Source organism: Musa acuminata, chromosome BXJ2-10 (assembly GCF_036884655.1).
Source record: "Musa acuminata AAA Group cultivar baxijiao chromosome BXJ2-10, Cavendish_Baxijiao_AAA, whole genome shotgun sequence".
Lineage (NCBI taxonomy): Eukaryota > Viridiplantae > Streptophyta > Magnoliopsida > Zingiberales > Musaceae > Musa > Musa acuminata.
Window position 1 is genome coordinate 33161750 of NC_088347.1, and position 135751 is coordinate 33297500.

At 39.5% G+C, this 135751-nt stretch overlaps 15 protein-coding genes and 1 long non-coding RNA gene across 26 annotated transcripts in view; 9 read left to right on the forward strand and 7 right to left on the reverse strand.

The window, feature by feature from the left end:
• The first annotated feature begins 1850 nt into the window (after window positions 1-1850).
• LOC135625613 (CBL-interacting serine/threonine-protein kinase 5-like) lies at window positions 1851-4312 on the forward strand. The gene has a single exon (XM_065130645.1). The coding sequence runs from the start codon at window positions 2748-2750 to the stop codon at window positions 4107-4109; it is 1362 nt and encodes a 453-aa protein (XP_064986717.1). The 5' UTR covers window positions 1851-2747; the 3' UTR covers window positions 4110-4312.
• A 4322-nt stretch (window positions 4313-8634) lies between these two features.
• On the forward strand, window positions 8635-9933 carry LOC103969092 (WRKY transcription factor WRKY76). Its single transcript, XM_009382517.3, has 4 exons — window positions 8635-8926; window positions 9023-9310; window positions 9378-9494; window positions 9563-9933. Exons 1-4 carry the CDS (start codon window positions 8846-8848, stop codon window positions 9860-9862), a joined length of 786 nt encoding a protein of 261 aa, XP_009380792.2. The 5' UTR covers window positions 8635-8845; the 3' UTR covers window positions 9863-9933.
• A 285-nt stretch (window positions 9934-10218) lies between these two features.
• LOC135625278 (bHLH transcription factor RHL1-like) lies at window positions 10219-13149 on the reverse strand. Its single transcript, XM_065129842.1, has 6 exons — window positions 12619-13149; window positions 12414-12503; window positions 12143-12298; window positions 11889-11954; window positions 10940-11412; window positions 10219-10851 (listed from the first exon to the last, which is right to left on the reverse strand). The coding sequence occupies exons 1-5, from the start codon at window positions 13099-13101 to the stop codon at window positions 11251-11253; spliced, it is 957 nt and encodes a 318-aa protein (XP_064985914.1). The 5' UTR covers window positions 13102-13149; the 3' UTR covers window positions 10219-10851; window positions 10940-11250.
• Window positions 13150-16043: 2894 nt separating this feature from the next.
• Window positions 16044-27257, reverse strand: LOC135585179 (sister chromatid cohesion protein PDS5 homolog C-like). 3 transcript variants are annotated; one of them, XM_065129837.1, is made up of 15 exons: window positions 27059-27257; window positions 26753-26914; window positions 25090-25143; window positions 24804-25007; window positions 24515-24696; window positions 23043-23169; window positions 22766-22963; window positions 21772-21979; window positions 21176-21651; window positions 19299-19384; window positions 18275-18326; window positions 18115-18198; window positions 18000-18043; window positions 17083-17157; window positions 16044-16985 (listed from the first exon to the last, which is right to left on the reverse strand). In XM_065129837.1, exons 2-15 carry the CDS (start codon window positions 26852-26854, stop codon window positions 16445-16447), a joined length of 2433 nt encoding a protein of 810 aa, XP_064985909.1. In that variant the 5' UTR covers window positions 26855-26914; window positions 27059-27257; the 3' UTR covers window positions 16044-16444. The 3 variants fall into 3 exon arrangements, with proteins under 3 accessions (XP_064985909.1, XP_064985907.1, XP_064985910.1); XM_065129835.1 differs by having other exon boundaries at window positions 16044-16988; XM_065129838.1 differs by lacking the exon at window positions 25090-25143 and having other exon boundaries at window positions 16044-16988; window positions 27059-27256.
• A 657-nt stretch (window positions 27258-27914) lies between these two features.
• On the forward strand, window positions 27915-31880 carry LOC135625277 (uncharacterized). 5 transcript variants are annotated; one of them, XR_010491961.1, is made up of 3 exons: window positions 27915-29038; window positions 31503-31540; window positions 31600-31880. XR_010491961.1 is itself a non-coding variant. In XM_065129840.1 (2 exons), the coding sequence occupies exon 1, from the start codon at window positions 27974-27976 to the stop codon at window positions 29018-29020; it is 1047 nt and encodes a 348-aa protein (XP_064985912.1). In that variant the 5' UTR covers window positions 27915-27973; the 3' UTR covers window positions 29021-29038; window positions 31503-31880. The 5 variants fall into 5 exon arrangements, 3 of the variants coding, with proteins under 3 accessions (XP_064985912.1, XP_064985911.1, XP_064985913.1); XR_010491960.1 differs by having other exon boundaries at window positions 27916-29055; XM_065129840.1 differs by having other exon boundaries at window positions 31503-31880.
• Window positions 31881-33027: 1147 nt separating this feature from the next.
• On the reverse strand, window positions 33028-38506 carry LOC103969096 (uncharacterized). The gene is made up of 9 exons (XM_009382525.3): window positions 38243-38506; window positions 37801-37851; window positions 36327-36348; window positions 36102-36216; window positions 35956-35988; window positions 34692-34817; window positions 33912-34018; window positions 33756-33827; window positions 33028-33574 (listed from the first exon to the last, which is right to left on the reverse strand). Exons 1-9 carry the CDS (start codon window positions 38420-38422, stop codon window positions 33204-33206), a joined length of 1077 nt encoding a protein of 358 aa, XP_009380800.2. The 5' UTR covers window positions 38423-38506; the 3' UTR covers window positions 33028-33203.
• Window positions 38507-40658: 2152 nt separating this feature from the next.
• Window positions 40659-55698, forward strand: LOC135626055 (callose synthase 5-like). The gene is made up of 42 exons (XM_065131244.1): window positions 40659-40922; window positions 41083-41183; window positions 41606-41727; window positions 41820-41916; window positions 42027-42137; window positions 42317-42445; window positions 42541-42633; window positions 43968-44059; window positions 44148-44280; window positions 44384-44521; window positions 44688-44764; window positions 44856-44943; window positions 45026-45154; window positions 45224-45338; window positions 46287-46618; window positions 47385-47437; window positions 47537-47597; window positions 47691-47772; window positions 47855-47904; window positions 47970-48056; window positions 48841-48963; window positions 49036-49142; window positions 49229-49313; window positions 49401-49561; window positions 50283-50406; window positions 50514-50608; window positions 50708-50831; window positions 50913-51064; window positions 51635-51744; window positions 51857-51982; window positions 52056-52124; window positions 52234-52423; window positions 52736-52847; window positions 52936-53055; window positions 53135-53250; window positions 53346-53429; window positions 53604-53716; window positions 53798-54027; window positions 54179-54976; window positions 55058-55108; window positions 55176-55361; window positions 55466-55698. The coding sequence occupies exons 1-42, from the start codon at window positions 40697-40699 to the stop codon at window positions 55694-55696; spliced, it is 5823 nt and encodes a 1940-aa protein (XP_064987316.1). The 5' UTR covers window positions 40659-40696; the 3' UTR covers window positions 55697-55698.
• Window positions 55699-57011: 1313 nt separating this feature from the next.
• On the forward strand, window positions 57012-60967 carry LOC135585193 (Golgi SNAP receptor complex member 1-1-like). Of its 2 annotated transcripts, XM_065131054.1 has the most exons (6): window positions 57012-57196; window positions 58745-58870; window positions 59432-59659; window positions 59812-59976; window positions 60516-60629; window positions 60726-60967. In XM_065131054.1, exons 2-6 carry the CDS (start codon window positions 58817-58819, stop codon window positions 60837-60839), a joined length of 675 nt encoding a protein of 224 aa, XP_064987126.1. In that variant the 5' UTR covers window positions 57012-57196; window positions 58745-58816; the 3' UTR covers window positions 60840-60967. The 2 variants fall into 2 exon arrangements, with proteins under 2 accessions (XP_064987126.1, XP_064987125.1); XM_065131053.1 differs by lacking the exon at window positions 58745-58870 and having other exon boundaries at window positions 57018-57196.
• Window positions 60968-68838: 7871 nt separating this feature from the next.
• On the reverse strand, window positions 68839-74235 carry LOC135625279 (uncharacterized). Its single transcript, XM_065129844.1, has 10 exons — window positions 74022-74235; window positions 72298-72382; window positions 71124-71198; window positions 70970-71006; window positions 70789-70872; window positions 69985-70045; window positions 69779-69885; window positions 69574-69639; window positions 69280-69415; window positions 68839-69176 (listed from the first exon to the last, which is right to left on the reverse strand). Exons 1-9 carry the CDS (start codon window positions 74101-74103, stop codon window positions 69320-69322), a joined length of 693 nt encoding a protein of 230 aa, XP_064985916.1. The 5' UTR covers window positions 74104-74235; the 3' UTR covers window positions 68839-69176; window positions 69280-69319.
• Window positions 74236-75193: 958 nt separating this feature from the next.
• LOC135625790 (ethylene-responsive transcription factor ERF003-like) lies at window positions 75194-76664 on the reverse strand. Its single transcript, XM_065130877.1, has 2 exons — window positions 76597-76664; window positions 75194-75641 (listed from the first exon to the last, which is right to left on the reverse strand). Exons 1-2 carry the CDS (start codon window positions 76662-76664, stop codon window positions 75194-75196), a joined length of 516 nt encoding a protein of 171 aa, XP_064986949.1.
• Window positions 76665-97931: 21267 nt separating this feature from the next.
• LOC135625133 (uncharacterized) lies at window positions 97932-102201 on the forward strand. The gene is made up of 4 exons (XR_010491911.1): window positions 97932-98255; window positions 101176-101271; window positions 101397-101515; window positions 101621-102201. It is a non-coding gene; the product is annotated as an uncharacterized LOC135625133 (long non-coding RNA).
• A 757-nt stretch (window positions 102202-102958) lies between these two features.
• LOC135626001 (probable E3 ubiquitin-protein ligase RHY1A) lies at window positions 102959-104134 on the reverse strand. Its single transcript, XM_065131192.1, has 3 exons — window positions 103744-104134; window positions 103550-103647; window positions 102959-103465 (listed from the first exon to the last, which is right to left on the reverse strand). The coding sequence occupies exons 1-3, from the start codon at window positions 103888-103890 to the stop codon at window positions 103150-103152; spliced, it is 561 nt and encodes a 186-aa protein (XP_064987264.1). The 5' UTR covers window positions 103891-104134; the 3' UTR covers window positions 102959-103149.
• A 1755-nt stretch (window positions 104135-105889) lies between these two features.
• Window positions 105890-110503, reverse strand: LOC103969116 (1-(5-phosphoribosyl)-5-[(5-phosphoribosylamino)methylideneamino] imidazole-4-carboxamide isomerase, chloroplastic). The gene is made up of 7 exons (XM_009382562.3): window positions 110210-110503; window positions 109923-110133; window positions 109498-109583; window positions 108732-108833; window positions 107628-107761; window positions 106707-106755; window positions 105890-106244 (listed from the first exon to the last, which is right to left on the reverse strand). Exons 1-7 carry the CDS (start codon window positions 110387-110389, stop codon window positions 106059-106061), a joined length of 948 nt encoding a protein of 315 aa, XP_009380837.2. The 5' UTR covers window positions 110390-110503; the 3' UTR covers window positions 105890-106058.
• A 983-nt stretch (window positions 110504-111486) lies between these two features.
• Window positions 111487-114022, forward strand: LOC135625280 (uncharacterized). 2 transcript variants are annotated; one of them, XM_065129845.1, is made up of 2 exons: window positions 111487-112784; window positions 113397-114022. In XM_065129845.1, the coding sequence occupies exon 1, from the start codon at window positions 111550-111552 to the stop codon at window positions 112774-112776; it is 1227 nt and encodes a 408-aa protein (XP_064985917.1). In that variant the 5' UTR covers window positions 111487-111549; the 3' UTR covers window positions 112777-112784; window positions 113397-114022. The 2 variants fall into 2 exon arrangements, with proteins under 2 accessions (XP_064985917.1, XP_064985918.1); XM_065129846.1 differs by having other exon boundaries at window positions 113404-114022.
• Window positions 114023-127891: 13869 nt separating this feature from the next.
• On the forward strand, window positions 127892-130209 carry LOC135625284 (uncharacterized). Of its 3 annotated transcripts, none has more exons than XM_065129854.1 (2): window positions 127892-129173; window positions 129782-130209. In XM_065129854.1, the coding sequence occupies exon 1, from the start codon at window positions 127934-127936 to the stop codon at window positions 129104-129106; it is 1173 nt and encodes a 390-aa protein (XP_064985926.1). In that variant the 5' UTR covers window positions 127892-127933; the 3' UTR covers window positions 129107-129173; window positions 129782-130209. The 3 variants fall into 3 exon arrangements, with proteins under 3 accessions (XP_064985926.1, XP_064985928.1, XP_064985925.1); XM_065129856.1 differs by having other exon boundaries at window positions 129789-130209; XM_065129853.1 differs by having other exon boundaries at window positions 129912-130209.
• A 3961-nt stretch (window positions 130210-134170) lies between these two features.
• The window catches only part of LOC135586355 (transcription termination factor MTERF6, chloroplastic/mitochondrial-like), a 1825-nt gene continuing 244 nt past the window's right edge, over window positions 134171-135751 (forward strand). The window contains exons 1-2 of the mRNA XM_065129860.1: window positions 134171-135346; window positions 135443-135751. The exon at window positions 135443-135751 is cut by the window's right edge and continues 244 nt beyond it. Of these exons, the coding sequence (XP_064985932.1) occupies window positions 134200-135346; window positions 135443-135456 (1161 nt within the window). The 5' untranslated portion in view covers window positions 134171-134199 and the 3' untranslated portion in view covers window positions 135457-135751. The remainder of the gene's footprint in view (window positions 135347-135442) is intronic.

A 135751-nucleotide genomic window follows, 5' to 3' on the forward strand; every position in this document is an offset into this window, starting at 1 on the left:
CTAGGTTCATAATAAATATCATTACTGAAGCTTCAACCTTTTGGAGCTAATGATATGACCTCTCTCTTTTTCTGCAAAGAAGGACATGATTGTCGTTGTTGGATCATTTGGCTGGAAAGAGCTGTTGCTGCCGAAGAAAATTGAGTGCAGAAGCAACCAAAGCTGAAGGAAACAATACCTAAACTCAAAGCCATTAATGATATCGCTCAGGCAAACCTTTAACGATCAAATATTAGTTAGGATTTGTATCCTACGTTTCACGCGACAATGACAATCAGCACTTCACCTTTTTGTTTGAAATGATTGCTGTAATGTCGTATTATTATCAGAGAGAGAGAGAGAGAGAGAGAGAGAGAGAGAGAGTATAGTCTTAAATTTCATGGAATAATTACTACACGCAACAAAGCCTTTGCTTTCGATGAGAAGGACGTGCCATAGAGGTAGCTTCTTCTCGGATGAGAAGCCACAACCAAAAGAGGTACTGTTATTGAATCAAAGAACTAAAACTCTCTAATCGCAGAACTTAATGGCTGCCAAATCTGAGACTGGCAACATCTTCTGTGTCTCTGAGGTTGATCTAAGCACCATCATCATCTTTAAGGTCTAGAGATGATCCATTTACACAATCTAACTCCAATACTGCTCATTTTACTGAAAGATTATACACTAATCAAATAGCCAATAACTGAAGCAACCAAGGAACAACTACATCACTTCTTCTGTTGGTGATTGCTTTAGATCTTCTTTTAGGGACTCATTTCAGCTGCAACATGTAGTTCTGTCAAGTCATCTGAGTACACTGTACAGACAAAGTGTACTCCTGAGAGAAAAAGAAACATCTGTTTGCTAAAGCTTCTGTCTTCCTCGATGAGTGTCAAAACATCTGTCAGTTCTGTAATGATACTTAATCAAATGACAATGAGAAACAGAAACAGAAGCAACATAGTCCTCAAGGACAATTATTCATCATATTCTGTGACACCAACCCCAATCAGGCATCAACATGAACAGATCTGTGGCCATCACCCTATGAATGACTTGAGGTTTACAGAGATCCTATTTATGAGCTGTTAAATTTTTTTGAAAAAGTATATTTTGTAAGGGAAAAGTGATTCCTAAAAAGAGATTTGTTTTATATGCAATCTTTCTTTTTATTTGGCCAAATACCCTTTTAATTACAAGTAATTCTTTTATTTTGCCTTCCTCTCTGTTCCTTTTCTTCAAACTCTTCATTACATGCTCCAAAAATTGAGGTAAATATGCTAAAGTTTGCGGTCAATCCGATGCACATATGATTGAATAGAGAATGAAAAGTAATTACACTGTAAAATCAGTAGATGTTTATTTCCAACATAATTAAACAGCAACAAGAAAATTAAGAGATAAGTTGTCATCTTGCATATAGTTTAAGGATTATTTGTAAGGAAATGTTTAAAGAAGAAAATAAAATAAAATTTATTCTCTTGTGTAGACAAAATAATCCTAATATTTCATAATTCTAATCTGATTTCCTTTTCAATCTTAATGATACAAAAATAGGCTCATCCCTTATTGTCGGAACTCACAAGCGACTGCCAGCCCTTCCAAGATGACAAATCTCTCTCTCTCTCGCTCTCCCTCTAGTTGCGTTTAAGGACTGCTTTCTCTAGTTGTTCCTGAATTATTGTGGCTCACATGGTCAACCAGATGGAGATCGGACGACATGAATTCTGTCCAATAATTCTGGAGAAAAGAGGACACTGCACGCAATGCCATTTGTTGTGCCGGCAATGATGAAGGCCTTCGGACATAAGAAACGTTGGAGGAGTCCATCACAGGGTCACCATAATAATGGAGAACACTGAGGAATATGCCTAAGTTGAAGATGCTCAGAGAAGATGTGTTCTTGGCGACATGGAGCATATAATGGATACATCTCTTTACGAAGAAGACGAGGAGTTTAGTCGCAGTTCAGTGATCGATATCTCATTCATGAGAGGGGCGTCAATGGAAGCCTCCTAACAGCATAGGTTCCTGCACGGCACACTGCATTTGCCTTCCCTAATGCCTACATAGGCTTCGATCATCGTGATCATTAGCACTGTGGTAATGATACATAAACGACGACGCACTCCTCTAATCATGCTGAGGGAACCGGCCCCACCCGGCGCCCCACCTTTGTCGACGCGTGGCGGCCTCGCGTTGGCTGCCCGACTGCGCCCCCTCCAATAGATAGGGCATATCATCTTGTCTCTCTCTAATATGTTATGTTTCCCGCACACGCTCTCCTTCTTCCCCGAAACTCTCCGCCCAAAACCGGAGGCCTTCGATTCGATTCATCTCCCGATTCCGCTCTTTGATCGCTGTCTCCCGCCCACCGTTCGCCGCCCCAGTCATTCAAAGCCTTCCCACGACTTCATTCTCCGCCATACTCCCTTAAAAAGTCCCACCTTTCTCCCAACTGAGAAAGCAGAGCAGTCGACGGCCGTGAATTCGTACCACTCATAAAAAAAGCAGGGTGAAGAAAGTGCCAAAATATCTCCTTTTTCCAAGACGCGGATGCCAGGTTCATTCCTCTGGAATGTCGACAGAGGAGAGAGCAGTGGCTGGGTAACGTTCCCTCCTTTGCGACAGATACTTGTAGTACAAAACTTGGAAAACAGAGGAGGAGAACAGGGGAGGTGTAGCGAAGTCTCTGTTTTTGTTCCATGGTGATGCAAAGTTCGTGTCTTTAGTCGAGAACAGAAAAAGGAGTGGGAGGGGAGGAGATGAGAAGTGGAATGGGGAAGAAGGCGGAGGATGCGTGCAGAGAGGCGCGGAGCCTGGTGCTGGGCAAGTACGAGATGGGGCGGGTCCTGGGGAAGGGCACTTTCGCCAAGGTGTACCACGGCCGCGACTTCCGTACCGGCGAGAGCGTCGCCATTAAGGTCATAAACAAGGACCAGATCCGAGTGGAGGCCGGGATGATGGAGCAGATCAAGCGGGAGATTTCGGTGCTGCGCGTCGTCCGCCACCCTAACGTGGTGGAGCTCCGGGAGGTGATGGCCACCAAGACCCGCATCTTCGTCGTCATGGAGTACGTCCGCGGCGGCGAGCTGTTTGCGCGCGTCGTTCGGGGGCCACTCCCCGATGACCAGGCCCGCCGCTACTTCCGCCAGCTCATCTCCGCCGTCGGCTTCTGCCACAGCCGAGGCGTCTCCCATCGCGACCTCAAGCCCGAGAATGTCCTCCTCGACCACAATGGTGACCTCAAGGTCTCCGACTTCGGCTTCTCTGCGCTCCCGGAGCAGCTCCGCCACGACGGGCTTCTCCACACCCAGTGCGGTACTCCCGCCTACGTGGCGCCAGAGGTCCTCCGTCGCCAGGGATATGACGGCGCCAAGGCCGACATCTGGTCATGCGGGGTCATCCTTTACGTCCTCCTCGCCGGCTTCCTGCCCTTCCGAGACGGCAACTTGATGCGGATGTACCGCAGAGTGCTCAAGGCCGAGTACCAGATCCCGCCCTGGTTCTCTGGTGACGCTCGCCGCCTCGTGTCCCGCCTCCTCGTCGCCGACCCGGAGAAGCGCATCTCCATCGATGCCATCATGCATCACCCATGGTTCAACAAGGGCACGTACCGCAAGGATCCCAACCCCGTCCCTCCGCCGCAAGCGGAGGCGGCACCGGCGGAAGTTGAGGAGCAGAAACCGGGGACGCCTAGGTTCTACAACGCGTTCGAGCTCATCTCCTCCTTGTCATCCGGGTTCGACCTGTCGAGCTTGTTCGAGAACCGGCGGCCGGCGGGGACGGTGTTCACGTCGCGGTTGCCCGCAGCGACCATTCTGGAGCGACTGGAGAGGGTGGGACGGGGGTTGGGGTTCGCTGTAGAGAGGACGAAGCCGTTCAAGGTGAAGATGGAGAGGAAGAACGACGGGTGGAAGGGGCGGCTGGGGGTGACGGCAGAGGTGTTTGAGGTGGCGGCCGAGGTGGCAGTGGTGGAGTTCTCCAAGCTTTCAGGCGAAACCTCGGACTACAACAAGTTCTGCGAAGAGGACGTCCGCCCAGGGTTGAAGGACATCGTTTGGGCATGGCAGGGAGACCATGCCGGCGGCGCCACCAACGAAGATGGTGGTGAAGAGAAGCAATGATGCTTGAGGAGTCGCTGCGCCCTGCGCTCCGCCATCCATAATGGTCTAATCGCTACATGCTGTTGTAATTAACTAAAATAGTATGGTAATATTTGAGGTGGACGAGATATAATTTGTAGATTGTTTGTGTTTAGTGATGGAGAAATCGACATAGTTGTAAGATCACAACACGCCCAAGTTTTGGATTGTTCATAATATTTCAATCTTGTTTTCCTAAAAAGTGCTTTTTAATTCCTTCGATTGACTACCAAACTCGCTTTGCATTCAGCACACGACTCCAATCATACCATCTTCCGATACATCACAATTTCTAGTTTTTCTAATTAAGTATTAAAAAAATAAAAAATTAGAGTTGTATTAAATCAAATATAAAATATACGTCCGGTTATTTTTGGCTTCGAAGAAAATAATATTCTTGATAAAAAATATTATTATTTTATGATGATATTATGATAATTTTTTTATTTTTGTAGATATATGAAAAATACTCGAAACTAATCAAAATACTCAAAGATAAAAGTTCTTATCCAATTAAAATCATTATGTGCCTCGGAGTCCATTAGTGATCACGATATCGTATTGGGAAAAACTATTATAGCATAATAATTTTTTTTATCTTTACGTATCAAAATAAGTTTATTATCAAAATATTAACTTATTATTAAAAGTAAATATTAACTAGAGTAGCATAAACAGTATAATAATAAATCAGTTACAAAGTGATACAATAAAATTTTTATGTGAAAAACTTAATACGAAAAAAATCACGGAACTGTAGTCTACTTCAAACTTCCACTATCACTAATGATAATATGTCTATAGTAAGTATTCTATAGAATAATCAGATGATCACAATAACATGACATAGATTTTAGCTCAACATTAATATATCATCGTAATGAATTTCATGATCTTAACTAACAAGATGAATTTTATGAAAAAAAAATTTTAGATCTCAAATTTAGAAAGTAGGTATAGCATGTAAGTACTTTAGAAAGGATAAACCTTATATTACCGTTAAAATTGTAGAGCTTATTGGACGGATTCTTTACATAAATTTAAGTCAAAATCAATAAAATTTAGCAAAAGCATCAAAAGCTAACATTTTCAATCCTTTTTTCTCTACGTTGCTATTCTTAGCACCGATTGTTCGTTGCACTCATGCCTTCGGTATGGTATCCTCACTGTGCATGTCTCTATCAATTTTTTTTAATAAATCAGATTTGGACTGAATGGTCGGATCATCTCGTCGAAGCCCATATATGGGCTGGACCAACACATCCTTATCCCACACAGAGCTTTCGATGTATGATACGAGATGGACCAACCTCCTCGAATTCACGATTTGTAATCGTCGCACTAGAGCAAAACATAGTTTACGCTGCCATGTTAATTCCTTATACATTGGCCTACGGTAACCATAGGGAAAGATAACTGGGAACATCTAATATTATTTACCCTAACCTGTTCTTTCATCTTCTTTTCCATTCTCTTCTCCGAAACCTGTCCTCCGCACCTCGATGAACGCCGCTGCCACCACATTCGTATTTTGCCGACGAAGTCGCTTCGCCAAGTAAATCCTTTCTTCAGTCTCTCTCAAAACTTTGCATTGCTCGCGACACAATCTTATAAGAGTCTTCGTACGTGAATTCGACATTCTTATTTTTCGTCTGCCTATGATAGAACGAATCGATTAGGACCGAATCATCTTCTTCCTCCATGTTTGATAACCAAAATATGAGATAACAACACCCACCCCCTTTTTTTATTCTTTGCTTTATTTATTGATGTCTTCATGATATAAAAATCAATTTCTAAAATATTCCTGCTTCGTTGGTATCTTCACCCTCTTAATATTGTCGCCCATATGATTAAATATTGACCTTCTGTATATATTATAGATTACAAAATTATAACTACAGAAGACCAAATGAGATGCTTCAAATGTTTGCAGGTTGACAGCGATCCATATGCATGCCATGCAATACGAAAGACCTCGAGTCCTTCTTTATTTGCTTTCACTAATGGGCAAGAATCCACGTGTCTTTAGATGTTCGTCTTTCATGCATCCATTTAAGGAAACCACACGGTCAAAGAAAGCGTGGGTCCCATCTGCTGAGTGGACTTGCTATTAGTGGGTTGGCGGAAACCACAGCGAAGTTGACGAAGAGATGACTCGACAACCACCCACCACGCCACGCGGTGAGCGTCGTCATAAAGAAGATAAAACAGCAATGGTCGGGAGCTGCCAAAACATGCCTGCCTGCGGTGCGACCCTTTCTGGTTGTAAGCGTCGTTTTGGTCTCATGGAAGAAACTTCATCTGTTCTTTTTCTCTTTCCCTTTATTCTGTCCTGCCGACGGTAGGAAAAGACCGACTCGGTTGCTGAAAAGACAACCATTTCGTAGTAAAGAAGAAGATAGCAGCCAAAATCCAATCTGAATGGATTGCTTAGAAGCAATGCTCTCGGCCAAAAGCCAAAATCCTTTTGTAAACAAAGCTATTGTGAAACCTGCAACGAAAACGAAGAAAACGTAGGAGATGGTAACACTTAGCATGTTTACTTCACGTTCTCATGATTGTATCATGCGGAATTATGACAGCATGCATGCAGGAAGGCGAGGCAAGATAACATTATATATAATGACTCGAAACGACTGTCGCCAGTAAAGAATCTTTAGCTTCGTCACGACAGTCTGCAATCTTGTCTCGAGCGTGAAATAGTTGCAGGTTTCTAGAAGCATGGCAGCATCGAAGAAGGAAGCTAAAAGAAGACCGAGGAGAAGTGCATGCAAATTACACGCGGTCTTGTGGGTGGGTCGTGGTGACCGTGGTGAGTGGTAAGTGGTGGTGACGCAGGCTCGCTAGCGTCACCACACATGTAGGACTCACGTACGCCCAATCGGATCTGACGATGCGGTGAGTGGATTAAGCGCGACAGCATCGGATGTCCATTTAGGATTTGAAAGGATCCTACCTTGACTTGACTTAACCTCAAGACCTAAAACTAGACCTACATGCACTCGTTTCTGTCCTTAGAACCCGATGTGCCTTCTTCTTCTCGTTAAGTTTCTTGGCATCACCACTCAGAACCTTTGCTCAACGGTTAGCGTCGAAATCAATCGTCGATTCATGCCGTTGGTTCGAATTGACTTGATCTAATTCTCCAAGGTTGTCAGAATTGAATCTTTAGTCTCACTCGACGAATTCCTCGGCCTACAAAATTAGCATTGAGAAAATAGGTGATTACTCTAATGTTGAAATTAAAGTATGAGTTAAATTTTTTAAAAAGAGAAAATTTCCTATACTTATAGAGTGAAAAAAATTTAGATTAAAAAATATTTTAAATAATATAATAATCATAGGGTAAATATATTCGAGGTATATGAGTTTGAAAAATCTAATCCGCATAAGAAAAAAATTATCACTATGGGAGGTATAAAGGAAAATATACTCAAGACACGTGAGTCGAAAACCTGACCATGGTAAAACACTATAATTCATCCTCTCCTATAGATGTATAAGAATTCAGGGATATACAATCTCCCTAAGTAAAACACTATATCATATGTGAATTTAAGTTCGGTGGGTTTTTACACATCAATCTTCGTATGATGATGAAATTTTTTTATGAAAACCTAGGGTTTTTATTTTCTATTTGCTCGTATGAATTAGGGGCTAAGGCAGACGGTTATAGGCTATCCCCCTCTTGTCACTCGCATGGATAAAATGTTAAGCTGAGGTTGTTAAAAGTTATTTCCTTCTAGGATATTTCATAAAATATTTTATCCTTTTATAATCAGATATAAAAGCTCATTTTTAACACAATAAAAGGAGATTATTTTTTTGATCACTCACATCTATACTCACCTACTTGAGAATTATCTTTCTATAACAATATCAATCGCATCGAATCTTATGTCTTGATCTTTCACTATTATGTGAACCTAAACTACAAACGATGCAAGAGATGAGAATTCCAAATAAAGTGTGTAAAGTAGGTACGATTTCCTATTAGGGATGAAAATAATTCGTGTGTGCAATAATACTTTAAGATTATTATTATATATATTTGTTAAAAGAAATCGTATCATAATAATTAAATAACTATGATTACAATAAGATTACGGCCCTCCCAATATCCCATGGGTCATTCTATAACCATTTCCAATCCACTTTTCTACCACCCCACATGTTCGCAACGCCACCAATCAGCTAACAAAGCAACAGAGAGTTTATATAATTTTTTTGTTGTTGACTTCAATATCATTTATTATTTAATAAAAAAATATTTATTTCAATCATAACTCGACATATAATTCTCTCCGTTATTAAACATAGGATGAATGACATACGATTGAGCATTCGATACCCTCTCGATCTTGATCTGAAGATTTGTTACCACTAAAATCGAATCACATCACATAAGTCAAGCTTTTCTTCACATCAGCAGCACTAACACGTGAAATCACAGCTTCTATTTGTATCGACCAACGTGGTTTGAATTCCTTTGTTCCAACGAAGAAGCCCGGTAACATGATCGATGACATCTAGAGATGACGTACATCGTCCTTCTTCCTCGCTTGCTTCGCCTGAAGTTCCTGTGCCGGTCGCTGATACCAAACCAAAGTCTTCTTCCTTGGTTTCCTCGTAGGAATGCCATCATCTTCTTTATAAGAAGAAGACTCCACATCCGATCTCCCAACTTCATTCGGTTTGGCTCCCCATAAGTCCAAATGGGTTCGGACTGGATTCATCAGTCCTCTCCTGGCCTCGACCTCCGCGTCGGCCCTCGTCGGTCTCCCGACCAAGCTCCGGTGAGTTTAAGCTCCGGTAATTTGTTCTTTGTGATTACTGCTTTTGTGTACTCTCCTCAAACACAACCGTGGATGTGATGATGCCTTGGAGCACAGGCTGGAGTTCTAGAAGCCATGCTGAATCAGATAAGCGAAGAGAACAGGAGGCTTACCGAGATGGTCAGCGACATGTACACGAACCATAGCGCTCTCCGCCGACGGTTGTCTTATCTCGCAAGCGTATCTCCATGTGAGAAGGGATCAGCCTCGTCGAAGAGGAAGAGGGTCGACTGCCAGAAGCACGCTGCATCCGATGACGAACATGGGTGCAAAAGATCGAGAGAAGATGCCATGACCAAGACGTCGAAGGTTTATGTGCGAACCGACCCGTCCGATCCGAGCTTGGTGAGTTCGATCGATCTGTGAGCAAAGGACAGCACGGAATTGGTTTCACGAGTGATTAGTGCTACAGGTGGTGATGGACGGGTACCAGTGGAGGAAGTACGGGCAGAAGGTGACCAGGGGCAACCCCTCCCCCAGAGCTTACTTCAGATGCTCCTTTGCTCCTTCATGCCCTGCGAAGAAGAAGGTGTGGAAAGATCACTGTGTTGAGGAAGCATCCACTGCAATCTGATGCACTAATCCCTGATTCTTCAGGTTCAAAGAAGCGCGGAAGACAAATCGCTGCTGGTGGCCACATACGAAGGTGTACACAACCACAAACACCCATCGCTGGATGAAGTCTATACGGTCAAGTGTCCATCGCACATCAACTCTTCTGCCCCGTCGATCGATCCGGTCGTCACGCGACAACCTGACGTCGATAGGGGTCTCGGAGAGATCGAATCGCCCAAGTTTGACAGAGCGCTGGTGGCGACGTTGACCAAAGACCCAAACTTCACTGCTGCTGTCGCCGCAGCAATATCCGAGAGAATCCTTCGAGACCCACCAGCTTAACACTGGGCATCGAGTGCGTAACGAAGGATGTTTATATATTTAAATTACTGATAACTTAATCCAAAAACTCTATCATTGTATCGAAGGATGTTTATATATTAAAATTTTATGGCTGCTCTTTTTTATAGTTCTTGCGCTAATCCCAATCATTTTGATTAGCGATGTCATGATCTAATCCAATCATGAGACGCATGCTTTTCTCCTAGTTAGTTTATCACCTGTGCTATTGTTCCTTGTCTCCGACCACACTCGCCTCCAACCCCACCACCACCCACGCTTGGAAGTTTGATTCCTGCAGTCACCCATCGACGTACAAAACGACAAGCTTCAAGTGAAATCAAAGAGCAATGCGGGCAGGCTGTAAAACAATGGCAGGAAGGAAAGAAAGCAAACATAATGCTGATACAGATCCAGGAAAGTAAAGGGTAAAAAAAGCTGATGGAAAGGAAAAGAAGCAGAAAAAGACGGAACTTTGAAGTGGACAGGTCGATGCATTCCCATTCCAGGCATATACGGGCGAGCAACTCCAAAAAGCATCCTTATTCTCTTGTGCTTTTTGCTTGACGTCGTCTTGAAGCATCGTCATTTTGGGTCTCTCTTCCTTCTCGTATTCATCTGTCTCGAGGGACGGAGGCTCAGTCCTTGCAGCGGGAGGGCCGTGAGACATCGGCGTCGCCGCCGCCGTTGGTGGACTGCACTGTCAGCGCGGACATGCTGGGCGATGAGGGTGCATCGCCAGCTGCATGCGGGGACGGGGCTGTGCGGCGGTTGAGATGGCTGAGACCGCCAGGAATGGGAGGCCGGGGATGGCAGGTGGCGGACGAGATCGCCGAGGCGAGGGAGATAGGCATGAGGCAAAGGCCCTTCCCTTGGAGGTACTGCATCGCCGACCCCATGTCCTTCTCCAACAGCTTCGCCACCTGGTTCTCCGCCGCCGTCAGGCCGTCGTCGGCCGCTGCTCCGTCAGCTCCTCCTCGTCCCGCCCCGGCCTGCCACCACGTACAGTCCTCAGGTCTATCTCATCATGACAATGATCGACTGCAACAATGGCTTTTTGCACGGATACAAGTCGAATACCTCCGATGACATATCAGCCACGAGCGGCGCAACCGCCGCTGCTCCGCCCAACCTGCTCATGCTCAGCACCTGCGTCTTACGGATGCATGCGGAGAATTAATATCAGCGGGAACGGAGTTCTACGTGCCATCACATTAACATACGCTGCCAAGTAATCAACGTAGCATATACTACTAGTATGACAAAGAGACCATGCATGCAGCAGTGGTCCCATGAATCACACGTCGGACCATGTGAAGTCATTAATGAAGCATCAGCCAATGGGAGTTCTTCGAGACCCACGTGTCGACCAGTCGGCCTCCTGATGCTTCTCACCATGTATTAAACGCAGGACTCGACTGTATCGAATCGTAGCAGGAGAAAGAGAGAGAGAGAGAGAGAGAGAGAGAGAGAGAGAGAGGCAATGCCTTCACTTGGAGCTGCAGGAACTTGACGTAGTCGATGATCTCGTCCAGCATCGACGCCTTGTCCGTCTGCAGTTGCAGTCAACACAGTGTTCAATACACAGCAAGCGAAGAAGTCAGTTTGCGACACATTTATTGTCCACTACCACTTCACAACACCAAAAACAATGCAAATGCTGTACTATAAAGTTCCACTGGGTAGAAAAGGCTATAAAACACTGCAAAAACATGGATATTCCATAGATATTCCTCCGATTCTATTACTTATCATGGCGATCCAACCTGAAGGGGTTATAAAGCAGGTCCTGATGTCTGTATAATCTTCATGATGTGTGTATATATATACAAGCTGTATCTTCTAATCTTCCGACGTTTCACGTTCAAAGCACATGAAGTGCTTTGGCAGATCGTAGTTGACATTGTTAGTTCGTTAAATCACTCTTATCATGTTTCATTTATGTGGTCAAAGTTAGGTAAGTGAACGAATTGATTCTAGTAAAGAAGGGAAGGAGAATAATGAAGGGGAAGGTGAGGAAGGAGAGGACCTTATTGGCGTTGGGCACCAACTCCTGCAGCGCTTTCATCCTCTCCGCGATCCTCTCCCTCCGAAGCTGTGTACGGATACGAACAAGAAAACAAACAGAGCATTAAAGATCAAAGTTTAGAACAGATAATCGAAGACGACTCCAAAGTTTGGAACGGAGTATTAAAGACGATTCCATTAGGGAACAGAAGAAAGAAAATTCGATGAAAGGTTCGATCTTTTTTCTACTTATTTGCAAGTAAATGAATGCCTCACTCTTTCGGCAATGCTATGTGGATCCGTCGCCTGCCCTCGCCTCGCCCTCACCCTGGGCCTGGGAGGTACCGCGCCCCCGCCGGTGGATGGTGAACCCGACGCTGCCGCAGGGACTTGGCCTCTACCGGCCGCTGCCGGCGGAGCTCCTCGGTGGTTCTGACACGTTTAGAGACTCGGTTAGTGCCGAAACGTTTGTACGAAAAAGAAAAAGGTATCCGTTTTTGTCCCCTCTGTTTAGGTTTACAGGAGATGGAAATGAGGGTTTTGGAACCTGGGGATGAGGGAAATGCTGGTGGTGGTTCGGCGCCTGAGCCGCTCGCTGCAGCGATTCCCCCAATCCGTTGTAGAGCGCCTCCGCTTCCTTCGATGAATAAAAAGGCGAATTTTTAGCAGAAAAGGAGGGTTTTTTCTCTCTCTTGATCGTAATTAATCGGAATAATAGACAAGAATCAGAACGAATGAACCGGAAAGCGTACCGTGGAATCAGAGGATTTGAAGGGCGCATCGACTTCCTCTCGAGATCTGTCGAAGAGAAGGCCGGAATCCCGCGACCCGCCGCTCCCGAGGGAGAGCGGCAACGGAAGGAACCCCCCCGAGTCACCGCCGCCTCCCGCCGGCGGCAGCCCCATCGACTGAAGGAGCAATTGCTGCTGGGGAGACGCGTGATGAGCGTAATGGTGGTGGTTGAGCTGGAGCAGCATCGACTTCCCCGTCGGCGGCGGGCTCCCTCCACCGGCGGCCTGGTGCTGCCGGAGCCTCGACGTGAGAAGCGACGCATCATCGTACCCTCCGAGCCCCATCTGCCAGGCGGGGGCGAGACCGGACATCATCTGATCGAGGAAGTCGTCGTGGTCGGCGCCTCCGCCGTTGTGAAGCTCCTGAAGCGCAATGTGAGCAGCGACGGCGGAAGCGGGGAGTCCGCCCACCGTCGCTTGCATCTCCTTGCTGCTCGGCTGCATCGCCTGCGTCGCCAACCCCAGGCGTGCGCTTAGGGTTTCCTCCCCTCACCTCACCTCCCCTCCCCTCCCCTCTGTGGTATCGTCTCTTTGCGTGAAGCAGCGGAAGGCGGCCACTTCGTCGTGCGTCGCACTTATAAACTCGCGGTCGAGTTAAACCCCAACTAAAACAACACTTAGAAGCCCCATAATAAACAGTTGGGATTAGGTGTTCTTAAACGCGATCGCAGCGATTAGCTCTCATTTTGGTCTCTTAATCTGTTGCCGCATCCATCGCAGGGAACGATACTAATCGAACACCAACATCCAACTGTACGATCTCACTACGATCCAACTGGTCTGCAGGATCCAACACAGCAGGATGTTGGATGTGTAATCGATAGGATCACAAGCAAGGATTGTACCGGCTGTAGAGTTGGTGTCTACAGATGTAGAGCCTCATCTTGTTGGTTTATTTCCACCTAGTATTTTTGATCTTTTAAAAGATCAAATTATCTTTTAACTTTTTCTTATTTAATATCACGTTCATCATCATCATCATCATCATCGTCTTTGTTATTTGTAGCCTCGTCTTTGCTTCCTTCTTGATATAACGATCAGGCCCTCACCTCCCCTCTCTCATTTATCCGTAACTATCAATTCGATGATGCCAAAATCCGATGATGGGAAGAATTCACGAAGTTGAGGGCTGTGAGACAAAGGTGACAGTCGATGAGGCAAAGTGAAAATATTATTTTAGAAATAAACCAAAAAGAGGATGCTATGTGAAAAAAAAAATAAAAAATTAGGTTTTTTTTATAGAAAATTTGCTCAAATGCACATCAAAATATATTTTGTTTATGATATGATACTACGATTTTTTTATTGTCTTTAAGCTAATGTGATGGACTGTTAAACAAATGCAGCCATATTGTAAGCTGTCACAGAAATGGGCAATCTAATAAGCTAATACAACTTGCTCTTGAAACCCACTGACAAAGTATAGTGGAAGGTAGAGGTGGTTTGAATTCCACAAAGGAGGAGGGGAATTATGTTATTGCAAGAACATCACAGTGTGCAACTTGGGCAGATGGTGGTGTTCTCCACCAACAAAGTGGAGTGTTCTCCAAGAATTAATTACTTGAGCTCCGTAACATTTTTATCAGATGAAGAGAAGAGAAAATTATTGTGAGCTGAAGTCGAAAAAGAGATGTAATCAAATACCATGGTGGGGATGTATAAAATTGCTAGTCAAAAGGAAGAGGGATCAAAGATATGGTGGCCACACAAAAGTCAAAATGCATAAAGAATCGAAAAGGACGACATGCTACAAAAGTGGTGTTTGATCTCATTGTGTATTGTTGCATCGAAGTGATTCCATGATTAATTTGTGCCGCTTCATGCGATGTCGTGTTCTCTGATTAATTTGTGGAGCTTATTCGCCATGCTCGCAAGCTTGGATAGGTTTTGTAGTGCTTCGCCAGAAGACAAAGCTCATGGCTTGGAAAAAGTTCAAAAGAGGCATAAGGGTGTATGTATAATAATACATTGGACGATCAACTAACTCGATGCTGCAACGAGATTTAGTGAGACAAACAAGGCTTAGAATGCAAAGAAGGCCAAGATTTCTTAGATCAAAAGTATTCTAAAGAGAAGCTTTCGGAAGGATGTCCAGCCATTCTTGTCTTTTATCGATCATGTATCTATCACCTTCCTTCTTTCTTTTATTTCGCTGCCTGACAACCATGTCTTTACAACACACCCACTCAATCCTATCAAGAAAAAGAAAAAGATGATCTTTTTTAGGCAATCTACGAGCATCGAATTCAATCGATTGCACCCAAAAGCCTGGGGTTGTAGGGCACTCACTCTCTCTCTCTCTCTCTCTCCCTCCCCGGAAAAGAAACCAGATCCCCACAGGTTCCATAGGATAAATCGATCTTATTAGGAACTTTTGTCAAGTGGGAGAAAAGTAAGGTGTGATGAGAGAGACAAATAGATCATGTGATCGAGGGCCATATTGATGCAGTGAGATGAGAAGTAGTAGAAAACATACATGAATGCATGTGTGTTCAAGTACTAACAAAGTTGTGCCCTACACAGCATTAGCAGACTAAAATAAGCACCATCATATTCCAACAAGACAGCAAGCTCGTCATCAACATTTAACCATCCCCCATCCTCCCATCCCTCAGGTTGCATAGCCAAAGGAATCTTATCATTAAAGACGGCGAGAGCTTTATACCAAATAGTGAAAGGTTGAGAATGATAATTGCGTAAAAAAAAACACTCGGAATGATGCTACCAAAACATCTACAGAGAATTAGCAACACAACATCTGAGGAAAAAAAACACCAACTTTATCCAGACTTCTTCATTTCTTAATACAAGCCCCATAACCAATCACAAAATAGAAGAAAAAATCACCTTAAAAACATTCTGGAGTAAAGACAAATCAATTGTGAAAGAAAACATGCTGAGTCAAAAGAAAAATAATAATAAAGAGTACATTTTATGAACGAGTTTTTTTCACTAACACATACTCACTTGATTATCGTATGTGGCCTTACAAAAGCCATATCCGTTCCTCACTTGGTAGAAGACTTGCACAAAATTAACGAGACCAACATTGTAAACACTGAGAGAGAGGTTTAACATCAATCCTATTAAGCAAGCGCACCTGCTTCACTGCAAGAAATAAGGGAATCAGTCGGTCAGCAAACTGTGCAGCTTTAATTCCCAGCATAGATTGCCACCATGGCATCTCATGAACAAGGATGCAGCTTTAATCCTTTATCACCATGATCACAAAAGACGATCTTATAATGCACATGCTGTCAATTTGTTGGCACAAGTAATCCACAAGATTACGAGAAGCTGAAACAAAATTCAGGTTAAAATTAAAAACATCTACTCGGTTAAATCTCTCATCCCATCTAATATGGAACAGCAACATACACAAGCACTAGAGAGACCACAAAATAACTGCCACTAGCAACTAATGATGCTGTCTACAGTATTACAGTGGCCTTGTCAAAACTTTCAAGAGTTAATTGCATGTGGACTATACAAAAATAGCAACGGTGCTATCTACCTTACAATCTGCAAAGTAAAGCTACATAAGGGCTTGCGTTTACCCCTCTTTTATCATGGGAATCAAAGTACGGCCAAACATATTATAAGCCTTACATGAGTTCCTACACCCAGCTCATGACTTCATCACCAGTCTCGTGGCTTCTTGATAGGCAAATGATACAATACAATCATCTCGGGACTGATCCACCAATGCGACAGTAGTGCGAAAATGGAAGTGGATTTGAATTTACCCGAGGAACAAGTGAACATCAACTATTAATCATATAGAAACTCAAGTTTGGCCCTTTCTCTTGCGCTTCTTCCCAGCCAAAGCCTCACTCTCTTGTACCTTTGGTGTTGTATCTGAGCGCACCTTAACCAATGTCTCGGATTCTCGAACTTTAGCTTTCCCCTTCTCGGAACCAACATTGGACTTCGATTCACTACCAGTTTTCGGAGTGGTAATGCCTCTTGATTTAAGGCCTGTCTTTGTGCTGTCTGCACTTGATTTACCTTTTGGTGCATCCTTTTTTACCTTGCTGCTAGCACTGAGACCACTATCAGTTGACCTGCCTGTGTACTTGGGAGTGCCATCCATGGATTTTCTGATTGACTTGTGGGCATTATCCTTGGACCCACCTCTGGTTTTAGAGGTAGCTTTATCCTTGAAAATACCATCCTTGCTCTTCTTATCATCGTCCTTGATCTTAGCGCCAGATCTAAAACTACCATCTTTGGGTTTGCTTGTTGCCTTCTCTTTTAATTTACTTGAAGTGCTGGGGTTATCGTCAAGGTTTGAAACAGCAGCTTTAGGTGGCCTACCTCTACGGTGACTGCTGGATGGTGAGCCATTGACAGCCAATCAAAATCATTAAGATCGTGTATTAAAAATCATATAAGAATTAGATAAGCCCAATTACTATCATTAACCTTTTTGCAGGTGTCTCGATAATTCTTTCCTTTTGGATGGAACTTGAACTTGTCTTTGTTCTCTTGCTTCTCGGCCTGGTTCACATGGCAATACTGAACATCAAACACCAAAAAATAGGCATAGATATAACAATATTTGGTCAGTATTCACAGAATCATGTTACCATTCAACGTTTCAAATTCTTTTACAGTTCTCTAAAAATAATGCCCAATTTCTGAAAAGCTTATGCTATTAGCAAGCAATACAAATCAAACTAGGAGATGATCAAATTTCATGAAACTTCTGGAATAGCCGATTAGCTAAAATGTTGCACAAATAGATTGAGAAAATTCCGAGTAAAGGTGCTATTAAAGATAAAGAAAGACTACAAAAGACCAGTAGAAAAACTGAAGAAGGAATATAATCACCCTCGGTTCATCATAGTATAGTCTATGATAGAGACAAATGGTGTAAAGGATACATGAAATCAGCCTCAGAAAGTCAGGAAAAATGCTTATTACTTTTGAACCCCAAATGCTGAGATAATGACAGAAATAAGAGTACCCTCTTCATCGCTACTGTTAGTACTAAACCTTCGGGACTGACCAATGTGTTGTTTGAGTATGCTCAATAGGTTTCTGAACACAATTATTCAGAATGCATAAAAAAATATGATTACTAAAAACAAGCATCCAGTGAGGGAACGCATGTAGAGGAACTGATAACAGAGTAATAAGAGACTAGACCTAGCATATTTCCCTGAGAGAAATCATGACTACAAATGAACATGAATAATAAACAATTTCAGCTTGATTAATGTGGTGGAATTAAGTTTCATAACAAAAAAATCAAAAAAGATGAAAATGAAAGATCCATACTTGCAGAAATGTGGAGAAGTATTAGTTACACAAAAGCTTCCACTAAAAGTAATACTTACTCTTCTGAAGAAGCATCAGGATCAATCGAGACTTGTGCTTGTTCCTGCAGATCAAATCGGCAAAGTTAGCATGAAAACGCAACATACAAAGAGAGATTTGGAAATTCTGACCAACCGCGTGTATCTTGTTGTTTTTAACAATTTCCCAACGTTCTTTCTTCAACAATAATATCTCTACATCACCATCATTATAGATGACCTGGATAGCATAAAATATCATACAGTAAAAGGACTACAGGACCAACAGAAACTAGCATCCTTTAACAACAATTTACCTTATGCTTTTTTGAAGTATGATCATAAGAATCAACAACACCATCATAAAACCTGCAGAAAAGAAAATATCTAAGAAATGGGAAAGCAACACATTTTTCAAATGACAAAAGTCTAAGAAGCAATACAACTTTTTAAAGTACAGCTAATTCCTAATTTCACTGTACTTGCCAAAACCATTTAAAAAGTACAAGCTAACTCAGAAAAAAGTCTATAATTTCACATTAGCCAAATCTCCGATTCTATTACGTGTCCTAGACATCCTTAGATATAGTATAGCATAAGGCCAACAACTGCATAATTGAGAGGGGTTAAATATATAACCATGTTATGTCCTATGCTGTTGCTAATATTGCAGATGAGGAAACCACATTGAAAATCAATCTGCAGCACGAACCACAATGGACCGCAACAAGTTAACACTGTTTTGGAGGGGGAGATAACACAGCAGCAGATATTTTTATCTTAGAAGCACAGATTATTTAATTCATTGATATAGCAAATTTGTGTCAACTTCCTTTTGTCATGTTATGGTTTGATTATTAGAATATGATGAAATTATAACTGAGGTCACAGATCAAATGATCTATGATATGTGAAAATCAAATGAATCAGCTAGTGATGTATGGATTACTTAATAAATCTAATCAGGAAAATATCACATTCATAATCATGAAAAGTAATACATCCAACTACCACCATAATGTAGCCAATGATAGAAAGGAAACCATTACAGAAATACACACCACCTAGAAAGAACACAATTATCATTGTTGATGCAAAAATGTCATCAACCACAAAGAAAACATCCATAAGATTGTGTTTCCAAAAGAAAACTGTCAGTAGGAAATCATCTCTCAATTAATTATAACCAGCATAACATTTTTCAAAATTTATAACAAACAAGCACTTTGCTTCAAAACAAATCTTGTCCAACAGTTTCACCACATCAGCTAACAGCAAATGTGACAATAAAATCTCACTCAAAAACAAAGAGTATTAGTTTAAAAATTATGATATGCTTACTTCTTATCCATGGGCCACCATACTCTGATTGTGGAACCAACAAGGCTTTCATCCATTTCTTTATTGAGGGTTGGTGTTTCAGAAATCTACCATGAAAGAAGACAAAAAAATTAAGATCTTATGGGCTTTCAAGAGTAAAATGATGTATGATGACAGGAACATTAGAAAATTATAAAAACCAAAATCACAGAGATGCAAAGTCTAATATTAAATGCTGAGCAATGTCAAAGAAACAGTCTGACCAAACATACAAGAAGCAAGAAAAAATAGCTATTCATCACAGCAACCACAAACTAGTTCCATGATGAGGAAAAATATTATGTAGCAAATAAAACTGCTGCTACACAAAACAAAAACTCCAAATACCAAGGGACCTATATTATTTACATGTACTAGAGACAATGATCACAGGAACAATTGCCTTAAAATGGTTCCAAACTAAATAGGTCCCAAGTTCACTATCTGCCCAAATTGGGACTTCTTACCAAAGAAAGAAAACAGACTGGATCAAAGCCTTATATGAGTGGAAACTCCAGCTGCCCATCCCCCTCCTCTCTCATACTCAGACAACAGTGAAACATCTGCAGTTCAACTGCTCAATAAAATCAGCTACATTCATAGTTCTTTATTAGGCTTCACATGTAACCTACAAATCCTACTACTCCAATAAGATGTGAAGTGTTATTCAATTGTGTATCATATTAACCTCCAACAACAATAAAGCAGTAGGTCCCAACTATTTGAATATCATGTTAACCACCAGGAACAATAAAACCCTAATACCTGCAACTTTCCTAGAGGAACCACAACCCAAATGACTGTCCAATGGAAGGGCCCGAATGGTCATACATCAAGCATGCTCTATGAGGTTCCATTCTTCATAGCTAATCCCCAAGATTGAGCAGTTACTCGTAAATCATAACAATCACTCATGAAAGTAAAACAATTTTCCAGAAGATGATAAGCTTAATCACTAATACAATACCTTCATTGATCACTTTTGCTAGTTACTCCAACAAATGACTTGAAAATTATATTTAAAAGAAAAGTTCAATCAGCAACCATCATAAGTACTTCCATAAGCTGCCATGAATACAACAATAAATTGCATTTTCGTACCCATGAGTTTGCCGACATTGCACAAAAAAGTGACACTAGATATGCCCATTGAAGCTTATGCTCGAGAACTTCCAAGTCTCATAAGCATGACAACCAAACCAAGCTATAAAAGACATGTGCCCACATAATTCCCTAGAGATTTATACACTCTCATTTATACATAAACAGATCACAAAATATGACCAGTGCAATGTTGTCATAGATGTAATATTGGCGGCCTATGTAACTGCCGCTGAATGCACATGCTGCTATTTAAAATATTCTCCTATATGTAATGAACATCTTCGCACAATGGTCATCCTTCCTCCACACCTTAGTTATAGTGTTCTCCTAAAATTGCCTTGATCTCAACCTAGTTATAGCATCCTCCTAAAATTGCCTTAGTCTTTAGGTGATTTTGTTGCAGACTTTAGGAGATCATTTCATGAATGAGATGCCAAAGGCATACTAGTCTGTTGAATATCCAACTTACGAAAATAAAAAAAATGTTATACAGCACATTTATGATAACAAAGCACCAAAGATTAAAGAGCATACAGATTGTGATGACAATATCTACCAAGAAGACAGCAAATAGGATAATGAAAAAACACACATGTGAAAGAAACTCAAAGTTTCTTTCAGAAAATGATGCAAGATCATTATTCAAAGATGCATAAGGCTAAAGCAACGATTGTGCTAAAACATGTTTCTTGTTAACATTGCTAAAGTGAGAAATCCATAAAAATAATAGAGAGTCTGGCCTATGACAAGATAACCTTTAAAACTGGTTCTCCAGCTGTATCCTTTTTGGCCTTGAGACTGTCTTGTTGTTTAATTTTGGATGTTCGGAGTCTTTGTGATGAATCTCCATGATCAGACTTACCGATTGAACCCTTTCTACTAGTTTGCCTTTGGGATTTTCCTTCAGAGTCTATTGTCACAATTGCAGGCTTCTCAATGTTATCAGAATCACCAATACCATCCGATTCCTTCAAGTCAGAATCTTTTGTCAATGAAGTTTTGTTCCCATTATCAGACCCCTTCTGTTGCAAAGGGGGAACACATCGCTCAGCTGCTCCACTGCCTCCAGGCTTTGTTGCAGCCAGCTTTGATCTAGGTCGACCTCGTTTTCGTCGAGTTGCATCAGGAATCTCTGATTTGGACTGCGATGAATCTTTAACAGCTCCACTGTCTGCTCCAGGAGGTGACAGGTCATGTTTACTGGATGGTTCCTTGTTCTCAAGCGAGCCATCTATCAAGAATGATTAGAAATATTTTCAGATTGACCAAAAAATTTGTTTTCTTGCACCCAGTTTGCATGGATTCAAGATCCAAAAACAGCTTCTGGTTTTGAAACAGAGAACCTAGTTACCTGAAACAACCCTGTTTGGTGCAGTGCCCCTTTCAGATTGATCACCGTGATAAGAAGGTTCAGGCTTCTGTTCTGGAGAAGATGGTTCCACTGTTGATTCACCATTACCGATCTGAACAATACCATTGCTCGTCACAGACTTTGACGATTTCTCTGTAATAGTAATTTCTTCAGGACAGCCTGTTGCTTGTTCCATCTTTGCAGATCCCTGAATTAAAGAAGATTTGGGTAGATAAATTACAAAGTTCTTCATACAACAGCAAGATGCAGGCTTCCAAAACACATATTTAAGGCATCTACCTCAGCACAAAAGAGCGATGAAATCTCAAGAAATAAAGTCATGTTTTATTAGTATAGCCAATATTTGAAAAAAGTTTCTCATAAAGCAAACGGATTAAAATTAGAGCACTGACTGTGCACTATTAAAGTTAACTGCTACTAATTGGCTATGAGCACAAACACTACAAAAGCTATTTATGTATGCTGTTATCACATAGAAGCTTATGTAATCACAGAAAGGAAATATAGTGCTTGCGAGAGAGATATTAAATATCATATAACTTGGCCAATCTAGTGGGCAATGACATAAGATACTCAAAAAACAAAAACTTATATCAATCTTAAGGTGCCATGAAGTACAAAAATAAATAAAACAAAAAGGCTTCACAAATCACTATTAGTTTTAACTGCAATACTGTAATTTTCAACAACTTACATTTGAAAAAGAGATAACCTCACAACATAATCAGTTTTGAATTTTGTTCTTAATTTTAAAACCATAAATTTCCTCCAGATCTACAAAATATGGATAACAAGAACAGAAACTCCTAAAATCAGCAGCAATGTCAATATCTTGAACTTCTAGTTAGTAAGCTAATTTTAGAATACTCAGAAAGCTCTCATGGTTCTATCATGCATGCCCAAATTTTTGTGTTGAAAATTGCCAAAAGTAAAATAAAATTCCGACTTATGAAGTATAAAAAAGTTGACGCACCACAATTTCACCGGAAACATTTGCATCATTTTGCTCCACACCATCAGAATTTTCTTGGCATATGGAGGCTACAACTTTCCCATACTTATTTAAGGGACTGCCAATGGATTGGGTTAATTCCACAATATAAGGTTTTAGTTTCCCAGCACAATTACTGATCACTTTCTCACTCAGCCTGTGTACAACAGGCAAGATATCCTGACGACAAACATAAGCCAGATCAGAGAAAGAGTTGAAAATCACTGAAACCAGTGAATGATAGGAGAGAGGAATTTACTTTATTATCAGTTTTTACACTATCCAGAAGGCACAAGATTAGATCTGAGGATATATCTTCACTCTCTTCTAAAACAAGTGTCATAATCATCTCCATTGAAGAAAATATCTTCTCAGAATGATTTGGCCTGCAATAAAATACAAATCAGCCTCTAACTGTTATCTTGGAATAATAATGGTAAAATCCACCAAAATTAGAAATACAACATCAATCACTTATAAGGATCCAGGCAAGGTATTAACAGAAATATACATAAAAGAAGGTTCTTTATATGTAATAGAAAATTATGGTCAATTATCTAACTGCAAATGCACAATTAAAAGCTACAATTAGATAAGCAAAGTGTCCATAAAGAACATCTACATTAAGCAGAAGTCGCCAAATCAGAAACCTCGACAGCAAAGTTTCATGAAAATAGCAAGTTCAATAAAAAAATAAATGACTGTCAGATATCTACAAAAATGAAACTATTCTAAAATAATTTTAGAACACCTCAATTGATGTTAGGGTCATCCAGACCTAAGATTTTAAAATCAACAAGATTCATGATAAGGCACATTACTATGTTAGCTCAGTAACTTTGCCCATCTTATCTAAAACACAATCTTGCACCAAATAATAGAGGTTGGCACCAAGCACAGTTCAGAGTAAAAGGATACCTTGGAAAACTCATTTAAACATCACTTAACATTAAAAGCACAATCTCCATGATATTGCTGACGATTACTGAACCTACCAATCATCAATAGTTTATTCACAAATTTTGTACAAAATAAAACATAATAAATGACCCATAAAATTGGAGACCACTAATAAAGGAATTCAAGGCTTCTTGAATACCTTCTGTAAAATTATGTTTCATATATGTATGTGGTTCAAACATAACATCTGGTCTTAGTAAAAAGAACACCATGGTTATTAACCATCCAATGCAATCCCTAGCAGTGATGCCTAGTCTAGGCCAGAAAGAGGCAAAACTTACATAAATTTATTGAGAACATAATATGATACAATTTGAAGGTATATGGAAGCATAAAACATGTATCTTGATTGTTAAATTTATATGAAAATGGCATCGAGTTACAATCAATGACAGGGTTAGTTGCATCTACAAAAAAATTGAATAAGACCACACAATTGTGCTATGAATGCTTCTAAATGCCCTCTATATATCAACAATTACAAACACATTGAAGTTCTTTTAATGAAACTAGAAACTAAAGCTTCCCTTATCTCATGATCCTTTTATAAGGTGGAATAGCAACAAGAAGCCATGTAAGATAACTGGCTTTTGGCACATAAACAAAAGCCTAGATTCCCCTCAAAAGCACCATGCACCTACCGAGCGGTGTGCCCATGGCAACATTGTTAAGGGACCAAACGCATATGATAGGAACAGTAGATTACTAATTGCAAGTTGCTGCAGTGATCAGGAAATAATAGCAAAAAAAAAATGAAAGTAACTTCATCACCTTATCGTATTTAGGAAATATCGGAACATTTCCAGAATCAATGAGTCGCACTCAAGATCCAACATTACAACACACGATCGAACTTTAGCAACAGTTTCAAGAATGGAAACTCTTTTGGGAAATGAATGACTTGACATATCGTCCAAATTTTCAAAGGCTTCAACAATCCTCTGAAATATCTCCTGAACATTTTCAAGACGAGTTGAAAATGTTACCAACACAAAATTAAAATATGTAAACCTACAATCAACTAAAGGGTAAAGTGGCACACAAATACAGAAACACTAACCTTCATTAGATCATCATCATACGGAGCCTCAGGGGCAGTTATTCTTGTTATTTCACTAATGCATGATGCAACAGCCACTTTCACATCTATATCTGAATGCCCGAGCAACTCCTTAGCCACCAATGCTTTCATTGATGGCCTGAGTGCATTTGACATTGACTGGGTTGGTGATTGTTCCACTCTTGATAACAAACTCTCAGTTTGCTGCAAAATGAGAGATCAGGGTGATGTAAAGCAACATGGCATATAAAAGAAAATATATAGACTGAACAAAAAAAGCACATACAAGTTCCATGATCAAATTTGATGATTCCTTGAAGGTGAAAAACATTGATCCACTCTGTAATTTTAGATTGATTTCAAATATGTGGACCAAAATAAAGGCTGCATATAAATATCTATCAGGTTACAAAAAAAATCTTCATATTCAGAGGTGGCAACCAAGTCTATAATTTTAGAATGAATTCATATACACAAATCAAGGAATGTAAACAGATACATATCAGGATACAGAAAAGTAATCCTCATATTCAGTGATAGCAGTCAAGAAAGCAAATTCTACAGTTTCTATACAGCAAGCAATGCACCATCAATATGAACAGTAATAAAGCTTTAAAAAATTACTGCTACTTTGGCAACCTGCAAGGACGAGGGTCAACTTTTGCTTTATTTATGATATCTGTTGCAAAATCATTCAAGCAGGAAAATACATAGCCATGACGAGTGCTGCTTATCATTTCATTCACAAAATTCCACTGGGTCTACCTGTTTAACAATTTGTTAATTGCTATTTTTTCTTTCTTTCCTAGCTATTGTCAGTTTCAGACACTTAAATATCTGTCCTTATCACAGATGAACCTCCCTCACCACACACACTACATAGCTAATTACAATATGATGATAGTTTCCCACAAGCATGTTGTTATATCAGACAAGCAGTAATAATTTTCAAGACGATTAGATTCTCTCTGAGGTAGTTACGTTGCACAACAAAGAACAAAACACAAAATGAATCAACATTAGTTTGACCTGTACTTCTTCATAGAAAGAAAGTAATTTGCTAAGTCTAGGCCAATAATAGAAAGATAGTAATCTAAGAGCCAACATCATCATAAAGGACCAAAATATCACCATTATTTTCACCTGTACTTCTTCATAAGTAACATATTTTAAAGGTATTTCATACTTTCCTAGAGTTCATCACAAGTCAAATTTGAATGATGTCTTTATCGTGATGAAACATGTTTGAAGGGAAATAGACTGATATCAATTCTCAAATCCTCCACTTAGATAGTAATAGAATGATAACAGTCAGAAAACATATCATATTAAAACCACCCATCAGCAGGCAACCATTAACCATCTGGTAATGGACGAAGAAACAGAGATGGACAATGTGTCCCGTGTACATACAGTATTTGATGAGAAACCAAGTTAGCTTTTAACACCCTCATGACTGTCCAAAAACAACATTTTTCTACTTCCACAAACACCCATCAGTAGGCAACCATTACTGAAGAACCCTGGAGCACAACAGGTTGCATACAGCGTACAAGAAATAGTTTAAACTGTACATCATGGTAAATGACGAATGTTTGAGTAACAATGCCATGAACAAACAACCAAAATTTTGTAGACGGCAAACGATTAAATAAGCAAGCACCGCCTGCATCTGTAAACCCATAAATGAGGATACTATTACTGGGCACATGCATGAAACAAAAGCTATGCTTAAACTGTGCTTACAGTCAGCATGTTATCAAACCTCAGCAACAGAATCCATCAGATGGCAAATGCAACAACAAACCCTACCTTTGGATTGACAGAATATGGGAACAAATAAAATAAAATTTTGGCAGAACAATTGGAGAGAAGGCTCATCATCAAATGTTATTTTTCGGGATGAAATCTGGAGAAACCAATAAACAATAAAGAGGCCTAGAGCTTACATCGAGTAGCGGAAGGAGCTCGTCGACAGCAGAGGGAGGAGAAACAAGCCTGCTCCCGACCTCCCGGAGCCGATCCTCCAGCTCCTTCTCCTTGCTGACCATCGATCCAAGCTTCAGATCCAGAACTCCTCGATTTTCCCAAGGCCTTATGCCATCAAAATCCTAAAAGACAAAAAAGCCCGGGAACCCAAATCGATTATACATGGAACTAAGTTTTCCGTAACCCGAGAAACGATTTATAGTTCAAATCTAGGGTTTCGCTGGCTCGGACGGCCAAATGATTAAGGGTAGGGTTTTGATTCTTACCTCTGCTCACCTACTCGAGGGTGCTCTATTTCGCATCGATTCGATCGACCGTCCGCGAGTGATGACTGAGGCGGAGCGGACCGCGAGGAAGAAAGGGAGGTCTGCTTAATGAGGTGGGAGAGGAGAGAGAAAGAGAGAGGGGATGGACCGAGAGAGAGAAAGAGAAAGAGGGTGGTGGGTGGTTCGTTTGAAGCGAAAGCGGACTCGTCGGTGACCGAAGGGAGTTTATGCAATCGGATTTACCGTGGGTTCACGTCCGCCACGAGCTCACTATAGTCCCATGTCCCATGCCCTTGAAGCGGTTGGGTGGACCGTTTTGTGGGTTCGATGTGGCCTCCGTAACTAGAATCATTAGTTTCTTGCGTGCTAATGATTTACATATAATTAAATAATTGATAGATCTAAATTTAAATCCATATATAAACATCTTGTACACGGTTTAACATGTCTAGAAATAAGAATTTAGTCTCCAAAATGTGTATTTCTTCTTAAGAGAAAATATGATAAATTATTTGTTACAACAGGCCTCTCTCTAGTAAAGAAACGTGTATTTCACACACCCGATTTGTTCTTACCCGAATTTCGTACCTGCTTACTGATTAGGCACTTTTGTTGTGCTCCACAGGTGGAATGATGGCGGCTTCCCGACCACAACGCAGTAAAGCTGACAAGCGGTAGCTTCAACGGGTAGTCAAAAATAACAAAAGACAATAAACCACGATGGTGGCCGGGTGAAAACGTTTTCTTGTTTTGTTTTCCGATTGAACCGGCTTCGACCGGCTCTAATAGGCCGACTCACTGTTGAAGGTGCTACATCCGTCACAGGCTAGATCTATATATATAACGAGAAAAATGTGGAGGCGTTCTTTGAGATAGCTTCTTTGATCAGGGAAGGTTGAGCACGAAACCTTATCGATGGAGCCACAACGGAAGAAGCTCGAAATCTTCGTTCGAGCTCCCGATCTCGGCCTCCCCTCCCGGTTCCTAACCCTCACGCCCGATCTCACCCTCCGTCGCCTCAAGCTCGCCTTCCTCCCCCGATCCTTCCCGCAAACCCTCGCTCTCGAATCCCTCTTCTTCGACCTCGGCGGCAGGCCGCTGCCTGATTCCTCAACCCTCGATGCTGCGGGTGTCTTTTCCAGCTCGTCCACCGTCCTCGATCTCCGTCTCCGTCTTCGAGGCGGCGGCGGTGATGGCGGAGCCACCGGCGCCGAGTCCCGCGATTGCTACCTCAACATGTACGCCATCAAGAAGCCCGACAAGGTGGATCCGAACGAGACCCGGCTATCTAAGTGGACGACCTGCGCGCTTTCCGCCGAGCCTCTTGCCCCGCCCGTCGTTGTCGACCGGCTTGGCAACCTCTTCAACAAGGAAGCCCTAGTTGAAGCCCTCATCCACAAAAAGATCCCCAAGGAGTTTAGCTATATTAGGGGTTTGAAGGATATGATCCCGGTCCATCTTACTCCGAATCCGAGCGCCGTTGCCTCCGAGACGAAGTTTGAGTGCCCGATTACTGGCCTCGAGTTCAATGGGAAATACGGGTTCTTGGTGCTTCGTGGGTGCGGGCATGTTTTGAGTGCGAAGGCTCTCAAAGAAGTCAAATCTTCTGCTTGTTTGGTTTGCCATAAGGAGTTCTCGGAGTCAGATAAGCTTGTCATCAATGGAAGCGCTGATGAGGTTGCAGTGCTGAGGGAGAGGATACAGGAGGAGAGGGGCAAATTGAAGGAGAGGAAGGAGAAGAAGGCCAATGCATCCCTAAGTGGCAAGAAGCATGCTGGCGATGAGAATGGCGGGATCTTGGAGAACGGAAGGAAGGAAGGAGGTGCAAAAAGGTTCAAGGCGGTGGATATGGTTCCAGCCAACGCAACAAAGGAAGTTTATGCATCGATTTTTACATCTTCGAAGAAATCAAACTATAAGGAGACTTTCAGTTGCAGATCGCTTCCACTGGGCAGGAACTGATTCTAGATGGGCCACATGGTATCTTTGCTTGAAAGGTTATTCCTTTTATCATACTGTTATTCTTCTGTAATTTTCCAGACGCCGCATCATCGAATAAGGTTCTGCTGTCTTCTCATATGCCCTAGTGTTTATGAATGATGTTTACATGGCACTTTGTCTTTCGGTGCTAAATATTGATATGCGACATTGATGTTTGTGTCTCTTGAATGAAAATTTACTAGCATGTTTGGGCATTTACTTTTTGGAATTGAATGGAATGTATGGTCATGATGATTTGTTTTTTTTCCACAAACATGGGTTTTTAACATTTTTTGCTAGAAGCATATATTGACAGTTATATTTAATCTGTGAGGCACTGTAAAATACCAAAGTTTCAAAAGTTAGTAGTAAGTTCAGTGGTTGAAGGTAATTAAAATTTTACCTTAAGATTATTTTATAATTAGAACTTAGAATTCCAGTTGAATTACACAAACCAATGACAAACCAATTGGCTGATTGGAAACCCGGGAGTGCTAGGTTTTTAGAGGTTAAGGTCATGTTTATGCAAATTGACCTTTTTATCTTGTATTAGGATGCTTTCCAATTTGTACAGATCTGATTATTTCTCGGATTCTCATACCTCCCCATCCTAATCTTATGCATATGTGTGAAGGAGGTTGCAATGACAAAAAGTAAGGTTTTATAAATATTTAATAAATGAAAGAAAACAAGCCCACAGTTTTGCTTCAGACCAATGAATCAAGTGCTCTAGTATACACTGCCTTTGTACATATAGCTTTCTTGTTTGTGAGCCAGACATGAGAAGAGTTTTGAAGTCAAGATCTTCTTCAATTCTTATGGACCCAATTTCTCCTCTCATTCTGACCTGTCCTATTTGTACTTTTCAATGAAGTCCAAAGTGCATATCTGCAAAGACCCATGCAGAGTGTTCTGCTTGAGGTGATATACATTTTATTTTCCTTTCAATAAAGAGGCTTTTTGCAAATATTCATTTATATGTATATGTATATTAGTTTTTGGAAAAAACAACTGCCATGAACTCCTCTGTTAAGTTTCTTCCTAGCAGAGGTAGGGCAGCTCGGGGTGTTTGCTACTTCATAGGTGAAGTTAAGAGACAGTGGGGATAAAAAGGAAGGTTGCCGTGTATATTAGGTTGAAGGAAGCCTGACCTTCCTTTTGGTTCAACTGTTTAAATTATCCTATTCAGCATATGTTATTGATAGCTTTGAGTTGGTTTATTAGTTTTTTATTGGTAATATATTCATCTCATGAAACATTAATATAGGATTCTCATTAATTTCCATTGATGTTCAGGCATTACAATCATGTGTATCTATTTCAGATAGATAAGTTACAAAATTTAGTACTCATCTAATATCCTGATGCTGATTAAAGGTAGATGCGGATATGTTTTTTATCAATCTGCTCTGTTTCTCTATTACTAGTGGGGAAATAGAATTTAGCGACACAGACTGTTAGTTCTCATTTCTGCCAAGATGCATGTGGCTTTCTTTTCCTCCATTCTCTGAACCTCCTTGGAGTACATGCAAGTTGAAGAAGCTGTGATGATAAAAAATTTCACATTCCATGTTAATGGGATAGGATATTCTAATTTAATATGGCAGTGAGGATCAGGTTTGGAAGATACAGCTGCTTTCGATAAATTTGTTTTTCATGATGACATGGCGGTTTGGATGATATACTATTTCACAAGCAATTGCAGCAGCCGTTTGTTAAGAGAGAAATAGAAGAGGCAAAACAAGGTCGGTCTAATCATCTCTAATGGTCTGAGACATGTCTGAGCCACCTTTTGGTCTCATTATATTTCTGAGATATCTTTTATCAGTAGCATTGCTTATAGTTGGTCTCCGAGGGCATCACAATTGCCAATTTCTTTCTGTTATATCATGAGAATGGTAGGTTTCTCATTCATGATTGTGGTTAATATCCTGTTATATCATGAGAATGGTAGGTTTCTTATTCATGATTGTGGTTGTCTACCACTCTAATTGGTAATCCTAGAATGGTATACCGAAAGCATTCTAGATTTGGGGGGCTATGCATTTTTGTGATGCCATCATGCCAATTCTACATTTAATAGAATTCTAGATTTGTGATGCCATCATGCCAATTCTACATTTATCCATTCATCTTAGATACCTTTAATAGAGAATTATATTTTTATGATTGTAGTAAGAGGATTTTGACACATACTCCTTGACATCTCTGGCGAACTAAAAGAGGAGGGGAGATGGCCATGATGCTTTTAGGGTGTCTCGAGGGAGGAAATCTTGAGCTTTCTGATTTCATGTCAGAAGTAGTAAAGAACATTCAAAATTGTTAACTAATATGATACGCTTGCATACTTAATCGAGTGTCTTTTTATCTTTCTTCTTATCTTGTTGTTGAACTACAGGTGTATTGTTTTACTCTTTTGCAAGGCTTTCCATCTCTTGATATTGATATATTTATTCTTTTCCAGGTCTGTCGAACCTCTCTGGATGTAGAGCTTCTATGGATGTAAGCTTTATTATTGTACTTTGAGAAGTTTAAGTACGTTGCTGAAATTTTCAATATAGATGTGAGGAGACGAGAGAGCGAGCCGAGAAGACAACAGCAGTATGGGAGCGACGAGGCCGTCACCTGCCCCATCCTAACATCTTCTTATTCGATTCTGCACGCTTCCACTCGTAAAGAATCGTATGTATGTCGTAGACGACTTCCAATTTAATATGTTTATGAGCTAATCGGAGGATGTTTGTTGTATTACTTACTGGCTTACTGCTTCAGCCGTTAGGATTAATATTGTATCCGACATTGCATAAAAATTTCTGTTGAAATCAAATATGTTTGACGTGCATACGTTCGGAAGGATGCTTAAAATTTCCATAAATATAATTTATTACATATTAATGGAATATTGCTAATAATCTTTTTCGAGCACACGTGTAAATCCGAACGCCGCACAACTGTTCACCCAACAAGCTAACTCACGTGAGTGGTAACTACGAAACCTCAAATAATGTTACTTTACATAGATAATATATATAACCATCTGAATCCTCTGTTATCTGCTTTCTCAACATAGAACTTAAAGAATTGGGGGTTTGTTGGAACCCCTATCGAATCCTATCAATTTTTCAATACCAAATTTACGACTATTCCGACCAAAACTAATATTAGCTTTGTGACCCAATACCTCATGCAACCAGAATATATAAACTAATGAAATTTTCCACTGTTATGCATTGTTGAACATTATGTTATTGGATTATCGTTTCAGCTACCGGACCTGTTTTGATGATATGACCGAATCAGTATATATCAGTGCATATCGATGTTTCATGGGGGAAAAAAAAAAGAAAAAGGAAAAGGTCCACAGAGGAAGAGTCATTCCCGAGAAGCAATTAGAGCAAAGATTGTTTATGGCAATGGTGTGTAGAGGTCATGACAAGTGGAGTTTGTCGTGTGTGTCATGAGATATCGTGACAAACGAAATTGAGATATCAATTATAGTGAGAATTCACAATGAAAAATGAAGCTCACGACTATATGAATTCACGATGAAAAACGAAGCTCACGACTATACGAGAAACAAAGGTAGGCGAAAGTGATTAAGGTTAGAGGTTTTCTTTTTATACGACAAACAAGACCAAGTATGCATGTACGTGCCATCCGTTTTGCATCGGTTCAACGAAATGTTATTCCTTGCAACAATGGTCCAAAATTATTGATTAATTTTATTTTTTTCATCGAAATCTTAATAACATGATTCCAAATCATGACTTCTTAATTGTGCACGCTGCTCGTCAACCAGGAGACCAGAATATGTCAAATTCATTATCTCAATTTTTGAGATAGAATAAACAAAACATGTGTCACCAACTACATTCAACCATATCTGAACCTCCAAAACATCAGCACAGACAATCTGAAAACTCCCAGCTCGATGCATTCTGATTTCATATTGGTAGGAATCGGTCAAGCACACCAAACCCATAAAAAAAAAAGGCCAAACAAGAATAGATGATATTATATAAACTGGCATGAAGCATGTTCATATAACTGAACATGTTCCTCGTTTATACCTATTGTCCACATACAACAAGCCATTAGAAACACTTGGGGTTTCGCTTCAACGCAGAAGAACCAATGTGCTGGTTTCCATTGCCAAGGAATTTGCTTACTGTTTCTGAAACAGAACATTCTCACGATCAAGTTCAATCTTTTCGCCAGCCACTAAAACCCAGGTCTCCATGATTTTTTCCACCTGGCCATCCAGAAACTCAACAATGGTGAATGCACGAACGGTCCCGTTTTCGGAAGTTTGGAACTGATTTTGTTCTTCCATCGAGCTTCCTGAGCCATTTACCAGTATATGTTTCACCCTTGGCACGATAGCAGCATTCAGATAAATGGTGTTGTCGGCACCGACTGCAATCATCTTCCGAAGTCCGTTTCCATAGGCTAGTGCCTTATGCATGTGGCCAAATATGACCAAAGGGATCGGAATCTGTGTGTCTCTCTGCAAGTCAGATATTGCTTGGGCAAGATCTGCACGGAAAAGCTTATAAACTTTCATGGGAAAGACATAACTGCTTATTAAGGTCCTAATATCCAAGCTGTGTGGACACTTATAGTAGCTTGACAGCCAGCAGTATGAAGAAAGACCAGAACAAAAAGGAGACACATGGACAATATAGTAATTTCAAAATAACCAATATAAAGCATCTACCTGGGTCGCCATGGTCACCACCACCAAAAATCCAATCTCTTCCGCATATATCACTTACTTTTGATCCTAATCCTGCAATAGAAGTCCAAATTTTGGATTAGGAAGATCTAGTCATAAAGAACTCTTGGATGCTTGAGATTTGATAGCTCGATGAACCTGTAGGACCATTATGTGCAAGAACTATAACACTATGTCCTTCGGGTGTCCCAAGAGCAGCTTCATAGATTTTCTTTGCACTTTGTTCCATATCATTGACCCCATACCTGAACAGGAGGGTATGTCTGTCAGATACTCATTTATGATCAAGAAGAATGAACCATTGCATATTAGCAAATCCATCGTACATGAAACTTGTGTAGGAAGCTCTATATGTACATCTGGCATCTAGATCTTTGGTATGGTAAATTACTTGACTTATTTTTGTAGTATATAGACTGATTTCATAATTACTGATAAGCTGTGGGTTTATATCGCCCTACATAGTGCCAGCTACGCCACTCTCTACTATCTACCATTGACACTATCCTGCTAGGTGCCCCTCGCACGTTCTTGTGGCATTCATTGGTTTCAATTGAAATCAGTTGACCCATCCCAACACCATATCGTACAATGTCACTAACATGGATGACCATTCGAGTAGAGCACTCATCCTCAAGGATCCCTCGTTCTTTTGTCGCTAGTCTACAGATTTCTGTCTCTCACATTGCACACCCTTTTCTCCCCATTCCACAGTGCTATCTTTGGTCCAATATCTCTGTCTCCTAAATATCCCGTCTCAACCTCAGTTCTGACAAATTCATTGGCAACAAAATCCACTATGTGGAATTGCAAATGGATAAGAAAAACAACAACAAAACACAATAGTGGCTACAGGTAAATTGAAGCAAGACCAAACTGGAAAACATAAATTTCTGGATGGGTTCATGTTTCACTAACCTAGAAGAAAGAAGCTTCGGTCGAAATAATCTGTCACCACCACAAGAAAACGGACGTCCCCCAAGAACACAGAGCTTTAACATTGGAAAGTCCAAATGACAGTAGCCAACATGCTCATCTCCAAAACTGGGAATAGAAAATGCATTTGAACATTCAAAATATGAAGAAGAGAATTAGTTAAAACACTTGCACGATGAGAAAAGTAAAGGGTATAGTTAAAGCTTACATATGCAACTTAAATGTATAAGAAGCCTTTTACATTAACTTACAACCAATTAGAGCATCAGCAACTTGCTCAAGAGAGATCAGTGACACTAAATGTCCATGTTATGAACACAAATAATTGGGAACAATGGCTTTTTGTTTTTCTTCTTCTTCTATGAAATGTCTGCAGCCCTGTTCGCATCAGTATAGGCGGTTTTTAAACCATGCTTGAATCACTTGCACGATGCAAAGCTAATTCTTTGGAGCATATTGATGCAGAACCTTTAGTTTCTTTCTCTTTAGCTTGACAACTTTGATTTTTGATACTTTAGAATATGTTCATTTGCAAGACATAATTTAATATTCTTAAAATTGTTGTTCAAATCCACTTGCAATATGCATTTACCTAACTATATCACACTGAAATATGCATGTCTATTAAATACCCATACTCTCAGTGTCTTTTTAAAGTTTCTTTCTCTCTTGTCTCCATATCATGCTCCTTTTGATTATACTCAAAGGAATAACAAGCAGCAAGCTTAGAATGAGTTAGAATTAATGCAGCATAAATTTAAGTGTTATTTCTCAACTTAGCATCTGACATTACACTAAGAAAACAGAAGAGCCTTTAGACAAAACTGTTTCCTCAAAAAAGATAAAAAACAGTTCTTTACCAGACCATAGCAATGCACTAGCTGAAATATATGAATGGATTAAACTGTTGGCAAGTAATAAGATGTCTTGGTACAGTATTGCCTCCCAGAAACTATCAGAGTCGGTTCTATAAGCCCTTATATCATCTTTTACCTTTAAAGCTTTCAATCAGAATCTATATAAGGTTGTGACTTGAAGCTATAGAAGCATGAATTTCCAACAAAGTATTTTCTTTACAGTCAGTTTGAACATGACAAAGACATTAAAGCAATGACAGCAAATAAACATCTTAGCTTCTTATCGGCACATCAACTACAAGTGTAATGTACAAGGAAAAAAAAAAAAAAGAAGAAAAGAAAACAGGTTGGAATAAGAATGGCTGAGATGCCACAGACAGAAGAATTACCACTCTAGCTGAAGATGGACTCGGTCAGTCTTCCTGAAGGCCAAAACAAGAGTGTGAATAACACAAAATTCCTTCAATAAGTTGATAGAGATCTATTGTAGCTAGGACATAACTGCACTATCCATGATAAAACCACAAAAGCTTACTTCTCTGAAAACTTTTGAGTAGTCCAGCAATCATGGTTCCCCAAAATTGCTGCTTTTGGAAACTTAAGACTTGAAATGCTTCTAACAAGTTCAACATTCTCATTTCCAAAATCACCTGAAGAAAGAGAATTTACAGTTTCTTGAGAATCTTATCTTACAGAGCAGATCAACAGAAGCATAAAATTACATCATTTTCAAGTAAGTCATATAAAGAAATAGACATGCCTGTGAAGAGTACCAAATCTGCCTGCATATCATATATAAAAGCGTGTTAGTTCAATCATGTATCTATGGCTTGATAAGAGTACAACATGATGCAGTTTCCATCTAGGTTTCTCATTCATTGATCAGAAACAAGATATGAACTTTAAATTCTGAAACCTGTTTACAGCGGACATGTAAGAGGACTGCACAGAGAGACCAAGAACTTAGGAGACAGTAATCTGACAGAAAGGACTAAATATTTATTTCAATGTGAGAATTCACAGGAGCACTTTTATACAGTTCTGTTGCAGATAAGTTGGGAATATATTTTCATATTGGTTATTTATATTTTATAAAATAATTTAAATTCCATTTCTAGCTACCATATATTATTTTGACCAAGTATACTTTTTAATCAACTCAACACATGTTTCACACTTCCACCAATGTGCAAACTCAGATCAAGAAGCCCCAGTAAGTTGAAGAGGAGTTGATTTCATGCCAATTATTCTTTTTGGCAATCAAAGGAAAACCCAAATTTCCCTAGACGTCAAGACAATCAACATGTTTAGAAAGCAACCTAAAGTCTAATCAGTAACAGCATAGTGAAGACTGAATAGCTTTAGTCTCAAACAACAAACTTATCCTGACTAGGTAGGAGCATGATAGAATTAAAAGAATTGGTGCATCATGCTATGACAAAAAATATAACCACATGCTCACGTATCACACCAGCACAGTAGAGTCAGTATATACTATGTACCACAGTACATAATGAGGCCGAAGCACTAAATTCCACTTCTTGCACACCAAAGTTTGAGTGTGTATTAATTTCCAAAATGGTACCAGATTCTAGGCAAGCAAACTCTCAGCCCAGAGGCCAACTAGCCAGTGTCACATGGACATAAATGCATGTACTGATACAAATTGTCTGACTCAGAAAGCCAACAAATAGGACATTGTTTATGTACATATTCATATGTAAAACAAACAATACATCAAGACAAAGAAATATAAAAATAAAGAGAACATACAACTGACAATGAAAAAAACAGTTTATAAACATATTTAATAAATAAGATGTTTCAAAGAATTAATTCTAAAAAGCAAATAAAAAAAGGCTTGTATAGTCTTAATAGTGTAGTGATACAGACTGCAGAGCAGCAGCAGCAGCAGATTAATCCCTTGCTTCCTAAATCAGAACAAGCAAGGCCTTGTCTGTTCAACTCAAGTAGGTTAGACACATCTGATTATGACCAGACACCGGTACATAATTATTGTTTGTGAAAGTTATTATGAGAGCAGAGTCACTCTCTACAAACCAAAGAGTTTGACTGGTCTTGGTAAGTAACCTCAGTAGAGCAACAAAACAGATCAACAAATCGAAGAACTACTGGTACAACAGAAAGCTATTACTAAAGTTCTCGGTAACACAATATGATGGCATTATGAAAAGGGAGTATCACAAACTAGAAAACGGGAACCGGAAAAGTACCTGTAGAAAATGAAGAGCTTTTGAGTCTTCTTCCAATTCCCAGTAATCGTGCTACAGTAGCAATTGTCAAAGAAATGTTACCAAAGGAAAAACATAAGCTGCATCTCTTTCAAATGTTCAGGTTAACATTGTACTTTCAAAGGTCAAAGAAAAAGGATTCTTTTCATCAAACAATACGTGCAGTGACCACAATCAAGTCAACGTGAACCCTTAACGACCAAAATTCCCCACAGAAACCTGACCTACGATCATTTATGGCTGAAGAACGAGGCCATAAACAGTAACCTCTGGTTGGAGAGAACAGATCCCAAATGGAAGGGCCAAAACACACCGATGCCTTGACGCCAGAAAAATAACTAAAATCAAGCACCAACGGCAGTGAAAATCCAAAATTATCGGAAGAATCGTAGGCCGGCATGGAAATCCCGACAAGAGAGCTCACCACGTCTCCGACGACCGCGATCCTGAGGGGACGCGACATGGCGAAGCGATTAGGGGCTGTGGAAGCGACGGAAGACGCGGTGGCGGAGGCAGTGGTGGAGAAAGGGGAGGCGAAGAAGAGGAGGAGAGGGGAAGCCGCCGAGTAGTTCCTGGATGGTCCGACCGCCGACGCGCGTAGCATCGGTTACCACCCCAACCTTCTCCGGGATAGGAAGAGGTGGCATCAGCGGTCATCTTAAAGCAAATAGAGAGGAACACAACAAAGGACATCCAGATGATCCAAACCATCAATTCTCATGCCAATCGCACAAGACGAGCCGCATGACGTAAAGGAGATTACGAATCCCTTCTAAATATTGTATCTTCTCGAAGATAATTCCATTTTCAGATTAGTAGTAAACTCTAGCTATCAGGATCTCAGATCAATCATAAATTCAAAAGGAAAAACTTGCCGCTCATATCGTCTGAGGTTGCATCCACTATCAACCCATCTCTGACGGCCTTAATCGATTGCCATGCCCATCTCCTTCGTAATATCTGATGGAACAAATATATCATTATCTATAAACCATCGCCAATTATGTTGAGGAGAAAAGGAACAATATAACAAGAGAAGGGAAAAGAACGGAATGAAGAAAAATGAAAGTAAAGAGAGAAGAAGAAAATAGGAATGAATTAGTCTTTCTTTAGGGGTGAACGGAGGATTAGATTGGGTGACCTAATATCTCTTCTCTTTTTTTTCTTTTTGATTGTTCACATTTTTCACCTTTAAAGCTAATTTTAATCCTTATATGTATCTAAATAATATCTTTCTTTTTTTTTTACTTTAAGGCTAATAAGAGATCATGTAATACTATTCGAAATATCTTTCATCATTCTTACTAACCAAATGATTAATTTATCCAAATCAAATATTTCCTTCATTTGTAATGTTTTTAGGTTTAAAAAGAGGTATTTTTCTTTTAAGTACGTGGAGACTATTATTGCTTCTAGAAAAATTACTAAGTCTCACCTCTTAGGTTTGGTGTAAACTTTTATTAATAGGATTGGGAGTTAGGTAGATCGTGTCATTCTAATTAATTCTATGTTGAACTCTATTCTTCTTCGTCTATTGAGTATAATTTGAATGTCAAATATTATCCTCGATAAGGTTACGAGATCCGTTAGAAAATTTATTCTCGAACGTGTCAAATATTATCTTTTGAATCGGAAGATGCCAAAGCAAATCATATGCAAGGCTCTTGGGTGATAAGAAAATTTGATTATAAATATTTTACATTTTTTTTTTTTGAAGAGAAGAGTGGTCATCTCAGTTGGTCAATTTTTTAATGCTCTGATCGATGGAGCTCATTTTGTAATTTTATAGTTAGCTAATATAATTTTGTTTCTTAGAAAAAAAATTTGTGTTTCTTTTGAAAAAATAAAGAAAAGATGGGAAAAAATAGAAAATAGGAAGAAAAAAAAAAAGGGAAAACGGAAGAGGATACAAAATATCAAGAAAAAAAAACATATGAAAAAACCATCCATATCATTTTTATTTTTAATTTTTTATGACTATTAGTACCACTGTAGGGCCACACCCAACGGGGGCTGAACGGACCCAGCGCCTACTATGAGGGCTCCCCTCTCAACCCAACGTTACCCGTACGCGGATCTGAACCCAGTTTCACCTTGGTCTAATCATGACCGTCCATTGCTTTTAATTGTCTCAAATTCAACGGGGAAAGAAATAAAGCTGGGGACCCCACTGTGCTCTAGAGAGCCGCACTCGACCCGGGACGTCTGCGGTGGGGTTGTCGTGGGACCCATAAAGAAGTTTCCGAAAACACGAAACAGATCCCCCGCGTCGAATGATCCGTTGGCGACCCTCCTACGTCGGGTGCATCAACACGGGCCCACCGCAACAACGACCCCAACGGCCAAGCGGACCCGCTCCCGCGCCACCTGCTGCGACTAGTCCGCGGACCCCGCGGTATCACGCAGTGGGATCGGCCCACGTGTCCCGACGGGGCGCAATAAGACCCCTCCTCACCGCTAGTCGAGACAAAAAGAAGGGAACAAACTCGGACCAATGACCCCTCTCGATGCCTTTCCCGCTGTTATTTCTCTCCCCCCGTACTTTCTTTCTGCGTCTTGTCATCTCCCTCTCGCTCGTTAGTCGCCCTTCCGCCTCTCGTTCTTCCGCAACGAAAGGTGAACCCTCCTCTCCTCCTCCTCCTCAAATCTACATTGATACGCGTGTAGAAGCCGATCTCTTTTCTTGTTATCCTCTCGTTTCAAATCTTGAATGGGTTTTTGCAGGCGATCGGGCGGTGGAAATCCCAAGAACGGCCGGCAGCCGTCATTACCTTGAAAACCTAGTAATTTTATCTTTGTTTCAACCGCTACTTCTCTGATCTATCTATGTCTGAGCTACTGCTGATACGTGCATATTGAGAGGAGAAACAAGTGCAAAATGACGGAAGGGTCATCGGCGTCTTCGTCGGGAACGGCAGCAGCGGTGCCGATGACGGGACCGCAAGTGCTGTCGCGGCGGCTGTCGACAAGGGGCTCTGCAATGGCGACCTTCTCCATGGAGGTCTTCGACAACGAGGTGGTCCCGTCGTCGCTCGGCAGCATCGCCCCCATCCTCCGTGTTGCGTCCGAGGTCGAGTCCGAGCGTCCTCGCGTCGCTTACCTCTGTACGTCCTCTCTCTCTCTCTCCCTCTCTCATACACAAGCGGTCGACCAGGAGTCGAACCGGAAACCCTAAACAAAGATTGACAACTGGTGGTTCCTTTTCAACTTTCTTGGAAGAAATCTGATATTCTTACGCCGGTTTTTGTTTGCGGTGGAACGCAGGCCGGTTCTATGCGTTCGAAAAGGCGCACAGACTCGATCCCAGCTCCAGCGGACGCGGAGTTCGCCAATTCAAGACTTCCCTCCTCCAGCGCCTCGAGCGGGTAAGATTCTCGCTCCATCCCTCGTCCTTGGTTGCGAATGCCTCGGTTCTTGATGATTCGTTTCAATCGTTATGCGGAGATCAACCATCATATTATTAGAACTTGAAATGGTTCGATTCTGAATTGTTCGCTAATATTAAAGCAGCAACACCCTTGTCTCCATTTGTGCCTGGATTTCTTAGGTAGTTTATGCTGACTACTACTCTACCCCTCGTATGATTCTATTTTTTCGATTAAAATTGTGTGTCGATCATGGCTCTATGTTAAAGGCAATAGAACTAACGATTTTCGATGAACTAACTCGTTTTGTAGGGATTTAATTTCTTGTTTTTTTCCCAATATAAAAGGCTGATAGTCACTGTCAAGTTGATTGAATCTGAATTTCCTGTGACAATCGTTATAATTTGGCTCCAACATTCCAGGACAATACACCGAGTCTTTCTAAAAGGGTGAAGAAGAGTGATGCAAGAGAAATCGAGAGCTTCTATCAGCAATACTACGAGAACTACGTCCGTGCTCTGGACCAGGGCGAGCAAGCAGATAGGTAGTTGGCTTTGACTTCGTTTCTGTTTGTTCATGATTCTACTGGAATTCTTGGGTTTTTAGTCAATCGTTGTTTGTTCCTCTCACTGGCAGAGCTCAACTTGGGAAAGCTTATCAAGCTGCCGGTGTACTATTTGAAGTCCTCTGTGCTGTTAACAAAACTGAAAAAGTCGAAGAAGTTGCTCCAGAGGTTCGTCTCTGTGACTATGTATTGAGGAGCCTATTTACCGTCTTTTCTCACACCGCTTCTGCAATAGCCGCACGACAACCGTTTTGATCTTGATCTTGATCTTTGAACAGATTATTGCTGCTGCCAAAGATGTCCAAGAAAAGACGGAAATTTATGTCCCATACAACATCCTTCCCCTGGACGCTGCTGGTGCTTCACAATGTATAATGCAACTTGAGGAGGTATGGTATTACAGGCATCTTGCCTCTTTCAAGTATCCATGTCAGGGGTAATCTACTCAGGTGACATGCATTTCTTACTTGGAAATATGCTCCCGGAGCTAAATCAGCTGGAAAAGGATGCTTTGTTGTGGTAGATTTAAAGAAACTATTATCTCTAATGTACCTTCAACTTTTGACAGATTAAAGCTGCTGTAACTGCCCTGAAGAATACACGAGGCTTGAGTTGGCCTCCCTCTTTTGATCAGCAGAGACAGAAAACCGGAGACTTGGATCTACTTGATTGGTTAAGGGTCATGTTTGGGTTTCAGGTAAAACATTCAAAAAGAAGAGCAGCTATTCATTGTCTTTTTCTTTTACGAGGAACTTTGTATTATTTACCGTTGCTAATGCTTTTTTGTTCCAGAGGGACAGTGTGAGGAATCAAAGAGAACACTTGATTTTGCTCCTCGCCAATGTTCACGTTAGGCTGTCACCCAAGCCCGAACCACTTCACAAGGCATGTACATGCTTCATTATAACTGTTCTTAACAATAATAGGGTAGTTGGAGAAAATAGATGTCTGGAATTTTCTTTTTGAATGAGAATCTAAATAAGATGGCAATATTTTGATATAATTTCATTCTATACTGAAATGATGGCATGATATAGGCTAGTTTTATCTGCCTCTCTACATAGCGTTTGACATCATAAATGGGCCATGAAATCTTATTGGACGCACAACAGTCTCTTTTGGTTCTATATCGTGGTTTTTCATTACTGCCTTCCAAATTTTAATTCTAATATTTACCATATTTTATTACTCTAGATACTAGGACATCTCTTTCTAAGATCAATGTCTTATGTTTTTTCTGTCATGCAAAACTCATTCTATGATGTGCTTTGAAACAGGTCATCTTCACTAAGTTTATTGAAATTTTTAATAACTACTTGCAGCCTAATTATAAAAAATGGATGAATTCAATATACCTAGCAGGTTCAACAATTTTGTTAAAACTTATTAGAGGAGATAGACATCAGAAGAGCTTACATTTAGTAAGATCATTGACAATGATTTATTTGGTCTAGTTTGTTGGTGATGTCCTAAATCTGCTTTGCTGATTCTACAAAGTTATTTAGACTTAGCAACATATTATAAAGTGTCCACTAAGATAGCTAAAGTCTTCCTCAAGTCAAAGTCGTGAGAATATCAACGTAAAAATGATTACATCATCCATAAAGATAGCCAATGCATGGTTTATTCCATGGATTGATGTGCCGTGTCCTGTGCCCTATCATCGGACCATTGTCTGTTCTGTATGGGAAATTCTTAGCATTGCCATCTATTTGCGTGTGGAAGAAGTCAATCCTATTTAATGGTACCAGATGCAGCAAACAGTCATTACGCTGGTTCTATGACAGTATGCTGATTTTTCATGTACCATTCTGTAGCCAGCACCTCAATCCTTGTTTACTTTATAATTTACCGAAGTTGTCTACATAATTAATGATTTACATGTCACCAAATGGAATGCGCTATATTTTCTTAGTTATTAATCACTTGCATGTCTATCGGTCTTTCATTCGATTTTGTTTAAATTGTAATTCTTAAATGATCTAGGCTTCTCATGGTGGAATTCTAGACCACTAATTCTCCATAAATTGTCACCCTCTGGCCTTTACTATTAGCCATTTGCACAGTTTGTTTGTTCATCCATCCTTGAGTTTTACAAGTTATCAAAGCAATCTCTTGTTTACAAGATAGAAGACTTATCTATCTTCTCTCGCTACATTTTGTAATTATTTTTTATCATATAAAGTCTTGGCTTTAGCTAAATCAGTTCCCTGGCACAGCTGGACGATCGAGCTGTCGATGCAGTTATGAATAAGATATTCAAGAACTACAAAACATGGTGTAAATTCTTGGGACGCAAACATAGCTTACGGTACTATTATGTAAACCATTTTGATTCCATTTGTTCAGCGGTTGCTTTTAATTGCTTACGCAATCTTATTAAACATTTTAAATTTTAGGCTTCCACAAAATGCACAACCACAAGAGATTCAGCAAAGGAAGATCCTCTATATGGGCCTATTCCTTCTTATCTGGGGTGAAGCGGCTAACATTCGTTTTATGCCGGAATGCTTGTCATATGTATTCCATAACGTGAGACCTTTGTTTTGAAGATGCTTGCGTTTTGACTTCAATTGACATAATTATGTTATTTCTTAAATTATTTCTCTTTTAAATGAATCTTGATGAATGTTAGATGGCATATGAGCTACATGGCTTATTGGCGGGAAATGTTAGTGTTGTGACGGGGGAGAACATTAGACCTTCATATGGGGGAGATGATGAAGCCTTCTTGAAGAAAGTAATTAGTCCAATTTATCATGTGATTGAAAAGGTATGCTTCTTTATTAATTGAGATAAAAAAATAGATTGTACATAGTTAATAACCATGCAAATTTCAATTATGAAAACGATTTCATAATTAATCCACATTACAACATATTGTTATTGTGGTCTCATCGTCAATGGTTAAATAACTAAATGGTTATATTATTTTTCAGGAATCTAAGAAAAGTAATAATGGAAAAGCCCCACATTCAGCTTGGTGCAATTATGATGATCTAAATGAATACTTCTGGTTTGTGAATCTTATTTATATAAATACGTAATAGTAATATATTCTTTGATATTTTTATTTGTCTTTCTGTGATTAATCACGTAACTGTCAGGTCTATTGATTGCTTTTCGTTGGGGTGGCCTATGAGGGATGATGGAGATTTTTTTAAATCTATATGTGAATCAAGGCCTATGGTTGAGGTATAATGTGAATCTTCTCATGTTAAAATAATTGAATTAATTTATACAAATAGATTGGCATCTCACAAAGATTTAATTACAGGGCAAAAGTTCATCTAAAATTGTTTCTAATAGAAGGACGGGTAAATCTAATTTTGTCGAGACCAGAACATTTTGGCATATTTTTCGAAGTTTTGATCGTATGTGGACCTTTTATATGTTGGCACTACAGGTATTATGATAGTTATATATTATTATTTATATTTATATATAATATAATTGAATATTAAAACTTATTCAGGCAATGATGATTATCGCCTGGAGTGGATATCCCCTAAGAGAGATATTTCAAAAAGATATATTATATAAAGTTTCTAGCATTTTCATCACAGCAGCACTTCTACGCTTTCTCCAAAGTATGAATTCTTCTGAACCTTTATCAAGTCATCAATCTCAATTTTTTTTTTTTACTTTCAATATTGTTATGTGATTAATCTAATGGGCATGTTAACAGTACTTTTAGATCCCCAAATATAATATTGTTAGGAGATACCGGTTAGCAAAAATAGCTTAACTTGCACCATGTGAAAATCACTAACAGGATTATCACCACTGTTTCTGAGATTTGAAATATGATTTGTTTCTTCCAAGTTTCAAAAAATTCTTTAGAGGATATTAATAAGAAAGATAGCAACTAAGGATTCAGCTTGATATATAAATAGTCTGCTATCCTGGGGACTAGGGAGCCTTCTGTTGCTTGTATATATATTTTCCTGATTAATATAAGTGCTCTTCATCATGGATGTATTCCCTAAAATTGGTTTGGCAGCAAGTCCATGCATGTTGTAGATTGAGCAAATTCAGTTGTCTAACTAGGTGATTTTTGCAACCTCCTATGACATTCACTAGGCTTGCAACGGAACCTTAGCACACTGTTCGGAACAGTTTTTTTTTCCATTCCATTCCAAAAACTGGAGGTGATGCAAGATTTTCGACACAAATACAATGAAACTAATTTGAACGGCATAAGAAATAATAAAAAAAATCAGTGCAACTTTTAAGATCCATATTGGTTATTGGGCGGTTCGGTACAGATTCAATATGTATAAAATGATTATGAATTATATGATTTTAAGCAAGGTTTCAGGTTTTGAACTTTGATTTGTACCATTCCTCGACCAAATCCAAAGGGGTCGACATAGGTCCAATATGTACTGGCTGGTGTAGTATCGGTATGCCGACACACTAATCCACACATCCTTGGTTTTAAGTTTTCACTGCTATTATTTTATTATTCATCTGCAATCATGATACTCCCATTTTCAATTATTCAGATCATATCACTGTTCCCATTGTCGTTACAGGTGTTCTGGATCTTGTTCTAAATTTCCCTGGCTATCACAGATGGAAATTTACTGATGTCTCGAGAAATTTACTCAAAATATTAGTTAGTCTTGCATGGGCCATAATTCTTCCTTTTTTCTATATTGACTCATCAACGATAAATTTTCCTTTGAACAATTTGGCAAACTGGCTTCATCGAGTAAGAGGGGTGCCACCTTTATATATTATGGCTGTGGTTTTGTACCTCCTCCCCAACTTACTAGCAGTGGCCCTATTCGTATTTCCTATGCTCCGAAGATGGATAGAGAATTCCGATTGGCATATTATCCGGTTTCTGTTATGGTGGTCCCAGGTACAACACCACCTCTCTTTCATTTCTAGTTTAATTTTAGTTTTATGTCTTCCCTCTGTTTAAGCTACAAAAAAGTAGCTTGATTTACATAAAAGTTGTGCTATCAGCTTTCTGTCTATTTATTGCTTGAGTTGCATAAGAGCTTTACTCAAAAAAGCAAGAACATGTGTTTAATAGTTGCTGCAAATTGTTTGGAGATCTCACTAAAATATTCCGAAGATCTGCTGCAAATAGCAAGAATATAAATATTCCGAAGATCTGGTGCATTTCATTCTATTTTCAATTTACAAAAGCTTTTACTCTAAAATACATTAAAACTATGTTTAGATACATTAAAACTATGATAGGTCTCAGGTTGAATCTGTGTAAATGTTATATTTAATATAACAAAAAATTTAATTAAAAAATATCATATTTAAACAATGTGATGAAAACTCCTATCTAAGGTTATGTATGCAATTGGCACAACTCCATTAGTGATGAAATGTGTTAGGACTTATTGATTGACATGGTATCCCGTTTAAATATCCTCCGGTCATAAGATGTGCTGTATGGTAGATGCTATACTGATATAGCATTTTCAATTAAATCATTCTATACATGATCACAATGAAAGCTTTATGTCATGCCAACTCTCTTTGTCATATATTTTCGTAACGACAGTTGATGTGAATTTTGGAGTACTGTATGTAAAGTTACGTATAAGGACTATGCTATTATTTTATGTTGTGCTTATTTATCAACTAAGCCCGTAATTTTTTTTCAGCCAAGAATTTATGTTGGACGTGGTATGCATGAAAGTCAATTTGCACTTTTCAAGTAAGTTTGTCCGGAAAAATTATAGCCTTTTGAATTTTGAAATACTGGCACTTTTTGCTTGTGTGAAACTGCTACCTGGATCTGTTTGTTTACTTTAAGGTATACATTGTTCTGGGTGTTGCTGTTTTCTTCCAAGTTTGCCTTCAGTTATTACATGCAGGTAGTGTATCCCTTTGTGTATACTGATTATAGTATAAAAAAAGATCTGATTTTAGGCATTCATTGTCACCTGACATGTTTTATTGTCTGGCAGATACAACCTCTTGTGAAACCCACAAAGGATATAATGAATGTTCACCACATTCAGTATGCCTGGCATGAATTTTTCCCTAATGGTAATAATGCTTATCGTTTTCCAGTTTCTGTAGAGTCGTTGAGTTGAAATTGTTCAAGCTGTTGAGCTTCTGTTTCATGCAGCTTCTGAAAATCTTGGTGCTGTTGTCTCGCTGTGGGCTCCTGTGATTTTGGTATGCCTAAGCTTGTCATTTTTTTACTTTAAGATATGCGTACGACATCTTTAAATCTTTTTCAGGTTTACTTTATGGACACTCAAATATGGTATGCAATTTTCTCCACCTTATATGGAGGTGTTTCTGGAGCATTCGGTCGACTCGGAGAGGTATTAATCTTGATATACAGACATTCTTATAGCTTACACTGTTAATTTTGTTCGATATCTACAAGACATTACATCTATGAGAAATTTTACTTGGATGGTAGCCATTACTGGAACCGTCAGACGTCATTTCCTGTTGGTTTGTTTCCCACTATAACTATGTGGAATCTCTTGCTTACCACAATTTAGTATTTCACTATCCATAGTGTTTATATATCCACAAGATCAGGAAGTCTTCATAAGGACACAAGTATTCAGTTTAAGTTACTGCACATGCTTACAACCTACATTTGAGGGATTGGAATTTCCTAATAAGAACAGTCATATCACATGCTTACAAACCAAATCTACAAGTCAACTCCATCTGAAAAGAAAATATAAAATACAAATTGCACTAATCAGTTAGCGGACCCATTATTATAATACCAAAATAATTCAAAAATTATAGAGAATTTTGTTATAGTCCAAGCTAACATTACTTAAGAATGCAAAATGTATTACTGCCTTAAATACGCTCCGTTCTGCATAAAATTAATATATAACCGTAAAATAACTAGCTAATTCAAGTATGACTTATTGTCCGAATGCCTAAATATTACAACAAATATCAAGAAAAATAAACTAATAATTTAATAAATCGGTCACTTAATCATATACCACAACTTATATATCGAATTCCCTACACCTAGGTAATCAATATATGGTCGATATTGTAGTGATTAACCCATTTTTAATCTGAAATCAACTCTTTCCTGATATTTGAACTCCTGCATCTATCTCCTTACAGATACGGACACTGGGCATGCTAAGATCGCGGTTCTACTCTTTGCCTGGAGCTTTCAACACTTATCTTGTACCATCTGAGAAAGCTCGTAACAAGGGATTCTCTTTCTCAAAGCGCTTTGCTGAGGTTCTCCTGCAACTGTTTAGTACATCAACATAAGATTTTAATCTTGCGCATCTAACACCTTGCAAAATTTAGGTCTCTCCAAACAAGAGAACTGAAGCAGCAAAATTTGCTCAGCTATGGAATGAAGTAATATGTAGCTTCCGAGAAGAAGATCTAATAAGTGACAGGAAAGGCCATAAGCTGACTTATATTATTCTTTGTTTTTCATTCAATATGTGTTGATTAATTTCCTGGAAGACTCAGACTGCTGCTCTTTTTATTTCAGGGAGGTGGATCTGTTGTTAGTTCCTTACTCATCAGATACCAGCCTGAACATAATTCAATGGCCACCATTCCTTCTTGCTAGCAAGGTCTTTATCAACACTCATTTGATGCTTCTTCAGTTCTTGCTACTGTCGATGTTTCATATTTTATTAATTCATCAACATATGAGACAGATACCAATAGCACTGGATATGGCTGCTCAATTTCAATCAAAGGACTCTGATCTTTGGAAACGTATCTGTGCGGATGAGTATATGAAATGTGCTGTTATCGAATGCTATGAATCCTTTAAATTGATTCTTAACCTTCTGGTAATTGGAGAAAATGAGAAAAGGTATGGTACAAATTTGTTGTTCCTCCAACTAGATTTTCCTTTTGAAATTTAATTATGCATCCATGTTATGGTCCATATTCAATCACTACATATTAAAGTCTTTAGCTGTTGGTGATTATTTTATTAATATTTCAGAAAAAGGGATTTTTTTTCCAAATTTAGGTATTATGAAATATAACAGAGCAAAGATTATTTAAATTTTATTGGACATTCTACAACTCAAGAAGTCAGATATCTTTTATCGTCATTGTTCGTTAACATATAGCTCCTATATGCCCCTGAGCGGATCAGTCTACAACAAGAAGAAAGCTTCTTGTAGGCGAATTCACATAACCTTTATAGCCATGAACCTAGCTCATCGAGTGCAATGACTGCAGGATCAGGGGCACTCTTCCAAGATTGTCATGGCATTTAGGAGAGTTTAGGAGATGGTAATGTTGCATACTTGTAGAAATCCAAAAATACATGAAAGCTTATGGCTGGTCCAATTGTATGTCATAGATTATTTTCTGAGGCAGCAATTCATCTTATAATTGATAAATTTTGTATGCTTAAACTTATCTACCTTGACATCAATCTTTATTCCAAGGTTGCCTCACTAAATCTCTCTTGTTTAAAGAAAGGTGTCTTGGGTCAATGCTATTAATGAATACCTTCTTCCAAACTTGATCTATATCTGGTGCATGATCGTATTAACGTTACATTGCACATTCTGTAACAGGATCATAGGCATCATTATTAAAGAAATTGAAGCTAGCATTGCAAAGAATGCATTTCTCAGCAACTTCAGAGTGAATGCTCTACAAACACTTTGTAAGAAGTTTGTGGAGCTTCTAGGTATCTTGGTAAGTTACACTGCCAGCTAAAATATGCAAATAGATATCTCTGCGTGCTTCCAAGTTGTTGTTACTCTGTAAGGAGGATGACAAATACTTTGCAATCCTTATTGTAGAAAGAGGGTAATGCGTCTAAGCGCGATACAGTTGTGCTATTGCTGCAAGACATGCTAGAAGTTGTCACCCGTGACATGATGGTTCATGAGAATCGGTCGGTGACATATGACACCTTGTTCCTGAATGGCTTGATTAGTGAACGTTTTATGGAGATAGAATTCCTCTAACTTTTGTCATTAAATATTGCTCTCAGTGAGTTGGTCGATCTTGGCCACGGTAATAAAGATTCGGTACCCCGAAGACAACTTTTCGCTGGTACAGGTTCAAAACCTGCAATAGTATTTCCTCCCGTAATTACGGCTCATTGGGAAGAACAGGTGGGTATTAATGTTCTCTATTTTTTCAGTTGAAACAACTTAAGTTGAAGAAAAGCTACTCATTATCTACCATATTTTCAGATTAAGCGGTTGTACATCCTATTGACAGTAAAAGAATCTGCAGTAGATGTGCCTACAAACCTTGAAGCTCGTAGGAGGATAGCATTTTTTACAAATTCCTTATTTATGGAAATGCCACGTGCACCTAAAGTCCACAAAATGTTATCATTCAGGTTCGATTCTCAATTCTTAGAAACAGCAACCAGACTTTTCATGTCTTCATTTTATAGTATATACCAGTGTCTTATTTGATATCCTGGATGTAATATCATGAATGCTGCTGTCTTTTCAGGGGAATGAGAAAAAAATAAATAACTCAAATTACTAAATCTTGGAATATTATAAGAAAACAAATGGCATTAAAAAATTAAGACTTTTTCTAATTGTAGATGGAAAGCTTTTTCTGTTTTAGTTTGCTTTTGTTGGCAGCTATTTGGGAATGCACATCATTGATTTTCATCAGATAGGATTCATTGAATAACCTAATGCATGGAACTTAAAAGATATGAAACAGTGACCAATATAGTTTGAAATAATTGAGAGATCATGCAAAATATAAATGGTTGGTGGAAACCGCATGATGAAATCAACCACTTGTTTCAGTTTTTAGGGCAAGTGGCAAATGACTCATGGTAATTTTGTACTTAAGGTAATTTTCCTATGATGAATCATCACGCACGTGTATAAATTTGTGAATTCTCATACATATTCCATTATACTCATGTAATTTGTATTGCTGGCAGTGTAATGACCCCTTACTACAGTGAGGAGACTGTATTTTCCAAAAATGATCTTGATTTGGAAAATGAAGATGGTGTCTCTATTTTATTTTACCTGCAAAAGATCTATCCAGGTTGTATTCTTTGCTTCTTTTTTTGATATAATGCATTGTAACTAGCTTACTTCATAGCTAATGAATTGATTCCTCGTTATTTTTAATTGGATATAATGCAATTTCTGTTTAGACGAATGGAATAACTTCATGGAGAGAATCAATTGCAAACGAGAAAGTGAGGTTTGGTCGAATGAGGAGAATGTTCTACAACTCCGCCATTGGGCCTCTCTTAGGGGACAGACACTTTGTAGAACTGGTAAAATGTTTCTTGCAAGTTGTCATTATTAAATAGCGTTTTCTACAGCTGTTGATATTGACCTGTCGTGCAGTTAGGGGTATGATGTACTATCGGAGAGCTTTGAAGCTTCAAGCTTTTCTTGACATGGCTGAGGAAAGCGGTGAGTAGTTCTTTTCTTTAATTTTGCTCTTATCTGATGCAGGTCTTTAATGTAATATTTCTTTTGGTAAGATTTCCTCTTAAATTTTCGTCATCTTTTGAACATGCAGAGATATTAAAAGGATATAAAGTAGTTACCGATCCAGCAGAGGAAGAAAAGAGGAGCCAAAGATCATTATCTGCGCAGCTTGAGGCCATGGCGGACATGAAATTCACATATGTCGCCACTTGCCAAATCTACGGACACCAGAAACAGTCAGGAGATCGACGTGCGACAGACATTTTGAACTTGATGGTTAAGTAAGTCAGTTTTAATCAAAGCTAATATAGTCTTTGGAATTTCTTTCTCATGCATAATATCTATAATTTTTTTCCATCAATATCAACATTTTATATTGACAAAGCTCCACTAATTTCAAGCATGCAATAATTATGTTACTGTCGGATCCAGTTTGAATCGCATTTTCATCAATCTAGAAGTAGAAAACTTGTGTGTTACGAGGACATTGCAACTTATTCTGTCCATGCCTCACATAGACTCCTCAAGAAGTATTAAACTTCATGCAGTTCAAACAAGACCTAAAAATAAAATATATATATATACAAATGCAGCTATCCTTCTCTTCGTGTTGCATACATTGATGAAGTTGAGGAGACAGATGGCGAAAAGGTTCACAAGGTCTACTACTCTGTGCTAGTTAAAGCTGTTGACAACCGTGACCAGGTAAAAAAAAAAGATTTCGTGTTGAATTCATATTCTTTAGGAACAACATTCTGAAATACTAACATGTCGTGTAATTTTCTTCTTTAAGGAAATATACCGTATAAAATTACCAGGATCAGCAAAGATAGGTGAAGGAAAACCAGAAAATCAAAACCATGCAATCATCTTTACTCGTGGCGAAGCTCTTCAGACTATTGATATGAATCAAGTAATGAAGAAATTCTGGAATAAATGCTGATTCATCTGGCTTTAGCTTATCATTATTTCACAACTTATGATTTTTTTAGGATAACTATTTGGAAGAGGCACTTAAAATGCGCAACCTTCTGGAAGAATTCAATGAAGACCATGGACTTCGTCAACCTACCATTCTCGGTGTACGTGAGCATATTTTCACAGGAAGGTAAAATTGCTTGATTAGTGGTGAAGGAAGATAACATTTATTCGTTCCATAACATGGATATATTGGTTCATGAATTAACAAAATTTCCATTGTAGTGTATCCTCTTTGGCGTGGTTTATGTCAAACCAAGAAACCAGTTTTGTAACAATAGGACAAAGAGTCCTTGCGAGTCCACTGAAGTGAGTAATTTTTTCAAGTTATTTATTTTCATGCGACCTGGTTATTCTTAAAAGATTTTCTTTCTCGGTATAGATAGACACTGTTTGATGGTTGGACCAATTTTCCTCGGATTGGTAATGGCGTGCTAATATTTGATCTGCTTCCTGACTTGGCTTTTCTGACTATTTGGACAGAGTCCGGTTTCACTACGGTCACCCGGATGTGTTTGATAGAATTTTTCACATCACTAGAGGCGGCATCAGCAAGGCATCTCGCGGGATCAATTTAAGCGAGGATATATTTGCTGGTGACTTTTCTCTCAAATTGTTTCTCTTGCTTCCAATAAATTTATCTGTTCATCCTACCTCTCACCGCTCCTCGCCCTCAGGCTTCAACTCCACTCTCAGACGTGGAAATATCACACATCACGAGTACATCCAGGTCGGAAAAGGTCGTGATGTTGGACTCAACCAAATCTCACTCTTTGAAACAAAAGTGGCTTGTGGCAACGGAGAGCAAATACTTAGCCGAGACATTTATCGTTTGGGCCATCGCTTTGACTTCTTCCGTATGCTATCCTGTTACTTTACGACTGTTGGCTTTTACGTCAGCTCAATGGTAACCTCTCTTTCTGCCCTCATATCTACTAGCGTATAAACAACCCAATATATCCTTGGATATGGTAGAAGCAGTTCATTTCTTTAACAGCAACGTAATTATTAATTTGAATAAAGCTCATACTTCTCGTCATCCTTTGGCCAATATGCAGGTGGTTGTAATCATAGTCTATGTCTACTTATATGGAAGACTCTACTTGTCACTAAGTGGGCTGGAGAGTGCAATTATGAAGCAGGCAAGGATGAGAGGGAACAACGCGCTAGAGTCAGCAATGGCATCACAGTCCATGGTTCAGTTAGGTTTACTGATGGCCTTGCCAATGGTCATGGAGATCGGACTCGAAAGAGGATTCCGAACTGCCCTCGGTGACTTCATCATAATGCAGCTTCAACTCTGCGCCGTTTTCTTCACCTTCTCCCTCGGGACGAAGTCGCACTACTTCGGACGCACAGTCTTGCATGGCGGCGCAAAATACCGAGCCACCGGTAGAGGCTTCGTCGTGCGGCACGTAAAGTTCGCTGAGAACTACAGGATGTACTCCAGAAGCCATTTCGTGAAAGGGGTGGAGCTGATGGTGCTGCTGATAGCGTATCAGATTTATGGAGTTGCGGCAACTGATACCACCGCTTACCTCCTCCTGACTTCGTCCATGTGGTTCCTAGTGGGGACGTGGTTGTTCGCGCCGTTCCTGTTCAATCCCTCTGGCTTCGAGTGGCAGAAGATAGTGGACGACTGGGACGATTGGTCCAAATGGATCAACAGCCGGGGAGGCATCGGTGTGCCGGCGAACAAAAGCTGGGAATCCTGGTGGGATGAAGAACAAGAACACCTGCAGTCCACGGGGTTCCTGGGGCGTTTCTGGGAGATCGTCCTCTCCCTGCGCTTCTTCCTTTTTCAGTACGGCATCGTGTATCACCTGAACGTCGCCAACGGCAACAACAGCATCATCGTAAGCATTTCAAGCTCACTCTGGTCCATCGTCTTTTCTCTTTCACTAGACTCTTTAAACATACCTTCTTCCATGGATCAGGTGTATGGACTCTCCTGGCTGGTGATCGTCGCAGTGATGTTGATTCTCAAGGTCAGTTCTGCTGTTGGATTATCTTTTTCGGTGACTAGTTTCGCTGAACCGGAACTCCTGCGTGCAGGTGGTATCGATGGGCAGGAAGAAGTTTAGCGCAGATTTCCAGCTCATGTTCCGGCTTCTCAAGCTGTTCCTCTTCATCGGCTTCATCGGAACCCTGGGCATCCTCTTCACCCTGCTCCATCTAACCGTGGGCGACATATTCGCCAGCCTCCTGGCCTTCATGCCTACCGGATGGGCGCTGCTGCAGGTAAAGCTAGCACTCATTTGTAGGACCTTTTGCTGCTACCTCGCCATTCGCGCAAGGACACTAATAGCCGAAACCCCCGGCATGGGATGGTGTCACTGGAGCAGATATCGCAGGCGCTGAGGCCGCTGGTGAAGGGAGTGGGCTTGTGGGGCTCGGTCAAGGCCTTGGGTCGGGGCTACGAGTACGTGATGGGATTGGTGATCTTCACCCCGGTCGCGGTCCTCGCCTGGTTCCCCTTCGTCTCCGACTTCCAGACCAGGCTGCTCTTCAACCAGGCCTTCAGCCGAGGGCTGCAGATCTCGCGCATCCTGGCCGGTGGCAAAAAACACGACTGAGCTTAGGATACGCCCACCCCTTCCTAGTTGCAATTTTGATCCATCTCCATAGCCATAGTCACATTCCAATGTGTACCAGAATGAATCATCAAATCGGAAACACTAGTCTCCAAGAAGTTGTGTTTCTCCATAGCCAGAGATCCATCTCCATTTTTTTCTTCTTCTTTTTACTCTGGCTTTTCCTTCCTCCTGTTGCGACCTCTTGAACCATGTCGTTCAAGATGAGTGAGTAGAAGTTGACCTCATACTAGATGGGGGCCTTCACCCTTAATCCAATTTTTCTTTCAAATGAAATGGATATTTATCCCAATTTTGCATATGGATCTCAATAGGTTCGATCAATAAAACTTATTCATTCTTAGTCAGTACTAGCTCTGGATAATCTACAGAAGAAAGCCGGTGCTTAGAAGGCCTCAGAGATACTCTTTTGCATGTTGAATATATTATCACTAGCAAGGTCTGTCATACCGTATTATATCGATATTTCGATCCAGACTCAGTATCGGTATGGTACGATATACTACTCGATACACCCAAGTGTACCGAGCACTATAGCAGTGCTATAGTGCACTGCTATAGTGCTCTGTGCAGATCGGTACAGGACGATCCGCGTATCGTTGACCTGTCGAACCAGTACGTACCGCTCATATCGGACGGTACGGTCCGATACGATAAACCTTGGTCATTGGTATGTTTTCACTTATACAATATCAACAGTACTCTTTTGTATACTTTCAAATCATTATTTCTAGCAGTTGCTCGCTTACACGTGTACAGAACCGAAACATCTCCCAAGTTACGTGCACTCGTATTACATTTCTTTTTTCTTTCATGTTCATTTCCACCTTTGTACTTGAAACCCATTCGATACATGCAACCATAATAACAAATAGCATATATATATATATATATAGACCATGTGCCGTGAATGGCGCTTCTTATGCTACATCTTTTCTCGGTTTAAAAGTTAGTTGATAAAGAAAATTATTTAGATAATTGTGCAATTAATTGAACAAATTTTAGAAAAAAAATATAAAAAAAATAGATCCAAAAAGGCAATTAGCAAGTCATATGTTACACAAACTGAGTTATCAAATATACTTTTATCACACGTTTTCACCTTCCACTGACGCTACCTGCAAATCTAAACGAAAAGTTCTTGGGGCCCCAAAGAACGTCTCTTTTGTGGGGGACACGTAGGTTTCGAGGGTAACTTTGAGAGGGTATTATAGTATTGCTCGCTGGTTCCGGAAGTCCGAAGTCGAACCGAACCAACTAAACCGAGCAAGAGAGAGAGGTGTCGGTTGACATGTCTCGTTCGCCCATGGATCTCCGACTTGCCATGATTAAAGTGCACGTCGCCGAATCCGGAAGCAAATGCCTCCTCAACCTCACCTTCTCCCAAATCTCCTTCTCCGCACCGATCCCGAGTTCGATCACCGGCCAGCGGGCGGGTGGATGAGCATGGAGGCGTCCTCGTGGGACGCCCTTCGGAAACAGGTGCGCTAGCTTCGCCCCAACCCTAGATATATCTTTGGTCTTTCTTGATCTTCTTGGAGCATCCGATCCTGGTGCCTATTTTCATGGGTTCTGTGTTGATCTGATATGTGAATGGTGAATTGTGTTCTGATTGTCGCGTTTCTCTTTCTTTTTCTTTCTATTTTCCAAATTTGTGTGATATTGATTATGAAGCGGTGGAATTTGGTTGGTCGGATTTGGATTTCTCACAGAATTATCGTTGTGAATTAGCAATCGTAGGAGGTATTTACGTTTTTATGTGATCAAGGTTGAATCTCCCCTAAGGCTTAAGATCTATTATCTATTCGTTTTGATTTGGTTAAAGAACTCTCCTTCTTACCTTTTATTGGTGAAACCTTCTATCATTGCATCTTGTATGCGTTGTTTATGTGAAATACAATGGAGTTAGGCACGGAGGACTCTTTCTTCTGATTTCGAACTTTTGAGGTAGATCTTAAGCACCATCTCACAAGATCACGGAAGAAATACATTAACGCCCTTAAAACATGACCGACATAAACCAGCATCTTATGAAAACATGCTACATAATCTGATGTGCACCTGTAAGAACTTAGCCATAATAAGAATTACATCTTATTACTATGCCATTTCGCGTAAACTACCGACCTTATTTACTTGCAACATCATTAGCATTATATTTTGTTAATATATTTCCTTTGTGATTGGGTCTGTTTTCTTTATCCACATTGGCGTTGAAGATTTAATGATATTTGTGCATGCCGAATTGTTATGCTCAAGAATTGTAAAGCTGCCTCTACTTAAGCTAGAAATATCTTCTTAAGCACAGAAGCTCACACAAGTGCGTTTTGCCGATGAGTATAGTTGGGACATTACATTTTGTTGTTGCTGTTGTCCTTGTAAAGGAAACATTAGCATATATCTTGAATCACCAAGACAATTGAAGACTTTGCCAGACCTAAGTGCTTCTGGTTTTTTACTTGAAATTTAAGCTGGATCTGTGTAGGTCTAACTTAGATCTACATGGATTTGGTTGGATCCACTTGGATCTAAGTTTGGTACTCGTGGATCCAATATAGATTTACATGAATTTGGTAAAGATCGATGAAGATCTAGAACAAACCTTTGCAGTTTTGACATAGATCCTTGTAAATCGGGTTGAGATGTTGTTAGACGTATACACACTACTTACAGTGGTGGATGGTTGGTGTTTGCGGTACCCACAGTTTTGATGCTTCACATAGCATGAGAACTGAAGTGATATTATATGACATTTCCCGAGTCTGGAAAGCTTCCAACTTTAGCAATTCCTATAATGTCTCCATTTGGAGGAACTGTGTGCTCGATGATTGAATCGTTTAAGATTTTGGATGAAACAATTGTTTTCCAACCTAAACGGTTCATATGAAGTCTTTTTTGATGGAATTGTGTGCTAGATGATCTAGGTGTTGATTGTTTTGGATTAAACACTTAAGATAGCTTTCTTCACCATGATAGATTTGAAAAGATTGAGAATGGCTGAAAAAATCATGTGATTTGATCTCTGATCAGAGCAAGGATGGAAGGATGCTTTGGATTCATGAATTAGATCATGGTGTGGAGTGGTAAAGAGAACATGAAGAGATGAAAAGGAGGCATTGGAGGAGTACAAATGACCCAGTTTCATCACATTACCAGGTTGGACTTCCCACTTTTTGAGAGAAAAACTACTTTCCTAACCAGTGAGAAAAAATTATTAAGGTAAATAATAGATTACAAGTGTGCCGGAATATCTCTTTATGAATCAAAGATGATATTCCTCTGCAGGGATTGCTGTTTGGTGGAATGGTGACATTTTGATCCCTTTCTAGCATGGCATGGTATGATACTGTGCTGGTTGTCATGGCCTTGTGTGAACTTACATGCGTAGAAATTTGACCCAGAAATATCTTGCCACTGTCAATGTGACAACACTTTCTAGCATGGCACCTGCTGACCTATACCATGAGCATGGTAGTTTTGTTCCTCCGTTATGATACTGCTGTGAAATATGCTCTTCTACTCAGACAATCAACCTAAATTTATTGTTGGTTATTGCAGTGTCATTGTATGGCTTTTATTGGATATTTTGGTGCTATTATTGTGGTTCTTTCTAGGTCATTTCTATGGTAGCATAGTAGACACATTGTACATATGTCCTGTCATGTTAAAACATCGTTATAGTGTTTAGATCAGTACTTTTTTTGTCCTTGTTGGCAGGCGAGGAAGATTGAAACTCAGTTGGATGATCAGATGAGTTCATATCGCAGATTGGTTTCAACAAAACCTGATGGATCAGAAAATGAGTTAGAATCTGGAATTGAACATTTATTGAAGCAACTCCAGCAAGTCAACTTGCAGATGCAAACTTGGGTTTCTTCTGGTAGCTCACAGATTATTTCTCATACATTGACACGGCATAAAGAAATTCTGCAAGACCTTACTCAGGTACAAGATGCTACTATCGTGTTTTCTGATGTTCGGTGAAAGTTCACTTTTTAGAAATATATCCTTGAACTAGTTTAAGAGCTTAAAACAAGTTCAGAATTTGGTGCATAGATATGCAAGCAAAATAATCTTGTCTTGGACATGTTTTCCAGGAGTTTTTTCGCCTTCGCTCTAGTCTCAGAGCAAAGCAAGAACGTTCTTCACTTCTAGACTTCAGGGATTTTGATAGGGCAAAAGCGGACTTGGAAGAGGGTGCAGATTCTGCTGAACAAGCTTTGCTTAAAGAACACACAGCTATAAGTAGAAGTTCAGGGCAGGTACCAGATTGTCTCCCCTTCCCCTGCCTCCTCTCTCTATATACTGTATAAATGTTTATATGTATATAAACATATATGTTTACAAACATGTTCATATGTTTGGACAGATGTACCACCCAGTATTTGGTCATCTTGTCGATTTATTTTCTGATGTTTCTTATTTGACTGTCATGTCAAGATTCTTGCAATGTTTCTTGTTTGTTCATACGTATCATCCAAAATTAAATAATTTTCATATTAGAAGCAATTAGCATTTTCTGAGGTCAGCACATTTTCACTGTACTGTTGTTGTTTTGAGGTATTGAATTGCTTATTGATACTATATCCAAACAAATGGCCATTGTGGTGGTGGTGAGGCATGTATTATAAGACCTATGATCATCGAGTGTTTCAATGATGTGACATACCCACATCACTCATGACATTCAGATAAATGCTTTTTCTTTTTTCATAACCCATAATCCTAAATATTTCTTTTGGTATGTGAAATGATAAATCTTTAAGAAATGTTTTACAATGTTTATTATGGTATCTCACAGATGGATAATGTAATATCTCAAGCCCAAGCCACACTAGGGACACTTGTTCTTCAGCGCACGACATTTGGTGGCATCAGCACAAAGACGAGCAACGTTAGCAGTAGACTTCCTACGGTATGTGGATTAGACATTCGACTTGATCCAGAGTTAGCTTGTTTATTGAGAACAAAATCATTGAACTTATATGATTTTGTTGCACCTCCTGCACAGGTAAATCATATTCTGTCAGCAATTAGAAGGAAAAAGTCGATGGACACTATTGTTCTTTCCCTTGTCGCCTCGGTTTGTACATTTTTTATCTTGATTTACTGGTTGTCGAAGTGACTGCTCCTAAAAGTGAGGCCCATAAAGGATCGATTTGCGTATGTTAGTACGTACATGGTTCTGCCAGGAACATGCTTGTTTTTGTACCTTATAGTATAGAGAAGAAGCATTCACCCTTGCCCTGTTCATCTCTGTTCGCTTGTGCTACAGAAGAACATGGAGTGTTATGGAACTTCTATTCTCATCGTTCTGGTTGATTAACTCCTATGGGTTTAGTTAAAAATGATATTGGGAAGATTGAGATCTCCACCCTATCTTTCTATCGTCTCAAGATTAACATTGTATGAAGGCTCCAAATTGAATAAAAAGTCCTAACGAGTATTGATAGTGACAAAAATGGCAACGCGCCACGTCAGCACGTCAGGTAGACACACTGCTCGAGGAGGCAAGCACTGACGCAGACTCGACATTTGCCGACGTCATCGGCCCTCACCCAACCACCTCAGCTTTGACCTCGTGCGCTCGGTCGAGGCACAGGAGCACATCGACCGAGGCTCGCCCATACCCTGCGGCAGCCCGGTTCTCCACGCGACCCCAGTGGCAATGTCAGATGCCACGTGCGGTATTGTCCTGCCCCTGCAAACGAGCACGCTAGGTAACACCCAAGCTCATCTATAAATACCCCCAAGTCCCAAACAAAAGGGGACAGGCGGAACACACTAGAAAGCACTTCTGCTTCTCTTCCTCTGAAATCCTCTCCAAATCATCGCTAACTTGATCGTCGGAGGGGTCGGGCCGGGGGCGCTTCTCTTCCTCTGAAATCCTCTCCAAATCATCGCTAACTTGATCGTCGGAGGGGTCGGGCCGAGCCCCCGGCCCGACCTGTGTGCAGGTGCAAAGACGGTGTCGCCTCTTCCCGGTGCTGCGGCGGAGCTTCCTCCCGACCCGAACCACCGACCTGCCAACCCGAACGACCGATCCCGACCGCAGGGAGACCCCGAGGGACGTCGCCCGAGATCCCCGACATCCGGACCCCAGAACCGAGCCGCGTCGGCCCCGAGGCCACGGCTTAAAAAGTTACTTACCGTAACAGATTGGTGCTAGAAGGAGGGCTGAGGATGTCGAGGGATCCTCAGGTTGATCCTGACGACCTCCCCGCGACCCCTGAACACGGCTGGCGTTCAGTCGACAATCTGGATCCGCTTCCGCCCGAGGGCGCTCCGAGCGTCCCCTTGCCGGTGTCGTCCGAGGCCTTTCACGACCTCGCCCGTCAAGTCCGAGCTCTGACGGATATGGTGCAAACCATCATCCCGCTCATCTCCCAACCGACACCCCCACTCATGACTCAGCCGCTACGGCAATAAGAGCCGCCCGCTCGGGCCCACATGATGCTTCTGGAGCCTTCCGCCTCTCCTCGGGTCAGACTGACCCCACTCGGGGATCCAGCAAGGACAAACCCGAGCGGCCACCCGGAGCCCGAGGTGTTATCTTCGGAATCAACAGACTCCCTGCGAGCCCAGCTATGTCTTCTCAGTCAGCGGCTCGACGAACTGGAGAAGAAGTTTCGCAACTCAAAGGGAGAGCTTGGGGTGGACTCACACCGAGGATCTCCATTCGCACCAGAGATACGAGATCTCGTCGTTCCCCCGAACTTCCAGCTCCCTTCTCTGGACGCATACGACGACGCCACTGACCCAGCAGATCATGTCGCCGCTTTCCGTGCCCAATTAGCGCTGCATGGAACGTCTGACGCTTTAATGTGCAGGGCGTTTCCCACAACCCTCAGGGGTCCAGCCCGCACGTGGTACGCCGGCCTGAAGACTGGAACAATCAGTTCCTTCGGCCAACTCGCCAAGGACTTCGAGCTCCACTTCGCAGCTCATGCCCGGCCGAGGCCCTCCGCGGCACTACTCCTCGGACTCAAACAAAGAGAGGACGAGCCCCTCTCATGCTTCGTGGATCGCTTTACCACGCAAATCCGGAGCTTACCGGATACTCACCCCTCTTTGTTGGTGCAGGCGTTCATGGTAAGCTTGCGACCTTCCAGATTCTGTTGGTCCCTCGTAGAGCGACCCCCCACCACAGTACCAGATATGCTCCAGCGAGCCAACCGGTACATCGAGGCGGAAGCTTGGGCGACTGCAAGGAAGAGGAGTGACTCTGGGCGACGGGCCCCGTAGCAGCGGTCAAGCCCCCGCGTTTGCTATTCGGCGTAACCCTCGTGCCAGGAATCTAGCCCCTTCCTCAGTCTCTTCCAAGCGAAAGCTCCATGTTTGCCTGATCGCCTCTCGGCTCACGGTTAGCTTCAGCCTAACCCCACTCCTTTTTGCATTCGCACGACTCGCCCACATGCTGCCGAGCTCCCCTCGGAACGGCTTGCCCACCTGAGTGGTGTCACTCTGTCGCAGCCTGCCTGCGCCGAGCTTCTCGGCCCTTCATCGTCGAGTTCACATCTGCGCGGTCTGCCCGCCCGAGTTCTCTCGGCCCGAGCCTACCTCCTCGGCCTGCGTCGTGCTACTCGGCCGCATGGCCCTCGCGACCACGCCTGCGCGGTCAGCCCGACGCACGTCATGCTACTCGGCCGCATGACCCTCGCGAACACGCCTGCGCGGTCTACCCGCCTGCGTTGTGCTCCTCGGCCCTCGGCTCTACGCCATCCCGAGACCACACTTGCGCGGTCACCCCGCCTGCGTCGTGCTCCTCGGCTCTTCGGCTTTACGCCACCCAAGACCACACTTGCGCGGCCCCAGCCCGCCTGCGCCGTGTTCCTTGGCCCCATGTTCCCGAGATAGACTTGCGCGGCCTGCCCGCCTGCGTCGTGCTCCTTGGCACCATGTTTCCCGAGAAGCGCTTGCGCGGTCGGCCCTTCTGCGCCGAACCCCTCGGCCACACTCTGGCCTCAGAGCGGCCTGCCCCTCTGAGCGATGTCACGCGGCCGCAGCCTGCCTGCGCCGAGTGCCTCGGCTCCATTCTTGCCGAGGCCACCACCTCGGTCACTTAATGCTCGAGGCCACCTCCTCGGCTCCATGTTATCCGAGACCACACCTGTGCGGCCAGCCCGCCTGCGTTGTGCTCCTCGGCTCTTCGGCTTTACGCCACCCGAGACCACACCTGCGCGGCCAGCCCACCTGCGTTGTGCTCCTCGGCCCTCGACTCGACGCCTCCCGAGATCACACCTGCGCGGTCACCCCGCCTGCGTTGTGCTCCTCGGCCCTCGGCTCTACGCCATCCCGAGATCACACCTGCGCGGTCACCCCGCCTGCGTTGTGCTCCTCGGCCCTCGACTCTACGCCATCCCGAGACCACACCTGCGCGGTCACCCCGCCTGTGTCGTGCTCCTCGGCCCCCTTGCTCCCGAGGCACACCTGCGCGGTTCACCCACCTATCGTGTTGCTCGGCCCCCGGCTCCCGAGACGCGCCTGCGCGGCTCATCCGCCTGCGTCGTGCTCCTCGGTCCCCAGCTCTCGAGGCGCGCCTGCGCGGTTCACCCGCCTGCATCGTGCTCCTCGCCCCCACGGCTCCGATCTCCCCGAAACTGCGTCCACACAGCCAGCCTACCTGGAGACAGAAGCCATGCATCGGACTTCCCCTACGTGACAACCGACGCATAACTCCTTTCGGGAGGGGAATATGATAGTGACAAAAATGGCAACGCGTCACGTCAGCACGCCAGGTAGACACACTGCCCGAGGAGGCAAGCACTGACGCAGACTCGACATTTGTCGACGTCACCAGCCCTCAGCCAACCACCTCAGCTTTGACCTCGTGCGCTCGGTCGAGGCACAGGAGCACATCGACCGAGGCTCGCCCATACCCTGCGGCAGCCCGGTTCTCCACGTGACCCCAGTGGCAATGTTAGATGCCACGTGCGGTATTGTCCTGCCCCTACAAACGGGCATGTCAGGTAACACCCAAGCTCATCTATAAATACCCCCAAGTCCCAAACAAAAGGGGACAGGCAGAACACACTAGAAAGCACTTCTGCTTCTCTTCCTCCGAAATCCTCTCCAAATCATCGCTAACTTGATCGTCGGAGGGGTCGGGCCGAGCCCCCGACCCGACCTGTGTGCAGGTGCGAAGACGGTGTCGCCTCTTCCCGGTGCTGCGGCGGAGCTTCCTCTCGACCCGAACCGCCGACCTGTCGACCCGAACGACCGATCCCGACCGCAGGGAGACCCCGAGGGACATCGCCCGAGATCCCCGACATCCGGACCCCAGAACCGAGCCGCGTCGGCCCCGAGGCCACGGCTTAAAAAGTTACTTACCGTAACTAAGTATGATGATCTATGACATCAAAAGTAGAAAGGACCATAAGTTCATTTGGATATATTTTGGATTCTGATCAAACGAGTGGTGAAGATGTAAGGTAGCTCAGCTAATAGAAGTCTTGATAGTAAGGTACATTTCTATCGCTTACCTTTGCACAAAAAGAAGCAACATAATATGAATGGTCGGAGAAAAATATGAATGCATAATGACTATTTTGGATTTTGAGATGTAAGCCAGCTTAGCTAATGAAATCTTTGCGCAAAAACGAAGAAACATAATATGAATGATCGGACAAAAGTATTCATGCATAAGAGGGTAATGATAGGCTCGAGGTGCTCAAACTTTGACCTCGCCTCGCCCCGGGTGGGGGTGTCGATGGCGATGACGATGACGAGCTGATGGCAGCAAAGGACCGATGGGAGGAACGGGTGGTGAGGAAGCAATAGGGGACAACATGTGAGCTCGAGGGGTAAAAGCAGAGAAAAGTGCTCGGGGGCGACGACACTGCTGGGGAGAAGCATAGAGAAGGGAGGGAGCTCGGGGTATAGCTACTCTTCTACCGAGCAAAACCAAATAGCAGAGGTGGAGGGACAACGTGACGAGGGGCACAAGGAGAGAGAGAGAGAGAGAGTATCTCTATTCGTGAGAGGAGAGGTATTGCAAACCTTACGCACGAACGTAAACCATCGGGACGAGGAGACTCGGGCATTCGACCAACTTCCATTTGAATCAATTAATTCATGTTCCACTCGAGCTCAATCTAATTGATTTGGACGGAGCTAGCGCCTGACCTATCCAATAATTTGGGCTTAATTAAAGGTTAATTATATATTATCTTTTATAATTAAATCTTTTTAACAATCCCTAGATTTAAAAAAAATTATATTGACATATGTAAAACATTTAATTTTATTTATCCTAATATTATTGGTTTCATATATAACATATGACAATACGTGCAAAATTATTGATTTTATCAATGATAAAATGATTATTTCAAGCAGGTGAAAAAATGAGGCTATTGGTTTAGACAATAAGTAAAGTCGATGCTATCACTTGTAGAGGATCCTGATATCAAGTACTATGTCCTCTTAGCAACGGAGGTTGAAGACAAGGAGGAGTGGGTGGGCAGACGTGCTCCGCTCCCTCGCGGCTAAAGAAGGGAAGGCTTTGGGCAGGCTCATCCCATATAGCTGTGACGTTGACTCCTACTGGTCATCGGTGAGGAAAGTCACGGTGGAGTGGGTCACGCGCACCGCGACTACCTACGCCTTCTCTACCCTCACGACGATGCTCGTTGTTAACTATCTTGACTAGTGCTTCCTCTCCTACGTCGTAGGTGGCGAGCTGCTCTAGCTCTAAGATGGCAAGTCTGTTGAATCTCGGATTTTGATGATGAAGTCAATTGTCATTTGTTGTCTAATGTATGTGTTGAGATAAGTGTGCAGGATTAACTACGATGAAAGTAAGACATGCAGCAGGAGTTGCGCCGGAGTCATGACAATGATCACGTTGGGAGTTCGAGAGCTCGACGGAAGTTCGGACAGTCGTCGGAGGTTCTGCGGGAACAAATCCGAGAAGTCCAGAAGCCTGCCAAAGGAGCTCGTCGGAACTTGCCAAGTGGATCATCGCAGTCCAGGAGTTTGCCGGAAGTCCGTAGAAGAATCACCGAGGGTTCATCGGATGATCGACGGAAGTTCGCCGGAAACTCGTCGGAAGAAGCGATTGACGCATCGGAGCAAAGTTACAGAAATTGTCTTAGATTTAATCGTAGTTAGTACGTTGATTAAGTTGGAAAATGGGAGGTGATCCCATTTAGCTTAATCTTGGGGCAATTGGGCCCCTGAAAAGATTGAAATTGGGCCGAATGGAGCTAACCATTCGGACCCTGATTGCACCAGGAGGTGCAACCGCCTAGGCCAGGAGGTGGCACCGCCTGGGCTAAGTCTCCCAGCGAGACTGGGCGGTGCAACCACCCCAGCCAGGAGGTGCAACCACCCCTGACAGAGAGGTGCAACCGCCTGGGCTCAGTCTCCGAGCTCTGCCAGGCGGTGCAACCTCTCTAGTCAGGAGGTGCAACCGCCTGATCCCGGAATTTCGGGATTTGATCGTTTTGAGCTCCAAATTTGAACTGGGTTGGGGCTTATAAATACCCCACCCATTCAGCACAGAAAAAGACACAGATCCACACCGAATTCTTGATCTTTTCTGTGATTCTAAGAGCTCAAATTTGTGTAAAGTCCAAAAGTTCTCCTCTTTCTGTTCTTCAAGTCTTGAGTTGTAAAGAGAGGAGAGAAAGGATCTGTAAGGGTTGTCTCCTGAGCCCGTCAAAAGGAGAGAAACTGTAAAAGGGCAGTTGGCCTTCGCCTATTGAAGGAAGGCCTCTAGTTGACGTCGGTGACCTCATCGGTGGAGGAAGCCAAAAGTGGAGTAGGTCAAGACTGACCGAACCACTCTAAATCTCTGGTTTGCTTTTATTTTGAGTATTTTATCATTACTGCAAACCTCCTACATAGCTACTGCTCTCTGCGCTTTTACGAACAAGTTTCTAAGTTCTAATCTTTCCGAATCTGCATTCAGACGTAAAACGGTGTTTTCGTACGATCTTTACATCGCAGCTTACATTTACGTCTTAAGTCTGTTTATAACTGCAAACTGTCTTTTGCGCTTTTACGAACGAGTTTCTGTGCAGTTTACGTTTACGTCTTGATTCCATTTATAACCGCAAACTGTGTTTAGACGCAAACTGCGCTTAGACGCAAACTGTGTTTAGACGTAAACTGTGTTTGGACGCAAACTACGTTTAGACGTAAACTGCGCTTAGACGCAAACTGTGTTTAGACGCAAACTGCGCTTAAGACACAAACTGTGTTTAGACGCAAACTGTGTTTAGACGCAAACTGTGCTTAGACGCAAACTGCGTTTAGACGCAATCTGCGCTTAGACGCAAACTGCGCTTAGATGCAAACTGCGCTTAGACGCAATCTGCATTTAGACGTAAACTGCATTTAGACGCAAAACTACATTTAGACGCAAACTGCGTAAACTGCACTTAGATACAAACTGTGAATCGGCATTTGCATCATAATAGATTTTATCGAACGAACGCACCTTTCGATTTTAATCGACTTTTTCTGACAATCGCCTATCCAAAGTTGATGGCTGATAGTCGCCTATCCAAAGTTGCTTTCCTTACGAAGCCATTTCCTCGCGAAGTTATTTTCGCTATTACCGTCACCTCTGAGAAAGTGAGCAAGGATGCCCTGGACAAAGTGACAAAGCCGTCTTCGAGGATCGATGGTTGTGAGCTCGTCGACGAGGCATAGTCGTAGGGTAAAGTTAAGACGGGGAAACACTTTGACTTATCCATGCCTTGGTCATGGACAAGGTGTCTATCCATCAACGTTGCAATCATGAGGACTAGCCCGCCTAAAGCCTCTCTTTCTTTGGCCACAAGGGAGCAAAGCATCTCCGCCCACTCCTCCTCGTGTCCTCAACCTCCGTTGCCGAGAGGCTGTAGTGCTTAGTCTCACTATCCTCTCCAAGTGGCAATATAACTCTTCCCTGCTTAAGCTAATGACCCTATTTTTTCACTCAGCCTGAAATGATCATTTTACTATTAGCAAATTCTTGGATTCGACCACTATCGTAGTAAAGAAAGAGGAGAAGCCGCGACGAGCAGTACAGATTCAAAAATGGTCACTAACGAAACCTTCAGGAAAAGATACATAAGACTTTATAATTGGCTTCTGCACTCGAGACTTATTCCCAACATGATAAATACAAACAGTGACCAACAATTGAGCCATCCACTATAATTGGATTCAGCACAATCATCTTACCTTACACAAGAACATGGTGAAATAGGCATGATAACAGGATGGATGATTATCCAGGTCGATTCCAATAATTTGCATTACACTAAAAAGTTTTTGCATCTTTATTGCAAATCAATATAAACTAGAAAACTCAAATTTGTGGGGAGGAATTAAAAAATGTAAGGACACCTAAGTATTCCAAATGAGAGATGCCATGCATTGACAGAACCAAGAACTAGTGTTGATGATGTTCCTGACTTCAGCACAGAAGAAACAATTTCTGCAGTTCTTTAGGGATCTATACCATTCCCTGCAAAATCAGATGGAAAACGAGAGTGGAATTCTGCTTATGAGCATTGTGATCACTTCACAAAAACAAAGAGGAAAACCAAATAGGTTGATGTTCAAAGTACCTTAGATAAGCATAATCAAGGTAGCACCATCCACACCATCTTAACTTTGCTTTTCACGAATCCACTCAACAAAGTTGTCCAAAATTAGAGGCCAAGCAAGTTCCGCATCATAGTTGTCAAGAGACAGGAAGTTTATCTAAACAAATGATGGGATCATGTGAAGCAATTCTTCAATAAAAAAAAAAGAAGCAAATCTAACACAAAATGAAGCACAACCTTCTGGAAATACTGCATATAAGAAAATGAAGATAAGATGTACAAAAACAATCTCAAGTTAAATGGCTCAAAGTGTACCTCATTACAGAATCTGAGAAAGCTTGTCCACTGGTCCATGTTTATGACCTTGTAATCACGTTGGTGCTGCAATTTGGCATGTTCAGAAGTATCAGATTAGAGATTTGAATGAGAACTAATAGTGACTTGATAATGTTTCGGTAAACATAGCAGACATAACTATTACACAGTTTACCAGAAGAGCACAAAAAACTGACAGTGTTACCTTAAGATATTCAACAAGTTTGTCAACTTGAGGTCGGAATTGAAAGCCTAGTACAAGATCAAGCAGTTCACAGGCACTCTCAATATCTATGCACTTTTGTTTGTCCTCTAAATAATACAAAATATCAAAAATGTCAGGAAAATAAAAGATTGAAATACAGAAGCAGATTAATTGTTATAAAATCAAAGGCCAAAAACCTGGTGTACCTGTCAAGCAATAGCGAAATGAATAGGAGTAAAAATCTGAAAAATTTGTTGGCCTTGCCACCTGTAATTTACATCAAGTATCAGCATATTTCCATATTTGATCAACAAGAGCTAAAAAAGGGAGACAGTGGCCTGGTATCATCCATATGAATCAGCTTCAGTTTATTATTGGAGCCAGAAAACATGAATCCATCACATCCATGTTTAAATTGCTGCCCATGATATTCAAAACAGGGATATGGACATGAGATAAATTCTTTCCCTATCTGTATATCTGATATCAAATACACTTCAAATTATGATTACCAACACTAACCTAATGAGAGGACTTATCTGATTAGTATCTACTTACATATTCTCTTCTTATTATTTCTTTACTTTTGCTTTCAGGCTTCTTATTCAAGAAAATCAAGTGGATTGGAAACTCAAAAACAATTATACCATGAGGTTTTTGACAAACCTTAAGTATTATTAGGTGATTCATCTGCTTTATCTATTATCTACATCCATGTCAATCTTATATATAGTCCAATTTCACATTGGTTGTACCTTCAAAGCATACATGTATTCATTTCGAACTTATACGGTTTACAGGGTCATCCAACACCCTCTGTCCAAATTCACATACTCTTGACTAAAAGTGCATAGATATACCGTTTTCTCAATGTCTAATTCCTGTCCCATCAGTTTTCACCTTAAAGAAAAAAAACCTTCTAAGAGCTTAGATCTGAATATTCACACAAGAAACACATAAATTAGGAAGAAGGCCATACTAGGCAAAGATTTAATAGACAGCAAATTGACCTCTTTCTCCAATTCTGATAGTGACTTTTTCAGTTTGCTGATAGTGTCAGAATGCAGTGCTTTTAACCCCCTACGCCACTCTTCCTGTTGCAGAAGGCAAACACATGCAAGTCAAAAAAAGCATCAAATGTTTTCATAAAATATGCCCTTCAGCTGTATTAAGAAAAAAAAGAACACATACCAGGGTAAAGTATCCTTGTTTTTCAGCTTTCATTTTCCTGACAAAATCAGTGTCCACGAATGGTTAGACAGCAATTCAGAAGATTGCTCAATGACAGAAAAAAAGTTACCGAACATGTTCATGCTATTCAATAATGAAGGTATTGATATCATACCAGGCAAGCATAAGTATCCTGACATCAGTATAATCAACCTCCAAATCAGAACAGAAAGACTCAATGCCTTCAGGGCTGTGGACAATAAAAATCTAATATTAACAACATAAACAGACCAGATTTAGTTCTCAGTGATTTATGTTAACCATGAAGGGAAACTACTTTATTTTATAAGATTGTCAACTAAAAAACTACAAATAAAAAACATAGTATTATCTCATTACAAGATAAAACAAAATGGTTAAGTATTTGAGTCAATTATTTCACAAAGCTTTCAAAAGACCATCATAGTACCACGTTATTAAAGATGGATGCACAAACAAATACTTTTAAAAGGTAATGTCTGCGTAGATAGCAACCAAATGACACCAGAAGCATAAGCAGTGCAGGATCGATTAATATATCTATAGATGATGATGTTAAGTTTCTACAGCAACGAAATTGAATCATCAAATAGACTGTCAAATTGTCAGACAATGACCAGGAGATGGTCCCCTCTTCCTGGTTGACATTAGAACACAGTCAATATTCCACCATTTTGGACTTCAATAGACACCAGAGAGATTTTTTATCAGTCAAATGTACATCTACCAGAAACAAAGTGATCAAAAGTATCAGAATACATATTGAATCAACAATATGACAAACAGGTTTCTTCTAACTGAAAAGTCTCATATGGAGTAACTTTTAAGTTGAACAAAGGTCTCTGCCAACTCAATAGATGTACATCAAAAGTCCCATATATAGTATATTTTTATTTCAATATGTATTCCTAAAATTCTTCAGTCTCTGCCAACAAAGTTTCCTTACTGACTTTTCTCAAGCATAATCAAAACCTTCATTCGATTATCCAAGTCAAAGCCACTTTTGAGTCTATGTCTACGTCTAAACCAAAAGACTTGAGGAAATACTAGAAAGACTTGAATTACTCCACAGTTTAACATAGCATACTCCACCAATGGATTTTTAATTAGTTACTAATCTAAAATCACAATTGCACAGGTGCAAAATTAAAATTTAGTATACATTGATATATATATATATATATATGACAAAAAAATAAACCAGAGATCGCCTTTTTCACCAAAAACACCAAGTAAAAAGCCAATGTTGAATACATAATGGTTATGTTCAGATCTGCAGGACATCATGAAAGTCGTTGATAAAATCTTACTCGATCAATCCAGATGAGGCATCTGCATATGCATAGAATAGGTTGTCTATACGTTCCACCTCCTTCGAAACAGCTTTACTAGAAGCTAAACACAAAGAAATTAATAGAACATTGAAGATCGTGCCATAAATTTCACTCAAAATACAAGATTTTTTGTTTAACCTCTTAACTAGATTTCAACAATTTGACATTCAACGTGAATAAGTACGGTCAACAAACTAGCAAGATGCTCAAAGCAAAGCAAGTAACAGAAAAAAAAAAGATTAAATTTCAAACTTTATAAGGACATACAGGCACATGATCCCATTCCAAATTAGGGCAAATAAAAACTTCTTCCTACCGAAGCAATTTTTCACCTTATCACACCATCTTACCTTCCAAAACAAATTTTACCTTGGTTATAATTTATTATCCCAATTCACTTTGTCTGAAATTTCTATTTTTCTTGAGTGATCAATTAGTTCAGTTGTTTCAGCCTGAATTGGCTACCATTTGATTGGACTGTGTAGTTTCCGCTAATTTCCAACAAGCCCGTACAGGTTCTAACTGATTTTGGTTGTTTATGCGCTGGACAAATCAATTTTTGTGTGTCATAGACAATCCCTGACTATTTCCAACCAATCCATATTTTAGTTAACTTTCGGTTGTTTCAAAAAAATCTCACAGTCCAATTCAAACTGATCCAGATCCTAAATCTCACAGTTACTTCAGACCATTGGACCTTGAGTCCAAATTCTTATTCCTCACTCTATCTGACTTGGTTTTGTTTCGTTTTCCTTTGCTTTTTTTTTTCAGAAAGATGCAACCCACAGATAATTTCATCATAGACCCATAAAGGGATACATTTGACCAAAAATTAACTTTAAAAAACCTTACACCGATAATTGAAAGTCGAAATTATGTATAATCCCCAAATTATCGAGTCCTCAACAAATCAACCCATACAGCAATAACAAAGTTGTAAAGTCCCAACCATTCCGAATCGGTTAGATGGATCTTTTGCCATCATTGGGATATGTAAACAGTAATATGATTAATTAAGTTAAAAATATTTAAATCTTTAGTTATAATTTCTATTCGTCAATCTCTCCTCGTACCGTTAATAACAATCATTCACCTCTTTTAAGTACTGCATCTACATATATAGGTCTCATGGGCACATGTGCATACCATTTTAAAATAAATTTGATTACAGACCCCATAAAAATATACACGCGGTCACAAATTTAAAAAATCCCTTTGCCAAAAAAAAAATGAAAATTAAACTACATATATTTCCCACATTGTAGTCCTAAAAAATGTGTTCTGTTCGTCACAGGACATACTATATCATATGGTAGTAACCACACCCTATCAGATCGTTCAATCTATAAGTATACTGTGCTTACAACTAAACAGATTATAATTTACGCCATCACGATCCTAGCAATAAAATGTCAAGCAATTCTACAAACAACGCCAATTCGTCTCAACCGGCATTATATAAAGCAGCAAACACCATCAAAATAGATTCAAGACTTGAACTATTTCCCAATTCCTCACGAGAATCCAAGCATCACCACCGCCAGAAGGGCGTTTATCGATTTCACCGAGGAAATGGAACCAAATCGCACACAAAAGAAGAAAGTCGTATACCAATCCACAAACGAAACAAGAAATCCAAACAAATAATAGATTCATCAAGTTCCAAACAACAGCGGGAATGGATCTGGGCTACCACTTACCGGAGCGGTAGGCATCAGAGGAGCCGGATGAGGGGTTCACGGGCAAGGCGGACCCCGTCTTCCGGGTGGAGGAGCGTCTCATCTCGCTGGCGAGGGATCGAGAGACGGCGCGGTGAGGAACGGGGAGGAGTAGACGCGAAGCAACGCCGTGGGCTTTTGGGGATTCGATTCGAATCCGATGGGGAATTAAGAGTCTTAGGTTCTAATGTCGAACACTTTCGTTAGAGGCCAATGCAATACGCTACGCTACGTATTTCATTTGGATTTGCTTCCGACGTATTTTAGATTTTCGTCTTGCCCACGTCAGTCTACCCGCTTTATAATTGGTGCAATGGAGATTGGTCCCACATGGATTGGCACAAGCGTCGGCGTTGCGGGTGCAATTGCCGTCATCATCTTCACCCCCACTAATTACTCATCATTAACACCTTTCGGTATTAATTACATCGTTATTATTATATCTTTACTATCATAATTGTTTAAATTATTTCTATCATTAACACCATGCAACATTATTATCTTTCCTATCATTCTAATAACATTTTTTGTTACTTAAATATCATCATTGCCATCACACATCGTTCTGTACCATCATCGCCAGTTCATTACTTTCCTTCCTCAACAGTGGATTGTATTTATCATCATGTATACTCAATTTGATCTGGAAAAATAGGTACTATTCTAACTATGCAATAGTGGATTAGATTATATTTTCTCGTGTATTTAGGATTTGCTAAAGACTAATAGTTTGAAAAAAATCCTATGTTAAAGTAATTAGCTAACTTTGGATTATGATAAGAGTAATTAGTAGGAGGGATATAAGGAAGATTATTTGGGAAGGTATCCAAATAAATTTAAGGTTAGTGTAAACATAAATTCATAAACCAATGATTTAATTAAACATTCATGTCATATGTTACATGAATTAACTATATGATCGGGTCATTAACGAGCCGAAACATTTGTTAATCCGAGCTCGAGCCATACTCAAATATCTAATTAAATTCACATTCATATATATATTTATGTGTCTCGTAGAAACCTTCGACTATTAATGCTTCCAACAATGGCAGGTACTCTGCTAAGCATTCCTGTACGACGAGTCCTCTAATCCCGCACCAAATAAGCGGGGGGATTGTATTCTGAATGCAAACGAGAAGAGCAAAAGGTGACTACAGAGAAGTGTAGCAGAGCTCCACGCCGAGGTTGGAGTCCAGCAGCTCCTCTATCATCTGCTCGACCTGATGCTCCTCCAAGTAGCTGAACTCAACCTCATCAGTACCACTCTCTTTCATGATCCAGTTAGGATATACCGGTTGCTCCACGGCCACCGTCATCTTGTTCTTGGGCCGATCAACGACGGAGACCGATACCTTGAGCGCCGGTGAGTTCCTCACGACGGGCTGAGGTGCTGCTTCAAGAGACGCCAGGTTGCAGCGGTGTAGCTTCGCAGTAAGCGCGGCCGATAAGTAGTTGGTCTCGGACGAAGAAGAGGCGGAGTTGGGATTGAAGGGGAAGTTGGTTCTTGCTCTCGGACCGGCGACGAGCCTCGCAGCTTCGTCGTAGACTCTTGCGGCGTCCTCTGCGGTCTCAAACGTGCCCAGCCAAATCCTCGTCTTCCTACAGTAGTGTCCAATTCTAGAGGTTAATAATCATGCAGCTACCTGAAGCAAACCGAGACCAGAGCTAATGATCTGTAAGTAGGGATGTATACAGCAGCGGATGACGAATCTCCGAGACCCAGGAGCCCCACTGCCGCTGTCGAACGCCTCGATATCGCCGCTGCGGCCTAACCATGGGAACAAGCTGCTGTCTTTCTTCTCCTGGTCAATGGAGTGGGATGGAGAAGAAGATGGTGGGGGGCTTTTGGGGAGGGGGAGGGAAGGTGGGGAAGAGAGGAGCTCTATTTAGCTTGTTGTGAGATGTGGAGCCTTTCGAAAGCATTCTGCGAGCAAATTTAGTGCTGGGACCAACAGAGGTTGGTCATCATCAATTTCCTATTCCATTTGATTTCCTTGTGCTGGGGATCAGGCAGTGTCAAGTATGGGCTTTAGATTTGCAGCTATCTCCTGGTCTTTGCAATATCGGACTTGTTCATGTCTGACAGTAAAATCTCCACTGTGGTAATAGGATAATGATAAGCTTGGAGCTAGGAAAGTATCAGTGTTACTGTTCTAATGGAGTATCTTTCCTCTACATTCCAGGTGCAATGCACCATATCATGCATTTTGCAGCTCCTGCTGACCGATACAGTCCATTACTGCTCTGCCTTGGGACCTTGCGGGCTGGAGTCATTGCATGCCCATGTCTTGCTGCCGAAAAGGGAGGAAACCTGTGCATATGCTGCACAGTTTCTAATGGAAGTTCGATGGTTTTGTGTTGGTAATGACCGCATGAAACCTCTTCAGCCAACGTGAGAGAGCCTCCACTTCCTTTTCCCAGGCAAAGTAGAACAAGCAGAGCACACCTGCGCTGCATCCGTTGCTCACAATAGATAGCAGCAGACGTTAATGGACAGATCTTGGATGGTATCATCCTTCATCCTCTCACATGGAGGTGGTGCGTAGCAGCATACCTGATGGTTGTTTCTTGTGCTCCTTCGATGAACCAGTCATGAGTGACACTGTTCATATAATCATCCATGTTTTTTCTTCATTGTAATATAAATTAAATTATCATAAAATAATATATTATTTTATTTAAATTATTAACTTTCTTATTTGTGTAATATAATTAAGAAAAAATTAAAATTATTTTTAAATCATGTAAATAAGTTAAAGTTTTTATCAATTAATTAAATTATTAATTTATTTATTTCATAATGAGTGATGTGATTTTCAGAAAGTAAATAATTTAAATTTTATTTTTATGTGAACCATAAGAAATAAATATTACAATTCTATCTTTATATATATATATATATATATATATATATATATATATATATATATATATATATATATATATATATATATATATATATATATATATATATATATATTAGGGAGAACTAATCTTCTATTGGCACTCGTGGATAAGAGATAGGATATTTTATTCTTTTATTATCAACTTATATTCATATTTTAAAATCTTTATTATTAGAATTATTATAATTTATATAAAGCATAATAATATTTTAATTTTAAAAATGTATGAATAATAAATAACGATAATTGAATTATGATGTTAGAATGATTATTTAATTTAATAATTATTCTAATCAAATTATTTTAATAAATTATATATGATTTTTTATGATTTAATTGGTTTTAAATTTAGAATTGTCAATCTAAATTAGTTAATTTATGAAAAAGAATGGATTTAATATTAATTATTATTTTATAATATTTTAATATACTTATAAAAATATTAAAATCTAATTTTATAATAGATGTCAAATTGAGGTTGACTTGAGTTAAGTTGATTAGCTCGATCGGCCTATGTGGTTAATCATGACTAAACCTATATAGTTAGATATTATCAAGCTCATGGGGTTAGGCATAATCTAGCTTATGTAGCTAGATACGACTCAACTCACGTGGCCAAACATAAACTATCATGTGTGATTAGGTACGACCTAGCACATGGGGTCAAGCATAACGTAGCCTATGTAGTGAATTATAATTTAGCTCATGTGATCAAATATGACCTAACTCATATGATTAGGTATGAAGCATCCCATGTGGCCAAGTGTAACTAACATATATGACCAAGTATAGCCAACCTATATAGTGAAATATGATCGAGCCCATATGACTAGATATAGTCCAACCCATACGGTTAGCAATGACCTAGCTAGGAACGATGCAACTTATGTGGCCAAGTGCGACTCGACTCATATGGCTAAGCATGTCCTAACTCATATGGTCATGTATGACTCAACCTATGTAATAATGCACAACCCAACCTGCTGTTGGGAAATCAACGGGGGCGACATCATATACGCAGCGGAAGAACAAGAAAACAAAAATCCCCGATTCCCAAAAAGATGTTCGTCGTCGTGCGAAGATTGGTGCGCAAAAATCCGCAAAACACAAAACTGCGTATAGAGATTGTGTTACCTAGGGAGATCGTATATCCCTGTTTCCTTGTAGATCCTTAGGAGAGGGTGAAGGAGGTCAAGCGTCCTCCTCTCTAGCGGTGATCCACACAACAGGGTTGCGACGACCCTCCTCAAAACTCCAGGCCTCTGAGGTGGAGAGGGAGAGGAGAATAGGAAAAGCAAGCAAAGACTCTAGCCTATGAGGCTGTGAATCCCTCCTATTTATAGAGATCCCGTGTCAAACCCTAATGGGTCCTTCCCTAGTGGGTATTGGATCTGCATCCAATAAGACAAGGGCTCCGTCGGATATCTCATATCCGAACCTCTACTCATCGCAATGCCTACCATATGTGTGTGACCCTCTAGGCCCAATATCGAGCTGGCCGTGAGTCATACCTGTCAGAACTCCTTCTAACTCAGTGAATTATTATCTCTGTAATAATTCACTCGACTCATCGACTACGGACGTACTATGCCACTACGCCGTAGTCCCCAGACGATACAGGGGAATCCAATCCATTGGACCTGTCTGTCCTCAGTTACCATATACCTATAGTCCCTCATCCATCTAATATCCCAGAGACCGTATATCGAGCATGGTGTTGTCAAACCCATACGGTTTCTACTCGAGTCTCGCTCTAATCGGATTCTCCCGGAGAACTCTTTCTCTCAACCTGAATGACCCTGGCCAGGGATTTGTCTGAGCAAGAACACATGGGATATTCCTCTCATGACGCCGAGAGTGGATGATCCTCTATCGACACTCAATAGCCCTCATAAGGTCGACTACCACTCCCAATGACCAGCTGTACTAGATCTGGGACAGCCAAACCTATAAGTCTGGTATCAAAGAGTGGAGCACTCATACAGGACATCCTTGGTGTCTCAAGTCTAAGGACCAGATACACCACTAGGACTACGGAATCGCTGTCTGACAATAAGGCATCATCAACCATCCAGCATTCCGTAAGCGGATCAATTAGTGAACTCATTCTCCAATGAGCACCTGTACTGTATCCCTAGTGTCCCTACACGAGCAGCTATGAGATCAGCTGCATCCATCATATGGACGGATATACAGCACACTAGTCTATCCGGTTATCACGATGTCCCTCTCGAGTAACCTATGACCGGGATTATTTAGGATATGTGTTTAAAGGTGAATCGATCTCATTATCGTGATCTCATTACGATCCGATTCCCATTGCACAAATTCAAGGACATCACAATATATATATATATGCATTTATGCAATAGTTATAAAGTGATATATGCCAAAATATAATAAGCAAAAAGATTCTGTATCAAGTCACACGTGTCATCACTCACGTGATTGGCTTGCTGGGCACTTATGACTAGCAATCTCCCACTTGACCTAAAGCCAATCACCTATGTGTCTGATCCCCATCAGACCCCTGTGACGCTCAAAGACAAAATGAGACAACGGCTTTGTCAGTGGATCTGCAATGTTATCTTCGGATGGAACTCTTTCCACTGCTACATCTCCTCGGGTTACGATCTCTCTTATAAGCTGGAACCTCCTCAGAACACTTCTGATGAGACCCGGGTTCCCTTATTTGAGTAATCACCCCATAGTTGTCGCAATATAAGGAAGTCGACTTATCGCTATCTGTATCGACTCCCAAATCTGTGATGAACTTCTTCACCCAGACTCCCTCTTTTGCTGCATCTGATGCAGCAATGTACTCCGCCTCTGTGGTCGAGTCAGCAGTGGTATCTTGCTTGGAACTCTTCCAGCACACTGCTCCTTCATTCAAGGTGTACACATACCCTGAATACGACTTGCTATCATCGACATCAGACTGAAAACTTGAGTCAGCGTAGCCTTCAACCTTAAGGCTATTACCTCCATATACTAGTAAAAGATCCTTAGTCCTTCTCAAGTACTTAAGGATACACTTTACTGCTTTCCAGTGCTCCAAGCCTGGATCCGCCTGATACCTGCTCGTGACACTCAGAGCATGCGCTATATCAGACCCAGTACATAGCATGGCATACATGATAGACCCTATTGCTGAGGCATAAGGTATCATATCCATGTTCGCCCTTTCTTCTGGAGTCTTTGGGGACATACTCGTAGAAAGCGATATCCCATGTCTCATCGGTATGAGACCTCTCTTGGAATTTTCCATACCAAACCTTTTGACAATAGTTTCTATGTACCTGGACTGGGACAAGCCAAGCATCCTCTTGGATCTATCTCTATAGATTTTAATCCCCAAGATATAAGATGCTTCTCCTAAGTCCTTCATGGAGAAGTGTCTAGATAACCAAGCCTTTACTGTGGATAGCATTCCTATGTCATTCCCAATGATGAGGATGTCATCCACATATAACACCAAAAAGGTGATAGCGCTCCCACTTACCTTTCTGTATACACAAGGCTCATCTTCGTTCTTAACGAAGTCATAAGATCTGATTGCCTCATCAAATCTTATGTTCCAACTTCGGGAAGCTTGCTTTAGTCCATAAATGGATCTAAACAACCTACACACCTTATCTGGGCAGTTCTTGGACACGAATCCCTCAGGTTGCATCATATACACCTCCTCCTCGAGGTTCCCGTTGAGGAATGCGGTTTTCACATCCATCTGCCAGATCTCATAATCATAGTGTGCTGCAATAGCCAATAGAATTTTGATTGATTTTAGCATTGCTACGGGTGAGAAAGTTTCGTCGTAGTCAACACCTTGCCTTTGACGATACCCCTTAGCCACTAGCCTTGCTTTATAGGTCTCTACCTTTCCATCTACTCCGATCTTTTTCTTAAAGATCCACTTGCAACCGATGGGTACAATACCTTCGGGCGCATCAACTAGGTTCCAAACCTTATTGGAGTACATAGAATCCATCTCAGAATTCATGGCTTCTTTCCACTTCCCGGAGTCTATATTCATAATAGCCTCCTCGTAGGTCTGAGGATCAATATCCTCTACATCCTCTGCTCTAATATGTCCCACATATCTTTCAGGAGGATGGGATACTCTATCAGACCTGCGTAAAGTTGATACTTGTGTATTAGGTACCTGAACAGACTCGGGCTGTAGAGTGGTGCTTGAGCTTGGTTCTCCAACCTCGCTCAATTCTATCATTCTCCCACTGTCTCCGTCAAGAATGTATTCCTTCTCAAGGAACACTGCTCTCTTAGCTACAAAGACCTTTTGGTCCTCGAGATGATAGAAATAATACCCACAAATTTCCTTGGGGTATCCCACAAATTTGCATCGCTCTGTCCTTGATTCTAACTTATCGGGGTTGTGTCTTCTAACATGGGCAGGGCAACCCCAGATCTTAACAACCTTAAGATCAGGCTTCTTCCCTTTCTATATCTCATATGGTGTAGACACTACCGACTTAGTTGGAACTCTGTTCAGAAAGTAAGCTGCGGTTTCTAGGGCATATCCCCAGAATGAGATGGGTAGGTCAACGAAACTCATCATGGACCGTACCATATCTAATAATGTACGATTTCTCCTTTCAGAGACACCATTGAGCTCAGGTGTATAAGGAGGTGTCCATTGGGATAATATCCCATGGTCCTTGAGGAATTGAGTAAACTCTGTACTTAAGTATTCACCTCCTCGATCTGATCGAAGAGTTTTGATACTCTTTCCAGTCTGGTTCTCCACCTCATTCTTATACTCTCTGAATTTCTCAAAGGCCTCAGACTTGTACTTCATTAAGTACACATATCCATACCTTGAGAAATCATCAGTAAATGTAATGAAGTAGGAGTAACCTCCAATGGCATGAGTTGACATGGGTCCACATACATCACTATGTATGAGTTCTAACAACTCATTTGCTCTCTCTCCAGTTCTACTAAATGGAGATTTGGTCAGTTTTCCATGAATGCAAGGCTCACAAGTTGTATATGACACATAGTCGAATGGATCTAGATATCCATCATTTAGCAATTTTTGAATCCTTCTTTCATGGATGTGACCTAGCCTATAATGCCACAGGTATGCACTGTTCAACTCATCTCGTTTCCTTTTGGACATATTTACATTCATGATATGTGGAGTGGTGTCTAACATAAATAAACCATTATGCAATGTTCCTTTCGTGATGATCTTATCATCTAATAATATTGAACAACCATTGTTCTCAAAAATAAATTTATATCCACTAACTGTTAAACATGAAATGGAGATAATGTTTTTGATAATAGAAGGAACAAAATAACATGCATCTAATGCAATAAAAGCTCCACTAGGCAGATGTAGGGCGACCTCACCAACAGCTAATACAGCAACTTTTGCTCCATTACCCATCTTGAGGTCCATCTCGCCTCTCTGTAGTCTCCTAAGCCTTGCCAGAATCTGCAACGAATTTGAATATATAATAAGCACTACCGGTATCCAATACCCATGTGTTATCATAAGAGTCTGACAAATGGAGACTGATCATGAATGTACCTAAAGCTTCATTAAGCTTTTGTTTCGCCCTTTCTGCAAGGTACTCTTTGCAGTTTCTCTTCCAATACCCATCTTTACCATAGTGGAAGCACTGGCCTTTGTCCTTTGCTGGGTCTTTCTTAGCAACCTTTGCTTTACCTTGTTTGCCCTTGCCCTTTCCCTTCTTAAGGGACCTTTCTGCTTTCCTTTTCTTTCTGGTCTCACCAGTGTAGAGAACTGGCTTCTCTTTCTTAATAGTACTCTCTGCCTCCCTCAACATATTGAGGAGCTCTGGGAGAGTCACCTCAAGCTTGTTCATATTAAAATTCATTATGAACTGTGAAAAGGAATGGACTGAAGCACAATGTCCACACACAAGTTATCCTCTAGGACCATTCCTAGACCTGTGAGTTTCTCTATCCACTCAATCATCTTTAGGACATGGTTCTGAACCGGTGTCCCCTCAGTCATCCTAGCGCGGAAAAGGCTCTTAGATATCTCATATCGTTGAGTCCTTCCCTGTTCCTCAAACAATTTGCGGACATGTAGGAGAAATCTTTTCATGTTGTCTCTGTAACTCTGGAGTCATAGAGCCCAACATATAGCATTGAGCAAGAGTGGAGTCATCAATGTACTTCACGTAACGAGCGATCTCATCCTCGCTTGCCCCTTCTTCGGGCGTAGGCATCACTGTATCAAGGACGTACACGATTTTCTCCGCTGTGAGAACAATTCTCAAGTTACGGAGCCAATCCGTATAATTTGGACCAGTAAGACGGTTGACATCAAGTATGCCACGTAAGGGATTTGAAAGCGACATTTTCTGAAAATAAAGATGTAGCAGAAATGAATAACATGCAGATTTTGTAAGAAATAAACTATCAAGATATGAACTTCTATCTTAATATGCTCCCACTATTTTACTAACGAGTCACGCGACACCCTCAGCACGTGAAACGGAAGTCTCCAGCAGACTTCTAGTGGGGATCAGGATCCAATCAGCGTCTTAGTGTAAGGGACTCGACCAATCACACTAAGTCTAAAAGGTAGGCAACTCTTGCCGATCACAACTCCTTGTGATTCCCGTCCTGTTCGGCCTCCGAATCACCATGGCCTCGAGGGACTCGACCAACCATGATGCTCGGTTAAGTCAACACCTTCGTTACAAGATGAGTCTGATTTGATGATATACCCTCGAGGGACTCGACCAAGCATACCATGTCCTCAGGTCACCGGTGACATCTCTATGTCGTAAGCAAGATAGCGAATCGCGATATAGGTGAGTCTCGAGGGACTCGACCAACTCAACCTACACCGGGAATCGATTCCTACTCATAACGATGGAAGGCCACATGGGTCAATCTAATTGCCTCACGTTTACCGACTTAATATTATCGAGAGATGTTTCTATAATTTGGTCTCCTAATATGACATGTCACACATATACATATTTAATATATATCTACATCGCATGCAAATATATATACATATCTAGTATGTGTATAAGCAATCACATCAGATGATCATGGACCACAACCTAATATGATTAGGCCCGAGCCAGTAGGCCTAATCACTCACATCAAGATCTATGTGTGTAACGGTGCATCTCCATGCCCTGTGATCGTTCATCTCGTCCTCGTCGGTTTCGTCGACATCTTGATGCATCTCCATGCATCACGATCGTCCGTCTCGTGGGTCCCGCTATCGCATCCACGCTCCCGCTGCGCCTCCTCATGTGATTACAACTTAATCATAGGCACGCAGGCCCGACAATAAACGAGAAATATAATGGAGGTTCGCAGACCTCAATAATAATAATCACAAGTACACACATCACACGGTCTATGATCATCCGTCCACACATCATACATCACATGTATAAATAATCATCATCATGTAGGACTACTAGATAATAATAAAAAATAATAATCAACTAAATCTTTTAATTAATTAATATTTTTCTGAAATCAGGGACATATAGGGAATTTTTTAATTCCTAAGGGTATTTTCGTAATTTGAACAAAAAAGACAGAAACTGGAATTTCTCAAATTCACAGGGGCAAAACTGTCCTTTTTTCCCCAAACCCTAATTCCCTCTGCTGCTGCCGCTGTCGCTGCCGCCGCCGCCACCCTGCTGGCGGCGACCTGTGCGGCGGGGCGAGGGCACTGCCCTCGCCTGCAGGCGGCACGCCCGCTGGCGGCGACGTCACTGCGGGTGGGCGCCTCCTTCGGGCGTCGCTGCCTCCGCAGGCGGTGCTGTCCCGCCAGGCGGCCGCCCCTGTGTGGGGGGGGTTTCGCCCGCGGGAGCAGCGGCGGTAGGCGTCGCTGCCCTGCGGCGGCAGGCTCCGCTTCCTTGCGGCGGCAGACGCCGCTGCCCTGCGGCGCCTCTGCCCGTGGGCTGCCAGCCCCGCCGGCAGCAAGCCTGCTGCAAGCAGACCGCCGGCCGGCTGCTGCAGGCACAGCGCTTGCGCTGCCCGCCTTCGGCTGCGCTGCACGCACGCAGATCGAGGGCAGCAACTGTTGCTGCCCTTCCTCGCTTTTGCGTCAACGATTTTGACGTCAATATTCTTCCTAAACACAACACACGCAGTTCAAAACCAATCATTCGCACGAACAACCTGGCTCTGATACCACTGTTGGAAAATCAGCGGAGGCGACATCATATGCGCAGCGGAAGAACAAGAAAACAAAAATCCCCGATTCCCAAAAAGATGTTCGTCGTCGTGCGAAGATTGGTGCGCAAAAATCCGCAAAACACAAAACTGCGTATAGAGATTGTGTTACCTAGGGAGATCGTATATCCCTGTTTCCTTGCAGATCCTTAGGAGAGGGTGAAGGAGGTCAAGCGTCCTCCTCTCTAGCGGTGATCCACACAGCAGGGTTGCGACGACCCTCCTCAAAACTCCAGGCCTCTGAGGTGGAGAGGGAGAGGAGAATAGGAAAGGCAAGCAAAGACTCTAGCCTATGAGGCTGTGAATCCCTCCTATTTATAGAGATCCCATGTCAAACCCTAATGGGTCTTTCCCTAGTGGGTATCGGATCTGCATCCAATAAGACAAGGGCTCCGTCGGATATCTCATATCCGAACCTCTACTCATCGCAATGCCTACCATATGTGTGTGACCCTCTAGGCCCAATATCGAGCTGGCCGTGAGTCATACCTGTCAGAACTCCTTCTAACTCAGTGAATTATTATCTCTGTAATAATTCACTCGACTCATCGACTATGGACGTACTAGGCCACTACGCCGTAGTCCCCAGACGATACAGGGGAATCCAATCCATTGGACCTGTCTGTCCTCAGTTACCATGTACCTATAGTCCTTCATCCATCTAATATCCCAGAGACCGTATATCGAGCATGGTGTTGTCAGACCCATACGGTTTCTACTCGAGTCTCGCTCTAATCGGATTCTCCCGGAGAACTCTTTCTCTCAACCCGAATGACCCTGGTCAGGGATTTGTCTGAGCAAGAACACATGGGATATTCCTCTCATGACGCCGAGAGTGGATGATCCTCTATCGACACTCAATAGCCCTCGTAAGGTCGACTACCACTCCCAATGACCAGCTGTACTAGATCTGGGACAGCCAAACCTATAAGTCTGGTATCAAAGAGTGGAGCACTCATACAGGACATCCTTGGTGTCTCAAGTCTAAGGACCAGATACACCACTAGGACTACGGAATCGATGTCTGACAATAAGGCATCATCAACCATCCAGCATTCCGTAAGCGGATCAATCAGTGAACTCATTCTCCAATGAGCACCTGTACTGTATCCCTAGTGTCCCTACACGAGCAGCTATGAGACCAGCTGCATCCATCATATGGACGGGTATACAGCACACCAGTCTATCCGGTTATCACGATGTCCCTCTCGAGTAACCTATGACCGGGATTATTTAGGATATGTGTTTAAAGGTGAATCGATCTTATCGTGATCTCATCACGATCCGATTCCCATTGCACAAATCCAAGGACATCACAATATATATATATATGCATTTATGCAATAGTTATAAAGTGATATACGTCAAAATATAATAAGCAAAAAGATTCTGTATCAAGTCACACGTGCCATCACTCACGTGATTGGCTTGCTGGGCACCTATGACTAGCACCTGCAAATCAAACGTGACCTATTTTAGTAGTAAGACTTAGCTCAACTCACGAGTGAAGCTTAACATAGCATGCGAAGGCTTGCCCAATTATACAACCAGAGCTAAATGCATCATCACCTCTCTATCTAGTTTGTTGTACATTAACCCAATTTAGTACCTAGGATAAGTATATATGACATATATGACTCGTTCAAGACTCAGATAGACTAGTTTGGTATGAGTTAGCACTATGAAATATAGTTTAATTTTCTCTCCTTCTATTAGTTCGAGCTCGTTAATCGACTAAATCAAACTGGTTTTGTCAATTCTAGTTGATTCAAAATGATTCTAGGCTAGCCTAATCAATTCAAGTCTAAGTTAGACTAGTTTTAGATAATTACAAACCAATTATATAAGGATTTGAGATAGGTTTCTTTAAGTCGTAATTAAATTGAGTTTGGTTCAAATAGATTTGGCTATTCCAATTAAGGTTTCGATTGATCGAAGATTATTGAACGATTGATGTCTCATTTCTTTATGATTTGAATTACTTAAAAGTTTTATCTAAAAGTATCATTTGAAAATAATTATTATTTTTTTCTTATTTGTTTAGATTAAATTGATAATATTGATATGATTATTACTATGTTGTATATATGACTATGTTGAGTGGTCAGATCCATCATGGTGTGGAGCCACCAATGAACGAAGTCTAATAAGTCATACATCAAATATAATTCATCATAATATTTTCTCATACGGTTTCTTAAATAAATGTATGAATGAGTGGATGAATATAAATGAAATAATCATGATTGATTATGTATCCCTATCGAGAGTAAGTAGATGATTCTCTTTGGAGATTAATATGCTATCAGACATGACGATCAGATAATTTCTTCATTTATTATTGAGAGAAACATATCCTCTTGTAGACAAGCGAAATCAGTTCATTCGTAATTGGAAGGAATACAATAGATAAAATATGCCTCTTCATTCCTTTATTACCTGACCATTATTTATATCATCAAGATATATTGCATACGACTACTGTTGCATCATATTATTCTTTACATAAGAAATTTTTTTATTTTTTTTATACATGAGTTTTATAATGAATCGATATATTATTATTTTTATATTAAATTATTAATATTTATATAATATTAAAGTATATTTTATGATTTTTTTAAAATTTCATACCAAATATATTGTTATTTATATATTTTATCTTATATTTGTTTTAAAAAATAATATATTTTTTTATAATATATTTAAATTTTGGATGAATATTTTTTTTTTCACTTGTGGTTTTGCTAAGATACGATTTTTTTAGTTACAAAATATTTAATATTACGAAAATAAAATTTTAATTTTTAAAATAAAAATATAATAAAAATAATTTATTTTTTTTATAAATATGAGATGTGACAGCTTCCATGTTCAATCCACAATCATGTGAAAGGCGGCTCATAAGGCTTTTGGATCACGATCTCCAGTGTTCTTACGCTGCAGACATTTCCTGAGTGCTGTGCCTCCATCCAGGGAGGGATGGATTCAGATTCTTGGACGACCTGTCTCCTTTCTGTTGAAGTTTTCCTTTTTGAAGATCACATCTGAAGCGATTTGTCTTTTAATTGATCATTCAAGAGATTGCTTTCACTCTCGAGTACAGATAAGATCGGTAATAAATCTACATCTTGCAGTGAGACCTTGTTATACCATCTCATCTGCTCTGATCCTCTTCCTTCCTCTTCTTGCCAAATCAAGCCACTAAGGTCATGAAAGATCTATCACTAGACTGCATCTGCTCACAGTTCATCCACGACAGCATCTGCTACTACATTGCTAAGTTCATGAAAACTCACAATGTTTTCATGACATGGGGAAATAGTCTACAGCAACAAAATACCTATCCATTTTCCACAAAATTAATTAGGGTTTGTATACAGAAGATTTTTCTTTTATCCTTGAATTCAAATTTCTATCTTTATAACCATTTCTAAGCTAAAAATGAGTTTAATTCCTATCCGGTCTCACGGTTGTAAGAACTCCGACACAAGTGAGTTTATCCACTTCACAAATAGCAACAACAAAAAAAATCTTGTAACAATTGCATTCTGTATCTCCCTATGTCTCTCTTTTTGCTATAAAAGAAAAAAAAATGTAACAAATCATAGAGTTTCTGGGAGAAGAAACATCGTCATAAAGCAATAATTGTTTGCCTAAAAATCCCTAGTGTCTATGAAACAACTCTCCTCATAATACATATAGCTTCTTTCAGGCTCATCGCGAAGATTACCCAAGCTAAAATCCTAAAGAAGAATGAAATTTTGAAAAAAATCAAACATAGAAAATCGCACAACTTATCCAACCTTAAAGTTGACAATAAAATTGAACCACTCTGTTTGAGCTCAAAGGGAAAGGTAAAAACAATCTGATCGACTGATGATCTGACCGCTACCCTGTATTTTCTAGCCAATTCTGTGGTCTACTCATGCACAAATAAAGGGTAACACAATGGTAAAAAAAAATAACAGTCCTCTTTATTTAAACCTTCAGATTCAATAGTGCTACACAAATTAAATATCAACTTCATGTAAAAATGGAAATACTGAATCTCAATATTTAGTTAACATTTTTTGTATATCGGTAAAAACAATTAATAAATGCTTATATGAATATAGTGCAGATCCATAACATAAGCATGCCCAGGAATAACAAACTTGCTGAAAACATATCCACGTTACCGAGCACAATCATAATTGTTATTCTTTATTGAAGTCAGCAATGAATTGTTGTTAGTGGACAATTACATTATTAAACTAGTAGTTGAATGGCAAACAGGTCTATTATAGTAGTCAAAGGCAATTGCAGAAAATTTGAATATGTGTCGATCGACAATTTTAAGACTTTTTTTTTGTGTTTTCTTTGTGTATTTTGTTAAAAATAGAGTGAACATTTTAGCCTGTCCAAAGTGAGTGGTTAGGACATTCGGCAATAGTACTTTAATTTGGGTGCTTTAAGCAAAGGTCTTCCAACCTGCAATCAACTAATTTGTTCCCAGATGGATAAAAGGAGGGCTTTCATCTCATGCATATATGTGCAATTTGCATATCTTTCCATCCTAAAGCAAGCTGACTACTAACATGGTACTAAGTGTGTAACACTATGGTGAGGCATCTCATGATCAGCAAACAGTGATAAAAAAATGCCAAGAGAATAAGCACGTGATGCTAGAAAAACAAAGATAGAACACTTAAGTGTAACCTTCCGATTAACAAACAAGTCATTAAGCTTGCAAAGATGCTCAAATGACAAGGATCAACAATCTCACAGTGACTTATATACCTTTTGTATAAAGAGATTCAAAAGCATACTCATCAGGAGGACTCACTTTTAATAAGTCACTAAAAGAGGTAACCTTCGAATAAGCAAACAAGTCACCAAGCTTGCAAAGATACTCAAATGACAAGGAACAACAATCTCACAGTGACCTATATACCTTTTGTATAAAAAGATTCAAAAGTATACTCATCAGGATGACTCACTTTTAATAAGTCACTTAAAGAGGTTTTGGTTTCAAGCTTTTTGGCAAGTCTGTTATTAGTTACAAAAGTAGACATCAGACTTATGTACTGAATGTTTGATGGTAAGTGCACTAATACAATGAAACTCTATGGAAAAAATAGCTTCTCCACCCCTGTTTTCTTTTTCCTTCTTTAATATGTGAGAAGCTGAAATATATCTCTTTGATATTCTAAAGTGGGTTCACACTGACATCTCAATCATGTTGCCAAGGAAAATTTGAATATTTTGCAGTATCACATTGAAATGAATGGTTTATATCTGCAAAGAGAGAGAGAGAGAGAGAGGAACATTTGAGTAATCAACTAGGAAGCTACAATAAGATTGACTGAAAGTCACTGCTTAGTTAGATATTTAAATAAGAAGAATATCACACCTGAAAGGACATTCAAGCAAGCCTTTCACATGCTATTTTCAGAATTCAAAAGAGGAGGGTGACGATCCCTTCTCAGCAGCAAGTCCCAAAATTTCAAGCAGCTCAGGGACCTTTTCTTTATACGGCATAACAAACTTCTCCATAACCTTCTTATCTGGTAATACTGCTAAGGAAGTCAGATTGCATTTTGCAGTCCATAACCCTTTCGACTTCAACAGCTCCATCACACGGAACCGAGGAATCAGCTTCTTTTCCAGATTATAGCACAAAATCAATGGCTGGTCGGCGATGCAGGAAGGCTTGTACCCAACTTCCTCGGTCAAAAATTCCATCTTTCTCCGCAGAGCCTCCTGGGAAATAGATAAGAAGGCCGCCATCTTCCTGACTGCATTGGAGAACTCTGACTCTGACCACCCAAAGCTCATCAGGAGCTTGACCTTGGCCTCGACTCTTTCTTTGCTGACCATGGAGAGAGCATAAAGAGCTCACATAAACATGACAGAATGACGAGGCACCCCCAGATTCTCAGCTTTAACGACTAAAGCCCGGAGTGAATCTAAGCTCCGCACAAGAAAATTTGGGTGCTGTCTCCCGACACGAGAGATCCTTTCTTCAGGAATACCGCACTCATCCCTAAAGAAATTAAGATTAGGCCGTACCGTCTTCTCTATGCTGCAGCCGAAGAACCATTTCTTCTTGACATGATTAACAAGGCGCTCCCTCGATCCAATCAGACCTTCCCACATCTTCAATTTGGAAAGGACGGAATCGTGGGATCTAAGGCGAAGGATGCAGGGATTCGACAAGATGATCTCGACGAGGTCGGTCTCCGAGAATCCCATTTCGCGGAAAGATTGAAACTTTGGGGCGAGATTATCCTCCACGTTGCAGCATAGACACCTAAGGTAAATCTGGACCAATTTCTTGATGTGGGAACCGTCGAAGCCGTGCAATTTCAAGAAATCAAGGACGACGTCGGCTTTCTTGGTGGTTCCGAAATGGACGAGGGACTTGGAGGCCCTTAAGGCCTCGGCGTCGGATAACCCACAGGACTTCACGAGGTATTCAGACAAGGCAAGAAGTTCCGGGGGACTGCGGCAGGCAGCGGCGGTGTTGGCGGTGGAGGAGGAAGAGAAGAGACACCCTAGGAAACAAGGTCGGAAGTAGGGCAGGAGGCTCCTGCGGCGAACGACCGAGGGCCGCATCATAGCAGCGCTTGCAGCGTTGATGGCGCAAGAAAAGACTATATCCCGCGCGTATACAGTACAAAATTACATGTGTATCCCTGGCGATTCAAAGTCGATAATTTTCGTGTTTGCCCTTCTATTTTTTTGTTTATAATATATGTATATAGAATTATTAAAATTATAATACATCTATGTTTTATAATATTAAAATTTAATTGATATTAATGTTTCTTTAAACATAATACATCCATGTCTTCTCAAATCGAATAAAACAATCAGTATTTTAATATTTTAAGTCTAAAAATAAGGAGTCAAATAATCGTGAAAGCATAGAGGGTATTATATCTATTTTAAATTTATGTATTTTCTATACCATTGAAAACCTAATTAGTAAGTAATCAACATAAGATCATTAAATGGATATATATATATATATATATATATATATATATATATATATATATATATATATATATAACTGAAAAATAGGTTATTATAAAACTTTGACATTACATGTAAAACCCACATATATTACTCAAAAAATATGATTATGATATGTGTGCATATGTGCGCCTTCTTAGTTAATCCATAATAGTTGTTAGAACAGAGGTGCTTAAATTTTGATGACATTAGTAATTTTATTAGGAATTTTAAGGATGTTATAGTTTTATTTTCTAAATTCAAATTAGAAACTTCAACCATGATTAATATTTACAAACTTGAGTTTTGTATATGGATGAATACTGATGAAAGGGGTTTATATGAAGTCTCTTAATATTTGATGGCACATATATGTTATATTGAATCAAGAATGTTTCCTAACTGAAGTATCTATCAGTATCCTAATATTCTTGGCAGGATAAAGAATGTCACTAGAAAAAGATTTCAAACACTTGGTTCTTTTAAAAATATTCCCCAAGGTTTTACCACACCCCTATCAACCCAGTCAACATCAAAAGAATCAGATTCATCAAAATTGGACCAGCCTACAATTCTGGAAGATATGTTTCATATATTAATTATCAGCTGACAAAGATGACATTCAGATCCCCAAGCCAGAAGATGACATGCAAATAATATGAGGTTGGGAACTTGCGCCAGAGTAACATTCAGATCATATATCTCTGGCCCCATAGGAATGTCATAATCAAACATTATCATTGTAATTCTTAACCACAGCAGATTGAGTCCTAGAAGATTTAGTAACCACATCATCAGCAGACAAAACCCAAGTATACTCATGAGAACCAATCCCACAACAGAGGATTCATGTGAAACTGCCATCATTTAAGATCTTACAGAGGATTTAGTAACCACATCCCACCTTGTTGTCCCCCTGCTTGAAAAGTGAGGTGGACAAAATTAAGCTAAGAAGCCTGTAGTCCCCTCCAGCAAAACTTTTGCCACAAGCTTGACTGGGTTGACACCAGTTCCAAAATTAGAAGAGCCTATATTGATCATCCTGCAAAACAAACAAAGAAAACAGATCTGGTTGTGTTTTCCTGAGGCACCACCAACCACCAGTTGTCCCTACCAATGCTTGTGCAAGATTCATTCCAAGAGAGGGAATTGCAACTGAACATAAGAAATGGATCTATTCACCAAGTCAAGTTGAATGGGGGCTGGAAGAAGAGAAAAGTTCACAACAAAGGAGCCTCCAGCAATCATCACTTCCATTGTAGATCTTCCACAGCCATATGGGGGGCAGTGCTCTGCAAGTCGATACTTCCAAGAACTCCCTGATATTTAGATTTGCATACCCTTTGTCCAATTAATCACATATTTTTCTCGATGATACCTTGCTATGTCGATGCAGTTGATCATTAGAGTGAATAGAAATTTCAGCAACATAATTTATATGAGATATTAGTGCTCACCATATCTATGATTAAGTCAATTAATGGCTAATTAGTTCCATAATGTACAAGCCCATCAGAAAAAACATTCATCAATGTAGCAATTATTGCCATTTGCTATTAGATAACAATGCATATCATGTCAAATATACTGCAGTTTATATATTGATGGTCAAGTGATATTTTAAGAAGCCTGATAAGTAGAATCGCTTATGCTTGTTCATGTATTGTGTGAAATGATATAATCAATAGTGTCACACTTCTAACGAGAGATTTGTTTCCATAAGAATTTTTGGATTGGGGATGGAATCTACAATCAAAATAAAAGCTCCGAACAATAACAACAAAATAACATTGCTCCAAGAGAGTACAGTTCGTCTCCAGTCTCATGGAACATCTCATGGAACAACAAGGAGATGGTAGGCCCCCCATCTCTTAACAATGTTAGATCTGACTGATATGTGAATAGTGCATTTCCTAGTAATATCTAGCCCATGATGATCATACAGACCACCAAAAGAGTATGCATGCAAAAATCACAATGCATAAAAGAACTTTAAAATGTAATATTCTAATTAGCATGCAAATGAATCAGTTGACTAAATATAACAATTCTATAATGCATTTATATACCTTCTGCTCAGAGATATGCAAAGTGACAAATCAGTATGAGGAATCACTCAAAACGAGTTATAGAAACAAGACTTCGGTGTTTAAAGTATTTTGTGAAATTGTTGCTAGCCAAAAATTCAATGAAGCGCCTAGGACTCAAACATTTGATGGAGATTATGGAACTTGTATGAAGACCTTATGCAGATATTGCATAACTCCTCTGAAAATTAACTATTAGAAACTCCAACATGACAACGTCTAAGTACCCATCAGGCAATAATTTGGACAGCCACAAGTTCCTACGGTAGATCCAAAATGCCATCACAATCGGATCACTAGAAGTTTGGAAATCTTGCAGTTCACAGACAGACCAACTATGGAGAATTTACCATATGAAAAAAGAATTAAATGACAAAATTTAATTGAGCAATGAATCATTAAGACAAAAAGATTCGTTTAAAATCACTCCTAGTCTCCTACTCTTGAACTTATTAAACAAGAAGAAACCTACTCCTGGATAGACCTTCAAATAAAACCTTCTAATTCTATTTTCAGAATCCCAATCTAGAGGTATTATCTACCTTAGTCAGTCACAAAGATGTCAAGCAGGTCAGGGACATTTTCTTTGTAACAAAGAACAATTGCCCATAAATTTTTTACTGAATACAGTGGAAGGCAGCTCGTATTGTACATTGACTATCAACTTTCAGTTTCAACAATACTATTACACAATAGAAATGAATAGTGTGATTCTCCAGACTGCAAATTATTAGTCTTGACTGGCAGATGATGTAGGATGGAATACGTCTGACTTCCTTGACCAAAAATTTCACCTATGATCAATTTCAAAATTAACTTGAATTCAACCAACTATTTAAATTTGTCAGACAATAAATTGCACAGAGTTCAGCTCACATGTTCCCAAGATAAATCTATCCTACTTCTCAATCAGGTTGCTGAGTGGAATTTGAATAAAAACTTGGCAGTTTCACATCCAAATAAACAATTTGTCATATGCTTCAGAAACATCAAGGAATAATTAGAAAGCTACTACAAGATTGGTTCAGAATTTCTGTTTATGCAGTGCTGAAGAAAGTCACACCTGAATGGATCATCAAATTTACGCTACTAATTCTTCAACACCTGAATGGACCATCAATCATGCGCTACTAATTCTCAAAATCCAAAATGACAGAAATCAACTCTCTTCTCACCCAGTCACAACTTATAAATGTCAAGCAGCTCAGGAACATTTTCTTTGTAGCTGAGAACAAACTTCTCCACAAATTTTGTATCTTGTCTCGTTACAAGGGAATGGAACTTGTACCGTGAGGTCCATAACCCGTTCAACTTCAACATCTCCATCGCACGAGACCTAGGAATTACCCTGTTCTTCAAACTAAACAACAACAGCGTCGGCTGATGGGCGTTGCAGGAGGCATGTACCCAACTTCATTGACGAAAATTCCATCTTTCACTGCAACTCCTTCTCGGAAATAGATAAGAATTTTGGCGTTTTTCTGAATGCGGCATGGAACTCCGCCTCTAACCAACCCAAGCTTGTCATGAGCTTGATTTTGGCCTCAATGTTTTCTTCGCAGACCAGGTAGAGGACAGTGATGGTCCACATGACTAGCATCGATTCCCGGGGCATCCCCATATCCTAAGCTCGAACAACCAAAGCCCGGAGATTATCTGTTTTTTATGACAAAATGTGGATGATTTCTCACGATGAGACGGATCCTTTCCTCGGAGATACCGCACATATCCCTTAAGAACGACAGGTTGGGAAGCACCCTGTTCTCAATTCTGTGGGTCAGAAACCGACGTCGCCTCTTGATTTGACATGCTCGAGGAGGAGCTCCTGCGATCCAAACACTTCATCCCACATCTCCAACTTGGGGAGGAGGGAACGGTGGACGTCAAGGGAAATCGACAGGATGAATTCAACGAGTTCGGAGTCCGAGAAGCCCATGCTGCTTAAAGATAGAAACTTTGGGGCAAGGTTCTTCTCCACATCCCAGCAGAGGAATCCAGCCAGGCTTCCAAGTTATCATCTTTCTGAGGTGCGCCATCGAAGCCCTGGGATCTCATGAAGGTGAGGACGGCATCGGGTTTCTCTGTCGATCGAAGGTGGGCTAGGGTTTTAGAGGCCTCGGCCGCCTCGGTGGCGGAGAACCCGCAAGACTTCACCAGGTATTCGACCATCAAGCGGGTGTCAGGAGATGCGCCATCGGCTGACGAGGAGGAGAAGAGGTCGCGCAGGCGGTGGAGTTGTAACTAACAAGGGGAGGAGAGCATTGCGGCGAACTACGAAGGCGAGCGAGCATCGCGGCGCGGTTGGAAAGGAGGAGGACAGCCACAGACGGCGGCGCCCTCTTTCAACTAGAGTGCGAGGTTCGTTATGCGTTACTGAGGACAAATGTGTCAAATCAACCGTCCAAACATATGTGTGTCCTTGCAGTATTATATAATTAACAATAAAAAATAAATTCTCGAAAAATTTTAATAAATTTGAGAATTTTTCGTGCAGCATTACAAATTCTTAGGGAGGGCCCCATGCGTGTGAAGAACATTTTATCTATAATAAATTAAAAAAATAAATTTGTTTGAATCTATCATCTCCATCTTACACCATCACTCACAATCATCGTGAGGGTTGCTACTATCTATGTTTATCTTAATAATCTTATCCCTACATGTTTCATCCATGATTCTTATGCTAGAAGCATAATTATCATAATTATCATTTACAATGGGCTTATTACATATAGTCATTGTCGGCATGTGCCCTTGTATTATCATAGTTCTACGCTTTTTTTTTACGGTGTAAGGGCAATCGATGGTGATAGGGGTAAAAATGATGATGTGACACGCCATGACAGCATCCCCTGAGCGACACGATCCCCAAGGCTCGCCATACCCTGCAGCAGCTCGGCCTCCCACACAGCCTCAGTGACAATGTCAGACGCCACCAAAGGTACAGTCCTGCCCTGCAAACGGGCACATCAGGTAACACCCAAGCTCATCTATAAATACCCCCAAGTTCCAAACAAAAGTGGACAAGGCGAAACACACTAGAAAGCACTTCTGCTTCTCTTTCTCTGAAACCCCCTCCACATCTTTCTCTAACTTGATCGTCGAAGGGATCGGGTCGAGCACCCCGACCCGACCTGTGTGCAGGTACGAAGACGGTGTCGCCTCTTCTCGGAGCTTCCTCCCGACCCGAACCGCCGACCTGCCGACCCGAACGACCGATCCTGAACCACGGTGCCCGACCGCAGGGAGACCCCGAGGGACATCGCCCGAGATCCCCGACTTCTGGACCTCAGAACCGAGCCGCGTCGGCCCCGAGGCCACGGCTTAAAAAGTTACTTACCGTAAGAGATGGTAAGAGCTAAAGGTAAAATATTTATTAAAAAATAATTTACAATTTTTTTTAAATTTGGGATTCTCCAAAAAAAAATTCTTAAATTTATGATTTCTTTTGAATTCGCTCTAAAAATAATGCGTTTAAATTATTGGAAAAAGAATATATTAGTCATATAAGTTACTCTCTCTTGGGAGGGAACAGCGGGTCCCATCGTGGCTTAGACAAAGTAATATGTCCAATCGCAACACTCGGTACACCGTCGGGTATGAAGTAACGGGTAACTATAGGACGGTTTAAAAATATATTGGAGAAATTCTTGCTCCAGAGGAAGCCCGTGAAGTCGTTCAGGGGTGATATGGTCTCTCAAGACCTGACGTGGCAGAATCCACTCATCAGGACTTGAAGGTTGACAAGACCGTCGCAGGGTTTCACGGTCGACTCACTCTTTCGGGTTGGCATTTGCTGGTGGTTCGTTGAATGTCCCGCCCCGTCGCTGGCTGTTTCTCGCCTCGCCTCCTCCTTTCGCTGTGAATCAAGCACTGGGTTCGGGAAGCAGCTGCACGGCCCCGCGGTCGTCGCATCACCGGCCCCGAGGCCGTCCGAGGCTCCGGCTCGCGTCCTTCCTCTGCGCGGAGCGGCCACCGCCGTCGCTCCCTCCTCCGCCGACTCTCGTCAGGTACTAATCTGACGATCAAGCGAATTTCCTGAAAATCTATTTGTATAGTACTAATTGTTTGTCTCATATTCATGGTGGATGCCTTGAATTCTTGCTTAAAAAGATGATAGATCAATTTTTCTTGATCTTTTGGCACTAATCTTTTTCGCTATGTTTATTTGCATTTCCTTCTTTTGTTATGACATTTGAAATACATGTTTTTTAGATCTATGGAGGGCTTTTGCCCTCTAAAGTTAGGGTTATCGTTGGGAAAGTGAATCTCTTGTGATTGAGGACTGTAATGAACGGATACATCTGACGCTTATAGGTTGCTTAACTCTCTCGATTTATTTTGTTCACTATGTTTGTTTAGCATCTGGAGATCTTGAGGATGAATGAATTGGTGACCTAAGGTGGTTAGTAATTGAAATTGGGTAAACATGTTGATACGCTCGAGCATCGTAATTATGCATCAAGCTACGGAATAATAACAAGATTTCAAGAGTAGACATTTTCTTATAAAAGCATATATTTATATTAAGGAGGCATATAATCTGTCAAAAAAGCAATAATGGTGCTTCTGAATAGAATATGGGAGACATGAAGAGGAAGGCAGGTGAGCAAAGGAGTTGGGTTAAATTTAAGTTGTGGAATGCTGGGAGATTACAGTTCTTCAACCTCTAATGGATCTATTTCAAAGATGAGAAATATGTGTTCCTCAACTCCATAAGATGACATAGCATCACATGGGAGCTTCTCTGAAAACATTAAAAAAACATTATTGAGCTTGAGCAAAATAAGTTTCAGATTTACACCTGAAGGTGGTGGATGGATCATTTCTCAATCTAGAGAATTTTACTGTTTATTTCAATAGGTAGACACACACTTCTACATATACATATGATCAAATCATGATACCCCCATTGAGGAAATATCAAAATAAGCTGACAATCATGCAATTACTGGATTTAAATTTGAAATGCAAGAATGTATTTAATCACTTTTTCAGTAGTTAATTGCATGAATCACATTATGTCACAATCAATATTAAATTTAAATTCAAAGACTATTGTATTATACCAATGGCTTCAACATATACTGTGCAAACTTGATGTGGAGGGATAGGATCATATTGTTAAACAAAAACCTGCTTGCGTCAAAACATGGTTGGAGGCTTGGAGGATGCATGGGACAAGGAAAAGCTTCACTTGGAATGAAGGAACATAAGGTACTAATAATCATGGTCTACAGTACCGAACTATACCGCCCGATACGGGCGGTACATACCGGTCCGACAGGTTGCCGGTACGCGGACCGTCATATGAGTGCACTGTAGCAGAGCTACAGTACTCGACACACCTGAGTATACTGTACTCGACACACCGATACGGTACGGTATTGCGAACCTTGCTAATAATTGACTAAATAATTAGTTGAAAAGGTGGATTAATAAATTTCACTCAAGATTGATGTGTGTGTGTGTAGGCAATTATGTGCAATTTTTGTATTACTAACAAACAACCTATGCTTCTGAGAGTTGGGTATTCTATCACACATATATATGATAAAAGATGTGGTAGATAATTATGTGCAAGTTTTGTATTACTAACCAACAACCTATGCTTCTGAGAGTTGGGTATTCCATCTTGCATTTTGTATGAGCTTTCATAAGAGTGAATCAACCTAGTATCAAACTGTACTCTATGATGATGAACTTCAAGTTGATGGAATGCCTAACCCTTGAAGCCTATGATTTGAGGGAGAGTTTGGTTGTCTGCCGGTAGATTAGCCGCCTTCAAGTTCATTTTGCAGCAAGCAATCCGCTTGCAAATGTACAGTTGTATGTAAGTAGATGATTTTACAACATGTGTACAAGTAACTAAACCCCTACATTTTATAAGAGTTTTACAGTTTCAAATATTGAATGTTGCACTTGCGAACTGGATTACAAGTCAAAATTGGATCAGAGTACCCTCATTCTCTCACATTGCTCCTCTTTCTTCCTTTACTTTAGTCTGCATAACTGTTATCATCTTCTTTCTATTTAAACACTGATATCATCTCTAATATCTCAATTGCAATTACAATTAGTAACTATACATGCAGGCATTTAAACAACTACACCTATAACTTGCAGCATTTGCTATTTGCGGGCATTTCTAATTAAGAAAATCAGATGTCCTCAAAATATCCTGCAATAAATAAAATAAAATTCCAAATAGTTAATAGAAAAGATAAACCAAGATTGAAGTTTCGAGTCAGTTTATTAAAAAAATCAAGAGATCCCGTAGCTTAAATCATCAATAGATGAAAAATAAGGAACTAGTGATCAAATAATTCTTGGCTATCCTCCATCACCATCATGCCACTCAGTATCCAATCATCGAACGGATGGCTGAGATGCAATGGATCAGGTCTCTGGTTCAAAATATTTGGTGGACTCAGTGTCTTTCATATCCAACCATTGGAATGATTCCAAAGGAAGCATATATATTGCATCCAAGGAGGTCCAATATGTGATCGGATTGAAAATTTTGTAGGAATTAATGTCATCTGAAAATTTCATTTCTGTTCTTGTTTCCAATAGATTTGTTGATGGATTGCATCACCAGGGTAGAATTATATAGATTATGCTGACATATCCATATATCGAACTTCATGTTACATCTTTTGTCACTAAGCATTTCACTTTTAGAAATAGAATTATAACTACGGGATATGGTAAGTCCTATCTAATCCAAAAAAAAGAAGCAAAAGTATCGTTTAAGTGTCCGTTAGTTATTGTTTTTTTGTTTCAGTTGTCCTTTGTGGAGTTGCTTTCAAGCGACTGGGTAAATAACCCAGATTTACCATTGGCAAATCTTATTGGTTAAAGTGCTTTTGCAACATGTTATTTATTGCCATCATGTGTAGAAAATTAATTAATCACTTCTTTTTCAAGATCAAGTGCTTTTACAGAAGTTTCAATAAAAGTTAATTCTCAGAAGAGTGCATTGGATTGAAAACCAACAAATTGGCCGCAAAAGAATGCAATCAGGTACGTTAAACCAAGGGCAAGCATGAATTGCCCTAATTTGAACTGGGGGTATATGCTGACATTGATGAGAATCTCTTTCAAGAGGAGATTGTCCTGAAGCATGTTTCGGTAATGTTTTGGCTCAGTATAGCCACCACACTTAATGGAGCTACAGGAGCACCAACTTGTAGATTGTACTGAAGCTCTTGATCAGGAAAACCATGAGGTGACGAAAATAAATGTCTGACATAAAGATGGACTGAAGGTAAAAAGTACAAGTCAGCTTAATGTAGATCAGCCAAGGTTTTACTTACAGATGCAGATGAGGAAATTGCAAACTAAAAAATTCATTACTGGTATTATTCTGCAGATATAACTCTAGGGCAATGTTCAGACTTCGGATCGGGCCTTGGCTAGATGGCAAAGACTGAAACATCCAACATAATTTTTATGCTTTAGGGCAGTTCCCTCCACATGGGACAGCCATGCTCATATCCATCAGCTTCAGCAGACACCTAAACCTCAATAATTCTCCCACTTGGAGTTGATGGCTGTCATTTCAGAATGGGGACATACTTTACTACTGACAATACACCATCTCAATTATTTCTTCATGCTCACCTGTCTGTGTCAGTCTCAGGTGGTCATTTACATATGGCCATCTAACAACAAGAACTATCTGAGTTAATCTCATTATTCCAAGTTAACAACTAAGGTTAGAGTTAGTCTTGGCCTATGATGATCCTGTTGGCTTACAATTTGCTCTTTGGAGAGATTTCTTGCAGATGTTAATAACAAATTATTTAGTTTATGACAGTCAAGACTGTGGCCTAGAAAGAGAAGATAATATTTCAAGTTTGGTGATCAAAGTGGGTCTTTGTCAGTCTTTGTTTGTCATGACTATGATAATGATGACATAGCTCGTAATAAATGACTTACAGAAGAAAATGGTTGTGGTTTCTAAGGCTGATGATCATCAATCTACAGTGATATGACTAGTTTCTATCTCCAACTAAATGACAGGAAGAACATACCAAACACACACTGGCATTGATCTATAGTTATTTTACAGGAATCATAAACAAATTCTTAAGAATTTTTAATATAACCTAATCATGGAGACTAAAAATCTAATTGCAAGATAAATCTTGTTAATTCTCTGCAAAATGGAATTGTACCCCTCAGAAAAAAAAGAAAAAGTTGCCGAAGATTATGATACTGACCAAATAGGTAGAAGATATATGTGCAAACATGGCTTCTCTTTCTGACTCAAACTTCCTCTGAGATATGGAAAAAGAGAGATGCAAACTAGTCTTCATCTATTAACTTCAAATACATAAATTTGAGTTCTTTTCTTTTGCCAAAAATGAAAATTATTTTTTTTTCTTGATGTTGATACAAGGAAAGAAACAAAATGGGCCGCATCTTGTCAACATCAAACATTAAACTTCATTTATTCTTCAGGGAAAAAAAAAAAGAAATCTAAAAATGCCGTAAATTGTAGACTTTATCCATATTTCATACTTGAAATACGAAAAGTTTTGGTTATTGACCAATGCAGAATGAACAACAAGGCTGTGTTGAAATTATCAATATCTTTCTGGTAATTAAACATTTAGGATCCAGTGAAGGAATTATAACCAAAACACTTGGATGTTAAACTGGGCGTAGGAATTCTTTGTGCTCATCCATCATCAAAATCAACACGAACATCTTAATCTTAATCTTTCATTGAAACCTACTGCTTATGTTCCACCAAACATGCACAAGAGCAGCAGAAAGTTACTGCAACTTGGATCAGTTTAGGGTCTAAACACGATGATGAAGCCTCGAGTGGCAGCAGGTCAGACCATTAATCTATTCTCGGATTACTGATTCCGATGTTATCTGCAGAAATGATCACTGAGAAACTATGGTGGTTCTGCAACATGGGCAGTGAGAGCTGCTCTCTAGCCATGGCAACACGCAGTCCCAGTGGAACCTGTGATCGCACGGCAGGTGCACCAGTATATCGCCCGTCTCGAACTCCTCCAAGCACACCGCGCAATCCGCCTGCTCCGACGACCTCCACCCCAGCTTGCTCCAACTAAACTTCCTGCTGCTCTTCTTGGAGGAAGAGAACACCTCTCTCTGCACAGAGCCAAGGATCCTGTGCTTGTGTCCCTGGCCACATCCCTCGTTCTTGGTCTGCTTCACGCTCCCTAAGCTATTATGCCTGCAGTTAAAACAGCAGACGCAATCACAACAAACAACTCGTGTGCTAGGCAAGAAGGAGATGCACGCCGGATTCCCCACACACCTCTTGATCTGTAGTCTTGCATCCAACCTCTCCCTGGCTTCCCTGGCGACGTGTCCGAGTGCCTCGCCATGGATTTCTCTGCTCAAGGTGCTTCTTTTCTGATGAGCCACCACCACCACACCAAGTTAGCTAAAAGGAAAACGACGAACGAGGATGAACTCAATGTTCAAGAAGAAGATGAAGGTGAACTGTACCGTGGAGCTACTACTCAGATGCGCCTCATGTCCTGTTCTGTACAAGCAAAAGGATGACCTCCTCGAACTGGTGGACGAATCCACCGGACCGCCGAGATGGAAGCCCCTCCGCCGGGCGCATTCCACGCCAGGGAGCATCCCCGCCATGATCACACAGTGGTACACTCGTTGACCTCTGTACGAGTATACAACATGAAAAGGGAAGCTAAGCTCTCAGCTAGCCTTCGACTCTTCTTCAGATTCCCTCGAGAACTAATGGGGGATGCAGAGTGAGCTAACGGGGGATGTAGGAGGCCACATAAAAGAAGAACAGGTAAGGTGATGAGAGGAAGAATGATTCCGGAGGTCTTGGCAGACAAGGACATGGCGCTATCATTGAAGCTTCCAGCCATGAGAAGGACATGGCGCTATCATTGAAGCTTCCAGCCATGAGAGCAACATATACCATCGTCTGTCCCACTCTCTTCCCCCACATATAATTCAGCCTGGCTTTAGCTAAATGCAGTCCGCAATGACAAACCAATGAAGTGAGTTTTCATATGTACATTTTGATATCAGCATTTGATCAAATCCATAAACTTATATTGGTACATACATTAGTATTTAAAACCTTCGATCATATAATGTTTTGATTTGAGTAGCTGCAAACATTAATCTCAGAGATTAAATCACTACTATATCTAGGAAAATTAATTTCATACAACTGCTGTATTTGTACTCCATACTCTACTAACACTACTTTTGAGGTGTGGAGAGTAGCTACAAGGAACATCTCCAGATATATACTCTTACAATCTCACAATTTCCTCGCATAGAAATATTCACTTGACAAACCACCCATAAGAGAATTCCCAACAGAGACTAGAGTTATATCAGAGTCACATTCAATCAATTTTGGATTGGTATTCACATATCTCACCTTGTTGTCATTGCTCGGTTCCTTGGTTCTTTCCAACATTGTAACCAGTTGTCTAACTTGGTTGTTGAGGATTTTAACTGTCATGTCAATCAACAAAAATCACAAATAATGGCAGTGCAACATACCATCACTATATCTACTACTGTGGATCTCATTAGAGAGAATCCTCATCTCAATCAACTCTTGTATTCAGTCATATGCCAATGTAGTAGTGCTCATCTCCAGCCACAAATTCTAAAAACCATGCTAGTGAATAAAGCAAATGTAAGTTCTGGCAACATTACTTTCCCTTCTTTTCTCTCTCTTTCATCTTTCCCTGCCACTACCTTCCCCTCACCATCACCTTTGCAGCTATCCGCCAAAAGCTCTAAACCTGGATGCCTTTAATGGCATGGAGCAATTAGAAATGAGGAAGCAAGAGAAAAACAACCATGTCTTCCATGCAAAGACTCAGTATTACTGGGTTGCTCTCAAACTGAGAAACCATCAGGATATTGGAAAATCTATTGTCAACTTTCTCCTTGAATTCCTTCTTTTCCCCAAATAGGTTTCTCAAATCAACATTCACAATATCCCCATCATTATAACTTTTTTATGACGATAAGAATGCATTGCACTGCAAACAGGCTGCTAATAGCACAATATTTCCACACACCAAAAGCACAACCAATAAAAAAAAACTTACATCCATGGTAGCGAGTCTCGACTCAACTCAATACTGCTTCAATATTTCCTTCATGATATTCTTCCCCTTCAATTCTCTTTCTAAATTTATATTTGTGATAAACTTTGTGAAGTTGTTGGGACAACTTAAACCTACATGACGGCAGTACAAATCCATAATCAACAAGTTCATTTTTAATTCAATAGAGAGAGCTCTATCATAACCTTACAAATTAGACCAGAATCAGCAAAAATATCCTCATGGTAAGATCTATGCAGAATGTGAACCCAAACAAGGAATGAGTGCAACAAACATGAGGAACCACAAGAGAAATGCAATCAAACACGAACACTAAGCACTTCTAATATTTCATTTTCGTAATGGCATCTTCTAATATGTGATTCTCATAATGGCATAAGATGGGTGAATGGATCACTTGCATTTATCATCGTCAGGTAAAAGCATTAACCCATTTCATGTTTCTCACTACTCGCAACTTCGACTGTGACATGACGAGCACAATGCTTAACTTCTCCATACCACATCACAGAATGATGTCACAATGGTGAAAGCAGACAACAGAGTAACAAATTGTGTTAAACCATATCCATTACAAATACAAAAATATTTTGGAGTCTTAATAAAGACTTCACCAGAATAAAGTGCATAAATGATAAGCAGAATAGATATTCATGTGGAATCTGATTTAAAACGTTAATTTCGTGTAGAAACTCATGAAGGCTGTTGGCTTATCATCACTTGTTTGTTGTGCCAAGCAACAACTTCCTTGTATGCCATATTTCCTCCAAAAATATCCAGAGCACTGCCAACTGTGACATCAACTTGTTCCTTGCCTGCTGTTTTTATCTTCTCTAGGTCTGCCATTGTCGTGACCCCACCAGCATAAGTAACTGGAATCTAAGAATATAATAATACTTCCAATTAGGAGCAAGAATATCTACAGATTGTGATTCTTTATTAAGGATGGCCAATTGAGAACAATCAACCAAACACCATTGCAACCATGCAGAATCTCTATCATGCATATTGTTTGGGTATCAAGATACCAGATTTCTAAACAATACCAAGGAGGAATGCCGTCATATGTAATTATATCATAAACAGTGCAACCGGTAACTAATCGTAAGAAACATAGTATTTCCACAATGAAGAAATTTCATTTCTATAAAGGAACACCACCACAATATTTTGGCTACAAAAGAACGAAATATTGATAAATCAAAATAAAAACATAAATTAAGAAAATGAGTGTTCTATTCAAAGAATGATGAAATATCAAACAGCAAGGGAAATTCTTGACTAAACCTAATTGATAATTAGCACGTTAGGAGAAGTGTTGTCAGAAAATGAGTAACATACAGGTGAATAACAACCGAGTAACATCACAAGCTCCTCATCAATTCCTAGCCTGCCATAACACAAAAGGATAAGTCAGATTATACAACAAATTATAAATTTCTCAACTCTTCACACCCACAATTTACCTTAAGTTTCAAGTAGCATCAATACAGCAGCAATAAGGTTACTTTTAAAAGTCAAGAAACACAATAAACATAAACTTAATAACCATGAGAATTGGAAGGATAAAGTCACCACTTTATTGGATGATCTGCATGCACCACAGTCGTTATTAAACTAATAAATTATCTGCAGTTAACCAAGCCCAACTAACAATTACGAGATCTTTTGAATATTGATAGTTGCTATTTGTTAACAATGTAATCAAACAGTAAAATAAGAGAGAAGACGAAATCAAGGATAAGCTATAAGTTCATGAAGTTTCAGAACACCTAACATCTATAAAAGGGAAGAGTTGAGATGAAGCGTTGTGAAAACAATGTAAAAGTATAACATGAAAATGCACCAAGCAAAAAAACATAATCCATCAAGAAAATTTGATGGTCGTCATAGGAAAGAGGCTCAAATGGTAAAATCAGATATGAGAGACAGCAAAAACATAAAGGGCTTTGACAAGCATGGCATCATATTAAAGGTTAAAGACTGACATTCAATACAAACAAATAAAAGCTTCATAAAAACTTGCCAGAAAAAAAATGGTCCAAATGTGTTGTAGAAACATAATCCCCATGCAAAAGGAGCAGTTAGTGGTTCAAGTAAGGCATATGTTATCAAGTAATTTAAATTTTAACCCACAATGCCAAGCCGAATCACTACATAATAGGAGTAACCAGAAACCCACAGTTTATTAAAACTATAAAAAATCAGACACGCAAGTAACTTCAGGTTATCAAAAAGGAAAATGAGAACCAGAGAGGCTACCTTTTCCCCTCAACATCAACCCCATGAATCAAAAATTCATCTGAATATTTGGCAAGGAACTCCAAAGTTTCCTTGTCAAGAATAACATCACTGAACTTCTGCCATCTGTCAGTAACAATGGCATACTTCCCATCCTGTGGGAGAGCAAAGGTCAAGAACAAAAGAGATGAGAAATGAAATAATTCCTCCTGAAAATAACCAATTTAACAAGTTAACAACAAGTCAAAATATAACACCAAAAATAATGTCATATTATATAACACCAAAACAAAAAAAATAAATTCAACAAGCATTGTTTTTTGACATTGAAGGACAGGAAGGAAGTGATCAAATTAGTATGTTTACTTAAGGGAAAAAAGTGTTCAAATTTATAGTTACAGCAAATGTGCCTAAGGCAGGCCGAGTTAAGATTAGCATGCTTGGCATATGTGGAACAACATACATGGACATCTTAAGGCTTAGATTAAATTGATGTCATGTCCTGTTGAAGGATAATTAACAATAAAACAGCAATAAAAATTGTGCAGATATATGACAGGAACAGTTAAGACTAGCATGCTTTCCTTCAAGGTGGATACAGACACTTGCAAAGTAATCCTTAGAAAATGACAACATCTGATTTAAAATTCAAGAGTTTAAATTGATCCATGTCAACTACAAAGATACATGAAAAAGGAAAAAGATCAAGGTAAAAAAGGAAAATTGTATCAACAATATTGTTTGCACCAGTGATCCTACAAGATTTGGTAATTATTAATATGAAAAACATTAAAGCAATATATGCAATAAAAGGAATTGCTAAATGTCAGAAGGGCCAAAACATAGTTCAAATTTGACATAATAGAAGCATGATCAGATCTAACCAGAAGGAATGTAGGAGAAGAAAGGGATGTGTGGACTCAAAACCAAGAAATTTCATCATTTTGCAACTGAAGTAAATGGTTCTATAACCAATTGTAAAACATAAAAGAAACATAGAACCTTATCAGACAGCAAGTTTCACATCCTACGATACGGTCACATCTCCAAAATCAGAACTTTACTGTAGACATCATCAATTGCATACAAGTCCATGCTACAATTACTAGCAAAGAAATAGTATACCTTCTTTCTGCAGCTAAGATCCAACACAAGTCTATCCTTGCCAATCATGTTGACAAGATGTTTAAGTCGCTCAGGGTCCATCTTCCCATCGCTGAAAACATACTGTGAAAGAGTAACAAGTATTGGTGGTTCAATACACAATTTTCAACAGACAAAGTGCCTGCATAACGGCAGCTGAATTCTTAAGATTTTGGAGGATCAGGAAATTGAGGTTGTCCCCCAACTTTGCCACCTATAGTTTCAGCTCCTAATTATTTTTATATGTTTATAAAAGTGAGAAAGTAGCTCTTGGTATTAGAATTCAACATATATAAGCATATAATAGAACTAGTAATCAAAATATGATGTAATCAACAAAAGACATAAAATCAATAAGAAATTTCTATTATATATTTTGTATATAAATAAAGCATTATCTAACAATAAACATTTCAGTTCTTTTTACTATTTATACTGTGTATATATGTCAAGAGAAAGAATGAAAGACATTCTACACCAAGGAGGTGTGTCCATGTCCAAATGCACAAGGGGACTCTGGACAAGAGTCGTATCCCTTCTGGTCTGTTGAATTGATAGCTATAAATAAGCCATTGAACTATCAATGTGTTACGTAAAAAAGGATGAATCAATAGAGTTCTCTTAACATTCTTTCTTTTTTCCCCTATAATCACCTTTTGACCTGGGAGTTGGTTTAGGCTTGTGAATAAGATTGGATTGCAAACATTCGCACTGCAAACATTCTACATGCAAGTAAATGAATACATACCGAGGTAACAATCACATGACTTGCCCCTTCTACAAGATAATTCATGGCATTATCTGCATTGATCCCACCTCCAACTTGCATACCACCTATAGTTACAATTCAACAAAGCAAGAAAACATTAAAGTCGAAACTTGAATTCGAAAAAAAGAAGAACTACAAAGAGAAAGGAAAAGACATGACTTCAATGATAATGCGTCAAATCTTTATGTCGACCCACATAAGTCTCCAATTTGGCAAGATGGACATTGATGAAATGGACGTAGAAGGAACTGAGGAAAGCAAAATTCATAAATTTGAAGAAGACAAGTTATTAAAGCAAAATTATGCACTTATACCATGTTAATGAACCGTAACAATGTGAACATACAACAAAATGCACATTTTCACACGAAGGATAAGATACCTATGGATGATCACGAAGTTACCAGGGTAAGCACGAAGGGCCTCGAAGGCCGCAGATTGGCTTGCGGCGTCGGCGCCAAGCATTATGACATGGCCACCCTTGAGCCCGTCCTTCTTGTACAGATTCGCAAACTCTACCGGCGACTTATCCGACTCGAAGTTGGTCACCAGGTCCGACGCGCCGCCGTCTGTCGAATCACGAAGCGTGGATCCCACGATTTGTTTCACTTTACCCTACCACTTTGGATCTCGTTCTACTCAGCGGTGCCAAGAGAACCCGAGGAGAAAGCAAGAGAAGAATGCGCAGTACCTTGTGGATGTCGATGCAGGGGCGGAACCGGACGGTACAGCTGATCGAGCGAGGCTTGCTGTGCTTCCTCCCCATCCTCCAATGGCTCGCGGGGTGGGAAGAGGACAACGGGTTGCGAAGAGGGATCGGGGTCGAAGGAGACGACCGGAGACTAGGGAGCGTGCGAGTAGTCAGTGGCATCCCTTCGGGTGGAGCTGCGATGAGGAGAGAGGAGGTGGTGGCGGACGCGGGCGGCGTAGCGGCGTAAGTGCGGGGGTTGGGGCGGCGATACCAGCGATACCACTGAACAATGTGATCAAGTGGAAGAGATCATAAGCAAGGGGATACAATTTTGATCAAGACCGTTCATTTCTAGAATAACGGTCGGATGCTCATCCTCAACTCGGTCCCGCGTGGTGTTTACTGTTCAAGTACGATCCACTTCCGTGGCGCTTTGAGACGCGTGCACGGTATAGATTGATGCCTCGAGATTCGTGTCGTGAAATGTGTTGTGCTTCGATTAACAATATATTAATGTACAGTCAAATTTAACTAAAACATATGTTAAGCATGAAAATTTTAATCAAGCATTTTTACTACATTTTTACATGTCATAAATATTAATTAAGGTATATTAATTCAAACAAAAGAATTTTTTTTCCCTTTGGCAATTAATAATTTTATATTTTAAAGTGTGAATGATAAGGTTGAATTTTAAAAAAAAAGTGTTTTTTAATAGCACTTTAAATTTTAAAAAAAATCATATAACGTATTTTTATCGTGTGAAAATATCATTTTCATCTCATAACATATAATTTTTTTATATATAGGCTTAGCTCAATGGCATCTCCACGTGGATTTGGCCTTTTCTCTTTCTATCGAACTTGATACGATCTTTTTTCTCTTCCTATTCTTATGCTTTTTCTCTTATCAATGATTATAATGTGCAAACTTGATCCCTTCTTTCTTGTGCAAGAGTCATGACAAGAATAATACGACTAGAAATAAGATCGAGTAGAGGCATACATGCGTATACGCATATAAAAAGTAATGGTAAATAGTGGTAAGATGATTATTCTTAAAAAAAAATTTATATAAAATTTTTAAAACTTAGAGCGTTCCACGAGACAAACCTGAAGTTAAATAGTCAAAATTCGTCCCAAAATCAAAATTATTTTCTTTAGGAAGTGTGTTTTTCTAAAAAAGAAAAAAGTATATAAATATTTTATAGATCATTTTATCCATATTTTTTATATACAAAATTTATTCCTCTAATTTTGTATTTCTTGTGCATAGCGAAGGTTACGCACGCTGCATATAGGAATTAGGGTTTAGCTTGGGGTGCTCGCTTCTCTCCTACAATGGCGGCTGCGACTCTCCGCTCCGTACTCCGCCGCAATAGCCTCCTGCCCTTGTTCGAAACCCGCCGCCTTCGAGATCTCCTCTTCTTCTCCTCCTCTGTCGACCGTGCCACCGCCGTATGCGGCACCACATCTCCAGATCCCCACTCCATGGTGGAATACCTCGTGAACTCCTGCGGGTTCTCCCCCTCCGAGGCAGCCATGTTCTCTAAACCCCTCGCGCACCTCCGATCCGCCGAGAAACCCGACTCCGTCCTTAACTTCATGAGATCTCAGGGCTTCGATGGCGCCGCTATTAGGAAGGTGATATCTATGAAACCCAATTACCTATGCTACGACGTAGAGACGAACCTCGCCCCGAAGTTTCAGTTCTTACGCGATTTGGGACTATCGGAGTCGGACATCGTCGATGCCATTCTGAAGAACCCTGCCATCCTCTGCCTCAAAGGTCACCGTTCCTTCGTCCCCAAAATGGAGATGTGGGAAAGTCTCTTGGGATCGAGAGAGCTCGTTCTCAAGCATCTCAAGAAGACAACACGGTTTTTCTTCGCCAGCGTTGAGAAGACATTGCATCCTAACCTAAAGTTCTTGAGGGATGAGTGCGGCATTCCTGAAGAAAGGCTCTCTCTCGTCTTGAGAAGTCGCCCACAATTAATCTCACAGAAACCAGAGTCCCTCCGAGCTTTGGTGGCGAGAGCCGATGAGCTGGGGACGCCACGTTTATCTCGGATGTTCGTGCGGACACTTAAAGCTCTCCACAACGTAAGCCAAGAAAGGTTCGAGGCCAAGGTCGAGCTCATGAGGAGCTTCGGGTGGTCGGAGTCGGAGTTTTCTTCTGTAGTCAGGAAAGTACCCACCTTCTTATGCATCTCCCTCGATATGATACGCAGAAAAATGGAATTTTTTATCAATGTAGTCGGGTACACCCCTTCCTTCATCGCCTCCCAACCAACTATCTTGCTATATAGTCTGCAGAAGAGGGTCATTCCTCGGTTTCATGTGACGGAGATGTTGAAATCGAAAGGATTGTGGACTGGACAATGCAAGTTTTTATGGATTCTCATAATGTCAGATACCAAATTCATGGAGAAGTTTGTTCTCCCTCACAAAGAAAATGTCCCTGAGCTGCTTGATATTATGAGAGTTGCTGGCGCGTGTAAAAGAAATGATACCTTTCATTTGGCATCGGAGGATGAGAAAGGGCTTAACTGTTTGTCTGATTTGTGACGACGAAGGTAGATTATTCCCCTAATTTGAGATTTTGGAAATTTTATGCAAAGAACTTATCTAAAGGTGTATTGAGGTGTGGGATATTTCTTTTATGACAAGCTAGATTTGCATTGATTATAAATCAAATTTGTTCTGTCTTGCTGATTGTTAGCTTAAATTATTTCCTGATTTTCTTTGGCGTAGTATTGTTGGTTTGTATGTAAACTGCATGTTCTAAAAATTCTACCTAACAGTCCAACTGATATGACCTTCGGATTTATCGTAGGGACTTTTGGCTTTTGTCCAAATTAATTCCAATTCCAGATTGGTTTTTGTTTGGGTAAGTCTTGAAGAGTCATATTTCAGATCAAGTTATGCAGTAAGTATATACAAAATATCACCAAAGATCACAAGAAATTGTTGAGTGGTAGTTGCTCTAATGATTTAAGTGGCTGAAAAACACTTAAACGCCAAAGAGTTGTTTCTGTAATTTGTTTTTAAATGAGTCATCAACCAATATATGGATTTGGATATATCTAAGAAGGTGTTGTCTCTTGTCAGTGGAGGCTTCTTTGCAAACTTATTTATTTATGTACTAATTGGATTATTCAAATTTGATTGATCCATTGTAATGTTAGTATGCAGTGGCTTCAATGGAATTTGAAAGACCAGTTGCACTGGGTTGATCAGGAGTCACCAGCTCTTCTGAAATGTCTTCAACCTCCTTTGGAATTGCTAAAGCTTTTCTCGCATCAACAAACTCTTGCATGCCTCCATAGGCTTCTGCTCGTCCACTCTTTGTGATTCCAGGTGCAGATCTCTTCATTCTTGGATTTGGTGGATGCAACTTCTCATCATCATAGCTGAAGCTTCTGCTCTACTTGAAAGCTTTTAGAAGGCTGCACAACTAAATTTCTCCAACATCTGAATCGAACTAATTCCCTTGAGTTAGTCGATTCGCTGGTTCCTTCAGAATATTTTGGATGTCATTTTATTTCTTATTTCAAGTCTTTATGTTGTCAATGTGGTCCATGTTTCCCGCATCATGAACCGCACGGTCCATTGGCTAGTCAATCTAGAAAGGGCTGTAAATTCTCTGTTTTTTTGGGTCTTGTAATGATAGATCAGTTTAGCTCAGTATCTAATCCGCTTTAATCTTTATTGAAATTTCTCCTTTTTTGGTAAAAACAAAACAAAAACTCTAACATGTAAGCTCAGAAGGTGACAATTAAATGTGTATTGCAAGATCCTGTAATTGGCTTTAGTTCTTGTTGTAGAGTTTATGAACATTTACATCACTAGTATTTTAGATTTATGCACACTATCTTGTTTCGTTTCTCAACCAGTTTTTTTCTGGCTATCCGTGTCTTTTTTGCATGTATTCAGTATCTCATTTCTGATAGGATCAGTAGATCATCACTCATCTCTATCAATGCGTGAATTGTGTTATGAATTTTGATATCAGTTGTTCCATCTTTATTCTTCTTCATGTCAACACAAGTCTCAATTTTGGTCAGACATACATTAATGAAATGAATATATGGAAGGAACTGAGAAAAGTATAATTCATAAATTTAAATAAGACAAGGAATCAAAGCAAAATTATGCACTTATATATCATGTTAATGAATCGATGCAACGTGAACATACAATAACATACGCATTGCATTTTCAAACAAGGATAGGGTATTTATGAATGATCACGAAGTTGGAATGTATAGATTGATGTCTTCAGATTGAAATGTGGCCTGCTATAATTAACAAGTGTTATTTTACATATATAGTATATTGATCAGATTGATGTCTTCAGATTGAAATGTGGCCTGCTATAATTAACAAGTGTTATGTTACATATATAGTATATTGATCAGATTGAAAAGTGGCCTGCTATAATTAACAAGTGTTATGTTACATATATAGTATATTGATGTACAGTCAATTTTAATTAAATATCATATAATCCATCATCAACTTCAATCGAGCTTTTTTTTTTTTTTTTTTGATTTTTTACGAGTCATAAATACTATTCAAGGCATATTAATTTAAACAAAAGAAATCAAGTTTTGAAGGATCGTATTTTTTTTTTCAAATCTGGTGCAACAATAAATTATTTTTGGATCAAATAAATGATTAATTTTATATTTTTTAAAGATACAAAATCATATAAATATTTTGTAGATCACTTTATCCATAATTTTGATATAAATAATTTATTCCTATAATTTTAATCTCTCGTGGATAGCGAATGATAGTTGTTGAAATTATGATGCTCCTTTGGCTCTCCTTTATTCTGAAATAATCGTTGCAAAACTTGTCTTCATCCTTAGTTACGATGACTTCCTATTCCTATTCGAAACTTATCGCTTTCGAGGTTTTCTTTTATTTTTTTACTTCATCGCCGGTTGATTGTGATCATATTATATCAAATTAGTTGAAAAATAAGGACGATTAATGATGAACTCAATGTTTAAGAAGAAGAAGATGAACTGCATCATGGAACTACGACTCAAATGCGTCTCATGTCCTTTCGTGTACAAGCTAAAGGATGACCTCCTCAAACTGGTGAGTGAATCCATTAGACGATCGATTCGGAAGCACCTCTACCGGGCGCATTCCACGCCAGGGAGCATCCCCATCATCATCAAACAATAGTACATCTGTTGACCTATGTATGAATATACAACATGAAAAGGGAAACACTTAGCTAGCCTTCAACTCTTCTTCTTCCTCCCTTGAGAACTAACGGGGGATGCCGAGTGAGATAACGGGGGATGCAGGAGGCCACATAAAGAAGAGCAGGTAAGGAGATAGAGGAAGAATGATTCTGGAGGTCTTGGCAGTCAAGGACATACATTATGATTGAATCTTCCAACCATGAGAGTAACATATACAATTGTCTCTGTCACTTTGCTTCCCCCACATATAATTCATCCCTGCTTTAGCTCAATACATTCTACGATAACAAACCAACAAAGTGAGTTTTCATAGGTACATTTTGATATCTGCATTTTGATATCCATGAACATGGATTGATACATACATTAATTGTTAGGATTGAAGCGGTAAGAGGAGGGGTGAATTAGTGCAGCGGATTAAAACTTTTAAGTTTGAAAATGACTTCGTAAATGTGTAGAGATTTTAATTCAACAATAAATGACTTGAAGAAAGTAGCTCTGAGTATAGTGAGAAGATGAAAATGAAAAGCTTGCTGCTATGTAAATAACGATTTCAGAAAGATAAATACTCACACATTCAAGGAACACACCAATTTAAAGTAGTTCGGTCAAAATAATCTACATCCACTTGCGAAGCCCTTTTTGATGAGGCTCCCAACTTCCACTAGCAAATCACTTTAAAGGGGAAGGACAAATACCCCTCTTATAACCTTTTACAAGTGGTTCACACTCTTACATATTTTCAAAGAGAAGGAGGGAGGTAAACACTTAAGCTATTGAAAACAAGACTTGCTAAAAACTTTGCTAAGGCTTTTTCTCAATTTATAACTTTTCAAAAGGTTATGTCCTCTGCTGAGAATTGAGGGGTATTTATAGGCCCCAAGAGGATTCAAATTTGGGCTCTAAATTTGAATTACTTTTGGGTTTCCCGGTGCTGGCGGTGCCACCGCCTGTCAGTGTCTGACACTAACAGTGTACTAGCGGTGCCACCGCTCAGTCCGGCGGCGCTACCGCCCGATCTCTCGGGTTCTAGGCGGTGCCACTGCCCGTCCTTACGGGTCACTGGTTGAGCTCCAAATTTGGCCCAAACTAGTTCATATTAGGGCCCAGTTGGCCCCTAACCAGGTTATAGGATTAACTCTTAATCCTAACCCAAATTAATGCAAACTACGAGATTAAGATATAGTCCTAAGCAGGTTTTTAACCGGCAACGCCGAGTTTCCTTCCGGTGAGCTTTCCAGCAATCTTCCGACGGACTTCCGATACACCCTCGGATTTCTTCCGACGAACTCCCAACAGGCTCCCGATCTTGTGGCGAGTTCAGCGAGTCCTTGGCATGTAGTCGAACCTTCTTGGTGATCTCCACGAACCTCCGACGATCTCTTCGGCGGACTTTCGAAAACTTCGGCAAGTTCCCGATTTCTTATCGGTTGGTTCCGACAACACTTTCGACGAATCTTCGAACTCTCGGCAGACTCTCGAACATCCATCGAACTTGTCTCCGGTAGACTTGTTTTATGTCTTCAAGTTATCGTAGTTAATCCTACATACTTAAAACAAAACTTCGATCGAGACAATTAATCCTAAGCAATTAATCAAGTTGTCCGGTATGTCATTGGTCCCTCGACGCTTCGTCCGATTCTTCGACGCATTATCCTCTCTTGCGGTCTATTGCTCAATCGGCCAGTTGACTCTGTAACTTCGATATCCTTGGCGCAATACTCGCTCTTCTTGGCCCGATGCCCGAATCCACGGCCCGAAGCCTTCTGTCGATACGTCGATCGATTCACCGGCCCGACGTCTAATCTTCTGATATGTTCCTCCGACCCAACATGATTTTCTAGCTTTAATTATCTCATCCTGATCGAAGCATCATACGTCACTCAAAATACAGATTAAATCATAAACACACAATTTCATCATCAAAATACGAGATTCAAAATTAATATCTAAAACCTTTAATCATAAAATGTTTTGATATGAGTACCTGAAACTCAGAAAAATTTTATGAAATAATAATCTCATAAATTAAATCGCTAGAAAGGTTACTTTATATGACTACTATGTATCTGTTCTCCGTACTATGCTGCTATACAATTTTAACGTACGGAGAGAAACAACAACGAACATATGCATATATAGTTTTATGATTTTAACTTAAAAGAGTTAAATCATGACCACGTAATATAGATCATATAAATCGAGTCATATATAATCACAGAAGTTAAATTATATTTAATTATATTTGATCATAGAAGTTAAATTATATTTAATTTAAATTATATTTGATTATATAAGTTAAGTCATATCTAACTATATAAGTTTGGTTATATATACTCACATTTGTTAAGTCATACTTAATCACATGAATTGGATCATGTATAATCATAAACTAAATTATGTTTAATTACATTGAATGAATTATGCTTAGCCATACGAGCTCAGTTATACTTAATCATATGTGCTAAGTCATAACTATCAAATAAGTTAGACAATCCTTGATCGCATAGGATGAGTTATGTTTAACCACATAAGTTAGATCGTACTTGGTCACATAGATTGAGTTATGTCTAACTACATATATTATATTATATTTGACTATATAGATTGTGTTAGTTTGTGTTAGGATCGGAGCAGCACTAAGAGGGGGGGTGAATTAGTGCAACGGATTAAAACTTCGGTTTTTAAAAAAATCTTTCGTATGATAAGAGCGGAACTTGACAAGCTTAATCTTGAAAGCGTATTCTTAAATATGCGCAGCAAAAGTAATAAGGAACTAAAGCATATAAGAAGGTTTGCAATAATGTAAATAGCAATAATGAAATACAAACCAAGGATCACGTCGATTTTAGAGTGGTTCGGTCAAATGACCTACTCCACTTGCGAGGCCCCTCTTCGATGAGGCTCCCACCTTCCACTAGCAAGTCTCTTGAAATGGAAGGGTAAATACCCCTCTTACAACTCTTTACAAGCGGTTCACTCTCTTACAGATTTTCGAGAAGAGATGAGGTGAACACTAGCAAATTGAAAAGAAGACAAGCTAACACTTTTCTAAGACCTTTCTCTCAAACTCTTGCTGCTCAAAAAGTTGTTTTCTCAGCTGAGATTTGAGGGGTATTTATAGGCCTCAAGAGGATTCAAATTTGGGCTCCAAAATTCAAATTCTCTTTGGGTTCCCGATGCTGGCGGTGCCACCGCCCAGCGCTCGGGTGCTGGACGGTGCAACCGCCCAGCCCAGGAGGTGTCACCGCCCAGCCAAGCGGTGCCACCGCCTGGCTCTCCGGTTCACTTGGTTTGGCTTACTTTTAGCCCAAACCAAATCTGACTTTGGCCCCAATTGGCCCCTAACCAGGATATAGGATTATCTTCTTAATCCTAATCCTAATTACAAGTGAACTACATAACAAAACACATCCTAAGCAATTTATTAACCGCGAACGTCAAGTCTTGTTCCGGCGAGCTTTCCGACGAACTTCCTTCGACGGGGTCCAAGCACGCTCCCGAACTTGTAATGACTTTAATGAGTAGCTGAGACTTCTCGGTGATCTCTGCGAACCTCCGACGATCTCTTCGGCGAACTTCCAATAGGTTCCCGATTTCTTCTCGGTTGGTTCCGGCAACATCTCCGACGATTCTTCGGACTCTTAAACGTTCATCGAACTCGACTCCGGTATACTTGCTTTGTGTTTTCTGTTTATCGTAGTTAATCCTGCACACTTAACTCAATAATATGGATTAGATCAAATAACCCATCAATTGATTTTATCATCAAAATCCGAGATTCAACAATCTCCCCTTTTTTGATGATGACAATCAATTGATGACGGAGTTAAACATAACTCCCCCTATCTATATGTCATATTATGAGAGGATAAAAAAAACACTTGAATTCCATCCTATTGGATTCAAGCATAACCCGATAAGTTCTAACGGTAGAGCTTATCGTGATCCTCATTAAACAATAGTGAGTACAAAACTTCTATGAAAATCATAAGTTAAATGAAAAGGGACGAATTTTACTACGACAGAAGATAAAGATTTTCAATATAAATTTTATGATTTAGATGTAAGGCATGCTTTCAATATGATCAATCAATCTTGTGATATTTTCAAGGATTTTGCAAGGCATATAAATCATTCATATCAATCACTTTTCTCAAAGATTTTGCAATTCATATTTTGTCATGCTATTAAGAATGATATAAGTCATCACTTTTCTCCCCCTTTGTCATCAACAAAAAGGGAAATGAGACTTGAAGCACATATTTTGTCATACAACGATTTTATCATTGAAAATTAAGTATGCAAAAATATTTACGCAGAGTTCATTTTAGAGGAAAATTCAGCATGCATTCATATTATCTAATCTCTTCTTTCTATAAATAATAGAAATTGTAGATGTACAAGAGAGAGATTGGGATAAAAATTCAAGTAGTAATTTCACAAAGTCAAGATCATAATTCGAATACAAACTCATTCAAATCGTTAAATTCATTAAAATCTCAATATTACTTTTCAATCATCATATAAGGCATTTAAAGAATTTTGAAACATAGGAAAATAATTAATTTAAGCATATAATGTTTCAAGTCATGAATGCCAATACTTTCATATTTGTAAGTATCAATTCATGAATGCCAAAAGATATTATTTGTGATTCCAATTTTGCAAGATCAAGATTACGATTTAGATAAAACTTATTTAAATCAAATCGGTAACTTGAAATTCATAATCAAGTCATCAAAATCGATTTCAAGATTTCACAACATGTCATATGGAATTTGAAGGAGAATGATTAGATTCACCGAGAGATGGAAAGAAGATGAAAGACTTTACGGAAAATCCAATCAAACAAGTTTATTGTTTAGGGACAATTTAACATACCTAATTCCCTTCAAATTGGTCTTCATTTAAGGCTTTTGTGAATATATCTGCTAATTGATGCTTTGTGTCAATGAATTCTAGAACAACATTATTGTTAAGGATATGATCGCGTATGAAATGATGCCTAACGTCGATGTGCTTAGTTCTAGAATGCTGAATTGGATTTTTAGTAAGACATATGGCACTAGTATTATCACATTTTATGGGAATATTTTTAAAGTGAATTCCATAGTCTTCCAATGTATTTTTCATCCAAACAACTTGTGCACAGCATGCACTCGCAGCAATGTATTCGGCTTCCGCCGTAGATAGTGCTACTGAATTTTATTTCTTGGAAGTCCAAGAAACAAGTGCATGTCCTAAAAATTGGCATGTTCCGAATGTACTTTTTCTATCTATCCTACATCCGCCAAAATCAGCATCCGCGTAAGCCATTAAATCAAAATTTTCAGATTTTGGATACCATAAACCTAAATTTGGAGTTCCTTTAAGATACCTAAATATTCTTTTAACACTTTTAAGATGAGATAGTTTAGGATTTGATTGAAACCTAGCACAAAGTCCTACACTAAACATGATATCTGGTCTAGTAGCAGTAAGGTAGAGTAGACTACCTATCATTCCCCTATATGTTTTTTGATCGAAATTTTCACTATTTTCATCCATATCTAACTTAGTCGAAGTACTCATAGGGGTGTTTATTGCTTTTGAATTATCCATGTTAAATCGTTTTAACAATTCTAATGTATATTTAGATTGGTTAAGAAATATACCATCCTTAAGTTGTTTGATTTGTAATCCTAAAAAGAAAGTTAATTCCCCCATTAAACTCATTTCAAATTCATGACTCATAGATTTGGCAAATGTTTCACATAGTGATTCATCCGTAGATCCAAAAATAATATCGTCGATATAAATTTGTACAATAAGAAAATTATTTTCAAAATATTTAATAAATAATATAGTATCAACCTTGCCTTTGGTAAAATTATTTAAAATAAGAAAGGAACTAAGCCTTTCATACCAAGCTCTAGGAGCTTGTTTCAAGCCATAGAGAGCCTTAGTCAATTTGAATACATGATTAGGAAGAAGAGAATTTTCAAATCCGGGAGATTGTTCGACATATACTTCTTCGGAAATAAAACCATTCAAGAAGGCACTTTTGACATCCATTTGAAATAGTTTAAGATTATAACAACTAGCATAGGCAAGGAGCATCCTTATGGCTTCTAATCGAGCCACAGGAGCAAAGGTTTCTTCGTAATCGATACCTTCTTCTTGGTTGAAACCTTTGGCCACTAATCTAGCCTTGTTTCTAACCACGATACCATTTTCATCTTGCTTGTTTCTAAAGACCCACTTAGTACCAATCACTAAATGGTCACTAGGTCTAGGAACAAGCTCCAACACCTTGTTTCTCTCAAATTGATTCAATTCCTCTTGCATTGCAATAATCCAAAAATCATCTTTTATGGCCTCGTCAATGCACTTAGGTTCGATTTGAGAGAGGAAGGCGGCATTAGCGCAAAAATTCTTGAAAGAGGAACGAGTTTGAACCCCTTTAGATGTATCCCCTATAATTAGCTCCTTTGGATGAGCATCTATATACTTCCATTCCTTAGGTAAGGAAATTTCGGAAGAAGGTGCATCCAAGTTGCTATTTTGAGGAGGGGGTTCATTTAAATTCAAATTATCAAAACCAAGATCATCATCAAAATTATTTTTCTTAAAATTTGAGACTTCATTAAAAACTACATGAATAGACTCTTCAATTACTAAGGTTCTTTTATTAAAAACCCGAAAAGCTTTCGAAACGGAAGAGTAACCAAGAAAGATGCCTTCATCGGATTTTGCATCAAATTTTCCTAAGGCATCCCTTTCATTTAAAATAAAGCATTTACAACCGAAAACTTTAAAATAGGAAATATTTGGTTTTTTGTTATTCCATAATTCATATGGAGTTTTTGATAAGGAAGGTCTTATTAGGACTCTATTCATGATGTAGCAAGCCGTATTTACGGCTTCGGCCCAAAAATACTTAGGTAAACTGTGTTCATTTAACATAGTTCTTGCCATTTCTTGTAGGTTTCTATTTTTTCTTTCAACTACTCCATTTTGTTGGGGATTTCTCAGAGTGGAGAAGTTATGGTTGTATCCATTAACTTCACAAAAATTTTGAAAGTCATGGTTTTGAAATTCGCCACCATGATCACTCCGAATTGATGAAATCATGAACCCTTTTTCGTTTTGAGTGAGTTTACAAAATTTAGAGAAACACTTGAAACAATCACTTTTGTGAGCTAAGAAATAGGTCCAAGTGTATCTAGAGTAGTCATCCACAATCACAAAAGCATATTTGCTTCCACCTAGACTTGTTGTATCAATTGGTCCAAATAAGTCCAAATGGATCAATTGTAACGGTCTAGTGGTGCTAATTTGATTTTTTGGTTTGAAGCTTGTTTTTATTTGTTTCCCTAGTTGACATACATCGCATACCTTATCTTTAATAAACTTCATATTCGAAATTCCTCGTACTAATTCTTGAGATGAGATTTTAGATATTGTTTTCATGCTTGCATGGCCTAATCTCCTATGCCAAAGCCAAGCATCATCATTTATGGCGGAGAAACACATTTCATTACTTAGTTCATCAAGATTGATGGTATAGACATTATTTTGTTTTAAAGCAATCATAGTCATGTTATGATTTGGTTTTTCAATAATACACATATTTGATTCAAATCTAACGATATAACCTTTATCGTATAATTGACTAATGCTCAATAGATTATGTTTTAATCCATCAACTAGTAACACATCATCAATGGAAAAACTTGATTTGTTACCTATGGTTCCCTTGCCAATGATTTTGCCTTTGTTGTTGTCTCCGAAGGTGACATAGCCTTCGTCCATGCTAGTGAGCTTGGTGAATTGGGATGGATCTCCGGTCATATGCCTTGAGCATCCACTATCAAGATACCATCTCTTGCTCCTAGCATGTGATGGTGTATGTTTCTACAAGAAGGAATTATTTTTAGGTACCATTTGCTTTTGGATACCTCAAAAACTAATCTAACTTGTTTATCATGTTGCATAGACTTGATTATGGTTGCTTTAGGAACCCAAATCAATTTGTTCGGACTAATTTTCTTGAATGGACATTGGTAAGTTATATGTCCATATTTACAACAAAAATTGCAATTGCTTTGGTGTTGAACATGTAAGATAGGACCTTTAATGAAGGTGGTTGGATTTTGGTGAGTACTTTTCACAAATCTGATTCCACTCCTTTTAGGAACGTGACCCTTATTTGTAAGGATCATGTTTAAGGACTTGCTACCAACCTCGAATTTCTTCAAGGTGTCCTTAAGTACTAAGTTCTCATTTTGTAGAGTTTCTAAATCATGGTATTTAGCACATGGAGCTAGACAATCATGATATTCAGTTTTCAATTTATCAAAAGCACAAGTAAGACTATCATGCTCCTTTCTTAGCAATTTGTATTTTCTACTAATTGTCTTACATTCATCAAATAACTCATGGAAGGCATTTAATAAATCATGATAAGGTAAATCTGCATTAATTAAATCTGTTACCTCTTCTTCGAAGGCCATTAGGGCGTAGTGAGCAACTTGCTCGGTGTTGGACTCCTCTTCTTCGGATGTGCTTGAGTCATCCCATGTTGCCTTGAGCGCCTTCTTCTTTGGTGTTCTCTTTTTGGCTTGAGGGCAATCGTTCTTGTAGTGTCCCGGTTTTTTGCATTCATAGCAAATCACTTGATCCTTCTTTTGTTCAAATTTATTTTTTGTATTATTTTTAAATTTGTTCTTCCTTAAATATTTTTTGAATTTTTGAGTCAAAAATGCAATGTCATTGTCACTGTCCTCATCACTTGATGTTCCTTTCAAGTGGTCTTCTTGTGATTTGAGTGTCATATCCTTCCTGTTCTTTGGAAGGGGGTTCTCGAGCTCGTCATGAGCTTGACATATCATTTCGTAGGTCATTAGAGACCCAATGAGTTCTTTGGCCTCTTGAATGGCCGTAACTTTTGGATCCCAACTTTTAGGGAGGGATCTTAAGATTTTAGTTACTAGTTCAAAGTTAGTAAAATCTTTACCAAGAGCTTTGATTCCATTGATGACATCCGTAAACCGGGTGTACATGTCTCCGATGGACTCACTTGGTTTCATTCGGAAAAATTCGTAAGAGTGCACAAGAATGTTGATTTTGGACTCTTTCACTCGGCTAGTGCCTTCATGAGTGACCTCAAGAGTTCTCCAAATATCAAAAGCCGAATCACAAATTGAAACACGATTAAATTTGTTTTTGTCTAGTGCACAAAACAAGGCATTCATAGCCTTTGCATTTAAAGCAAAAACCTTCTTCTCCGATTCATTCCATTCGCTCATCGGAAGAGAAGATTTTTGAAATCCGTTTTCAACAATAGTCCAAAGCTCAAAATCCATAGAAATGAGGAAGATCCTCATCCGAGTCTTCCAATACGTGTAATCCGACCCATTAAACATAGGTGGACGTGTGATAGAATGGCCCTCTTGCATGCCGGAGTAAGCCATCTCTCTTGGGTATTAAACCAAATATGAGAGATAACCTTGCTCTGATACCAATTGTTAGGATCGGAGCAGCACTAAGAGGGGGGGGTGAATTAGTGCAGCGGATTAAAACTTCGGTTTTTAAAAAAATCTTTCATATGATAAGAGCGGAACTTGACAAGCTTAATCTTGAAAGCGTATTCTTAAATATGCACAGCAAAAGTAATAAGGAACTAATGCATATAAGAAGGTTTGTAATAATGTAAATAGCAATAATGAAATGCAAACCAAGGATCACGTCGATTTTAGAGTGGTTCGGTCAAATGACCTACTCCACTTGCGAGGCCCCTCTTCGATGAGGCTCCCACCTTCCACTAGCAAGTCTCTTGAAATGGAAGGGTAAATACCCCTCTTACAACTCTTTATAAGCGGTTCACTCTCTTACAGATTTTCGAGAAGAGATGAGGTGAACACTAGCAAATTGAAAAGAAGACAAGCTAACACTTTTCTAAGACCTTTCTCTCAAACTCTTGCTGCTCAAAAAGTTGTTTTCTCGGCTGAGATTTGAGGGGTATTTATAGGCCTCAAGAGGATTCAAATTTGGGCTCCAAAATTCAAATTCTCTTTGGGTTCCCGATGCTGGCGGTGCCACCGCCCAACCAAGCGATGCCACCGCCCAGCGCTCGGGTGCTGGACGGTGCAACCGCCCAGCCCAGGAGGTGTCACCACCCAGCACTCGGGTGCTGGGCGATGCCACCGCCCAGTGCACCGCCTGGCTCTCCGGTTCACTTGGTTTGGCTTACTTTTAGCCCAAACCAAATCTGACTTTGGCCCCAGTTGGCCCCTAACCAGGATATAGGATTATCTTCTTAATCCTAATCCTAATTACAAGTGAACTACATAACAAAACACATCCTAAGCAATTTATTAACCGCGAACGTCAAGTCTTGTTCCGGCGAGCTTTTCGACGAACTTCCTTCGACGGGGTCCAAGCACGCTCCCGAACTTGTGATGACTTTAATGAGTAGCTGAGACTTCTCGGTGATCTCTGCGAACCTCCGACGATCTCTTCGGCGAACTTCCAACAGGTTCCCGATTTCTTCTCGGTTGGTTCCGGCAGCATCTCCGACGATTCTTCGAACTCTTAAACGTTCATCGAACTCGACTCCGGTATACTTGCTTTGTGTTTTCAGTTTATCGTAGTTAATCCTGCACACTTAACTCAATAATATGGATTAGATCAAATAACCCATCAATTGATTTTATCATCAAAATCTGAGATTCAACAGTTTGAACCATACGAGTTGAATCATACTTATCACATAGATCGAGTAATACTTAGTCACGTCAGTTAGATTGTACTTAACCACATAGGCTAGTTTGGTCAATCAACTTAACTAAGGTTAAATATGACTCGTACTTGTTCAATTAGATTTTAATATTTTTAAAAATATTTTTAAAATATTATAAAATAATAATTAATCATAAATCTATTATTTTTCATAAATTAACTAATTTAGATTTATGTTCCAAATTTAAAAGTAATTAAATCATAAAAATTCATACTTAATTATTTAAAACATAAATATACTTTCGATGATCATTATTTATTAATCATAAAATTTTAAAATAAAAAATTATTTTTATAACATATAAATTAAAATAATTCTAATATTAAATATTTTTTAAAATATAAATAAAAAAAATCTACTCTCCTCCTGATCATTTCCTCTTAGAACCCTTCCCTCTCGGAGCTAGGAACGAGGAAAGATGAGCTTGAGCTCTCCATAAAAGATAAATAATAATTTAATAATTTTCTTAATCATATTATATAAATAAAAATATTAATTTAAATAAAGTAATACATGATTTAAAGTAATTAATTGGTGTTAGAAAATTATCGATGATTACAAAAGTCATGACTTTATTGGATGATCTGCATGATTATTAAACTAATAAATTATCATCAGTCAATCAAGCTCACCTAACAATTACAAGATCTTTTGAGTGTTGATAGTTGCAATTTGTTTACTATGTAATCAAACAGAGAAGACAAAATCCAGAATATGCTACAAGTTCCTGAAGTTTCAGAACACCTAACATCTATATAAAGAGGGAAGAGTTGAGATGAAGCATTATGAAAACGATGTAAAAGTATAACATGAAAATGCACCAAGGAAAAAAAAAAATATAATTCATCAAGAAAAATTCAATCATAAAAGGCTTTCTTTCACATGCATGCATGGCAAACAAAAAGGTTCGATTGTGGTTTTAAAAACATAATTGCCATGCAAAAAAAAAAAAAAATGGTTCAAGACATATCTTAATAAGAGCAATTTAACTTTTAACCCAAAGTCGAATCACTTCTGTTAGGAATAATTAGAAACCCATAATTATTGAAATGTGTTACTTAAAAAATCAGAAGAACTCCGGTCACCTTTTTCCACATAAACCACCTTTTCTCCCGTAAACCAAAAATTTATTTCCAATATATCTTTCCGTCACTAAGAATAACATCATTAAACTTCTACCATCTATCGGTAACAATGACATACTTCCTATCTGCATGAGACCAAAGGTCAAGAACAAAAACCTAAGAAACCAAATAATTATTTCTTAAAAAAATTAATTTAATAAGTTCATCATATTAGTTTGACGGATGGGTCTAATATGTGGGTTATCTTATAGATCGAGTCTGTACACTGATTGATTTCAATTTTAATCATAATTATTTTTTTTAATTTTTAATTATACTATCATTAAATTATAATGAAAACATCTGAGTGTCTTATTAAAACATAATATTAACTTAAAATATTGAATATCTATTTTATAAATTTTATTCATGAGAAAAAAGTTAAATAATTAAACTTAAACTGAAAGATTTGATTACAAATGAAACGGTCAAATTAGTATCTTGTAGATCACTTTATCTATTTTTTTTATCTAAATAATTTATCCTTTAATTTTGAATTTCTTGTGCTTAGCGAAGGGTTATACACACTGCAGATAGAAGCGGGTTGTTTGTCTTAGGGTGCCGCTGAGACTGCTCTCTTTCGTCCCACAATGGCGGCTGCGACGCTCCGCTCCGTACTCCGCCGCAATAGCCTCCTGCCCCTTTTCGAAACCTGCCGCGTTCGAGATTTCTTCTTCTTCTCCTCCTCCTCTGTCGACCCTGCCGCCGCTGTAGGCGTCACCACATCTCCTGATCCCCACTTCACGGTGGAATACCTCGTGAACTCCTGCGGGTTCTCCCCCTCCGAGGCAGCCAAGTTCTCTAAACCCCTTGCGCACGTCCGATCCACCGAGAAACCCGACGCCGTCCTTAACTTCATGAGATCTCAGGGCTTCGACGGCGCCGGTATCAGGAAGGTGATATCTTTGAAACCAAATTACCTATGCGTGAACGTGGAGAAGAACTTGGCCCCGAAGTTTCAGTTCTTACGCGATTTGGGCCTATCGGAGTCGGACATCGTCGATGCCATCCTGAAGAACCATGGCATCCTCCTACTGAACGTTCAGCGTTCCATCGTCCCCAAATTGGAGATGTGGGAAAGTCTCTTGGGATCGAGAGAGCTCGTTCTCAAGCATCTCAAGAAGACAGGATGGTTTTTCTTCTCCAACGTTGAGAAGACATTGCATCCTAACCTAAAGTTCTTAACGGATGAGTGCGGCATTCCTGAAGAAAGGGTTTTTCTCGTCTTGAGATGTCAGCCACAATTAATCACAAATAAACCAAAGTCACTCCGAGCTTTGGTGGCGAGAGCCGATGAGCTGGGGGTGCTACGGCAATCTCGGATGTTCCTGTGGACACTTAATATTCTCCAGAGGGTAAGCAAAGAAAGTTTCGAGGCCAAGGTCGAGTTCATGAGGAGGTTCGGGTGGTCGGAGTCGGAGTTTTCTTCTGCTGTCAGGAAAGCACCCACCTTCATAGGCATGTCCCTCGATACGTTGCGCAGAAAAATGGAATTTTTTATCAATGTGGTCGGTTGCACCCCTTCCTTCATCGCCGACAAATCATATCTCTTGCTATTTAGTCTGCAGAAGAGGGTAATTCCTCGGTTTCGTGTCACAGAGATGTTGAAATCGAAAGGATTGTTGACTGGACAAGCCAAGTTTCCATACATTCTCCAATTATCAGATACCAAATTCTTGGAGAAGTTTGTTCTCCCCCACGAAGAAAATGTTCCTGAGCTGCTCGATATTTTGAGAGTTGAGGGCGTGTGTAAAGGAAAATGATACCTTTCATTTGGTATCGGAGGCTGGGAAAGGGCTTAGCTGATGGTCTAATTTGCCAACGACGAAGGTAGATTATTCCCCTAATTTGAGATTTTGGAAATAGAATGCAAAGGGCTTATCAAAAGGTGTATTGAGGTGTGGGATTTTTCTTTAATGGCAAGCTAGATTAGCATTGATTAGAAATCAAATTTGTTCTGTCTTACTGATTGTTAGCTTAAATTATTTTCTGAATGTCTTTGGCATAGTATTGTTGGTTTGTCTGTAAACTGCATGTTTTAGAAATTCTACATGACAGTCCAACTGAGATGACCTTTGGATCTATCGCAGGGACTTTTGGATTTTGTCCAAATTAATTTCAATTCTGGATTGGTTTTTGTTTGGGTAAGTCCTGATGAGTCATATTTCAGATCAAGTTATGCAGTATATAGAAAATATCACCAAAGATCACAAGAAATTGTTGAGTGGTAATTACTCTAATGATTTAACTGGCTGAAAAAAACTTAAACACCGAAGAGTTGTTTCTGTAATTTGTTTTTAAATGAGTCATCACCCAATTTATGGATTTGGATATATCTAAGAAGGTGTTATCTCTTGTCAGTGGAGGCTTCTTTGCAAACTTATTTATTTATGAACTAATTGGAATATTCAAATTTGATTTATGCATTGTAATATTAGTATGCAGTGGCTTCAATGGGATTTGAAAGACCAGTTGCACTGGGTTGATCAGGAGTCACCAGCTTTAGTGCTAACTATGCTCTCATCATCATAGCTGATGCTTCTGCTCGTCCACCCTTTGTGATTCCAGGTGCAGATCTCTTCATTCTTGGAGTTCATTCTTGGATTTGGTGGATGCAACTTGTCATCATCATAGCTGAAGCTTCTGCTCTACTTGAAAGCCTTCAGAAGGCTGCACAACTAGATTTCTCCAATATCTGAATCGAACTAATTCCCTTGAGTTAGTCGATTCGCTGGTTCCTTCTTTTATTTCTTTGTTCAAGTCTTTATGTTGTCGATGTGGTCCATGTTTCCCGCATCATGGAAGGACCGTAAATTCTCTATGTTTTTTTTTGGGTCTTGTAACGATAGATCAGTCTAGCTCAGTATCTAATCCACTTTAATCTTTAATGAAAATTTTCCTTTTTTGGTAATAATTTTGTATTTTTATAAAGATACAAAATCATATAAATATTTTGTAGATCACTTTATCCATAATTTTGATATAAATAATTTATTACAGTAATTTTTATTTCTCATGCATTGGACAGTTATTCGAATTATGATACCTCCTTTATCCTAGAATGTTATTTGAATGATAATCTCTTAAAATCCGTCTCCTCCTTCCACCATGATAATCTCTCTGCGTCTTCTCCTTTCATCATGATAATCTCTCAAAACTCATCTCCTCTTTTCACCATGATAATCTCTCAAAATCCATCGCATTCGAGGTCTCCTCTTCGTTTACTTTATCGTCGATCGATCAAGATTACTTTCAAGATCATGTTTAGATCTAATTAGCTAATAGAAAAATGACAATTGAGTTTTGCCTAATTATGTGTTGGATTATACCTAACCACTATGGCTAGGTCATACTTAGTCACTATATGTTGGTTTGGTTAATCAACTTACGTTAAATCATTAATTTAACTCATCTTATTAAATTATATTTTAATATTTTTAAAATATTTTAAAATAATAATTAACCTTAAATCCATTCTTTTTCAAGAATTAACTAATTTGGATTCATAATTTTAAATTTAAAACTAATTAAATTATACAAATTCATACATAATTTTTTTAAACATAAATATGTCTAATTAAATAAATTATAATAATTATTAAATTAACTAATTATTTTACCATCATAATTCAATAATCATTATTTATTAATCATAATATTTTAAAATTAAAATATTATTTTACATCATATTAGTTTAAAAATTATACTATTAAATATTTTAAAATATAAATAAAAAATGATAATAAAAGAAAATAGAGAATCCTACTCGTCCTTGCAATCCTATCCTCAAAAAAAAATTTTCTTAATCCTCCATCTAACTTCTAAGCTGGAGGAACGAGGGAGGAGTAGAAGACGGACTCTTCTCGATTGTAATATTAATTTTACATTGTTCACACACAAAAATAAAATTTAAAATGTTTACCTTCTAAGAATCATATCACTCATTAGGAAATAAATTAATTAATAATTTAATAAACTGATAAAATTCTTAATTTATTCACATAATTAAATAATAATTAGTTTAAAGTATACTAAATTAATTAATTAATTATAATAAATATATGATTAATAATAATTAATTTATGTTAAGAAAAAAATCTATGATTACAAAATTCATGACTTTATTGGATGATTTGCATGATTATTAAACTAATAAATGATCTACAGTTAACCAAGATTACCTAACAATTACAGGATCTTTTGAATATTGATGGTTGCAATTTGTTCACTATATAATCGAACAGGAAAGATGAAATCTAAGATAAGCTGTTAAGTTCTTGAAGTTGAGCTGAAGAGTTGAGTTGAGCTGAAGCATTACGAGAAAAAAAAAAAAAAAAACAGGGTCCAAAAGTGGTGTGGAAATAAACATAATAGGCACACAGAAATGGTTACTCGTTCAAGTAAAAGGCATCTGTAATTAAGTAATTTAACTTTTAATCCACAACGTTAAGCCGAATCACTACATAATAGGAGTCGTCAGAAACCTACAGTTATTAAAACAATTTGCTATAAAAAATAAAAATCAGACATGAAGTAACTTCAGCTTATCAAAAAGAAAAATGAAAATGAGAAATTGAGAGGTATCTTTTTTCCTCAGACATCAACTCCATACGTGGCTGGGAACTCCAAGATATCCTTGTCTAAGAATAACATCACTGCTATCGACCAGTAATGATAGCATACTTCCCCATCTTGCTGGAGAGCACAGATCAAGAACAAAAGAGACAGAAATGAAATAATTCCTCTTTTAAAAAAATTAATTTAATAAGTTAACAACAAGTCGTCAACCAACAAAAATGACAAAACTAATGTCATATTATATAACAACAAAAAAAACACAAGTCAACGAGTCTGATATATATATATATATATATATTTCTTTCTTTTTTTTAAAGACGACAACGATGTCATATCCTAAATTTCTTTTTACAATATTTTATAAATACATCAATAAATATCATTTTTAATATATATATTATAAATATATATTTTAATTTATTTATATATCAAAAATAAAAGTTACAAATAATCATAGGTTTTATTGAGAAACATAATAATACAAAGTAAAAAATAAACATTCAACTAGATCCACTTAGCAATAAAGGAAGCTATGCTCTTTATTGGAATCTAGTCTAATGCTATTAGAATGTTAATTGAAAAAAATAAAATAAAATAATTTTAACAATATTAAGTTGTAACATCTTGTAACATAAATATAAATCGAAAAGTTAATCATCCAATTGATTATATTAAATATCCAAATGACCATTCTTCTAATAATGAACGGAGAGGTTTCACTCTGTAGAATGATTTTATGTTCTTCATGGAGACAAATTCATATCACATTCCCAACAATAGATAGAGTGATATTTCTCATACATTCCTCCTAATAACAGATGGAAGAACCATTACAACAACCGACAATCCATTAATTTATAAAAGAAATCACTTTACTTGCCTTTTAAGAAAACAAAATCATCTTATATTAATCATTTTTCTATCGAGATAAAATAATATATTAAAATATATTATTTTATCTATCTTTTAAATATTATTAATATCAAATAATATCAATTAGTCCTTAATTGACTTTAACGCTAGTTAAATCGATCTAATTGAATTGGATTTAACTATAACATAATTGAACCAATATCTAATTCTCATTTAATCGATCTAAAACCATGCTAATATAATTTATTTATTTATTTATTTTTGATAAGTAAAAGTATGCTAATATAATTTAGATTACATTAAATTTAATTTACATTAAATAGATTTCAATAAATCAAATCGGTTCATAATCATATTCAATCGATTTAAATTTATCAAATTAGATTTTATTCAATCGAACACAAATGAAATAAAATAAAGATAATAAGTTAAATTGTATAGTAATGTTAAGGTAGTCGATGTACTAGTGATATGTACAACATATGATTATCCATGTTGGACTAGATTAAGTGACTAACTAAGCTTAGCATGTTGGTTGAATCTAATTTACGGGTTATGGTTTAGCCTATGAGTGAGCCTGATTTACTAAGCAGATTTCAACCTAAATTTTAATTAAAATTTTAATTTTAAATTATAAAATCATGAAATCATAATCAAAACACATAATTATTGCTATTGAGTTATTAAAACATAATAAATAGTAATAAATTATAAATATAAAATTACATTGAAAGGAAAATATTATTTTTGCTCAACTATTATACAAATCTAATAGAAATTAAATATTATTGATGCATGCAAGATAAAAATTTTAAAAATCATTATAATATGAATAATTATAATATAAAAATAAAATTTTAAATATTTGAAGGAATATAATAAAATTTTAGAAATTATATATAGCATGAATAGTTATAATATATTTTAATCGAAAAATAAAATTTTCAACACTTAAAGATATAAAAGGAAATATTTATTTTTTTTAAAATATAGGAGCGCCTACCTCTCTTATTCATATTTGACCTTGTTAAAAAAAAAAAAAGGAAAGCAATCGCCCCTATTAAACAAGAAGATGTAAGCCCTCCTAGGTAATAAATATTTTAATATTTATATGTATTTAATTAATTGATAAAAATAATATCACTTAAATTAAAATGTTAAATATTTATTTTATAAATTTTATTCATAAGAAAAGAAAGTAAATAATTATACTTAAACTGAAAGATTTGAGTACAGATGAAACCTGTCAAATTAGTATTTTAAGATCATTTTATCCATATTTTTTTATATAAATAATTTATTCCTATAATTTTGTATTTCTTGTGTATAGCGAAAGTTATACACACTACGTATAAGTAGGGTGGTTGTAATTAGGGTGTCGCTGCGGCTGCTCTCTTGTCCCACAATGGCTGCTGCGACGCTCCGCTCCGTACTCCGCCGCAATAGCCTGCTGCCCTTGTTCGAAACCACCAGCTGCCTTCGAGATCTCTTCTTCTCCTCCTCTGTCGACGCTGCCGCCGCCGTAGGCGGCACCATATCTCCAGATCCCCACTTCATGGTGGAATACCTCGTAAACTCCTGCGGGTTCTCCTCCTCCGAGGCAGCCAAGTTCTCTAAACCGCTTGCGCACCTCCGAGCCACCGAGAAACCCGACGCCGTCCTTAACTTCATGAGATCTCACGGCTTCGACGGCGCCGGTATCAGGAAGGTGATATCTTCGAGACCCAATTACCTTTGCTGCAACGTGGAGAAGAACCTCGCCCCGAAGTTTCAGTTCTTACGCGATTTGGGCCTATCGGAGTCTGACATCGTCGATGTCATCCGGAATAACGATGACATCCTCCGCCGCAACGTTCACCGTTCCTTGGCCCCCAAATTGGAGATATGGGAAAGTCTCTTGGGATCGAGAGAGCTCGTTCTCAAGCATCTCAAGAAGACAACACGGTTTTTCCACTCCAGCGTTGAGAAGAAATTGCATCCTAACCTAAAGTTCTTGAGGGATGAGTGCGGCATTCCTGAAGAAAGGGTCTCTGTCGTCTTGAGAAGTCACCCAAAATTAATCTCACTGAAACCAGTGTCTCTCCGAGCTTTGGTGGCGAGAGCCGATGAGCTGGGAATGCCACGGCAATCTCGGATGTTCGTGCGGACACTTGATGCTCTCCACAACGTAAGCCAAGAAAGGTTCGAGGCCAAGGTCGAGCTCATGAGGAGCTTCGGGTGGTCGGAGTCGGAGTTTTATTCTGCAGTCAGGAAAGCACCCACCTTCTTATGCATCTCCCTCGATATGTTGCGCAGAAAAGTGGAATTTTTTATCAATGTAGTCGGGTACACCCCTTCCTTCATCGCCGACAAATCATATCTCTTGCTATTGAGTCTGCAGAAGAGGGTAATTCCTCGGTTTCGTGTTTTGGAGATGTTGAATACGAAAGGCTTGTGGACTCGACGAGGCAAGTTTTTCCACTATGTGCAATTATCAAATACAAAATTCCGGGAGAAGATTGTTCTACCTTACAAAGAAAAGGTTCCTGAGCTTCTTGATATTTTGAGAGCAGGTGAGTGTGAAGGGAAATGAGCCCTTTTATTTGGTATCAGAGGAGGATGAGAAGGGCTTAGCTGATGGTCTAACTCACATGTGAATTTCTCTACAGGAGATGAGCAGTGATTCGGCACCTTTTTCCTTGACAACGAGCTGTCTTACATCAACCACCAGCCTTGGCTACTGAAGTGCAGTCCAGTGAAAGAATTATTCCTTTGGTGTCATATGGTAGTAATGTTGTAATTGGAAGGTCTATGCAGTGGCCAACACAAAATGTCTTCCAGGTTTACTCATTAAGGTTCATGGAAAAGTCTGTTCTTTTTTGCAAAGCAGTAAGCCCCTGGCCTGTTTGAAATCTCTGATCGATGAAGGTAGATTATTCCCCTAGTTTGAGATTTTGGAAATAGAATGCAAATGGCTT

Excerpts from the sequence above, each read along its gene's own strand:
- LOC103969116 (XM_009382562.3), bottom strand. The coding sequence starts at position 110,389 with ATGCCACTGACTACTCGCACGCTCCCTAGTCTCCGGTCGTCTCCTTCG. Across the intron at positions 107,762-108,731 it reads ATCTTAGCTGCAGAAAGAAG|GATGGGAAGTATGCCATTGT; the intron begins GTATACTATTTC and ends GCTCTCCCACAG. Across the intron at positions 106,756-107,627 it reads GTTGATGTTGAGGGGAAAAG|GCTAGGAATTGATGAGGAGC; the intron begins GTAGCCTCTCTG and ends GTGTTATGGCAG.
- LOC135625790 (XM_065130877.1), bottom strand. The coding sequence starts at position 76,664 with ATGGATGATTATATGAACAGTGTCACTCATGACTGGTTCATCGAAGGA. Across the intron at positions 75,642-76,596 it reads GCACAAGAAACAACCATCAG|GAAGACGAGGATTTGGCTGG; the intron begins GTATGCTGCTAC and ends ACACTACTGTAG.
- LOC135625284 (XM_065129854.1), top strand. The coding sequence starts at position 127,934 with ATGGCGGCTGCGACGCTCCGCTCCGTACTCCGCCGCAATAGCCTCCTG.
- LOC135625278 (XM_065129842.1), bottom strand. The coding sequence starts at position 13,101 with ATGCAGCCGAGCAGCAAGGAGATGCAAGCGACGGTGGGCGGACTCCCC. Across the intron at positions 11,955-12,142 it reads CACATAGCATTGCCGAAAGA|CTTCGGAGGGAGAGGATCGC; the intron begins GTGAGGCATTCA and ends ATCCGTACACAG. Across the intron at positions 11,413-11,888 it reads TGGTGCCCAACGCCAATAAG|ACGGACAAGGCGTCGATGCT; the intron begins GTCCTCTCCTTC and ends CTGCAACTGCAG.
- LOC135585179 (XM_065129835.1), bottom strand. The coding sequence starts at position 26,854 with ATGGTCAGCAAGGAGAAGGAGCTGGAGGATCGGCTCCGGGAGGTCGGG. Across the intron at positions 25,144-26,752 it reads AGCTCCTTCCGCTACTCGAT|AGTGGATCAATGTTTTTCAC; the intron begins GTAAGCTCTAGG and ends CTAAAATTACAG. Across the intron at positions 18,199-18,274 it reads ATACTTCAAAAAAGCATAAG|GTCATCTATAATGATGGTGA; the intron begins GTAAATTGTTGT and ends TATGCTATCCAG.
- LOC103969092 (XM_009382517.3), top strand. The coding sequence starts at position 8,846 with ATGGGTTCGGACTGGATTCATCAGTCCTCTCCTGGCCTCGACCTCCGC. Across the intron at positions 8,927-9,022 it reads GGTCTCCCGACCAAGCTCCG|GCTGGAGTTCTAGAAGCCAT; the intron begins GTGAGTTTAAGC and ends CTTGGAGCACAG. Across the intron at positions 9,311-9,377 it reads ACCCGTCCGATCCGAGCTTG|GTGGTGATGGACGGGTACCA; the intron begins GTGAGTTCGATC and ends TTAGTGCTACAG.
- LOC135626055 (XM_065131244.1), top strand. The coding sequence starts at position 40,697 with ATGACGGAAGGGTCATCGGCGTCTTCGTCGGGAACGGCAGCAGCGGTG. Across the intron at positions 45,155-45,223 it reads TTTATATGTTGGCACTACAG|GCAATGATGATTATCGCCTG; the intron begins GTATTATGATAG and ends AAACTTATTCAG. Across the intron at positions 49,143-49,228 it reads AGTGACAGGAAAGGCCATAA|GGAGGTGGATCTGTTGTTAG; the intron begins GCTGACTTATAT and ends TTTTTATTTCAG.
- LOC135626001 (XM_065131192.1), bottom strand. The coding sequence starts at position 103,890 with ATGGCGGGGATGCTCCCTGGCGTGGAATGCGCCCGGCGGAGGGGCTTC. Across the intron at positions 103,648-103,743 it reads ATCTGAGTAGTAGCTCCACG|AAAAGAAGCACCTTGAGCAG; the intron begins GTACAGTTCACC and ends GTGGCTCATCAG. Across the intron at positions 103,466-103,549 it reads GCAAGACTACAGATCAAGAG|GCATAATAGCTTAGGGAGCG; the intron begins GTGTGTGGGGAA and ends TTTTAACTGCAG.
- LOC135625280 (XM_065129845.1), top strand. The coding sequence starts at position 111,550 with ATGGCGGCTGCGACTCTCCGCTCCGTACTCCGCCGCAATAGCCTCCTG.
- LOC135585193 (XM_065131053.1), top strand. The coding sequence starts at position 57,074 with ATGCCTCCTCAACCTCACCTTCTCCCAAATCTCCTTCTCCGCACCGAT. Across the intron at positions 59,977-60,515 it reads TAAGTAGAAGTTCAGGGCAG|ATGGATAATGTAATATCTCA; the intron begins GTACCAGATTGT and ends GGTATCTCACAG. Across the intron at positions 60,630-60,725 it reads TTAGCAGTAGACTTCCTACG|GTAAATCATATTCTGTCAGC; the intron begins GTATGTGGATTA and ends CCTCCTGCACAG.
- LOC103969096 (XM_009382525.3), bottom strand. The coding sequence starts at position 38,422 with ATGCTACGCGCGTCGGCGGTCGGACCATCCAGGAACTACTCGGCGGCT. Across the intron at positions 35,989-36,101 it reads ACTCAAAAGTTTTCAGAGAA|GAAGACTGACCGAGTCCATC; the intron begins GTAAGCTTTTGT and ends TTTGGCCTTCAG. Across the intron at positions 34,818-35,955 it reads GTCCATCTTCAGCTAGAGTG|TTTTGGAGATGAGCATGTTG; the intron begins GTAATTCTTCTG and ends TTCTATTCCCAG.
- LOC135625279 (XM_065129844.1), bottom strand. The coding sequence starts at position 74,103 with ATGAGACGCTCCTCCACCCGGAAGACGGGGTCCGCCTTGCCCGTGAAC. Across the intron at positions 71,007-71,123 it reads AGGATACTTATGCTTGCCTG|GAAAATGAAAGCTGAAAAAC; the intron begins GTATGATATCAA and ends TGATTTTGTCAG. Across the intron at positions 70,873-70,969 it reads AACAAGGATACTTTACCCTG|GAAGAGTGGCGTAGGGGGTT; the intron begins GTATGTGTTCTT and ends CTTCTGCAACAG.
- LOC135625277 (XM_065129840.1), top strand. The coding sequence starts at position 27,974 with ATGGAGCCACAACGGAAGAAGCTCGAAATCTTCGTTCGAGCTCCCGAT.
- LOC135625613 (XM_065130645.1), top strand. The coding sequence starts at position 2,748 with ATGAGAAGTGGAATGGGGAAGAAGGCGGAGGATGCGTGCAGAGAGGCG.